The sequence below is a fragment of the Solea solea genome, chromosome 18, assembly GCF_958295425.1.
Source record: "Solea solea chromosome 18, fSolSol10.1, whole genome shotgun sequence".
NCBI lineage: Eukaryota > Metazoa > Chordata > Actinopteri > Pleuronectiformes > Soleidae > Solea > Solea solea.
In genome coordinates, this window is record NC_081151.1 from 23,242,805 (window position 1) to 23,386,983 (window position 144,179).

Below are 144,179 nucleotides of genomic sequence, written 5' to 3' on the forward strand. Positions count from 1 at the left end.
AGTTTTATAAATTTATGACCTCTTTAAGAGCTCTAAAAATACTAAATAATACCATTAATGCAGTGGAACTACAATGGTATGCACTATTGAAGCTGGTATGAAGCTGACAGACAGGTGTCAGTGTAAATCTTTGTTTTCCACTCACCTCTGCGAGTCTCGACTGCTTGTGGCTGACTTCGTGTTTGCCGATGGGCGCCAGCTGCTGCAGCGTGTTGCGGTTGTTGGTGAGCGCTCGCGTCAGACGGGCAAACTTGGTCCATCCTGCAAAAGAAAAAAAAAAGGAGGAGACATCGGTGAGCCATCGAGTCACAAACATCAACAACAATGGGACAAGGCTTTGAGAACATACAGCAGGTCTGATCTGATGAAGGATGACCCGGGCAGGTCCATGACTCCAGCAGAGAGATGGTGGAGTGACAAAATACTCACACAGCTGCCATTCAACATTTGCCACTAGTGTCACCACCAGCTGGAGTGTCCTCCAGCTGGTGGTTTGCATTTAACGTCCTTTAACCTAATCGAGTCTCCAGCAGCTGCAAGGGTTTGACCTCAAACCTCAAAGACAACGTCTCCTTTGGGGGGAATCGATGCCACAAAAGCCCCTGAAATCTGAGCACATGGTTTCTAATAAACATTGGTGAGGAAAGCTGCTGTCCATGTCTCTGTGTGGTCACTGCTTTCACCGCTGCTAGATTTATAACAACTCCATTTAAAGCCGATAAAATTCAGTGTTTGGTCGACAGATTCAGAAGGTGAAGCCCATGTGGAAGAGTCTGAAAACTGTATTCCCTTCAAAGGCCACCAGGCCCGAATCCACTGCTATTTGTCCCCGCCATGTAAAGTCAAAAGGGGATACTTTAGGTCAGAGGTCAGCACGTAAAATATCACATCTTCATCAAACATCTATTAACCTCTTTTCTTCTAATAAAAAATATTTAATATTGTAGAAAAACCGTGTCACAGGAAGTTACTAGTGTCTTAAAAAGTGTTTTTCAGAATAAAAGACACTGAATTCTGCATGACTTTGTCATTTCTGTGAAGAAAAGCCAAAAATTAAAAGATTTTTAACGCATCTACCTGGTCGGATATTAATGATGGCGGGCCAGTATTGGTCCACAAGCTGCCAGTTGCTGACCACTGCTTTAGGGTGTGGCTATGGTGTGACTGACAGCCAGTATCGTCTGGCTTCCAGGAGAAAACTGAGACTAAACTCAAGGAAGCTTCAGTTTCGGTTTCCTTTTTTGTGATATTGTAAATCCAACAACAATCAGCTTTCTAATAAACAGCCTGATTGAGGCTTTAATCGTAGACCAACAGGCATCTTTAAAATTTGCGTCCTGAAGCGAAAGTGTGTTGTGCATCTTAATCAGTGTTTGTGTACTTCCTCGTTGACCTTTTCCCTCTTCATTGATTAATGTTCCCCAGGTTTGTTGACAGGAACCGTTTTATCATTGTTTGCATTGAAAAGTGCTTTTTTACATACAAGCTCATTAAAAATGCAGGAGGAAAATTCAAAGTGAGCTTCATGAAAAATGGCCACGCTGTTATGCTTCTTCCAGTTCTTTTTGATTTTTATTGAATCATACTTTTCTTTTTGTTATTTAGCAAAAATAAAGAATGAGAAAATAACCTATAGCACAGCCCAGTTAGCCCCGGAGACTCGGTTCTTAGTGAAAAGAACTGAACCTGAGACGGTGCTGCATCAAGAATCACTGAAGGAGAAGATGAGATAAACAATGAACAAGAAAACTGGCTCATCTGTCCTTTTAATGCAGGACAACTTCTGTGTTTACCCACAATGCCCTGTGCTGTAGTCCACTTCCTGTATTTGGTTCACTTGCAGCAAACTGAGACCTACTGTACATTTCAAGGTGGACCAGAGTTCGCTTCTTTGGTTCTGTTGAGCATTCACACCTCCCCAAACCAACTGGAGTCTCAGAGCAAATGAATTAGGGATCTAGGGATGCACCCTTAGAGACGGTTAACATTTAACAAGCTGAAACACACCAAACCTGACTTTCACAGTGTGAATGAAACTTAGGAGAAGTTATCCCGTAGACCTTGCCTGAGTGGGTCAGTGAAGACCAGATCAGCCTTCACCTGCAGAAGAATTCCATCTTTGGTCTCTCGACATGGAGCTGGTCTTTGCTCCACTGGTGGCTTTCTTCAGAAGAACTGATGTTGCAGGGCAACCATGAACAGCGTGAACCATGAAATAAGGCTGCGTGTCATCCGACACCGGTTTTGCGGATGGTTTTTGAGCTCCTGGATGTTGCCACCTTCTCTGAGAAGATGATCTTTTTCAGGTCTACACGCATCTCCCATTCGGCAGGTTCTTGGCAGTTCTACTTGCACTGGGAGACCTGACCCCGCCTCCCTTTGCCTCCTGGTGGTGGCACCTGATGTTTATTGGCTTCGACTCTCTACAACATTTCTTTGTTGACCTGGAAACATGACGTTAATCTCAACTTCTTGCATCGTGAGTGCTGGTCCAGCTTAATTGGTGAGGTCACACCCTGGACAGGTTGCCAGTCCATCGCAGGGCCCCAGCTACATGTCCTGGTTTTTAAAACGTGCCTTAACTGAGGCCTGAATTAGCAGCAATGAAGTTCAAAGTCCGTCCTGTGCTTCAGATGTAGAACCCTGTCTCGTGTCTCTTTCCCGTCACAGCTCTGTCCACATTAGCCTCTAGTTTCAGGGGGGACGGGTTCTCCCGACTCTGCCGCTCTAAATATAAAATCAAATGTCTGAAAGGGCAGAGAGCGGCAGTGCGGCGGCTCAGCGGTCACACGTCGTGAACGACTCGAGCCTTTGAAGAGACCATTATGAATAAAACGTGGACTTTCAAACAGCTCTTAACCCTCAGGCCTCGGGCTGACAGAAACGCCCTCCTCCTCCTCCTCCTCCCCCTCCTCCTTTTGTTCTCCTTTCAAATATAGGGAAAAACTCACTTGTCACTTCTGTGCAGTCGTATGAAAAACAGCCAAACACAACAACACGGTTACATCTCAACAGAACACGCGGCCCCATGCAGCAACAGTGTGTCGCCTTCCCCCGAGGAAACCGCTGTTACGTAACTTAATGCACGTCCTCAGCTTCTTTTATGAGATCTTCTATATGTGCTGATACTGGAAGTTGGCAGCATCACACAGCCATAGATAATAATAAGACGGGCGGCTCTCGGCCAGAGAGCCTGTTTTTTTTGTCCCTGGAGGAAAAGTGCTGCGGCGGAGTTTGTGAATATTGTCGATTGATGGAAAAGCAACACACACGGCCAAAAGTCATCATGATGAGCGTTTACTGGTGAGACGACGCAGACATAAAAACAGCCTCAACCCCACTTTTTTAATCATTTCTGATGCTTTTATTGAGCAGAGATCAGATAATAATAATGTGTAAATCTATAATGTGCTTCATTACCTCCATTAAAAGGTGTACAGTGTATACACAAATGTGTTTTTTTCAATATTTAAAACTCTATTGCAACCTTTTTATATTCTGGTTCTATTTTTTCTATTCTAATGTTTTCTTGCTTTATTCTATTTATTATTATTTTAATCTTGCTGTTGTAACAATGTGAATTTCCACAGTGTAATCTAAATTATAGATATTAACAATCAACTCTTAACTACCAGCTGACGCTCTCTCAGTATGTTTCCATTAAAGGTCAATTAATATGGGTTTTTTGAACGGCTGATGCTGATAATTAGTGATAATTGATTAAATGTTTAACTGTTTAATGATAACGAATAACACAAAAATCTCCAATCTAATTAATATTAACAGGACCAGCAGCGCACAGTAGTCGTCCTCTCCTACATCCTACATCTCCAAATCTATATATACTCTTTATACATATATATATATATATATCTCTATACAGAAAGACAGATAGATAGCTATATATATATAGATTTGGGAATTATTACAGTATGTATCTTATTTTTTAAGAAGCAAATAACATATCGATTTAATCGATCAAAAATATTGTATTTTATTATGTATGTATTATGTATTTTACATGCAGCTCAATGGACAGGAAGTAGTCACGGGCTTGGAATCGTTGTCCGTCTGGAACACGTTCCCCAAGTTTTCTCCGTCGACATGGGAAAAAATAAATGTAAGTATCTAACGTCTGACAAACGTTAAATATCCACAATTATTTTGTTCCAGAGCGGACGTGTGTAAATTGTGCAGCCGTAGGAAATATTCTAATGACTCTTATTTACTCCTCCTGAAGAAGGCGAGTGAGCGCAGGGCTTTCACTTAAAGTGAAAGTGTGTTAAAGGCTCCTTTTACTAAAGCAAACGTCCCGGGTGATTTTCCTACACAGTAACACTGGTGGTTGCGTAATTCAATCTACACATACATGAATTATAGAGCAGTACAACGTCCTAATGTGGTCGAGAACAATATCAAAGCATCACAATGGAAAGTAAGTCAATGTGCTCTTTCCTTTTCTTCTGTTTTCTTTAAGAGCCACGACGACCGCTTTCATCATGAAGCAGAAAACGGAGGAAAAATGGTGAACGAACGCCTCGATGTCACACGTGGGAATTCAAGCCTCCGCCGCTCTTTTACTGACACGTGAGGGGACGAAGAGGACGACGCGGGACAAGTAAATAAGAGGTCTTTTTCACCGGTAATGATAACACTCCAGCAGCACTGTGTGATTTATCAGAGGGGAACACAATAGCAGTAGAAACAAATTATATATATATATATATATATATGTATATATATAAAACACAAAAGACCTGAGCTATAAATAACAGGAGGAGCAGAGCTGGTGAATTCTGGGTTTTTATCTACAACTTTTACGAAAAACCCTCTTCTTCTTCTTCTTCTTCAGTGACCCAGTCACATACAGACAGAGTTAAAGATCCTGTATGTAATTTTTGCTGCGGAACTGTCACACCTGACTGAGGGAGCGTTTGTGTGTATACAGCAGCAGAGCAGGGGCGGGCAGAGAGTTTATCCCATAAAAATCATTATTGTATTTCCAAGGAGGTCCTGGTGGCCAAAATGAGCACATTTTACATAATGTGCTCATTATATTTATATTATTTCTATCTTATTGTAATATATACTGTACATATTACAATAAGATAAAAATATGATAAGATACGATAAGAAGATGCAATAATATACGATAAAATAAGATAATGTACAATAAAACAAGAAAATATATAAGATGCGATAATACATAAGATACGATCCCATAGATGATACTATACATTATGATACATGATGCAATATATGATACCTTAAGATAAGATCAAATACAACAAGACAATGTGCGATACGATAAGACGACATGATAAGCTACCATAAATTAAGCTATAATACGATGTGATAAGACGATATAAGATACAATGTCTTTATTATCGCTGTAGCTCGAATGCCCATCAAGTATTATCTGCTTAATCTTATTCCTGATTTTATTCCCAATTTCTGGAGTTAACAATGTTAACACACCCAAATTGCCCCTGAAGGGATTAGAGAGATTAAAAGAGTAATCTGATTCTGAAGTGAGAAAAGATGAGAAGCACAGAGACTTAATCAGGACTGTGCTGTCACAACTCATCTCGTCACAACTTGTTTTTAAATGTGAACCAAACAGCTGTTTACATTTGAAAAGTTTCACGCTGAACTCTGCAGAACAAAACGACGAGTGAACTAAACAAACTCAAACAATTCAACGCCTGAGGCTCGTGTGTGTGTGTGTGTGTGTGTGTTCTGTCACTCATGCCCATCAGCTGTCTGCCTGAAATCATGTCTCGCCTGAGGCAACAGACGTGTGTGTGTGTGTGTGTGTGTGTGTGTCTTTCACAACTCAGCAACTCGGCAGGAAACAACAACAACAACAACAACAACATGGACGTCCAGTTGACCGGTCTGCCGCGACACCTGTTTTCTCTCTCCCAGATGTTGATCGATGACGCTCTGCTCTCTGCGGTCTCACCGCCGTCGTAAACCACAACCGCTCAATAAAGAGCGACTGACTCGATCTCAATAAACATGCAGGGGAATTCTCTGATCTCCGCTCTGATCGACAGGCTCCAGGAAACACACACACACACACACACACACACACACTCACACAGATTCTTTAGGTCTGAAAATGGCTTCAGAGAAGTTCAACCCTCTCATGAGCAAGATTAAGATACGCTGAGATAAGATATGCCAAGATACGATAAGGTATGATGAGCTACAAATCAACCTATAATGTCTGTAGCTCCAGATTTTGGAGTCATTTCAGAATGAGCGCACACAGTGTGGATTATGATTCATTTAAAATCTGTTTTCTTATTTTCAGATTCTCAGTCTCTCTCTCTCTCTCTCTCCATCTCTGACGCTGATGTGCTGCGGCGTGTCGAGCCACCGGAGCGGCCAGAGTCGGAGCCCAGAGCAGGTTTTGGTCTGCAGCACGAGAGAACTCAGCTGCCTGAGCCTGTGGCAGCCAAATCTCTGCTCCTCTCCCACTCATGTGATCAGCAGTCCACAGTCCACTGCTGTGTGACACAGTAACACTGTATCCTCCTCACTGCAGCCTCAAACCAGCTGTATTTAGGTGAATCTCTGCTGTCTGTCTGTCACTTAAAGCCCACCGCCTCGTTGCCAGGGTGATCCTGCGTTTTACGAGCCTGTCCATTACTGCTTATGTGAATATATCTGTGAATATACTGTCATTACATGAAGAACCATCTGTTTAATCATGCGATTCACGTTTCAAGTCAGAACAAGTGACGGCGAGGCCACACACACGACAACAGACAACAGCTCCTGGAACTTTCCACCATCACAACTTCATCTCTCCACCAAGCGGTTAAAGCACAAACGCTCATATTTGAATAACAATAATTATTCTCCTTTATATTATCACAGAATTGAGTAATAAACACTGTTAATTCTACCCAACCCCCATTGCTCCGGGGCGCTGTTCAGCGACTGCCCGCTGCTCCTAACTCCTAATTCTAGGAGCTAGTAGAGGATGGATTAAATGCCTTAGAGGATGGATTAAATGCAGTAGAGGATGGATTAAGTGCAGTAGAGCATGGATTAAGTGCAGTAGAGGGTGGGTTAAATGCAGTAGAGGGTGGGTTAAATGCAGTAGAGGATGGATTAAATGCAGTAGAGGATGGGTTAAATGCAGTAGAGGATGGATTAAATGCAGTAGAGGGTGGGTTAAATGCAGTAGAGGATGAATTAAATGCAGTAGAGGATGGGTTAAATGCAGTAGAGGGTGGGTTAAATGCAGTAGAGGATGGATTAAATGCAGTAGAGGGTGGGTTAAATGCAGTAGAGGGTGGGTTAAATGCAGTAGAGGATGGATTAAATGCAGTAGAGGATGGATTAAGTGCAGTAGAGGATGGATTAAATGCAGTAGAGGGTGGGTTAAATGCAGTAGAGGGTGGGTTAAATGCAGTAGAGGATGGATTAAATGCAGTAGAGGATGGATTGAATGCGGTAGAGGGTGGGTTAAATGCAGTAGAGAATGGATTAAATGCAGTAGAGGCTGGGTTAAATGCAGTAGAGGATGGATTAAATGCAGTAGAGGATGGATTAAATGCAGTAGAGGATAGATTAAGTGCAGTAGAGGATGGATTACGTGCAGTAGAGGATGGATTGAATGCAGTAGAGGGTGGATTAAATGCAGTAGAGCATGGATTAAATGCAGTAGAGGACAGATTGAATGCAGTAGAGCATGGATTAAAAGCAGTAGAGGATGGATTATTTGGAGTATTTCTTAACTTCCTTGAATGAGAAGCTAGTCCATCAACAAACAGTTAGCCATGTAAACATCTTTATAAAATATCGATGTGTCCAGGGTGTAACCCGTCTGTGACTGCTGTGGCAGATGTTTGCCGTGTCTTCATCAGCAGCAGCAGCAGCAGCAGCATCAGCATCAGCAGCAGCAGCAGCAGCAGCAGCGTTGTCCTCGGCTGACTCAGAGAGACGCCAACGACACGCTGCTGTGACAATATCTGTTCCACTCAAACACTAATTACATGTTCAACCTGTGTTATTCACGTGTCGCCGAGCCCATAATGAACATTACACAACAACTCAGCGGGTCATAGCGGGTTCTGGGGGTCGTGGTGATGGTGGTGAACTCCATCACATGTGTTTACATGTACAAATAAAGGGCAAACACGCCCACTCCGTGGTGCCCACGACGACACCCAGGGCAGGAAGCTGACACTGTGTATCAGTCAGGGGACAAAGGACAACACCAGCCGCAGCAGCACCCACGTCCACATCCAAGTCCACGTCTGTCACGGTTCCTGACAACATCACAACCTCCTCAAACACAAGCTGACAACGACAGACGTCGCCACACACACTGCTCACATCACGCAAAACTGGAGACGACTGGTTTGGACCAAAGAGTTAGAGGAGAAGACACCGAGAAACCTTCTCGCAGGAACAGAGGGGACGGAGGTGGACGAAGAAGACGAGGAGGACAGAGGAACGGAGGGCGGCTATGATGGAAGACACACAAGATGAGGAAGGAGAAAATAAATAGAGGGGACATGAAAGACAGAGAGGGACAACCACGTTCTCCTTCCTGCTCGTATTTAAAAACATCGTTCAATCACGTCCATCTCCAGAAAACGAGCAGAAGAGACGCAGGGACAAGTGTCTCACCTTTGGTCGTCTCGTCTTCAATGGGCTGTTTGAAGAGCGTGATGTCCTTGAACGTGCAGAGGAACAGAACCACCTTGTCGTTCTCGTTCCTGATGGGAGCCACTTGCATGTAGAACCACACTGGACTTCCTGTTAGAAAATGAGAGAGATGATTCAGTTTCAATGATTTCTTTGTTATTTGGAGCAAAGAAACCGGAAAATATTCACATTTAAGAAGCTGAAAAATGACAAAAACCGGAAAATATTCACATTTAAGAAGGTGAAGAATCACAAAAACTAGAAAATATTTACATTTAAGAAGCTGAAGAATCACAAAAACTAGAAAATATTCACATTTAAGAAGGTGAAAAATGACAGAACGTCGCTTTTAAACATAAACTGATGAGTAAATTCATTATCAACCCCGTTGATCATCAGAAAATTTGGAAAAACCTCACAAAACAAACAAACATTATTGACTTTTGTCCAAATCAAATCTTGGTTTTGGCTGAAAATTGCGATTTTTTTTGTTGTTGAAGAAACAAAACGACAGACTGAGATTTAATGTTTTCTAAAAAAAAATCTGGCAAAGAAATCTGATCACGATTCCTTCACTTGTTTAAGAACAATATTAGTATTTAGCAACCGATCATAGAATTGAGTGTCAGCTGCAGATGTACAGAGACAAACGTGACTGTAAATGAGAGCGTGATCAAACAGTGGACTGAAATATACCATTTTTATGCTTAACATTTCAGCAGTTTATGCTAAACTGTAAAGACTTGCACCTGGAGCAACAAATAACTTTATTATTTCATTTTTCCTTTCAAAGAAACAAGACTTCTTTAACCCTTCTTCGACCGTTTGTCACGTGTACGTCTCATTACCGTAACTCCTAGACTATTTGTGATATCGAGAAAATTCAAATACGATGGTCTGGCGATCTGTCCACGGTGTGAGACTCCGCCTACGTCAGCTGACACACGTCAGAGACTCATGTGGAGGATAAAGCAGTAGAACATGGATGGATACAGGAAAGCAGAGAAATGTCATTAAGGTCGAACCTCGGGACTCGTTCATTGAACATTTTTCTGACAGTTCTACAACCATGAAATCTACATAAATCCAGGTGGTCTGATTATCATGATGCACATAAGAGGGTTAAAGATGTACGCGATAAATAAAAGTGTGTTTTTGGCGTTTTCCTTTGTTAACGGGCAAAAAATACTGCAATTAAATGTCAACAATTGTCTTCTTGTAGGTAAGACCACAAAAAGTTGTTTATACGTCGATATATAAAGCTTCCAATGAAGTTTGTTTGAGTGGGCGGGGCCAAAAATGGCTCTTTTATGGTTGAAAAGGTGGTTTGGGCTTTAGTTACTCTTTCATTTCCTTTAAATATGGAAAATGGCAGCGTTTATCTGCTCGGCTGTGTTTCATTCACACACTGATCCTCACAAAGAACAAGTTTAAGTCTTTAAATCGCACAAATTCAAGCTGATCTCTCACGGTCTGACAACTTAATGTGGACGGTCACCACACACACACGCAGTGAGGGAACTCACTGTTCCTCCTGCAAACAGCTGACTTTACACACACAGTCATTTCATCTGTGCTCAGCCTCCATCACGCCTCCACGCTCATGATTTGTCAGCAAATTTCTGCCATTTTCAAATGGACGTGATGGGTTTTTATTGTTTGGTTGTTGTTTTTCTCTCGCTCTCCTGCTGTGGATTTTTTCCATCACTCTCAGGAGACGAGGACATTTAATGGAGGACTATTTCTGTCCATGTGTGTTCTTTTTCTGGCGACTCAGCTGAGCCAGTCGCTCTGTCACTCACACGTGTTTTTATTTATGTTGATTTACACATAAAACATGAATGAAAGTGAAGAAGATAATATAAAACAATGCTTTTAGGAAATGCTGTTTATGCTTATTCTATCATTTCTCTGTTCAGAATGTCCGTCTGTCTGTCTGTGCAGGCATTAAAGTAGGGGTGGGTCATATGGGCAAAAAAGCTGAAAAATGACAGAAACTGGAAAATATTCACATTTAAGAAGCTGAAAAATGACAGAAACTAGAAAATATTCACATTTAAGAAGCTGAAAAATGACAGAAACTAGAAAATATTCACATTTAAGAAGCTGAAAAATGACAGAAACTGGAAAATATTCACATTTAAGAAGCTGAAAAATGACAGAAACTAGAAAATATTTACATTTAAGAAGCTGAAAAATGACAGAAACTGGAAAATATTCACATTTAAGAAGCTGAAAAATGACAGAAACTGGAAAATATTCACATTTAAGAAGCTGAAAAATGACAGAAACTGGAAAATATTTACATTTAAGAAGCTGAAAAATTACAGAAACTGGAAAATATTCACATTTAAGAAGCTGAAAAATGACAGAAACTAGATAATATACACATTTAAGAAGCTGAAAAATGACAGAAACTAGAAAATATTCACATTTAAGAAGCTGAATATGACAGAAACTAGAAAATATTCACATTTAAGAAACTGAAAAATGACAGAAACTGGAAAATATTCACATTTAAGAAGCTGAAAATGACAGAAACTAGAAAATATTCACATTTAAGAAGCTGAAAAATGACAAACTAGAAAATATTCACATTTAAGAAGCTGAAAAATCCCAGAAACTAGAAAATATTCACATTTAAGAAGCTGAAAAATGACAGAAACTAGAAAATATTCACATTTAAGAAGCTGAAAAATGACAGAAACTAGAAAATATTCACATTTAAGAAGCTGAAAAATGACAGAAACTGGAAAATATTCAAATTTAAGAAGCTGAAAAATCCCAGAAACTAGAAAATATTCACATTTAAGAAGCTGAAAAATCCCAGAAACTAGAAAATATTCACATTTAAGAAGCCGAAAAATCCCAGAAACTAGAAAATATTCACATTTAAGAAGCTAAAAAATCCCAGAAACTAGAAAATATTCATATATTTTTTTATATATTATATTTTTATACGTACTTTAGGCTAAAGGGCATTTTCTACGTACAAAGCAGCCACATGACGCATTATTATTTGCAGAAATAATAGAAATCTGTCGTGATGCTGAGTCAGTGTGTGTGTGCTGCACTAGCAGATACTGATTTAAGGCCTTAAGAGCTTTTTTTTAACTGGCACGACAATGAAAACATTAAAAATGAACAAATGAATGATTTAACAAGCTTCGAAGAGGAAGTAAACATACGTCCCATGTTGTGTTGTCTGTACAGTGACGCTGCAGAATGGCTGTGGTTGTTTATCGCCGTGTTTAGTGCGTTAACGGCGCTGCCATAAAACTGTTCCTCCGTCTGTTTGGCAGACGTTTTTCTCCACAGTGAATCACAAAACACTAAAGCCTCAGCTTAGGAAGAGACGTTGATGCAAGTACAAGAGGAAGAAATAAATCCAGACAAAGTGTAGATGGGATTAGGAAGTGCATAGAAAGTAAATTTAATTTAGGGGAAAACTTTCACTTTTAAGAAGCTGAAACAACCCAAACTTGAAGTGAAACTACATTAGATTAACTCCAAAATGGAGTTTCCATCAGCCGGTTTTAAATCAGCACTCACTGTTCTTTGTGTACAGTGGGATTTCAAAGCAGTTTTGATTTACTCACAAAAACCTAAAGAAAAACCAAGAAAAATTGGAGGAAATTAAGTTACATAACTGTTTTAATGCATGAGAAAGATGGAAAAGTTGATGCATTAAAAAAAGGTAAATCTGATTATGTGTCAGGTTGCAACAAAAAATCTATTACTAAATTAATCGCCAGCTATTTTGAGTTTTTTTCCTAATAATTAAAACAAGTTTCTGTGATTGTTCAGCTTCTTAAATGTGAATATTTGTATTATTTTAAGAAAGAAATCATTCTGACACTTACGCACCAAATAATTGACAGATTAATCAATTGATGATGAAGAGAATCGTTTGCTGCAACCATACATAAGTGGAAAAGAAACCGACTGAGTGGAAACAGGATGAGATCCAGCTTCAGTGTTTTCAGTGCACTGGACACTTTCAACAGAAAACCCTCCATGAATCTACAGCAACTGACTTCAGCTCCTTATTTAAGTCATTCTCTGCCCGTTAATAACTTCCTGTGTGGGTCGCAGATCTCTCTCTAAACAAACTCCCAGTGTTCACTGAACAGCCGTGAAACAGCAAAACCAGAGACATTTGCATTTTCTTACACAGAAATCTATAATATCTTCATGGAAAGTAGATTAATGTGGACAGAAAGCAGCCATTTGCAGCCAAAAACTACATCATGACATCTATGATATCTACGTCACATGTTCACGTCTTTAGGTCAGACAGACTTTTATAAACCACTCACTCTCACACACCAAAGCCCATAGAGAAAATCAGTGATTTTAGCTTGTGGGGAAACCGGAGCTACTGGTCTACTGCTGCCTCTTGTGGTCACTTTGTGTCACTGAGGTCAATCAGAATGAAGGATTTTTAAAGCCAAATAATACAAAATAAGACATTTGAATTTAGTGATGGAGGCAGCAGTGAATCAACAACTCCTGTGTGCTGTTATGTAAAATTGCCAATTTTCTCTATGGGGTTTGGTGCAGGGGAGAGTGAGGAATGAACACGGTTCAGTTTCCTGTCTCGTAACAAGATAAAGCCGTGAACGTGTTGAAGACTTGTGACGTGAATGAAATCAGCACTCACGGTTCTTTCTGTACAGCAGGATTTCAAAGCAGTTGGACTCGTAGTTGTCAAACGTCTGCCGGACTTTGTCGATGGTCTTCTTGTCCGTCAGTTCTCCGTACATGAAACTAGAAGAATGACAGAGAAAACACACGAGTGATCAATGCTGACTCAGACGTTTCTTTTACGAGTAAATTGATGCAGCGGTGGCATCAATCTAGCTCTCAGTGAAGGATTGTGGATTGGTGCAGTCTGCATGTAATTATTCCTTTAAAAGGCTCAGAACATCTTAATCTCTGCTAATATCATTCGTCGGAGGGATTTTCAGTGTCTCTCAGAGAAAGAACACAGGACAGATATGGTCCAAATATGCAGGGAAATAACAGCTCAGTCTCTTTGTATTTGTTATTTCGCACTACAGCGCGCACACACACACACACACACACACACACACACACACACACACAGTGTATAACTGTATCACCGTGTTGTCATTATCTGAAATGTCAGACGTGTCCCCCGTGTGGACGAGCAGCAGGAGAGAGGCAGTCAGTGAAAACATGGCTGTCACCAGGGACACCAGGAAAAACAAAAAAAACAAATCTTATCTTATCTAATCAAATATTTGGCAGCTTAAGTCCACAATAATCCAAGAATACTGTATCTCACTGTTACAACAGGGAACTGACGTTTGTAAAACACTCACTCTCCCACACCAAAGCCCATAAAAGAGAAAATCAGTGATTTTAGCTCACAGGGACACAGGAGCTGCTGGTCTACTGCTGCCTCGTGTGGTCACTCTGTGTCACTGAGGTCAATCTGAATTTAGAATTTCAAATGCGGAATAATACAAAATAAGACATTTGAACTTAGTTAAAATCACTGATTTTCTCTGTGGACTTTGGTGTGGGAGAGTGAGTGGTTGAGAATTCTAGAGTCAAGTTTGAATGTATTTTCTAATTCATTATAATATTAGATGTTGCAGATATGACTGTAAATGAGTCCCGACATTATGCCGTCATGATTTATATTGACACACTGATGTAGAGAAAGACGTGTCTCAGTGTCCACCTCAGTCCAGTCTAACAGAGAGTGGACAGAAATGTCTCAGCGTCTCTGTTTGACAGTGTCTCTGCTCAGTGAAGACGTCTTTTCATGTCGTCACCCTCGGTCAGACCTGAGAGAGACTCCTTTCTGTGGAGTCAAGGTCTAAAACGTCTCGTTGAGTGACAGGCGAGGAAGAGAAGACACTGTCCTCCACCTGCAGCTCACTGAGCTGCAGGTGGTCCATCACACTCAACCTTCTACATACACTATACATCTATACTCTCTGCATCTATACACTCTGTATATATATATATATATATATATATATATAAACATTTATTTATCTCTTAAACATCTCCAAGTGATAATCATCACCAAAAACTCAGAAAATAAAGTGAAAACAGAGCTTTTTTCTTCCTCTGTTGTTTAAATTATGTATGAAATTGAAATAAATGGACATTTTTTTAGGATAAAAGCAGCACTTTGAACCGAAATGGTTTTAGTTTTAAAAACTATTATACTCTATATATTTTCCACTGTAACTAAAACATTTAAAGTATCAAAAATGCATAAACAAAGGGCGGCTCAATGAGACATTTAGTCAAGATTAAATTAGAGCAGATGATGTGAACGCAGTTACAATAAAGCAACAAGACTTTTACGTCTCCATTTCCACACAGTAACAAAGTGACGTGACGAGTTTCACCTGCATGTGCTGCTCTTCTGCATGACCTCAGCTCGGTGGAAGCCCGACAGTTTGCAGAATCCGTCATTGCTGTAAACTACAGGCCACTCTACGATCTGGGCGTTTCCCAGGAGGAAGCTGGTCTCTGAGGGAAGATTCAACACACACACACACACACAGAGGTTTCATCAGCACCAGCATCAAAACTAAAGAAGAAGACATTTAAAAACACATTACTGTCATGATCTCCTGGGTTATATTGTGCTGCAACAATTAGTGTTTATTTTTAATCATTAAAACAAGTTTTTTTAGCTTCTTCTTAAATGTTTAAATGCTTACATGTTTTGTTCCATATAACAAAGAATTGATTAAAATGTTTGTGAACAAAACAATATAATATAGTGAAAATAATCACTAGTATCAGGTGGCAGTTTATTAGGTACACCTTGCTAAAACTTTCTCTCATCAAAATAGCATTTTAAGGGCCCGTGTTATTAAAAATACACAAATGTTATTGCTGTTATATCACAATGGAAAATCATGATATCATTTTAAGATAATAGATGAGAGTTGTTTGTCCTCACACAGTCACACACAGCGACTCATGTGTCCCTGCAGGACATTCATTTAGAGACTCCTGGTTTAAAAGACGTAGTGACACGTTTTCATGTTAATTAAAGTGCACATCACAAATAAATAATACAAATCACATCAAACTGTTCAAATGATCTTGAAGTTAATGTTCAAGCGTACCTAATAAACCGACACGACAAAGGAAACCACCGTGTGTACGACAGATATCAAAAATCAATGACATAAATAAAGATATTAAGGCTTTTTAGTGTATTTAAGCTATAACTGAACATATTTAGCATTAAATATCACACAATATAACTTACACGTTGAGTCAAATTTTCCAAGGACAAAATGTTAAAATAATCCACATTAAACCTTAGATTAGTTTGTAGTGCTGAGTGGGAAACTTTCTCTTTTTCCTTGTGTTATTTTTTTACCTCACTCACACACACATTCACCAGCAGAAGTGAAGCTAGCTAGCATCATGAGGCTAAAACAGGCCTCTCATTCAAACAACAACAGTTTTTGAATGAGACAACAATAAATCACAAAAATACAACAACAACAACTGTGTACAAAGCGAACAGGCAGCTGTTAGCTTTGCTCATCAGGCTGCTAAATGTTCATTGTGATGCTAGGCTAAATAAAGCACAGAGGCTAAAGCTAGCTCAAGTTATGCGAGCACAGAAACAAACAAACATGACACAGCAAATTCAAACGTGTTAAAAACAGAATTCAAATGTGTTCATTGAATGAAAACTGTAGCAACCAGCGCTAACAAGCAAACAAACACGAGTTCTGTTCAAACAAACATTTTCAACCTACTTTCTCTGGAACTGCCACGGCAGCCATGTTGCTTACAGATGACATAAAGCCCCGCCTTAATATAGATGAAGCCACACCCCTCTTCTGCCTAGCTTTTGTTTGTTTTCTATGATTTTATCTTTCTAAGGATTTATGATTTACACTGCAAAAATGTTATATAAGCCTCATTTTTTTGGCTAAAACCAAACTTCATGAAGTTCCCATTCACTCTCTATCTATCTATCTATCTATATATATATATATATATATATATATATATGTATATATATACATACATATATACTCTCTGTATCTATACTATGTTAAATTACTCAACAGGTGTTTACTTCATCACGATTATGAGCAATAAAAACATCATATATGGTTAATATTTGTTAGATTACATTTATTAATCAAAATGCTACATGTTTTTTCTTGTTTGTCTTTTAATAAAAATGTCATTTAAACACACACACGTGTGTGTATTATTCACGGCTCGTGAGCACTAAGGGTTTCTGGGGGAGTTTGACACGTGTGTATATAATAAAGTGTGTGTGTGTGTGTGTAAGACACAGGTGTATGCATTAACATGTAGAACAGATGCAGAGTGCGGTGCAGAAAGTGCTCCGTCAGACTCTGTCCCAGTCCAAACTTATGCAGCACAGTGAGAACGAGTCGTCTCACGCCGTCGACCTCATTATTAAAAATGATTCATGCGACGACGACGACGACGAAGACGACGACGCATCAGAAACGGAAACAGTGGGAGAAACAATCCGCTGCTCCATCACTCCCCTCATTAAAGCACTGTGAGTTTACCCAGCAGCTCTGCGGCTGACACACACACACACACACACACACACACACACACACACGCTTACATTATTCATCACATACACTGTGTGTGTCAGTGGGGAGAGATGTGGACGTACAGGTGCTTTAACTTTGAAACAATTAGCTTTAAACCTCACGTAAATCACAGAGCTGTCGACCACACTGTGTCTCTGTGTGTGTGTCTCTGTGTGTGTGTGTGTGTCTCTGTGTGTGTGTGTCTGTGTGTGTGTGTGTCTCTGTGTGTGTGTGTGTCTCTGTGTGAGTGTCAAAAACACACAAAAAGAACAACCTATATCCACAATCAATCAGAAACTACTTTAAAAGCCTCCTGGAGTTGTGAGCACCTGAAAAAACCTCTGTTCAATGTTTAAAATCAAATAAAAACTGAGAAAACTCTGTGTGAACCCTTTAAAACAGGGGAAGTGGATTGTGCTTTAACTCTTTACTGCACAAAGAACTATATTTGGTCAAACTCCGCAGACTTCTGACACCGTGTTACTGTGGAAAAGAGCCACAATTGATTCATTGACAAAAAGATGAAAAATATGACAGTATTTTCTGCTTTGGAAGCTGGAAACAGAATCTGTAATTAATGAGATAAATGGTTGTCCAAACTGCTGATGATCCAGTTCAACGCCTGCCAGAGCTGCTGCTGCTGCTGCTGCTGCTGCTGTGTGTGACTCTGACAGGTAATTATTCATCATTCACACAATCCTCCTGTTTTTCCAAAAATAGTTGGCAGGTAAAGAAAAGAAAAGTGTACTTTTGGAATGAGCAGCTCCAGGAACAGTGTGTGTGTGTGTGTGTGTGTGTGTGTGTGCAGAGGACATGTGCAGTGCATGTGTACAGCAGGAAATAGAGGGGGACAAAAAGTGTGCAAGTGCACTGAAAGTATGATGAAGAAACAGATGCTCAGTCATTTGTGTCTGCAGCTGTGACTGATGAGGAAAACCCTGCTACAGCTCACTCTATTGATTTCACTCAGGTCAGGTATTTAAAAAAAAAAAAAAAAAAAGTGGCGATAATAAAAAATATTCCAGAAAAAAAAAGTTTTATAGTGAGTTTTATAATGTGGCCACATAAAGAAGCAGAAGACACTTTACTGCGTCGTCATTTTCAAACTCACACACACACACACACACACACACACACACACAGCAACAGAGCAGAAGTCTCTTCTATTATTTATTGTTTCTGTTTGAAATGCTGTGCAGAAACAAAAAGGCTAAGTACGATTCAACAAGTATTTAAGTGTAACTAAGTGTCTTTATCGCCCCAAAATATGGCACTTAAAGATGTCAATGTTGTATGGAATGATCTTTAAGAACTTCCTTCATGTTTTCTGTGAGTAACGGCTCCATATTAATCTTTCCTGACGGATCATTTAACACTTTAACTTTAACATGTTTCAGCCATTCACGCTATTATTAAAGACACAGTCCTCAGTTACAGTGTTGCAGATACTCTTGTCACTACAGCGGCTACAGTGTGATTCAACCTCACCTTTAAAAACAACAACAAAAAAGCTGAAGAAACAGAATAAAAATGAATTCCTGTGATTTTTCATCAGGAAACAAAGCTGCAGTGTGTTTGGCCTGAAGTCTATGAAGTCTGTGAAGTCTGTGAAGTCTGTGAAGTCTGTGCTGCTGCTGCTGGACGGAGCCTGTGGTGTGACCTTTACACTAAACAGCTGACTACGACTAAACACAACACAACACAACACAACACACACACACACAGGATCATCCTGACCTTTCCTCCTTCCTCACAATCAATGACTTTGTTCAAACAAACTTTGACGAACACGGCGACCACAAGAGGGCGCACTTCATCACTAGCAACACTGAGCATTCAAATCTGATCAGAGACCATTAAAGGTCTCACAACCTGTGACTTTACTACACAACCTGTGACTTTACTACACAACCTGTTACTTTACTACACAACATGTTACTTTACTGTACAACCTGTTACTTCACTACACAATCTGTTACTTTACTACACAACATGTCATTTTACTGCACAACCTGTTACTTTACTACACAACCTGTTACTTTACCGCACAACCTGTTACTTTACTACACAACCTGTTACTTTACTGCACAACCTGTTACTTTAGTACACAACCTGTTACTTTACCACACAACATGTTACTTTACCACACAACCTCTTACTTTACTACACAACCTGTTACTTTAGTACACAACCTGTCACTTAACTACACAACCTGTTACTTTAACGCACAACCTGTCACTTTACTACACAACCTGTTACTTTAACGCACAACCTGTCACTTTACTACACAACCTGTTACTTTACTACACAGCCTGTCACTTTACTACACAACCTGTCACTTTACTACACAACCTCTTACTTTACCGCACAACCTGTTACTTTACTACACAACCTGTCACTTTACTACACAACCTGTTACTTTACTACACAACCTGTCACTTTACTACACAACCTGTTACTTTACTATACAGCCTGTCTCTTTACTACACAGCCTGTTACTTTACTACACAACCTGTTACTTTACTGCACAACCTGTTACTTTACTACACAACATGTTACTTTACTACACAGCCTGTCTCTTTACTACACAACCTGTTACTTTACTGCACAACCTGTTACTTTACTGCACAACATGTTACTTTAGAGCACAACATGTTACTTTACTACACAACCTGTTACTTTACTACACAACCTGTTACTTTACCACACAACCTGTTACTTTAGCACACAACCTGTTACTTTACCACACAACATGTTACTTTACTACACAACCTGTTACTTTACTGCACAACCTGTTACTTTACCACACAACCTGTTACTTTACTGCACAACCTGTTACTTTACTACACAACCTGTTACTTTACCACACAACCTGTTACTTTACTGCACAACCTGTTACTTTACTACACAACCTGTTACTTTACCACACAACCTGTTACTTTACTGCACAACCTGTTACTTTACCACACAACATGTTACTTTACTACACAACCTGTTACTTTACTACACAACCTGTTACTTTACCACACAACCTGTTACTTTACTGCACAACATGTTACTTTACTACACAACATGTCTCTTTACTACACAACCTGTTACTTTACCGCACAACCTGTTACTTTACTACACAACCTGTTACTTTACTACACAACCTGTTACTTTAGTACACAACCTGTCACTTTACTACACAACCTGTTACTTTAACGCACAACCTGTCACTTTACTACACAACCTGTTACTTTACTACACAGCCTGTCACTTAACTACACAACCTGTCACTTTACTACACAACTTCTTACTTTACCGCACAACCTGTTACTTTACTACACAACCTGTCACTTTACTACACAACCTGTCACTTTACTACACAACCTGTTACTTTACTACACAGCCTGTCTCTTTACTACACAACCTGTTACTTTACTACACAACCTGTTACTTTACTACACAACCTGTTAATTTACTGCACAACCTGTTACTTTACTGCACAACCTGTCACTTTACTGCACAACATGTCACTTTACTACACAACCTGTTACTTTACCACACAACCTGTTACTTTACCACACAACCTGTTACTTTACTACACAACCTGTTACTTTACTACACAGCCTGTCTCTTTACTACACAACCTGTTACTTTACTACACAACCTGTTACTTTACTGCACAACCTGTTACTTTACTACACAACATGTTACTTTACTACACAACATGTTACTTTACTGCACAACATGTTACTTTACTACACAACCTGTTACTTTACTGCACAACCTGTCTCTTTACTACACAACCTGTCACTTTACTACACAACCTGTTACTTTACTGCACAACCTGTCACTTTACTGCACAACCTGTTCATTTACTACACAACCTGTTACTTTACTGCACAACCTGTTAATTTACTACACAACCTGTTACTTTACCACACAACCTGTTACTTTACTACACAACCTGTTACTTTACTGCACAACCTGTTACTTTACTGCACAACCTGTTAATTTACTACACAACCTGTCACTTTACTACACAACCTGTTACTTTACTACACAACCTGTTACTTTACCACACAACCTGTTACTTTACTACACAACCTGTTACTTTACTACACAACCTGTTACTTTACTACACAACATGTTACTTTACTACACAACCTGTTACTTTACTACACAACCAGTTACTTTACTGTACAACCTGTTACTTTACACAACCTGTTACTTTACTACACAACCTGTTACTTTACCGCACAACTTGTTACTTTACTACACAACATGTTACTTTACTGCAAAACATGTTACTTTACTACACACCCTGTTACTTTACTACACAACATGTTACTTTACTACACAACCTGTTACTTTACTACACAACCAGTTACTTTACTGTACAACCTGTTACTTTACACAACCTGTTACTTTACCGCACAACCTGTTACTTTACTACACAACCTGTCACTTTACTACACAACCTGTCACTTTACTGCACAACCTGTTACTTTACTACACAACATGTTACTTTATTACACAACCTGTTACTTTACTACACTACACAACACGTTATTTTACTACACAACCTGTTACTTTATTACACAACCTGTCACTTTACTACACAACCTGTCACTTTACTGCACAACCTGTTACTTTACTGCACAACCTGTTAATTTACTGCACAACCTGTTACTTTACTACACAACCTGTTACTTTACTGCACAACCTGTTACTTTACTACACAGCCTGTCTCTTTACTACACAACCTGTTACTTTACTGCACAACCTGTTAATTTACTGCACAACCTGTTACTTTACTACACAACCTGTTACTTTACTGCACAACCTGTTACTTTACTACACAGCCTGTCTCTTTACTACACAACCTGTTACTTTACCACACAACATGTTACTTTACTACACAACCCGTCACTTTACTACACAACCTGTTACTTTACTACACAACCTGTTACTTTACCACACAGCATGTTACTTTACTACACAACCTGTCACTTTACTACACAACCTGTTACTTTACCACACAACCTGTTACTTTACTGCACAACCTGTTACTTTACTGCACAACCTGTTAATTTACTGCACAACCTGTTACTTTACTGCACAACCTGTTAATTTACTGCACAACCTGTTACTTTACTGCACAACCTGTTACTTTACTACACAACCTGTCACTTTACTACACAACCTGTTACTTTACCACACAACCTGTTACTTTACTGCACAACCTGTTACTTTACTGCACAACCTGTTAATTTACTGCACAACCTGTTACTTTACTGCACAACCTGTTACTTTACTGCACAAGCTGTTACTTTACTGCACAACCTGATACTTTACTGCACAAGCTGCACAACAACATCATCAAAAAACATAAAATAATAATAATGAGGTGAACAAGTTTCATAATAATCCAAAGTGATGTAATTTGACTTCCTGCTTCACCAAAACATTCCTAAAGAAACTGTAGAGTGAGGATTTTAAACCCACTAAATTTCGTCATGATCTGGTCCTACTTTAGGGGGCGCTATAGAGCGCTGTCACGGCGACACACGGGTCTAAACACCATGTCATTTTTGTATTTTTTGGACACCTGACCTCCACGCCAAGTTTCACAAATGTGAGGAACGACGAAGAAGAAGAAGAAGAAGAATATATCCGACCAACATGTCCGACTTCCTGTCAGGTCAAAGAATTCCAAAAATAGTTCCTGACAAAACTGTTGAATGAGGACATTAAACTAAATTTCGTCCCCATCTGATCCTTTGGGGGGCGCTATAGAGCCCCATGGTCGTGCCACTTTAAGCATGTTTATGACACGTGGCCTCCACACCAGTTATCAAGAGTTTTTATGCACATTAACCACCTCAAACAGGGGGCGCTATAGAGGCAACATGCCACGCCCACGATCCAGTGACGTAAAAAAGTTAATATTTAGATTTTTTTCTGCCAAGTTTCATAAGATTGTGGAGTTTCTTAAAGAGCCTCAAACACAAACTCCTAAAATCCAGTATGTCCGACTTCCTGTCAGGTGGAAAATTCCACGAAAAATCCTGATGAATTTTGTCCTAAATCAATCCTGAGTTTGGCCGTCGACAACAAATCTCCAAAAAATCATGAAGAAACTGCAGATCCAGGGACATGTGACGCAACCATGATCCTGCTGTAGGGGGCGCTACAGAGTCCATGGCTGTGCACAGGTGTGAGCGTGATGCTACTTTCTTATTCTTCAACAACAACAACAACAACAACAACAACAACAACAACAAGTGCTGAGTTGGCAGGAAATTGATTGTCAGATTTTATTAATTTAAAACAATTTAATTTAAAGTTAAAGTTTTAATCCTCTGCTAATAACACAGATTAATAATCTCTGTGTCTCTTTAATTCTTCATTAATGTGTGTGCATGTTTTTAACATCATATTTAAAACTAAAGAAAATAAAATGGGATTAAAAAAATCCACACACGATGAAAACATCAGGTGTTGAAATGACAGATTACACTAGTTTAGGATTTTAATCCGCAGAAGAAGAAGAAGAATCTGTGCGTAAACTGTGAGTCCTCGAGCTTTGTTTTGATTTTGTCACAAACTGAATTCCACGTGTGTGTTTTTTCTGTGTCACGCGCCTCGCGTCACTTTAAAGGTGAACGTGGAGACTTGGAGAAGAAGAGGAAAACTCTTCCTCGTCCTCATCCTCACGAACACTCAGTCTGGATCACATCAGAGCCGCGTCTCACTCAACCTGAACCCGAACCCGAACCCGGAGCCGAGCTCGGGACTCACCGCTCGATCTCCGGACGATGTTCTCCAGGAAAGTGTTCTGCGGTGCCACGAGCCCTCTCTTTCCCCCGGGCATCCTGCTGCGGGCGGGCGGGGCTGGTGTCGGTTCGGCTCGGTGCTGGCGCTGCGGGCGTGGACGGTGTCGTGACTGCGGTTCTGGGCTCGGTTCTGTCGCGGGCTCTCAGTCGGAGCGATGGAGAAGATCATTGTAGCCCGCGCGCTCTGCTGTGGCTCCTCTGTGCGCACTGATCACAGCCACAGCTGCGGAGACTCTGACGAAGAGGAGGAGGAGGAGGAGGAAGAGAGGGAGGAGAGGGAGGAGGAGGAGGAGGAGGAGGAGGAGGAGAGGAGGAGGCTCTCAGCGCGCATGAGCGTCTGATACTGCTGATGCTGATGAGTTTACTGTTTGTTATTGACTCATTAACTAACCTATTGATTATTGTTAATATTAACTTACCTGTTAACTTACCTGTTCTCTCGCCTCTTCACTAACTTGTTAACTAACCTGCTCACTAACGTGATCTTCAGATGTTGTCTCTTCAAAATAAATCACTAATTACAGAGAAACTTTTTCTGCTGATTCATCACAACAATAATAATAATAATTATCATTATTTTTATATTTATTAAATTATTATAAGAACATTAAAATAATGAGAATAGAAGGAATATCAGATTATAAAAAATAGAGAAAGATGAATTATGAGAATTGTGAATAAAAATGAGAATGAGAAGAAATTTAAAATGTTCTTATAAGAAAAATGCTTTAAAAAATGACATGAATGAATTATGACTATAATAATAATCATTAAATCATAAAACATCTCATTTATAATGAGATGTTTTTAATAAGAATTATGAGAATAATGAGAACAGGACAGTTTATAAAACAATTAAATATGAGTAATTAATAATATTTATGAGAATTACAATTATAATGAGAATTATTAGAATTGTAAGGAGTCAAATAAATTTGAAAAATATTGATGAGAAAAGTGAGAACTGGAACAATTATGAGAATAACAAGAATTATGAGACTTAGAACAATTAAAAGATAATTTACTGTAAATAAATCATTGACTTGTGTTTAATAAAGTTAATATAATATAATAAATAAACACATTCATACTGTGTGTTGTTACAGATGTTATTGATGTTTCAGTTTTAATGGGATTCTGTTTGTTCATAAAACATCTTTCTTCTTCTTCTTCTTCTTCTTCTTCTTCTTCTTCTTCTTCTTCTTCTTCTTCTGTGTTTGAAACCACGCTGCAGTGACAACAGTGTCACTCAGTCTCTCAGGAACGCTCATTAGACTGAACACAGGATTAATGGGGCCCCTGGGAGCCGAAGGGCCCCTGACACAGAGAGAGAGAGAGAGAAAGACAGTGATCCACGAGGAGCTTCATGTCCACACTGTGACAGAGTGAAAACTGAGCCGATTATGAATTATTAAACAAACACAAGTGAGCAGTTAAATAGTCTTATACATTTAAGTGACCAACATTATATCTTTAAGAACATGATCACGTCTTTATTTCACTGTGACACAGACTTTTGTAAACCACTCACTCTCCCACACCAAAGCCCACAGAGAAAATCAGTGATTTTAGCTCACAGGGACACAGGAGCTGCTGGTCTGCTGCTGCCTCGTGTGGTCACTTTGTGTCACTGAGGTCAATCTGAACGAAGGATTTTAAAAACTGAAATGGTTTTCCATGAACTGAACTCTCTCAGTTTGTGTTCAAGTCTCTGCTCTCATGTCTGCGTCCACTCGTCCAAGTCCATCAGGTTTCCTGTCAAGATCTCTTCAGATACTTCAGCGTGTGTGTGTGCGTGCGTGCGTGTGCGCGTGTGTGTGTGTGTGCGTGTGTATGTGTGCGTGTGTGTCGTCAGTAAATGTGCAAAATGCCGAGTGCTCCTGTGAGACGACTGTAATTGGCCCACTTGCATCATGGGGCGTCAAACTTGGTGACAGCAGGTGGGACAGCTGACATCTGCTGCCACGCTCAAACCCTCCCCGCCTCCCCCCCCTCTCACACACAAATGTATGGAGGTTTACTGAAGGAAAAACTACGGTGGCCCTGATGGCAAACCCTGACAACACTTACCTCTAGTGGTGAGGTATGAAGTGCACTCTCCACCACCACCACCTCTGCTTCCTCACCTTTAAATTACACATGGTACAAATTAATCATCAGTATCAATAAATCCTGATAAATTCACTCCCAGCAGATTTATAATCCTAATCCCACTGATCGGTCAGAGAGTGTCGTCACTGAAGAGTCACGAGCGCGACGTCCGACACAAGAATCAAAGGCAACATCGTCTGTAGACTGTAGATCAAAGAGAAAAAGATTAAAAACTCTCCAAAGCAAATGTCTTAAATGTCTAGTGTGTTGTTTTCTGTCACCAGCAGGGGGAGCCTTTTCAAAATGTAATATTTCCATGTAGACGTCTTTAGGGGCGGAGCTAAAGTCGATCGTAGCCTGTTTGGTTCAGATTGGACTTTGTACAGTTTCCTGTTTCATGGTGAACTTTGGCGCCCCCTAGCATCTACACTGTGTGACATGAGGTGAAGCTTTTTTTCGCAAATAACCGACCCAACGATGGCAGTTTGATCCAAAATGGCCGCCTTCCGCTTCCCTTCTGGACAAACTCATAATAAAAGTGTTTCAATAGAACAAAGTTTCCTGATTCAACTCTGGCTTTTTCTACCTCTCTGCTACTGATGCTGATGCCACTGCTGCTGCTGCTGATGCTACGGCTGTTGCTGCTGCTGTTGCTGCTGTTACTGCTGTTGCTGCTGATGCTGCTGCTGTTGCTGCTGTTACTGCTGCTGTTACTGCTGCTGCTCAGTTTTGGACGACGAGTATATTCTCCGCAGGAACCTAATGACTGTAATCGCTCTAATTTCACCGCATCACTAACCCACAATCACAGCCAATCAGTGCTCAGCAGGCGGGCGCCACTGTTCATGTGGAGCCTCAAAGTCTCAAAGTCTCAAAATCTCAGTCTCAGAGTCTCAGCCTCAGAATCTCAGTCTCAGAGTCTCAGCCTCAGAATCTCAGTCTCAGAGTCTCAGAGTCTGAGTCTCAGAATCTCAGTCTCAGAGTCTCAGAATCTTAGTCTCAGAATCTCAGAGTCTCAGTCTCAGAATCTCAGTCTCAGAATCTCAGTCTCAGAGTCTCAGAATCTCAGTCTGAGAATCTCAGTCTCAGAGTCTCAGTCTCAGGGTCTCAGTCTCAGAATCTCAGTCTGAGAGTCTCAGAATCTCAGAATCTCAGTCTCAGAGTCTCAGTCTCAGAATCTCAGAGTCTCAGAGTCTCAGTCTCAGAATCTCAGAGTCTCAGGGTCTCAGTCTCAGAATCTCAGTCTGAGAGTCTCAGAATCTCAGTCTCAGAGTCTCAGTCTCAGAATCTCAGAGTCTCAGAGTCTCAGTCTCAGAGTCTCAGTCTCAGAATCTCAGAATCTCAGAATCTCAGTCTCAGAGTCTCAGCTTCAGGCCTGAAGCCGACGTCTCGTCAGAAAGAAGAGGAGCATGTTTTATTTCCATCTCCACAGAAACGAGTAAATGTCACTGCATGGAGATGAAAGGCGGCAGTGGGACGAGAAGAGAAGAAGATGAGAAGAAGAAGAGAAGATGACAAGAGAAGAAGATGAGAAGATGAGAAGAAGAGAAGAGAAGATGGATGTGGACAGAATGGCACAGAAAGCTGCTTCACTGCTCATTGATCTCAGAATGAATGAGTCGTGTTGTCGTCCTAAAAAAAGAAGACGTTTGAATATGAAAGCACAGAGGACGCAGACTGGAGCAGAGGTCAAAGGTCAACGTAAACTCATTTTAGCGTTTTCGTCCTCAACCGAAGACGCGGACGTTTCTAAGACACGAAGATTTACCAAAACACTTCTGCCTTCAGGGGGCGCCACAGCTGCTGTGTGTGGATGTCACATGGTCTGACTCTCACCTGGAGACGCCACAGATTTCAATCACATTAAAAGTGATTCATGTTCCTCAGAAGAACAACTGCTGAGTTCTTCTTCACGACGTGTGCAGAACAAACATCACAACAACATCACAATAGGAAGAAAAAACACTTCCTCACAGAAGTTTCTTTGATTTTCCCTCGTCTGTGACATCCATCAAAGTTCTGATCCACACGATTTTATTTATCTGTCGTTTTTCTGTCACATTTACACACACACACACACACGTTGGTCTTCTCTAACTGCAGCTCTCTGCTGACCTCTGGTGGCAGAGTGGAGTTCTGCTCAGATTAAAATAAGAACCTGTTTTTAAAGTGATGACATGAGAAAATGAACATAAACTCGTCATCGTCATCGCTGCAGTGAACACATGAAAATCCTCCGGTGTGACAGCATGAATGTGAAAATGTGAAACAAACACAGGAAACCATCTTTGATGTGGACGGAGGAGTTAAACACGCGGCCTGAGTGATGACGCGCGATTCTGGACCGTGGTTTACGTTAATTAAACGACGTCTGTGTCTTTATTTAAGGTGCACGGTTATTTTTATTTAAAAGTTTAAAACAGATTTAAATTGTTTGTTTTTTTCAGTCTGAACTCATTCAAAGTTTAATTCTTTTAATTAGTTTTGGTTTGTTTCACTGCGCGTCTCCACTGGTCCCACACGTATAGAACGTCGCCTGGGAACATTGTCTTGGCAAAACCTTCCTTTTTTTTTCTCTCAATTGCGCGATCCAGTCCAGGTTTTCCACATGTAGGAAATCAGCTCATCTTTAATTTCTTTTAAAAGAAGCTTCTACGTATAAATATAAAGATTATTGTCAAAGAATGTCGAGGACATTTTCTACACACACACACACACACACACACAGAACCCAGGAAATAAAGCGATTCGTCGTCTGGGCTTTATCACAAAACAGGTTTAATTTAATATCTCTTTATTTTTTAAAATAATTAAACATTTGTATTTCTCCAACCCTTATTTTTTTAAATCTTTTTTTTTTTCTCTTCAGTTTTTAAATCATATTATTTCCGGGGCCGTTCTAAAGCACACATGTAATTCTGCCAGAGAAGAGGAGGAGGAAGAGGAGGAGGTTCCCCGTCAAAACTCCCATCAGGACAAAAATCTTCTGCTCCGGGTCTTCTTTTTTCCTTCCCTCCCTCCATCTGACCTCTGACCCCCTGCCTACTTGCCCTCACCCCTAAGCCCCTCCCCCTCCCTACCCCAACTAAATAAGGAAAAGAAAAAAAATAAATGGATCCAATGGTCAAAAAGAAAAACGTTGAAAATGAGATAAAAACCAAAGAGGGAGGAGTCAGAGACATCAACGGACTAAAAGAGAGGGGGCGCTATCATAAATACCAGGAAGTCTTCTTCCGTAATAATACCTCTTTATATACTGAATACTCCTCTGAAACTTTCCTACGAAAAAACAAACAAAAAGAAAAAAAAAAAAAAAAAGCTAAATTTCTACAAGATACAAGAAAATCAGTGAATAACAATGTACACTCTCTCTCTGTCTCTGTCGTCACGTTAGATGTTAGCACAGCAGTGATGGTGGTGGCAGCAGGGCGCCCCCCGCTGGCGAGGAGGGCTGAGGCGAGAAAGAAGTTGGTTTGTGTTTGGCTCCTCTGAAGATTCAGGATGATCTTCTTTCTTTTTTCAGAACGTCCATAACATGAGGAGGAGGAGCAGGAGGAAGAAGAGGAGATGGACGATGGGGAGGAAGAGGAGGAGGAAAAGGAGATGGAGGAAGAGGAAGAAAAGGAGTAGGGGGAGGAAGAGGAGGTGGTACCAGTACCAGACTGACACCAGGAAACGGTTGTTTGATAAACAAGGAGAGAAAATTGGATGAAGGGCAGGAAAATTAATCACGTGATGAAGATGGAGAGGAAGAGGAAGGAGTGCGTTTACATGTCAACAGTTCACTGCGTTTTTTAGTTGTTTTTATTCCTTTTGTAGTAGTGCGATCAACTCCGACTCGAAACAAAAATGACACAAATTGTAAAAATAAAAAAAAACAGGAAGTGAAGTCGCGCTATTAACGGCAAAACAGGATGTGACGGCGTCAAGTTCCTCCAGTGTTTACCGTGAACATTTATTTTAGCGCGGTGACATCACAGAGATGGGAGTCGACCCGTTCCCCACACTGTTCCCCGCGGAGTTAGCATCGTTAGCATCGCTAGCCTACGACGTTTTGAAAAACGAGACGGACGAACGATCAAAGTCGCAAACAAAGTCCCGGTCACTCAGTAATTGGCAGTTTTCAAACTGATGGTAGCCCTTTTTTTTCTTTTTTCGATGAGTGGAGTTAGCTTAGCGTTAGCCACATGTGAGTTAACACAAAACGTGAAAAATTGCTTTGTTTGTACAAGTGAGAAAACTCCTCTGACGCAGCTGCACGCACCAGGCAGTGGACACGCCCACCAAAACAACGCTAACCAGACTCAAAATAACCAAATAAACTATCTTTAATTCGGGACAATAATGTTCTGTAAAGCTGAACTCCATTTCCCATCATGCTCTGCTGAAGCTGAAGTCTGTAAACATGTTAGCTTATTTCACATCACTTCCTGTTCTCATCACCAACATTAAAATATTTGACAAAACATTTTATTAACGCGGAAATAAACAGAAATAACGACGTTATATTTAACGGGCGATTAAAAACAAAACAAAAAGGTGAAAACGAGTGTGAACTCGCATGTAAACGCACTTTTAAAATGTCCCTGTTTTTACTGCTTTATATGAACCCGTTTGAAACAGGAAGTCGGAGCTGGAGAGGAGGAAGTGGAAGAGGAGGAGGCAGTGGACGAGGAGGAGGGAGTGGATGAGGACGAGGAAGACGAGGAGGAGGAAGTGGACGAGGAGGAGGGAGTGCACGAGAAGGAAGTTGGACCAGGAGGAGGGAGTGCACGAGGAGGAGGAGGAGGCAGATATCGGGCCTGGGAGGAAAAACAAAGAGGAAAACCAGGAAACTCAAAGTCAGGAAGGAGAGACTGTGGTGACGAAGAGGAAGAAGAGGATGAAGGTTTTTAAAAATCATCATCTTTTTTGTCTTTTCTTCTTTTTTGTTTTTGTTTGTTTCCAACAGTTCGTTTCATGTCCAAACGTCGTCTTTCTTTTTTTGTCTTCTTGTCGTTTAAATCCCCCCCTCCCACACAAGTCATTTTCTCATTTTCTATTTTTTTTTCCTCCTTTTTTCTTTTATTATTATTCTTATTATTCTTATTATTATTCTTATGATGACTGTTTTGTTTTTTTCTGTTTGCAATAATATCAGTTTAAGGGAAAAAAGAAAAAAAAGAAAAGAAAAATAATAATTATTTACAGTGCTGTTGAAAGAATGAAAACAGACGGTGATGAATCTACTGTAAAGTAAGTCGCATAAACACAGGAGAGAAAAAAAACAACAACAAACAAACATAAGAAAAAAAAAAACACGTTAAGAAACCAGCGGCCTCCGCGTCCGTCCAGAGACGACCGCCTTTCATCTGGAGTTTTCCGACTCTGGGCAGACATGGCTGATGTGGAGGTGGAGGAGGAGGAGGAGGGGGGAGGTGAAAGTGAGGAGGAGGGGGGAGCGCGGCGCTGTCTTCGTTAAGTCGGGATGATCCCGTCGCTCCTAAGGCCTCGCTTCAGCTCCAAGTCCTCCAGCTTCTTCCACAGCTCCTCGCGCTCCTTCTCCTTCTTCTTCTCACTGAAACACAGAAAAAAGAAAGATTTAAAAAAACACATTCACAAGGAGGAGGACGAGGAGGAAGAAGAGGAGAGATCGGATCGCGTTTTTTGATCAGTTGACGCTGAAAAACTCATCAGTGACAGGAAACATGACATTTCAACCTTTTTTTTTTTTAAAAATGAAGAAATTAAAGTGATGTAGAGTCAAAACTGTGTGAGCGCCCCCTGCTGGTGACACACAAACACTCACTCTCACAAAAGGGAACAATAGTTGTTTTGTTTTTTTAAAGCTGCTGTATAAATAGAGTGAGTGGTTTACACAGTCTCACATTGAGATAAAGACGTGGACAGAACATCAGTGAATGTTTTCTTACCGCTGACGGTCTGACTTGTAAGTGGCCGTGAGCTCGTCAAATAAAGTACTGTTCATCTCCATGAAGGCCTTCAGGACGTTATACACCAGCGCCACGATCGCCCTGACACAGACACACACAGCAAAGAACTCATCAGCTGACGACTCGACCAACCCTCGTCACAGCGTTTAAAGGTGTTTCATTAAACCATTTCAGGGAGGAGATCTCACAGAAACTCACATGATGAGACTGACAAACATATATTATACTCACGGGTTCCAGTGCTCTTTGGAGATCCTGTAGAGGCTGGCAAACATGATGGGCAGGATGACGCTGGAGTTCTCCTCGATCAGACTCATGATGTACTCGTTGTTCCAGTAGTAGAGCGCTCGCTCTGCCACCTGTGACACACACACACACACAGAGAAAAGAAAGAAGCTAAAACACCTGCACTGTTTTCATTTGGTGCTGCAGTACCCATTTTAACCACCAGAGCTCGCCATTGTACATATATTACATATATACAGGGTTCCCACACATTGGTTGAATCAATTTCAAGGTCTTTTCAAGGACTTTCCAGGAACAATTCCCTCAAATTCAAGGACTAGGACTGTGCTGACACAGCTTAAGACAGGAGGACAACTTGAAGGAGCTGGTCTTCGTCCACGCTCTGCATGTGGACAAGTGATTGTCCTTGAGATCTTGGTCAAAGTCAGTTTGTCTTTTGTGAGACAGATGTTAGAATTTTCGTTTCCCAGACATCACGTCGATGTTTTCTCTCTTGTCTTAACGTCACTCGCTCATTGTTGACAGAGACAGTGTCCACAACACGGCGAGTAATCATGTCTGTCCCTGTTTGTCCTGCGTCGGCCTCGTCTACCAGGCAACGCAGGGTCTGAAACAGCAGGTGGCGTCGTAACAAACAAGGGAGACTTTAACCCAAATACCAACTTCACTTCTTTCAAACACTTTCAATGACCCTTATCTATTAAGGGCTATTTTTCAAAAACTTTCTCAAGGTTCTTGAATTTCTTTTCAAATTCACAAACTTTCAAGGACCAGTGGGAACCTTGAGGCACAAAATTCAAGCGCTTCCAATGACCCATGTGTATATAAGAGGATTTTCCAAAAACTCTCAAGAGCCTTAAATTACACTTTTTGTCAAATTCTCAAACTTTCAAGGATTTCAAGGACCTGTGGAAACCTTGAAGTGCACAACAGCAGTGGGAGAAATTTACTTCAACATCATCTTGCACAAAATTCAAGCACTTTCAATGACCCATGTCTATTTTGGGCAATCTTCAAAAACTTCCAACAATCAAATTGGCAAACTTTCAAAGATTTCAAGGACCCTTGAGAAGCATTATATACATATGTAGACTTTAAATGTCACTGGCTGTGTTTCCATGCCTGGGCTGGTTCTTCACTGACCTGGAAATGTGGGCTGGAGACACATCTAGAGATCTGTTTGAAGAGCGGCTCCTGGATCTTGACGAACTGTGTGGGCTCGATGACGTCGAGGATTTCCTCCAGCTCTCCGAGAAACATCACCTGAGACACAGGACAGCGGGGACACACGCGTCAACACACACACACGCAGAGAGACGCGCGTCTCACAGTCGTGCAGATAACGGGCGTCTCACCTCTTTTTGACTGCAGGTTTTTGGCCAGAACTTCAGTAATCCTCTGATGACCTGAGGGAGAAAAACCACATTGTTTTGTTTCCTGTTTTAACTTCATTGACACTTTAACAGCAGTGGTCTGCGTGAATTGTACTTGACGCTCAAAGAAAGTAATATTACGGTAATTCCATCACATTTCTACAGTAATCACCCAGAAACAGCTCAATAATATCAATGGGCAAAGCCTTTGGGACATAAGGGAGGATACATTTCAACTTCAAGTTGCTGTAAAGTGATAAATGTGACACAGGAAACCACTTAGTCACATTTTAATGAAGGGGAAAAAAGCCTTAAAGTGTTTGAAAATCAGGTTTTGAATCATGTAAACGTTGTGCACTGATACTCACTGGTTCTGTTAATGTTGGGTCTTTCTCTAGGAACTGTACAATGCAATACGCCAGCTGCAGAGAGGAGAGGAGACGATTGTGATCAGGTAAACAGACTTTCATTCAGGAGAGTTTATTTTCCACTTAAGACCGATATCGCGATGCATCACTATACGATTTTCTTGCAATATATTGATGATCACAGAATCGTAATATCGCGATATTATTGGCACTAAGTATATATATATCGTGAAGTATACGCATCATGTTCACAGATAGAGTGAAGTGGACTGTCTGACTGTTAGAAAACTAACTATTAATACACTGTGGGAGTTACAGTAGCATACAGTAGTTAGAGTAGTTACCTGTGCGTGGAAGAGGGACAGACTCCTGACAGTGTGGAGCGGGATCAACACTTTGACCAGAAACTGTTTATGCTCTGCTTTCAGTGGCAGAGCGAAACCATTGATTATACTGGGGAGAGAATACAAACAGAAACATTAACACATTAACACATTAAACGACTTCACTGTGACAACACACCTGCACTGAGTTTGTTCACATGAACATTCCAGTCTTTAAAGCAGTGAAAAGACTAAATTAAAAAGGAACCAAACCTTTTGTTTTAGAGATTGTAATTTACAAAGGCAGGGAATGTGAATTATAGTTATTAACCCACATATGTGCAGTTTTATGTGTATTATAATTCACTGTATGTTAAAAAAAAAGTGTTTATATGAATTTGAGTTTGTGGTCTCAGCAGCTGTACAGTCCCACTCTTTATTCCCTTGTCTCCTTGTCGCCTCCTCTCCTGTCTCCTCCTCTTTTGCCTGAGATCAAATTGCAAACACGTGACTCTGAAACAAAGCGATGCTACTGTGAGCCGCTGGCACAGATTGTGCAGTTTTACAAGAGTAAACTGATTCCTCTCTTCTTCCCTTTACAGATTATTTGATCTGGATTACTTTCAAGACACCGGAGAAGTAAAAAAGGAAATATCAAAGTAAATGTCCTCCATCTTCTTTCTTAGGTTTTGTTCTGGTTGACTACTGCTACTACTACTACTACTACTACTACGGTTTGAATAATAAGAGCTTTAAAATAATAAGAAATTATAACTCTCTCACACAAAGATTAGTTCAATCAGGTGTTTAGATTCATATCATATTGAACACTCAGCAGCAACAAAACAGTAGTTTGGTCTTTTCACTTTACGACTTTCTTCATTCCGTCTCTGTTTCTGTGACTGTATACAATGTCATGTTTAATTATTCAAATAAAGCTCTATTTTAATCCATTAAAATAAATAAATTGGACACGCATGATCAAACGCCTTCTTCCACAGTTTTGGTGTATTGATGTAGGAGCGCCACATACAGGCCTGGCATATGAACTACAGGGGGAATCGCCATCAAAAAGACAAAGAAAAAGATAGTTTAGGTTTCCTTAATTTTCCGTGTGGATAGAACCTGAGTCTCTCTTAAACATCAGAGTAAGAGTGTGTGTGTGTGTGTGTGTGTGTGTGTGTGTGTGTGTGTAGGGGGGCCTCCACATACCTCCCCAGGATCTCCAGCAACTCAGCCACCCCATTGAAGTGCTCCGTCTCATAAACAAAACTGCAGCGAGGACAGAGAGGGACCGAAGACAAAAGACAAGAGACGAGATTAAAGGTTAAATCCACTCAAAACCACAGTGTGTGTGTGAGAGAGAGGAAGAGCAGGTTTTTAAAATAGCAATTAGTGATTCATTACAACACCACAAAAACATCACAGTGACCCTCAGTTCATCAGTGAAGTCAAGTGAAGTTTTGCAGAGGAAATGAAAACATGATGCCTCTGGTCATTGGTGGTACGGAGACAAAAACCAACCTCTTCGTTTCACTCACCGTAGAAAAATATTATTGATCTGTTTTCGTATAAAAGCCCTCAGCCCCAGGAATTTTCCATAGATTCTATGCAAGACTGTCTTCAGGTAGTCTCTCTCCCGAGGATCCTCACTGTCGAACAACTCCAAGAGCTGGACAGAGGACGAGAGACGGTCAGAGGTCAGGGAGTGTTTGTGAAGGACAGTGGGAGAAAAGAAAAATGTCTACAGAAAACGTACAGAAAAGCAACTGCAAAAATCCTACGACCACCTGATCATCAGAGGATGAGGAGGAGAGACTTGTGACTCACCTGTAGGACAAACTTCTGGTCTATGTACTTTTTGGCAATGCTGGGCTGGAATTCCTGACTCTCCAAAAACCGGATGAAGAACTCGTATACCAACTGGAGAGAGGAGAGGAGGACAGAGGAAGAGGAGGAGAGGAGAAGAAGACAGAGGAAAATGGAGGTGTTACAAAAAAATCATTTGGTCACCAGCATCACACAGTTGATGAGCGCACCACGAGCCGGTGTCTGAGAGATGTCTGACAGATGCTTGTGTCCTGCCTCAGGGGTCCCACACCTTGTTTAACATCGAATTGAAGGATTTTTCAATGACTTTCCAGGACCAGTTCCCTCAATTTCAAGGACAAAATGTGCTGACACAGCTTAAGATGGGAGGACAACATGTAAGAGTGTCTTCATTCATGGCGTCCAACCTTTTGTTTTATTCTGAAAACCCAGTAGTTTTTAAATAAAATGTCCACAGAGACACAACAGAAGCCTGCGATTATCATAAAGCAAAGACGAGTCAAAATCAAAACTAACATTTTCAAAAGGATACAGCGAGTTTTATCAACCACCAACGTGGAGGAAGACAAAGACAAAAGAAACCACCAACCACAGCTAGCATGGCCGACAGAAGGGCCATCCAACATTGACCACAGCAACAGCAACAGCGTTGAAATTAAAACTATTCAAAATATTCACAACTTAATCTAAAGGCTGGTCCAAAATCAGACGAGCAGAGGAACAGAAGACGCTGCAGAAGTCTGGACATCGATTAATCCTAACCCTGTGCCAGAGAAATCCTTCTATATCTTGGACTATACCAAGTGTAGGCCACACCCACACTTTCTTGCCAACTAGAAAATTAGCATTTCATGCACAAAATGCAATTAGGAATGCTGAGGACCTGCAGAGGACGGCAGGGACGCAACATCCTGGGTGTAAGATGGCCATAGAAAAAGAAGGTGAAGCTCTAATTTAATCTAATCTAACGAGATAGAACATATGACTGAACATGTGCGCAGCATTTACCTGTAAGTGTGGCCAGGAGGCCTCGAGTGTGGGCTCGTCCTCCTCAGGGTCAAACTCGTTACTGTCGCTGGGCGGAAGGGTCCGGAATATGTTGTGAGAAACCTGAAAAAAAAAGAAGAAATAATGTGAGTGTTTTACCATCAACTTGTTCACAGGAAGCTGATCAGTGAAAATGACTATTTGTGATTTTATTTAAAAAGATTAATGATTCCAAAAGGGTGAGTGATTAATGTAACATGAGGTGGCAGCAGCGGTAAGCATGTGATCAGTGGACTGACTGTATGTGTATCTGCAGAAGTAAGGAGAGTTTAGTTCCTTGAATGCATTTTGTAGCTGCTCTTCTAAGCTCAACATACTGTAATTATGACTTTTTTTTATGACACATTTTGCATCAAAAACACATTTATTTATCGGGAACATTTATTGTTCCGTATCAAAAGAGATTCTTTTATTTTGACATTGTATGAAATACTGTAACGAAAACCCTCATTGCGATATAATTACGGAATACCGTGAAATAATTTTAATATTCCGTTTTTTCCACTTCACCCGAGGTCATTTCAGTTTGAGACTCCCGCTTTAGATCCAGCAGAAAAGTCTTTGAATGCATCACCTGAATGCAATCCAATATTCTAACAGTGCTTTTACCTGGAATGCCTACTCTCTCTTTTACTCTTGCTACGCCAACAAGTTTGTCAGGTACTTGTAAATGTTTACGAGAGGTGGTGATAACACCGCAAACAAAAAACATTATGAACTGAGTCAAGCACCTCCAGAAGCATCATGCTAAAGAGCTAAAGGAGACGAGACTGACTTTTGGTGGATGCACTGCAAAGACGGGAAAAACTGGTGTTTCACATATATGTGTGTGTGTTCTTTTGTGACATTTTGTTTTATAAATTTAGGAAAGTAATGTTTAAGTTGAGCCTGATACGGTTTATTAACTAAACAATGGTATCGGATCAGTACCAGGTGTTGGCTGATACACAAAGCCCGAGCATCTCCACTCTTCATGCAATTATGTAGAACAAGTTGTGTCCTCACCATTTTGACGACCTCGGGGTAGGCCTGCTCCGTCAGGTATCCCCGGCTGACGGTCACGTAGTCCACGAGCTCATTGAGCGTGGAGCGCTTGTACTCCTTCATCTTGAGGTCCGACAGCGTGTCCATGAAGTCAAAGACAGTACAGCACTGCTGCAGCTTCTTCAGGAACAGCTCCGGCTGCTCCAGCGCCGGCACGTCTGCAAGAGGAGGAAGATGCACAGGAACGTTTAAACAAAACAAACACTTGTCCAACAAATATCTTTTATGTCTCCACAAAACACAAATACCACCATCTATTTTTCCTATGACATTTTAAAAAAAAAAAAAACGATCCCTAGCATTTCTAATCCAAACAAAGTCAAAGTCAGTACAGCACACACTGGTGAGTCACCTGTCAAGTTTGAAGCCCGTCAACGACCCGTTTTAACAGACAGACAAAGACAAAGTGGACGCTGCACACACTGGTGTGTTCTTTTTTTTTATAAAGAACAATCAAGTGTGTCATTTATTAACATAGTTGCTGTGGTAACCCACACACAGATCAAAGGAAGGTGAGGACAGTGTCCGTCTCCTTTCATTTCTCTATGTGAGACGGGGTTTGACGACATGTCTGTAGCACTTCTCTCCGATAACGCTTGCATTTCGTGCCCCAAGAATCACAACATCTCCAAGTTTGAAGACCAAGCTTTGGTGCCCCAATCAGGTTGGACATTTCCTTGAATTCTGAGAGACAAGCTTGTTTTAATTATGAAAAATAATTACTAACGCCCAAATACTTAATCCTTGTGGCCCCAGTTCATGTCTTTATCTCATTATTTAAGAGACATTTCCGACAGGAAACTGAAGTTTGTAAACCACTCACTCTCCCACACCAAACTCCACAGAGAAAATCAGTGATTTTAACATCACAGCACACAGGAGTTGTTGATCCACTGCTGCCTCCATCAGTAAGATCAAATGTCTTATTTTGTGACTTCGGCTTTTGAAAATCCTCATTCTGATTAAAATCAGTGACACAAAGTGACCACACGAGGCAGCAGTAGACCAGCAGCTCCTGTGTCTACCGCAAGCTAACATCAATGATTTTCTCTATGGAGTTTGGTATGGGAGAAAGATTCATATTACCACACTTCAAATGTGGATTTGAAACCAAACATTTATTCATCCGTCATCAAACATGCCGTAGGTTTTAAACCTTGTTACCGAGCATGTTCGAGGCACGGTCAGCCGAGCCTCGTACAACCACTGTCCCTTTAAAGTCGCGCTTAAAGGCCTGTGTGCAGTAACTACAGCAGCAGTACACAAACATGAACAGAAAGAGAAAGAACAACGCACACACTTAACTGGGTTCTGCTATTTTTCAAAAACTATCCATTCTGCATGCAAAGAATGTAAATGTGCAGGGGAGGTGTGGAGCTTTCACACCATGAGACCATGGGCGAGGATACATATACACACCTATATGTATAGAGAGAGAGATATATATACACACATATACATATACATATATACATACACACACGTGTATGTATATGTATATTTATATGTATGTATATATATATATATATATATAACTGGAATATGTTGTGTGTAGCTCCTTGTTCATGCTCCTCTCAGTACATCAGTGTGAAGTTCTCCGCTGTACTCCATCGCAGTAATTACCGGGGCTGGGCTTGTGTTGAGGGAGCGCTCTGGGGCCTCGGGGACGTTTCAACTCTGCCGCTATCGGAGCATGAGCGCGTGTACGTACGCTTCTTAGAGGAAGAGCTATTAATAGACAGATAATCACACTGGACCCAGTAATCCTCATTCAAAGACAGCGAGAGCACGGCGACCGAGTATGAATGAGACACGAGAGAGAGTGAGAGTGTCACTGTGTGTGTGTGGCCTACAATAACCCAAAATTAACCCTTAACACACATCAACAAGAACCTTGGGGCAAAACTAGCCATAAATCAAAACTCCACAAAAGATATGTAAACATGATAATAAACACAGTCCTGACCCAAGCCTTTGTGGGGCCCTAAACTGAACTAGCTCCACCTCAGAGCAGCCGGTGTTAAAACTACTATTGATGCAAATAGAACTCCGTCTATTGCATGAATTATCGTTGTGTAATTTACTCCAAATCAGCGTCACTGTTGTTTTTTAACTTCACAAAAGTAAAATCACAAACGTGGCCTCATATTCATTTGCACCTTTGTATTCAAGTGTAGTTTGTATAGTGTAAATGTGCACTAAATGGACAAAATAAAAGCAAATCAACAGGAGAGCTGCAACTTAGCATTATTTCTGATTATTCTCTCAATTAATCAAGTAATCGTTTGGTCCATAAAATGTCAGAAACGTTAAAAAATTAGTTTCTGCGATTTTCAGCTTCTTAAATGTTAATATTTTCTAGTTCCTGTCATTTTTCAGCTTCATAAATGTCAATATGTTTGCTCCTTATAACAAAAGTAAAAACTGTAGTTAAAACTGAATCCTTTTGATAAGAAGACATCATCATTTCCATGATACAACATTTTCTGGAACAAATGAGTACTCCATTAATTGAGAAAATAATCAAGAGATTAATTTATTATGAAAAAAACGTTAATTTACATATCAATTTGTGTTTTTTTCCACGTTTCTAGACCTGCACCGTCTCCATTTGCACCGAGTACAACTGCCTTTATTTTTGTTTTTAATTGAAATAACTTAAATTTACAAAAAGGTGTCACATTTATCAAATATCGTCCAACATCTACGACGTATATGATAGTAATCTGGTTTATGTGGCTGAATCTTCCTCATATATGACATGTTTGCAGATTTTACCTCCGTGTGGTGACAGAACTATTCTGAGATAGTTTATGAGTGGAAACACTGATGCTCTGCTCTGGCTACAGCACTTCAGCCTGTTTGGTTTCTCAGCTTAGAGAGAGAGAGACTTTGGCAGAGGAAGAGAGAAGTGGCAGGAGGCGAGCGGCTGTTTAATTAAAGATGGAGAGGAGGCTTCACCACTGGCAGCACGAGCGAGTATGAGCAGTCGCGTGGCTCACCGCGGGAACTCCTTTTAGCTCGACTAATTACATAACAGTAACGAGCACACGTCATTTTTATTGAAGTAGCTGCTCTACTCTCAGTGCTGCTGTGGATGTTTATCACCAGGCGTGGGAATCACGGGGAACCTCACGATAAGACAATCAGATATCTGTCCAACTGTCTCACCATTTATTCACAACATGGAGAACAAGTGCATGATGATGGTTATTCACGCTTTTCCACAACACAGTTCTAGCATGACTCGGCTCGACTCGTAAACATCTGAATGTGATTATTTTGAAAGGTATCTGTGCAAATCTGTGACATCCAGACAAAGATGTCTGTAGAATAGAACGTGTATAGATCAAAACAATAATTCATCTGAACTGATATATTTCCGCACATTTTTGGCTTTAACAAATATTACGCCTCCTGTTATTTGAAAATAGATGGATAGAATTGTGTTATTTGTTCAGCCCTGGTACCAAACAAGCTGAGCCGATACTAAAATGTACAGTTCCAAAATCTACTTATAGTTCCAAATTCTACTTAAATATTTCAAAATCTACTTATAGTTCCAAATTCTACTTATAGTTCCAAATCCCACTGATTGGTCAGAGAGTGTCGTCACTGAAGAGTCATGAGCGCGACGTACGACACAAGAATCAAAGCCAACAATGTCCAACTGTAGATCAAAGTTAAAAAGACTTAAAAATCCTGAAAACGTGCAATAATCTCAGTGACTGTGTCAGACAGATTCTGAAGTACAAATCTATTTAATCCACCGATTCGAATGATTCAGTGAAGATGCAACAGCGATCCTCTTAAATCTGCTCTCTCTGTGGGTAAATTAAGTTAATTGTCAACAGGGGTCAACGAACAAAGGTCACATCCACAGTGGCTTGACCTTCCTCCATCCCTATCCCAGTACGTCTCCGAGACAACAGACCTGCTGCACCTCTTCCGTTTATGCCATTACGGAGTTTGTGTACATACATGCTGACCTTTAGGCAGAGGTCACGCTCCCGCTCTCTCACTCACTCACTCACTGTAACTCAAGCCCGCTCACTCAGTCATACACATCCACTGCTTTTAGAGACAAGGGGCTTTCCCTCCTTACACCCGTGAGTGTGTGTGTGTGTGTGTGGACTGTACTGAAGGAGCGAGCCGCCTGCTCGTCTTACACCTTCACACCAAAGCTCTCGGTGTAACTGTACGACCGAGGACTAACGGAGCACAGTCGTGAAGTATTTTCCATCATAAACAAGTAATAACTTTCTCTTAATATAGTGAAGACGATGGAGGGAAGTTAACCTGTCAATGAAGGAGGTATAGTGACGAGCTCACCTGAAACGCGGGTTAAAAAAAACTGATGTGATCCATAAATGTCACGTAAATGCTTCATGGAGCACGAGCTGCATTCTACTGCTCCAAAAACCATTGATCAGATCAAAACCAGATTAATCGTCAACTATGAGTGTTTGTCAAGAAGTTTCTCTGATGTTTCAACTTCTTAAATGTGAATATTTTCTGGTTTCTTTGCTCCATGAAAGAAACCAGAAATCATGAATCATTTTGACAATTGAGATCATCATCATTCACACGTCTCTCATGTCACCATATCCGTCTCCACCCGCCCCTGCCCTGCTGCTGTATACACACTAATGCTCCCTCAGTCACGTCTGACAGAGGTCGTTTTCTGACGAAGGACGCAGCAAACTAATAAAGTTGCATCGTTTCTGTTCAGGAAGAATTTAACAGCAGCTTTACATTCACTTCAGATTATACATGATTTACATCCCAGCTGAAACAGTGATGTCATGTTTCCTGTGTATGTGTGTGTGTGTGGGGGGGGGAGGGCTCACTGCTGGGTCTATAAACCATGGAGGTTAAACATTACATAAAGGATTAAAGCAACATTGAGATGATAAATGCCGGCGACTGTCACAACATCTGTTGTGTTTGCTTCTCGGAGCTGGAACACAGATGTGACCCCGGCAAAATGGCCGCCGTCAGCTGTGCATGCAGATATCCGCAGCAGGCGAGCGGGCGGGTACACGACCAGCTGCTCAACAATCATGACACTCACGTGTGTGTGTGTGTGTGTGTGTGCAATAAAGCTGCAACTAGCATTTACTTCAAGAATCATTGAATCAATCATTGATATCTGATTGGAGTTTTCTGCACAAAGAGTTAATGCAAAGCATTGCTACACTGACACTGTTCTTTCATCGTACAGTTACATTAGACAAACCTCCAAACACTGGTCCACCATAATCATTTTGTAATTACATAATCATTTCATAATAATAGCAGATTTATGTGGTTTCTGTGGAACAAAAAACATTGCATGGGAAACTATGTGAAACCTATATGGCTGAATCATGCACAGCTTTAATTTGAAAGGGCAGACACAGGAAGTGTGTTCACACTCACTGTGTAATTTGACTAAGGTCACTTCAGTGTGTTACAGAATTAATTAACTGTTAACGTATACATTTATTGTATTGTGGTGTCTCTGCCGATTCTCACTCCTATTTTTTTTTTAGAAAAAAGATAATTTAATAAGATCATAGATGAATGAATGAATGAATGAAGTCATGAGGAAAGACGCAGCTCCAGCACATCAATCGATCACAAGTACTGTACGCTGGTGAGTTAGACAGGAATGCATGAATGAAATATTGATGTTTGATTAACTTGATAGTAGAAATCCAGGCGAGAATATCGCATATCGTCTAATCACGAGTTCTAATGTGTTTAAATTCAACAAAATGTTCAGATCAGTGTTAAAAATGTCACTTGTGACGTCTTTTTACAGACCTGGAAATTCATGTTTACATTAAAACCTTCAGTGTGCAGATGATTACTTACAAACGGCCTTAAATGACGACCGGTGGTCGACCGAGAGGGGGCAGCAGCTGTAGCAAGAACTCTGTAAATATACTGTGTGTGTGTGTGTGTGTGTGTGTGTATGTGTGTATGTATGTATGTATGTATGTATGTATGTATGTATGTATGTATGTATGTATGTATGTATGTATGTATATATATATATATATATATATATATATATATATATATATATATATATATATATATATATATATATACACACACATACATATATATATATACATACATACATATATATATATATATATATATATATATATATATATACACACATACATATAAATATATATATATACATACATACATATATATACACACATACATATACATATATATACATTTATATATATATATATACACACATATATATATACATACATATATATATATATATATACACATACATATATATATATATATATATATATATATATATATATATATATATATATATATATATATATACACATACATACATACATACATACACACACACATACACAGTATACTCATGGCCCAGATACATGTTCCCTCTGCTCCTCTCTCCATGTTCTCAGGTCTCATATAAGCGACTCCTGTAAGGCGCCAGGCTGCCGTCAATCATTAACACGCACACCGTCGCCCGGGGTAAACGTTGCCCGTGCTACTGTAGACGAGAACGCGGCACATGGCACTGCAGGTGTCACAGCGCATCCATAAATCCATAAACAGAGACTCATGTAAGTGGTTATCTAAAGAGTTAAAGCAAGTTCTCAGCTTCTTAAGTGTGAATATATTCTGGGTTTCTTTGCTCCGCATTACAAAGAAATCATTAAAACTGAATCAGTTTGGTTTGAGGACAAAAACGAGATGAAAATGTTGTCCTCATCAGCTTAACTGATGAGGACAATAATCAATAACGTCAGTTGTAGCCTTCAAATCCTGCAAGTTTTTTCTTATTGACGTTGACTTTTGCGGTCAATACAGGACAATGTTTTTGGGCCCTGATTTTCTTTTTTCCCGCCTCCATCCACTACCTACCTTAAAAATCAGCTTTATAATAACAAATGCTACAAAAAACCTTAAACAAATACGTATTAAACAACACTGTGTGCCTCTCAAAAATCTGCATGTTGCGTCTGCAATGAAGGGCATTTATAAGTTAGTAAAATAATGAATGGGAAAATATGAATATGCAACTGATTGCACAAGCAAAACTACAAAATAACTCAAAAATAATAACAAAAAATACAATATTCAGCTTCTTAAAAGCTGACCTGTTCTGTTTTATCCATCGTCCTTTCAAGGAAACTCTGGGTGTTGGTCAGAGACCACATTTTCACCACATCACCACGGGCTCCCTCTCTAGTTAATTACCAGATAAGTAACTTATTCATGGAGGAAATTAAAAAAAAAAAAGATTCAAAAGGAGGTGCAGTTCAAACACAATTTTTGTCGGGTTTGGGTTGGTTTTCAAAGTAACATTTGACAGAGACGTTCTTGGTCTCTAAATAAGAGGCGTTCACTTTTATTTAAAATGCCTTCATATCCTCAACTGTTCTAACTCACAGGCCTCACAGCTGATGCTCCGTGTCAAACTTTCCTTACTCGTTGCATTGGCACAGACACAAAGACAAAGACGGCCTTCAGCGGCGCAGGTGAGTCGCTGTACGCACACCAGAGTCACCGAGGACGAGGAATTCCTCCAGCTGTGAGCGCTGAGCGACGCACCGTCAAACACAAACTCACCACAAACTCACTGCCGGGCTCAGCAGCAACTGTGTGAGTCTGTATGTCCGTCAGCATGTGCTAATCTACACCACCATGAGCTGGATTACACCTGGTTTCTCTTAAATTGTTATCGTTTAAGGGGCCGGGCATTCACGTCTTTAAGAAGACTCAAGTACGGCGATAATTTTAGCCCTGGAAATTTAAAAATGGATCGTAAAGATATAAAAGATCCATATTCAGCTTCGTAAATGTGAATATTTTCTGGTTTCTTTGCTCCATAAATCATTGAAGCGGAATCATTTTGGTTTGTGGACAAAAACATTTCCAAACGAGTACTAAATTAATTGCAAAGATAATCGACAGATTAATCAATGACAAAAATAATCTTGTCGTCCAAATAAACAAGAGAAAAAAAGAATTAAAGGGTGTGCCGTTATTTTTTATTGTACCAGTCATTGCAGGATAGTTTACACATCATTTTATTTATGCATTTAAAAGTTTTGGTTTTGATCAATTTTTACCTAAAGTTTGTAAAATTCAAAATTTAGGAAAAAATTAAAAACAATTGTTGTGCATGTGTTCTACATATTGGTTATTAATTATCTTCATGAACTAATTTATAAGAGTAAATATCTCTTCAAAGTGCCAAGCGGATTAGTGTATTCATTCATTTAAGTTCATTATCATGCGTGATAACAACACATGCTTGAATTTAGAGCTGCATCTCATGCTTATTTTCATAATCATAATAATGAATAATTAATAAATAATTCAGTTTGAATGATTTCTTTGTTTTAAGGAGCAAAGACACCAGGAAATATTCACATTTAAGGAGCGGAAAAATCACAGAAACTTGTTTTAATTGTTAATCGATTGTCAAAAGAAAAGTCATCGTTACAGCTCTAGTTGAATTAATCAACTTGGAAGCTTGTGGCAGGGATTTGAAAGATTTTGTAACATTGCTATGATTTAAAAATCAGGGCCCAGACTTCACTTCAGGGATTTTAAAAGTGAATTTCTTTGCGAATCCTGATTCAGTTTCTTGACAAAGAACAGGTTTGACTTGCAGCCAGACGCCGAGCTCGTGTTCCCAAACGCTAATATTTGCTCTACTACGACACTTTCACCCACGAGGAGCTGCAAGAGGAATCGTAAAGGATAAAATGTCCCGGTTCTGCCAGTGAACTTTCCGTTCTCCTCTCGGTCATTGAAAACACTCATCTTCTGTTACAGTCCATTTTAAGTCTACCTTCACACACACACACACACACGGCTGCTAGCAGCGACAGCCTTTGACAGCAGAGACTAACTTTAACACTCCACGCTCCTGTGCTAGCAGCTATGTGCTCCCCCCCCCCCCACCACCCACCCACACAGACATGGCCGTCACTCACTCAATGGTGTTTCCGCTCCCTGTCAGACTCCAGCAGTCGCAGGCGACGGTCGTGAACGTCGCTGATTTGAGACAAACATGTGGACGAGGGTAAAGTTTAGCAGGGCCACGCTCGTTTGTGTGGCTTGTTTTGTAACGAGTGGGGCTGGAAAAATGTAAAGAGACACCTCCTGTATCGGGTTCCTCCTGAGGGGCGGGGGACGGGGGACGGGGGGGTGTTGCGGGTTGGTGGGCTTCATTGGTCAAACAGCCACAGAGAGGGAGAGCGAGGACAGAGGCGGGAGGTGCAGCATTGTCCACCTCTCTCTCTCCTTTTTCCTTCTATTTTTGGTCCCTCACTCCTCTTTTTTTAAACCCACCAATCAGACACAGAGTCACAGGCAGAGCGAGGCCGTCGTCACCAGGTGAACACGAGTCCGACGCGTTAACTCAAACTCATTCAGGAGGAAAACCTCTGCATCGTCCAGCACGTCAAGATTTTGTCCATTTTTTTTCTGTCGTTAATGGTTTGTTCTGGTTCTGCTCGTGCTGTTCTTTTGTTATCGTGTCCATTCAGTTGTGAAGCATGCATGCAAAGCATGCAAAGGACAATATTTTCTCCTCTACAAACAGATGTTGGGGAACTAAAAACAACTGCTTTAGAAAACCACGACATCACGGCACTTACACGCACAAACCTTCAGCAAAGAAACCAAAAAACACTCAAACTTCTTATGTACCTTTGTGACTTGTTTTTAACTAAAACTACTTACTGACTTAAATCATCTCTTGGGATCTGAAGTTGTAAGTGAGCGTGTTATTAAGGGTGAATAAAAACGGCAGGCTGGTTCAATGACTGAACACAATCAGCAGAGAATAAGAAAGGGAATAAATGAGGGACGGGATGAAGGAGAGTTTATGTTCAGCTGTCATGAACTATCTCCTCTGTTTCCTTCCTCTGTTCCAGAACATGAAAGTGGCTGCTAATCCCTTCCTCCAGGTTTCCCTCCAGCGTCTTTTCTTCTCTTCACCTCCCTCTGTCCCTCCCTCCCTCCCTCATCAAACATCTCTGAATGAAACCAACTGCAGCAGGTCTGTAAATCAGAGGATGTTAATTCCTACCGTGTGCTCACAATATCGCCGCAGTATCTATTCACACTGTGTTACATGAGGGTGAACTCGTACAGAAACACTGTGATGTTTCTGTTGCTATGCCAACTCTGGTGGTAACCAGGGAGCTCGCTGGCAAACGTCCCGGTCTCCCGCTTATGAAGGTTTTTTCCAAAACTTGTCTCTAAACACGTCAATTACAAATTCCGTGTCAGTTTTGGGTTTGTTTTTTTCACCGTTATTTAACCTTTATTGATTCAGGCAGATCAAGCTCTCGTGGTTGTTTGCTTATTTGTTTTTCGTTTCACACGGTTGTACGCACTCCCACCTGGGAGTTGTGTGTTACAATCTCAGCCCAGTTCTGGATGATTGAGGGTGTTGCTCATGGGCAGTCTGCCAGCCGTCGCTGTAGGAGGCGAGAGCAGCCTCGATTTCTGTCTGTCTTGACTTTTCATCGCATAACTGTCCAAAGGTTTGCTCGACAGACTTCAAACTTGGCAGGCGACTCACTAAGAGTGCAGGTGTGTTTGGATGAGAAATGCAAGAGATATCGGAAGAAATGCGACAGATATGTCACTCAATGAGCCAGAGAGAAACACACACAAGCTCAAGAAAGATGTGCAGCTATTAGCACTTTCACACTCTACAATCGTAGCACGACTTAGCCTGGCTTGTTTTTTTTTGTGGATTTTCCATCAGTGATCGCACCTCTGACGAGGTTAGAGCGAGCTGAGCCGATACTAAAATAAAATGTGACGTCAACAGACTGCCACTGATCGGTCAGAGAGTGTCGTCACTGAAGAGTCATGAGCACGACGTCCGACACAAGAATCAAAGCCAACAATGTCCAACTGTAGATCAGTTAAAAAGACTTAAAAACTTACTTAGAATTCATAAATCTACTTGTAGTTCCAAAATCTATTTAGAATTCCAGAATCTACTTAAACTTCCAAAAATCTACTTAGAATCCCACAATCTACTTAAAGTTCCAAAATCTACTTAAAGTTCTTAAATCCCACTGATTGGTCAGAGTGTCGTCATGAGTCCGACGAAGAATCAAAGCCAACAATGTCCAACTGCATATCAGTTAAAGAGACTTAAACATGCTGAAAACACATTCAATCACTACCACGTTCAGTGGTATTTCAGTTCAGTGACTGTGTCAGACGGAACTGCAGGAAGCACTGAACCATTCTGTGAACAAATCTTTTTAAATCGACTGATTATGAGAAGCGTCATATGACATCAATGTTTTCCGACAGTCGTAGTTATTACTTGTAAAAAAAGTCACCGCAGAGGGTAGTGTTTTGAGATTTTACCAGTCTGGAAACTGTTTTCATAAAAATCACATTTCATTCGCTCCGTTTTGCTCGTGGATAAAAAGCCGATTGTTTTCACGTGTACGGTGTCTGAGATACAGACTCATGATGAAGCAGATTTAAAAAAACACAACACAAAGGTGTGACACCACCCTCGACTCCATGACTTAACAAAGACACCATCAGCTCCATGTTTGGTTTCATATGTTCAGTACGTCTCAGCGGGAGCAGCAGACAGAGACCAACACCTGACGGTCAAGTGTGTGATCCAATGGGCTTCTAAATCGGGACGGTCCTGAGACTGTTCTGCTGCTGCTGCTGCTGCTGCTGCTGCTGCTGCTGCTGCTGCTGCTGCTTGCTTAGACACTGCACACAGTCCTCGGAGAGGGGAGGTGAGAAATGTGTGGAGCCGTGTGAATGTTAAGCTCATGTGTGAAAGAGAAGCAGGGAGGTGTTAAAAAAAATGTAAAAAAAATAATAATAGTAATAATAATAAAGACAGAACGTGTGCCGCTGCCGCCGAGTCCGCAGATAAATGCAGCACGACTATAAAAGTGAGAGAACAGCTTGTCTGTCTGCTCCCACACATAAGTACACTGTACAATTATACGACTTAACCTACATTTGACATCACAATTAATTCATATCTCTGAGGGACAGCCCAGTCACAGACTGTAATTACATTACACTGCAAAATCACCCTGCTGCTAACAGTGCTGTAACATGTATTTAATGTGTACATAAGGTTTGTATAGATACATTTACTGCAAGTGTTTGTTTTGGAAAACTGTGTATGATTTGTTCTGTGATTTACCAGGACCAAAAAAGGCAATTCAGTCGGATTATTTGGTGGAATTTTACCCACTAAAGACAGTTGATTAGGAATTGACCTAATCAATATTGCAATTCTGCTTTATAATTTAAGCCAATGTCATAGATTTTAAAAGTTACCAAGCATTACAACATAAGACATGTGTTACTTCCTTTTGTTATTGTGCAGTCCCAGAGCTGAACATTTAAAACATTTTTAAATATTATATTAAATAAATCTCCCCAAAGAGACATTACAATCAATGTCAATGTGTTGTACAGCTGAAAAAAAAAAAAAAATCAAATCATCACATTTGAGAAGACGGAATCCAAGTTTCCGAGTTGGAAATCCGAGTTAAACTACAAATCGAACGCACCATAATAAGTCAAACAGAAAATGCCTCATAATAACAAGCCTTAAGGAGGCATATCGCCACCTAGTGTGAAGGAGGACCTGCCTAATTAGGGGTGAGAATCACCTCACGTTACACGATCCCAAAACTATCACAACACAATTATTGTTTTTCTTCCGGTCAGGTCGCTTCCACACAAGTTTCCCATCGTTTATTTGAGCAGCGCCCCCGTGAGGGGACATGAAGTAGTAACGCCCGGCAAGTGAAACTGACAGGGACCATTTATGTCAGAGCGCTAGTTCTGAAACAATTGCTCTATTATTAAACGATCACTAAACTAATCGCCAACTATTTTGATGATGGATTTATCGGTTTGAAGCTTTTTTCATCATTAAAACAAGATTTCTGATTATTTCAGCTTCTTAAATGTGAACAATTTCTTTGTTTCTTTGCGCCGGACAACAAAAAATAAATAATAAAAATAAAACATAAATGAGGCTGCAGAGAGTGAACCCTCCCTCCACCTGAGCAGGAACCAGACTGTGGACCAGACCAGTTTCTGTCTGACAACATTCCTGCCGTCACCACTTTATTAACAACAACAACAACAACAACACACCAACTATCAATGATATCAAAGTGTGACGTGTAAACACGCTCCGCTGCTCTGATACTCACTGAAGTGGCATGGCATGGAATGAACAACGCATGTTCCTGGTTTTTTAGTTTTACTGCGTAATTATGCGTCAACACAACGTGGTTCAGTGTAACTCAGCTCACCACGACACGGTCGACCGCCATTAAATTCAACACAGACGAAATAAAAAAGAGAAATATATATATTATGTATAATTTGAGTCTATATCCTGATTTATGTGGATATAAAGCTGCACGCAGGTCGTTTCTCTGGACTCTGAAGTTTTCTTTTGAGATGTTTGTGCTTCTCAAAGAGTGACTGTGACAATACACTGTAAAATGACATATCTACTGTTTATGATCTTTATGACATGATCTTAAAATACACATGTTTATTATTACCTTTCATTTCAGATAATACCTGCTTTATGTCTTTGGCCTTTTAATGTCAAATAAAGGATATTTACGTGCGTTAGCAACAATGAAATTGACTAAATATGGTCAAATTCTGCTGTAACACAGAAAATGAGCTGACTTTAAATATAATACTGTCCATTACATGCATTTTGAAAACCAGGAAAGGTCATCACAGATACTTTATAATATGCCTTGCCACAATATTGATTTAATATCCATATATCGCCCTATGTTAAGAGTTACATTATGTCATTCTTTAGCTTCTTACATGTGAACATTTGCTGGTTTGGATTGAGAACATCATCATTTTGAGGTTTGGGAAACGCCGATCAACATTTAGTTTAAAACATTCTGACATTTTATGGACCAACAACTAACCGATGAATCTACAGAGTGACAAACTCCCTTTAACTGTCAGGAAAGGACAGGATTCATCCTGCACTCACTTTTGTTGAGTAACTACTTTAAAACGTCGCTGTCTGATTAATCCGCTTTAGGTAGTTGTTCTCTTTCCATGTTGAGTTAGTGTACACCGGCACGCCCGTCCACTTTTAATAAACGCCAACAAAAACAACAATTAAATTGATTTAAACAAATCACGGGTTGTTATTAATTCATTCAAACATGATTTGAGGGGAAAAAGGACCAAATATCGTCTTCCTCCGCTCTATATTACACTGTATAAACAGTAAATGTTGTGGGTTGTAAACAGTATATGATATGCATCACATCTGTAGATTAGAGGTTTAGATGCAGTGACACGCTGTGTTGATCTGCCTGTCTAGACACACACGCACACACACACACACACAGTGCACATAAACAGCACACTGACAGAACAAGTTGAACCAGACTCTGGACTGGGCAGAGCAGGAAAATAATCACTGACTCAGCTCCAACACTTCATGATGGCACCTCCATCTCATTATAGGCAGAAAAGGCCTCGGGGCAAAATCTCCCATGTCTGCTTTTAGCCGATACACAGAAGACGAAGAAGAAGAAGAAGAAGAAGACGGCGACAACAGTAAGAAAACCAAGCCGAAATCCAGACTGGTGCATTTCTGGGACTGTCGAGGAGAATTTATGCTCCCTCAGCTTTTAGGGATGGAATATTTTGAAGTTTAAAGCGACAGGATGTAGGATTTCAACTTTGAAATAATGTCTCCAAGATTATTTCAGAGTGTGACCTCTTGTCAAAGCCGTCCCCAACCAACGACGTTCAACAAAACTTGGGAAATGTTAATTTTTTTGGTTAATTTCTGCAAATGTGCCGATAATTAGAGACAGAAAGTCAAGAGCTTTAGCGGCAGATCTTACTCGGTGTGTCACGATCTCGAGTGTAAGTCGAATATCGCCCCGAAACATCATCACGATCTTGACCATCGGAAACAGAGGTGGAATCGAGAATTTAACCACGCCCCCCAGTGTGACGTCCTGCAGACATGCGTACACGTTAACTCCTCCCTCTAACCTGAAGCTGAGCTACGTCCTCATCATGAGGACGTAGACGTAACCACGACAACCGTTAACACAGACAATTCTTCTGTCCTCGTTTGGAGCAAATACTCCCTCAAAATTCACCTGGCGCTAAAGCGCTTACTGCCAATATAGAAGGGTTTGTAGCATCAGTTATGTGACTTATTCATCAGTCATGTGACATTATTCATCAGTCATGTGACCTTATTCATCAGTCATGTGACCTTATTCAGTGGTGGAAAAAACGCTGTATTTAAACATTTCATTAACGTAGTGTGGTTCCAGTCACACTACGGAACGCCAAGCAGGTCACAACAAAAGCGGTTTCCTTCCATGTGTGATCGTGTTATTGGAGGTCAGAGGTCAGATTTAGTGACCTTTTAACACATAGTTTACAGTTGGCTATTGTTTCGTTATTGTTACATTCATGTTGTTAATAAATGATCTAAGTTTGATAATAACGCCTTTTATCAGTCATAACATCATGTAGACGAAATAGGAATTAAAAGAGGTATCGCAAAAATAAAATAAAAGTATATGGGATCTAATCCCAATGAACTGGATAAATAAAGGTGGATTTCACACCTTCAGCCTCCCACATGATCCACACACACAGGCATCCTTCTTACCCTTGAGCAGTGGCAAGGGCGTGAGCTCTATAGGTTTGCCCTGAGAGCGGAACTGGGACGAGCTCTGCGACCGCTTGGGCTTGACCTTCCTGACAGACTTCCGTGAAAATCCGTCCACTTTGTCCACAGATGGAGATGTGGTGGCTGCCGAGGACATAGCCCTGCTGGGGGGAGAGAGGGAGAGATAGGTGAATACACACATTTATAGACGTGTTAGGGCTGAACGACATGGGAGAAAATCTCATAATGATATACTTTTTTGTATATATAAATGAAATCAAGATTTCTGTGAGGCTGGGCAATATGGCTTATAAATAAAGTCTGGATTATATTTTGAGACTATATCCTGATATAGGAGATTAATGTGGATATCAAGCTGCACACAGGTTTGTTTCTCTGGACTCATGAAAAGTTTTCTTTTGAGATGTTTTTGCTGCTCAAAGAGTGACCGTGACAGTACACTGTAAATATCTCGATTACATGATCTTAAAATACACTTATTATTATTATTATTATTACCTTACATTTCAGATAATACCAGCTTCGTTTATTTGGCTTCTAGATGAAGTTGTATTTATGTGTTAGAAACAATGAAATTGACTATAAATATGTTCAAATTCTGCTGTAACACAAATAATTTTAGGCTAAATTAAATGTTTGTTTTTTTTAATATAATATTGTCAATTCCATGCATTTTTTTACTGTGTTTTTCACAAATTCAATGTAATAAATAGGATTTGCAACAGCCTTGGAAAAAGTCATCTTTGTCGTGACCATATTTTGTCACAAGTCACCATATACGGACATAACATCCATATATGACCCAGATCAAGTATTTGCACAGCTGTCTGTTTAAACAGTCATGTTTTATCAGAGGAAAACAAAAGTGGTTCAAAATAATGTATCTAACCCAGAGATTTGACTTTGGAAGCCACACAGAATGAACTGAATCTTAAACACAGCGAGGGAAACATGTCACGCATCAGCACAGACACATTCTTCAGCCATGATTATGAGGCTCAAAGTTTAGCTCATGAAATAAAAAGACGGAAAAAGCAAACGACGACAAAAAACCCACAGGTTGTTTTTTTTCACTCCACCTTCCTGCAGCCTTATATTCGTCTCACAGATAAACCTGAGCAGCCAAAGCAGAGTGTTTAGACCTCGGATGAAAGCCAAACACACCGGCCACATTTACATGGACACACACATACGGACAATGACACACGCATATCAACACAACAATGGAGCCAACTGTGTGGCTGCGAGCCACAGCCGCCGCCACATTGGGAGGAAGTGGAGGAAACGTTTCACTGCTGTGTGTTCGCTGCAGATTAGGACCAAAAAAACCAGTCGCTGTCACACTTTACACTGATCAACGTTCACCACACCCATGAGGAAATGTCAAACCTAATTACAGAGAAGACTTTTCTATGCAGCCATGCTATCAGAAAGCATGAAGAAACATCGGATCATAATAAATACCACAGCTGAACAACCAATCAGGGACGAGACTTTTTATTCACAATCTGATATTAGTTTGAACGTGGAGTGTAACGTTCATGTTCAAGCTGGAATGAGCTGCTGCAGCCTCATAGACCTTATGTAGTAGTACCTCTTAGCATCCAGCAGAGGGCTTGGTAAGTTTGTCCTACTAGATTCTACAACAGTGAGTACGTTTACATGCACAGTTTAATTGAGCTAAGCTAAACGTGCGGAGGACAAAATGGATTGATCGGACCGTGTAAGTCTGACTATGCCTCCGTAGGTGGTGCTGTATTTCTCTCCGTCACAGAACTAGAACAGTGAGATGGATCGTGCTTTGGTTCTGTATGTTCCATACCTGCAAAAGCCTGTACAACTCACTAACATACAGTCTTTTACAGATTTATGTTTTAATGAGCCACAAGGGGAGCTGCATCCCAATATGGCTTAGAGGTACAATATTTATCCAACCTAAAATGATTTTAGAGACGGTAGAAAAACATCTTTGTTTCGTGCAGATTTGCACACACAAGTCATTTTAAATGATATTAATCATTCCCTCTAGTAGCGCTCATCATACAGCAATAGCAATTTCAGTCAAAATATTCACAAATCAGAGGTTCATTCAAAATTGTTCAGCCCTATTTTGGTCAGGATGCTTAGCTACTGCGTTTAAACATGTCTCAACACACACGGGACAAACGGAGACAGAGATGACGAGTCCAGTGAGTCCACTCAAGAAAGAAAGGAACCGTTACATAATAAAAAATGTGAGTGTGACGCTGCAGGCTGTTTCTCTAATGCGCTGTCAAAGTCACACAGGGAGTCATACTGTGTGTCCAGCAGGACAAAGAGGACAGACAATAAGAGGGGACACCCCAAGGACACTCACACACTGCTGCGGCCTGAGGACACGGGCAGTTGTCAGTGAGAGACATTTACAAGTGAGCGTATGAGAGGCTGCACAGCTGAGCCGACGTGTCCAATCATCACATCCACACTCGCACAACAAAGTGCACTGACGCTCCAGGTCCATGTGTGGACAGAGTAAGACTCGACGATAATAATCAACGACTGACAAATGTGACAATTAAAAAAAAACAATTTCCTTGTTTTTAAAAAGCAGAAAATAATAACCACCTAATGTGGTTTGAACACATCAATTTCCCAGGTAATTTGTACTGATCATTATTTAAGAGCACGAGCGACAGTTACTTTTCATCATCGGACTACGCTGTTAGACGTTTGGTCCATAAAATGTCAGAAAGTGTCGAAAATGTCGCATCATTAGTGCTTCTCAAAATGACTTGTTTTGTCCAAAAATAATGAAGTTTTAATGATGTGTTTATGTGGACCAAAGAAAGCAGAAATTCACAATTTAAAACAACTAGCAGATTGCACAGGCTGCAATTTCCTGGTCCATTTTTGACCGTTCTATGGCTTTTTAAAATGGCATAATATATGCAAGTGTTTCCATAGGTTTTTACAAAGGTTTTCATAAAACAGAATTATATGTAAAAAAAAAAAAAACATATTAGTTTATTCATAATTTGACTGCTGAACAGAGACAATAAAGGAACTCAATAAATTTCCAATTTAAAAATACTAACATGAAATGGATTCACCATTAAGTGTTGCAACAATTAATCGAACCATAATTTTAATCAGTTAATCTTCTTAACAGTTGAACAAAACCAGCAACAACACAAAAATAGTCAGCTTGTACTGTTTGGGATATTTGGCATTTCTGTTTTTAAAAAACAGATTATTTGAGTGTTAGTCGACAGCCAGCCATCGCGTTCCCTTCAGTAATAAGACAGCTGTTAATCATCCATCAGTGTGAAAACACCTTCTGTTTGCCGTCAGCATCAGCAGCAGCTGAGCAGTGATCTGTCTCATCTCAGGCCACAAACTTTAAATACTCCACTCTGACGGGGAACGTCGTCATTAATCTGGAGGTCCTGCTGTGAACGGCACAGACACTGAGCAGAACCAAGTAAAGACTGACATTTCCTGTCCTTGTTTTTGACTCTTCTCCTTATCCTCACGAAAAACTGGACACAGTGGACACATTTTAGCCACTTGGTGAAAAGGTTGGTTGAAAAAGACTTGCTAAGAACACGTTCACCTCTTAATCTCTTGATTGATTCAACAATTCACTCTACCACACCAAAGTCCATAAAGAAAATCACTCTGAGTGTCACTGAGGTAAATCTGAACAGTTTGTCCAATGCCAAAGTGGCAAAATAAGACATGTGAACAGATGGAGGCAGCAGTGATGGAGGCAGCAGTGGATCAACAACTCCTGTGTGCTGTGATGTAAAAATCACTGATTTTCTCAATGGGGTTTGGTGTGGGAGAGTGAGTGGTTTACAAACTTCAGTTTCCTGTTGGAAAAGTCTGTCTAACGGTGAGATAAAGCAGTGAACATGTTCTTAAAACCGTGTAGACTTAAACTGACGTAGGTTTTTACGAGGCAAGTCTTTTGTTAAGTGGCTAAAATCTGTTTTTCCTCGAGTTCCTGCTGTGGGCGCGCCGCCAAAAAAGACCTGAACTGCTGCTCATACAAAGTCACACAGAGTGGGTCTCCACACATCACATGACCTTATCATAGAGATCTCAGAGCACAACCACGACAAAGACGTGCAAACGGATACCTCATCACCTGTTCTGAGTGCAGTTACCGTTACTGCTCTCACTGCTGTTACTATTAGAGTGACTGAGCTTCACAGACAAACAGGAAGCAGGCTCTCCACGGCCTCTGAAAATTACCGTCTCTGAGATTAACAGCGGTTAATGCTTAAAGCAGAGCAGCTCTGACGTACACACACACTTTAACGATGAGGTTTTATTCCCGTGAATTACACAGTTACAGAAGAGGCGAAGCAGGTCCTCATCCACACTCACACATCCAAGACAAATGGTTTGGTTTTAGCCATGGGTGTGTTTCAGAATAAAGAGCTAGATACTGTGAATATTTTTTACCAGATTATTTCATAATAAGATTATTTGGAGGCACACAGAAATACCTTGATTAATCAATCAGCCAATTTAAGTGACAAAAATCAACAAAACTAATTTAAAGTTGAGCAGTTGAGTGGGTAAAACAATAATTAGCAGAAAAATGATGAATATTTCTGTATCTGTATTCTTACAGACAAAGCTATATAAAATAAAGGCAGGATGATTATCAGGTTAATAATATAATAATTGTTAGTCTCAGTCCTGGTGTAAAAACCCTTACAATTTGTGTTTTGGCTTACAAAGATCATTTTCTTAATTGTCCATTTTTTTCCTAAATAATCAATTCATCTGCCTGAAAAGTCATTTGACCCCAAAATATGTCAGAAAACATTGATAAAAAAATGTTGATCAAACTTGGAAGTGATGTTCTCAAATGTGGTTTTACCACAAACCAAAAAACATTTTAATGATTTCTTTGTTATATACAGGCAATTAGTTTAGTAACTGATTAATTATCGATTGATGATTTATTGTAGCAGCCAGAAAACCAACAGTGCTCTATTTAAATACACATGTGTGACTCATGTACACCAAGTAAACAGAGCTTCCACTGATTTTATTCTCTCGCTTCCAGAAAAAGACAGAAAAACTACGACCGTTTCCTTAAAAAAAAACACAAATCAGACTTACCCCTGCGAGGGGGCACTGGAATCCCCATGAACAACCATCAGTCCCTCACTTTCTATCTCTCTCTCCCTCTCTCTGTATCTGATAATCCAACTAATGACAAAAACACTCCAGAGCGACGACAAAGCATGAGGGGCAGAGTGAGAGACTACGGCAGCTGGTCAGGTGTGTGGGCACCCGGGCACCCAGGCACCAGAGCACCGGTCCCCGCCCTTTTCCCTCTTCTCTTACATAAGGCACCAGATGACATCCACACTGGCTGAGGGAGGGTGGGGTTAGAGAACAAGGAGGAAGGAGCGAGGGAGAGGAAGAGGAGGCACAGCCAGCAACAGAAAGGGAGGAAGAGGAGGGAGGGAGCTGCCGTTCAACAGGAAGTCAACACAGGGACATCGACACAGAAGAGTGAGAGGAGCTGGAGAAAGGGAACACAACACACACACACACACACACAAACAAACAAACTTAACTCACATTGAACTCGTCATATTTACGACAGCACACACTCAGGTACGAGTCCTGCATTAAAATCTAAAAGGATGACACTCTCTGTGTGTCCCCTCTTCATTTGTCTTTAACAATACAGTGTGAAAGTTTCCAAAACACCAAAGCGCTCCGCTGAACACGACACAAGGTGGACTAACTGCTGAGGAGTCACAGACGACCTCATGTGGAACGGTGCAGCACAGTGCAGCTCGGTGACCGCAACCGTTCCATTCTTTGATGCCCTTCCCAAGATGTACCAGAGTAAAATGTTAGGGTACAGTCAGGGTGGAGCTAGACCGGCCCCACAAGACACAGGTTAGGCGCCTCATGGCTACGAGGCCCTCGGCACAGCACACACACCCCACCTACGAAGTAAAAGGCTGACCCAGGACTTTGCCGTTCCAAACTGAACTAACAAACAAAATACACACCGACTCGCCTTTACAACAACTTTCTGGGCCTTTATGGTCTTTAAATTCTTGTTTGTTCCATCGCTGAGGCAGAACACTGACAACAGAAGACTTCACTACATGATGTATAACTAAGACAGATGCAGAAACATGTTATTTGTATGTTCTGAACAGCGTGACCTGGGTGTGACCCTGTGACCCTCATGTGAAGGAGAAAGCGGTAGATAATGAATGAATGAATGAATGAATGAACACTGCTCATCACAACACAGTGTGATGAACAGAACTCACAATCATTTTCATCATCGATTAATCTGTTCATCATTTTCTTTGTAAAATGGAGCAAAAAAAATACAAATATTCACCATTTAAGTAGCTGAAAAATCAGGTTTTATTTATTACTTTACTAACTGATTCAAAATCGATTAATCGCAGCAGACCTGGACCAATTTATTACATATATTAATAAATCATTGCACCAAACGGAATGATTTAAGTGCAGACTCTGCAATGTTTATACAATGGCTTTGTTTCAAAAACTTGATTTTAATTTTGAAAATCATTGCTTACTCAGCCTTCAACTGGTGTGATGATTCATTCGTTCATTCATTCATTCATTCATGGCCTGATTGCATTGAGATCAACAAATCTTGGCAAATTTCAAACACACAGGTTCACACACGGGTATTCTTTTAAGGACTCCTAACAACGTCCTCACCAAACCACAACCAGTTCATTCCTAACCTGAGCGGAGCCTGAGCTCAACCTGCCATGACATTCACACTCACACAACCAGCATGACACCAAACAAGTACAACTACACCTACACAAATACCATCACATGTAATACACGCACAGCCACACCTGGCCTCTGGCATCCAACACGCACTCACAGAGTCCTAAGGTTCTACCATAATGACAAGTATATGGGTGCAAAATTAATCTCCATTTCTCTGCTTTCCAGCCATCCGTCCATCTTCTACCGCTTTATCCTCCACATGAGGGTCATGTGTGGGAGGTGCTGTGCCAATCTCTGCTAACATAGGGCGAAAGGCGGGGTCACACGCTGGACAGACCATCATTTTTGAATTTTCTAGATATCACAAACGGTCTAGGAGTTACGGTAATGAGGCATACAAATGAAAATCCTGTAGATGGCGAATTATGGTTAACCTACCAAACTTTTCCTGGAAATGATTTGTTTACCAAGTGAGTGGCTACACTACGCACAGATTTGGTTCACAATAGTTTGCATCTTTAAAAAAGTGGGTCCAACTCCTCATATAGAAAGAAGCGCTGCACTAATGTTGTCATAATTAGAGACGAAGCACGAGTACAAACAAAGATAATGACCGTCCTGTGGCATGTTCAGAAAAAAAAACAAGTGACACAGCTCGAGCTATAGCCAGATTCACTGTGGGGACTCAAAATCAAGTAAATGTGTCCATGACAACACAGACAGCAAATTCACCACTCCACCACATTAGGCATGGAACAACATGAACATTTCCTCTCACATCCATGATACTATTGCCATAAATTGTAAAAAAACAACAACAACATGCTTTAACATTACTGACAACTTCTTTTAAATATATCATTAATCGTCACAGCGAACATCCAAAACTAATTTAATTCAATTATGTCTCAATAACAGAGTAAAAAAAGCTCAAAATATAAAAAGCCTCCCTAGGCACATGATAGTTTTCAAAAATGTACAAACTTCTAGGGCTGCAACGATTTTTCCATTCATCAAATACATAATTAATCGTCAAGAGTAAAAAAAGGTTTTCTGATTTTTGCAGCTTCTTAAATGTGAATATTTTCTGGTTCCTTTGCTCCAAATAAAGAAATAATTAAAACGGAATCATTTTGAAAAACCTCCAGATTTGGTAAACACAGATCAACATTTTCTGACATTAAAGGACCAAACACATACTCCATTAATCAAGTAAATAATCCACAGATTACTAACTTATGAAAATAATTGTTAGTTGCTGCCCTACAAACATCAATTCTGATTTGTTCCTCAAAATTTTAACACGAGATCCCTAATTATCGTGATGTAACCTTTCGTCGATACAAAAACAAGAGACTAATTTCATCCACAGGCAACAATGAGAGAATACAATCATTTAAAAGCAGTCATGTGACTGGAAAAGATTACTTTACAGCATGAACGAAGGTCGGAGTCTCAATAAATTTAACCGATTCTGATATTTTATCTTTGTATAAATACCTACTTTTTTTTTAGCAGACCAAAACATGTATTTTGTTGTCTTGTAAAAGTTGACGCTTTGAACTAAATTGAACACTTTAGTTCATATATACCCGTTTCATTTGCAGAATGAGCTCCAGTTATCATTTCACTTTAGAGTTAAAAAGAAACTTTATTTATACTGGGATATCAGTAGTGAATAAAATAAGTATATCATGATAAGATTTATTTCCATATTGCCATTATTTCACACAGCCACTGCAGTCTCTGCATGCAGGTTTTTGTTGTTTTAAAGCAAGCGAGTACCTACATGCAAAGATGTTTGTTTGCATACAATTTGCAGCCCTAAATGCACACATAGTATAAAAATTAAATCTATTCCAGTACAAATTAATGGTGCAGATACATTTAAAACACACATGGTTAAAAAAAAATAAATAGCAGCTTTGTGCACATGAAGACATAGACTGGAAATGTGCAGCCTGAAGCTCAAGCTTATTTTGCCGAACCGGAGTACACTTGTTACCCGTCAGCACGTGATTTATAAAACAAACCCTGAGATTCAAAAACAAGAAAAATACATGTATATACAGACAAAGTATCATTCCGCCTACGTACGTCTTTAAATGTGTTTTTAAGTTTGTAAAAAAAAGTGGTTTGTTTTAGAACAACACCCTCAACTGATGCACAGCCTTTCTTTATATTTGTTCTAAATGCTGCTTCTTTTAAAGAGTTGATATTGAGGTCTCTCTGGTTATGAACAAATTCTGTATTCTTTTTGGCAGAAGATAATTTCTTTTTTTCTAACTTAATTTTCCAAGTGCAGAAGTCATACAATCTTAACGTCTGTAGGTTTAGGAATAATAAGTATAGCATAGTATGTAAACGAATGAATTGTGCCAGTTTCATAGGTGTTACCACAAACTTCAATACAACTTTTGAATCTAAGGCATTAAGAAAGAACAATATACAATAAATAAATAAATAAATAAATAAATAAATAAATAAATAAATAAATAAATAGACTAGAGGTCTCAAACCTGTGACCCATGTGTGTTATTGTTTTAGTTAACAGCTAAAGCAGCAAGGTAGCCCAGTAAAAGCAACAACAATATGGGTGTGTAAGTTAGAGCTGCAACTAACGATTATTTTCATCATCGATTGATCTGTCGATTATTACCTCAATGTAAAATGTCAGAAAATGTTGGGACATGATGTCCTGAAATGTCTTGTTTTGTCCACAAACCAAAAAATGATTCAGTTCTAAGTGATTTCTTTGTTATGAGGAGCAAAAGAAACCAAACAATATTCACATTTACGACGCTGAAAAAAAATATCAGAGAGTTTGTTTTGATTACTGAAAAAACACTCAACCCGACCAATCGAGTAACAAAAAATAGTTGACGATTAATTTAGTAAAGATTAATATTGGAATAAGTGTTGCAGCCCTAGTATAAAGCAGTAATGGAGCTGGTGTAAGCTTGGCCATGTTGGGCCTGGCAGCAGCACAATATTCAAAACTTGACAGCGCGATAATAAGCCCTCACTTACGTTAGCTAGCTAGCAACGTTAGCTCCACGACCGGCCGCTACAAAGGCGTCTGAATTAGACATATATTGTGGCAATTAGGTGTCTCTACGGAGACAAGAAAACACTTAAATGTAGTTAACATGAAAATAACGGAGGCGCTCGTCAATGCCGTCACTTTTAATTTCACAAAACACCTTCTTTCCTTTTTCTTCTTCTTCGCTTGCTAGCTAGCGAGCTACCGCGGGGTTAGCTCAAGTTTTAGCCTGCTAGCCGCCACCAGCTCGCATTCTTTGCAATGGGGAAAAACACACAATTAAAGCGGATGCAGACACAATCAAATCTGAATTATGAACATATGTGCTCATGAAATAACGTTACCTGGGCGGGTTTGGGCGATCACCCATCATCCCAGATGTAAATAACAGAGAGGGGGGCAGTGCTAATGCTGCTAACCGTTTAGCTGAGTGACTGACTGACTGACAGAGCGACTGGGGCTGGGAAACACACACCGACTCCCGAGTCCCGAGTCCGGGGCCCCGACCAGCTGCAGCCGCCCGTGTGTCTGTTAGCTCTCGGTACTTTACCTTGATCCTCTGCGGTTCGCGACGGAGACGAAGAAGGCGAGGACTTTAATCCTATGTTTGGATACAAAAACTGGGGGGGAATCTAGCGGCGGCGGCTAAAAGTGTGAGGCTAACACCTCCAGCTCGGTGCGAACAGCGTTTCCCAGCAGGAAAATCTTTGGCCTGAAAACAGCCAAAAAAACCACGAGTCGCCTTTTTCCCCCCCAACAATCCTCAAACTTCCATCAATAACAAAACACGGCTTTATAAAACGACTCGGCTGACGCGTTTACATTCCCGTGAGAGGTTGCTGTGGCGGCTGGCCTTCCCCCGAACCCCTGGATTTTGGCTGTTTTTCCTCGGCTCGTTTATGATCCGGGGCCGCTGCTGCTTCTATTGTCAACACGGCTCGGCTCAGACCATGGCACACATAACACACAACGCAGCGCAGCGTGCTGGGCGCGGGGCGACGCGGCCAAGCGCGACGCTGATTGGCCGCCGCCGCCGAGGCCCGGCGCGGGGATTGGAAGGCGGCGGGTGTCAATCACGCGTCCGCGCGGGTTAGGTGGACGGGAAGGGACGAGGAAAGAAGAGATCGCGGGGCAGGAAAGTGTGTGTGCGCGCGTGTGTGCGTCCTTGCATGGGTATCTTTGTGAGGACCAAAAAACTTGTATACCTCAGGAAGTGAGGACATTTTGGTGGTCCTGGTCCTCAAATTCTGACACCCCAGGTTAAGACCTGGTTTTAGGGTTAGGGTTAATATTAGGTTTACGTTAGGGACTTAGTTGTGATGGTTAAGGTTAGCGTAAGTGGCTATAATTGTCACTGAGTGTCCGCACTACGAATGCTATGCAAACGTGTCTTTAGGACTTTTTTCTGTCATAAACACTGACCTTGTCAGGACTAGTAGTCCTCATGGAGACCAAAATCTGGTCCTAATGAGGCAGAACCTGATTCTCAGAGACTATAGAAACCTTTTTGTTTCTCTAGTTTGATTTATTCAAAGTGACAGTTTACAATTAAAGCATGTTTTATAGCTGTGTGCGTGTGTGTACTTGACCTCATTTCTTAAAAAGTTTTAGTAAAGTATTGTTTGCATTTCTGTTTGTAAACCTCTGTGTGTGTGTGTGTGTGTGTGTGTGTGTGTGTGTGTGTGTGTGTGTGTGTGTGTGTGTGTGTTGGAATGAGGTTAAACCTGTCCTGGGCCTGGCCTCACTCCTCAACTCACACACACACACTAATAAAAATAATGTAGCAAACATTGGTAAAACACTGTTTGACTCACACAGAATAAAATGAAAGCATTTATTTAAAACACAGATGAAAATGCTGTGAATTTTGACTTTTCATCAATAAATTAGAATTAAAAAGTGGAAAACAATCAAGCTTTACGGCAGTGTGTAAACCATTCTTTGTATTTTTGTTTGTACTAACTTTACAAACATACATCCATGCACATTTGGCAACATTTTCAATAAAGTCCAATTTTTTTTCACCCTAAATCATCATTTAAAACAATCTTTTGTTGTTTTCTAGCTGTTAGTAGAGTTCATGAGACAGTTCATGATTTTTGAAATGTGGCGATATGAGGTACTGACAAAAGACTCACCTGATAAAATCTATATTGGTCTTCAGAACCTGTTCACGTCTTTATCTCACTATGAGACAGACTTTTCCAACAGGAAATTGAAGTTTGTAAACCACTCACTCTCCCACACCAAAGCCCATAGAGACAATCAGTGATTTTAGCTCGAGGAGCTACTGGTCGAATTGACAAAATAAGACATTTCTATTATACAGCTCTACTCGACTCGACTCGAGTTTAGTATCAGTCACGTTGTGTTCCATGATTTCGTATCAGTCTGTTTAAAAAGACTTGTTCACAGAATGGTTCAGTACTTCCTGTTTGACTCCGGAGAGACACTGGATAAAACTCACTCCAAAACTACACTAGATTCTTGTTATAAGTCCACGTTAGTTGTCCAGTGACAGTCATTTCTCTTCTGAAAGCTGCCGTCAGGTCTTTGCCTACTTCTTCTTCTGGAAGCCATGTTTTTTATGCGGCCTGGTTTGGAATCTCAAAGCCGATTGGCTCTTCATGGACTCCCGTTTTCCCGCCGTCAGCTCCGCCCCTCCTGGTTTCCACAGCAACAGCTGTGCGTCCTCACCCCCCGTCACCAGCGCCTCCCCCGCCGCGTCCCACAGGAAGCAGCGCACCGTGGAGGCGTGGCCGCCCTTCAGGCTTGTGAGCAGCCGCAGCCCCTTGTCGTCACACTCCATCAGGTGCAGATCGCCGCTGTTCATCCCCGCCACCACCAGCAGCTTCTGCGCCTCCTCCAGCCACGTCCCTCCGACCACGTAATCCACGCCCACTCCGCCGGGCAGCGGCGTCAGGCCGCGAGCGTCCTCGGTGCTGAAGACGGTGAGCGGCTCGTCCGTGTCCAGCTGGCTCAGGTCCCACAGGTGCAGCCCCTCGTCGTGGCTGAGGCACAGCAGCTGAGTGTAATCCTGTCCGGACCAGCAGACGGAGCCGGCCGACGAGTCGCTGTTACAGGTGGCGAGCAGCGACTCCTCCTCCGCTCCCCGGCTCAGGTCGAAAACATTAACAAGGCCGTCTGTGGAGCCCGACGCCAGGCGGTCTTTGTCACGAGGGTGGAAGCACACCTGTGTGATGTCATCGCTGTGCGACTCGGAGTACACGCCCAGCAGCCCGCCCCTATCTGGCTTCCTGGTGTCCCAGAAAACCAGGAAGCTGTCCTCGCCGTTCACCTGCTCCGTGCCGGCACACAGGAGCGTGTCGCTGCAGCTCAGGTCGAAGCTGCAGTAGCTGTGCGCCGGGTCGCTCTTAAACATCTGGACCGCCTGTGACCCGGGGCGGCGGACGTCCCAGCCCCGCACTGTGCCGTCAGCAGAGGCGGAGTAGAGCAGGTCGGGAGAGCTGCGGGGAAAAGTGACCCCACACAGCGGCTTGGTGTGACCGCGATACTCCGCCACCAGCTTCAGAGTGTCCTTGTTGTGCAGGTGGAGCGTGAAGTTGGAGCAGGTCACTGCCAGCAGACCGGGCGGCTGCAGGGCCACGTGCAGCAGGTAGGTGGCCTCTTCTGGACGACAGCGCCGAGCGATGGACAGACCTTTGAGCTTCTCCTCCAAACTCTCCATTGCTGGGGAGAAATATACAAACACCAACATTTAATCCCAATTAAAACTCCATGAGCAACAAACAAGCCACAACAATTCTCCAATCTCAATTAAAAAATTTGGAAATGTAATTCTATCCATACTTACAATCAATATTCAATACATATTAGTAAACCTTTTTTTTTTTTTACATTTAAAAATCTCTAGAAAGAACTTGACAGTTCGGCACACACGCAGTCAGTGCTAAACAATTTAAACCCACGCGTCACTTAATGCCGAATTAGACATGACGTTTTATTAATTTGTCAAATGTGGAAAAAGTCGTATTTAATGTGACGCTTGTGTTTGTCATGAAACGCAGACGGTAAAAATCTTCACATTTTTCAACGCAGTTTGGTGCCAACTTCGTTTCCTTGGAAACACAGGCGCATAAATCAGGGTTTAGCTTCATCTTCACTTTACAGCGTTTGTGTAAATAATGTTGTTACTGATGTTTGTTTGTTGTTTACTTTTAACTCACCTTTTTTCTGCAGTAATGTCCGCTGGTCAAGAGAAAACACTTCCGTCTCCACGTGAAACAAAACTCTATGACATGTTTATTCGTGATATTAAGTCCATTAGCATTAGTGCTAAATCAAAGACTCACGGTAAACATCGGCAATAACTACTTATAAGTCAAACACGCGTGGAGGATGTGCTCCGTGTAACATTTATGCCCGACTGGGAACTCGATCATCAACAAGTAGTTCCGCCGCTGAAGGAACGTTTCCGTTTAGTCGTTTTTGCAACTTTAATCATTTTTTAACACATTTTCCCACAATCTAAAATGTTTTTGTTGTTGATATAAATGTTTATTAAATAATTCAATCGGTTTAAGTTTTTAAATGAACTCTGAAGTCTGAGTGTGTTAGAAATGTCTCCCAAACGGACGTACTTGCCTGAATGTTAAATGTTGAAGTGCCACCTTGTGGTTTAGTAGCGCAACTACACCCTCATGCACTGCACTGTAGAGTTGTGGGCTCGTGGTGGTCTACGGTCTACTGCTGCCTCGTGTGGTCACTTTGTGTCACTGAGGTAAATCTGAATGAAGTTTTTCAAGACATTTGAACTTAGTGAAGGAGGCAGCGGCGGATCAACAACTCCTGTGTGCTGTGATGTTAAAATCACTGATTTTCTCTATGGGCTTTGGTGCAGTGAGCCGAACATCAAATGACCTTTACTCTACTCAAACAAATGATCATATCACCATTAGTATTACATAGATTTATTCTACTTTTCATTGTTATATTATATTTTAAGTGAATTTATCTCTGATCCAACAAATTGTGATGGATTGTTATTTTGCTTTTTTGAATTTGTATTTGTTTCTTTAAATTCTGCTTCATCCAGACTTTATCCAGACTTTATCCAGACATTATTCAGACTTCACCCAGACCTAATCCTAATCTAGATCAAATTTGAAGATTTGTTTGTAAAAATCACGGTAAAATTACAGAAAAATGTTTGTTTTTTCATCAAAAAGTTTATTTGGTTTCAAACAAAAACACAAAAAACTAATTTACATTTTTTTTTTTTTTTAAATCAAAGTCAGTGAACAACTATGAACGTATGAAGATTAAAATCCAACACTTTGACTTCATTCGACACAAACAAAGACTCAAGTCTTTAGCTACAGTGACTCAGTTATAAACCAGGGAAAAAACTTTATTAAAAACTTTATCTACAAGTTCCCTCGACGCAGGGAAAATGATTTATTTATGTCGCAGCTGCAGAGTGCAAAAGGCAACGCGACAAATGAGAGAGAGAGAAACAACAACAACATCGAGATTTAAAATATTCATGTTCCTGAACAACGATGAAGGCACTGAAGAGTCAGGCTAACGGCTACGTCGCTAACACACGCAATATTTGGTCAAAGTCAGAAAAACAAAAAAATGTTTTCTCTGAGATTTAATTAAAAAATAACAATAGTAATTAAAAGAAAAAAACGTTGAGCAGAAATACCACCACGGCCACCGGGGGTAGCACATGAGCTGAAAATCTCAACTACTTTATCATAAAGAATTTAAGAATTTACAAAGAACCTCCCTGATTGTGGTTATATATGAAATATTTATATATAATTATGAGAATTTATGAGAACATTTTTTTTTCTGGAGAACGATCACGACAGAAGCTTCAGTTAACGTTGAAGAAAACTGTGATTTTAAATTTATAAAATTGGAACATTTCTCAAAATTTTCACCAAACGCACGTTTTGAGATTATGACAGTATAAACATACGTTTTTGATAAATACAGTTTATGATTTCAGGATTTGATGAAGGGATTAGAGGATAAAAATGTGAGATTATGACCGAGTTTTGAATTAAATGAAAAACAAAAAACAAAAAAATGAAACAACAAAAAAATGAAAAATATCCAGGAATATTTTTCACAAATTTTGGAATTTATTAAATGTGACAATGTAAAAAAAAATTGGTATCTTGACAAATAAAACTTTGGAATTTAAAATAGAATTCTGGATTATAATACCAGATTATTTCAAAATATGGGATTGTAAAATTTCAGGAATGCTTTTCAGAAAATTTGGAATGAATCAAATAACAATTGGGAAAATTGGGATTTAGAATTTAAAGAATACAATTCTGAGATATAATTCCAGATTATGATAGATTTAAATCAAATAAAAAAATATAAATAAAAATGTAAAATCTTAGGAATGTTAAACACATTTCAGAACTGATCGAATAACGACAGAGACAAAATTGAGGTTTTGATTTAAAAATAGGGGAATATAATTACAGATTATGAATCTAACAAAATAAATGTTTCTAAAAATTGTAAAAAAAATTAAAAAAAATAAAAATGTATAATTTAAGGATACGCTTCAACACATTTTGTGATTTAGGCTAAATTATGATGGAGTGAAATTTTTAAAGTGTTTAAAAAGTGTATTTCTGCATCAGATTACAAACATCCTGCTTTAAATTAAATAAACTAACCAGATTAATTCAATGACCACAGAAGAACACATAAACAATTCACCTCATCATCACAGACGTTTGGTCTAATCTCATCTGTTAATCTCATTTAATTCAACTCATTTCCACAACTCTGCGTCCGTCTGCAGGAAAACGAAACTTTTCCTGATAAATTCCTATCATTTTTACAAAAGTTGAACTTTTCATTGTGGAAATAAACAAACGAACAGAAACACAGTGATTTCAAAACAAAAATAATAACGCAACAAAAACACGGGACAATGCGCGAGGCCACAGGAAGTGAAAGTGACAAAAGAAGAAGAAGTGACATGTGACGCCGCTGTGTCCGAGTTTCATTTCAAATTCAGAGAATTTATTAAAAGAGGTTGAGTCGTGCGACTTTTCCCAATTTTCCATTTTTCCACAATTTAAGACAAGGAAAAATAAATATGAGCCTTTTTGGCGTCAGGAGCTCAAAAAACCTCAAATTCCTGATCAATTTTAACCACAAATGTCAGTAAAATTAAACTTTAACTGCTACAAAAAAAAAAAAATTTAAACACAAAACAAATCTGTCTGTTAAAATATGAACATCTTCTGCTTCAGTTTCCTTTAATCCTTTTTTTTATACTTATGTTTTTTAAATAAACTTTCAGGACGTGGTTCAGCTCATGACACTGAGTGGGGAAGCAGTGCATTCTGGGAACAGTATACACACACATCTATACATATATGTATATATACACACACACACACTCAGACAGTACCAAACATCAAACTTCCTGATGCTGATGCTCAAACAGGCAAAATCATCTTCACCAGCAGGGGGCGACAGCAGCAAATCAACGCATCATTAAAAACTGACGTCCACGTGCCCTGGAGCAAGGCACTGCAAACCACTCTGAGAAACACGTGACGAGAAGGAAATGAAAAGAAAAGAAAACAAAAAAACCAAAATCCCGCTCAAGAGTGAAAGTCGTAAAAATATTTTCTTTCTTTCTTATATAAAAATTTGCTCTAAAAAATGTTTACTGAGATCCACTTCCTGTTGCAAACATGACCACATGTGTTACTGGAGTATTCCACTTGGGGGCAGCACCGCAGAACGGAATTCACATTTTGTAAAAAATACGTTAGATCGCGACGTTAAAAATAAAATCAAACTGTGATCTCAGTTCCACCGTCGACAGTGCTGTGTGTGAGGCTACTGCCCCCTACTGTTCATGTTAGTGTAACAGGAAGTTAATCTAAAGGAAAATTCTATTTTTGTTTGTTTGTCTTTTTATACGGAGTTCATCAGTGTTTTTTCATATAGTCTCAGGCACAAGGTGTGTACATATCTATATGTACAGTACATATATATGTATATGTATATATACATATATAAAAATATGTATATATACATACATATTTATATATATGTATACATATACATACATTGTATGTTTTGTTGAAAGTCTGTGTGTGACAGTGTGTCTGAACGATCAGACATGGAAAACATTTGTTTGTGTGGTTCATTCAGTCATTTCAGCTTTAACGTGACGTCACGGTCAAACACGAGTCGTTTAAAACAAACCCATGTTTTGAATTCTCCAGGTTACCGTTTGAAAACAAAGAGAGAAAAAACAAAAGAAAGAAAGAAAAAGTCTTCAAAAGTAAAAGTCGCTTTTGGTTTGAACTCACAGACGACGACAGTGACTCAGCTGCAGCATGGAGGACGAGGACAGGAGGAAACTGAGGACGAGAGGAGGAGACCAAAGGCATGACAAGGAGACCAAGGAACGAGAGATAGAAACAGAGGATGAGAGGAAAAGAAGACAAACAAGGGGAGACCGATAGCGACATGAGGAGACAGAGGATGACGGGAGGAGACGTAGAATGAGAGGAGGACACAGAGGATGAAAGCAGGAGACCACAGACGTGATGAGGAGACCAGGAATGGCAGGAGGAGACAGAGGACGAGAGGAAGAGACTGTCCTTCTTCCGTCGTGAGACAAAGTTCTGGAGGAAAATAAAACGAAAAAACTGAATTCACTCGTCCATTTAACAACAAAAATCATCCTTTTTTGAAATGAAATGATAATCTTCACCTCAAACACCAACTATTTCAATCACAACCTGAGCTGCGTCGTCTTCATCCTGTCATCGTCCCCACACATGAACACATGAACACTCATCGTCATCAAACAGGAAGTACAATTCTTCTTCAGTGTCATCAGATTCATAACAACAAACAAACAGAGGAAAAGTGCGGCGTCCTGGTCGTGGAGCTCGTATGTGCCTCGTCATCGCTTCAGGAAAAGCAATCCATCTCAGAGAGTGGGAGGAGCCCTTTAAGAACACAACAACAACACAACACTGTACACGTGCGATCAAAGAAGAAGAAGAAACAGGAAGTCTGATAAAACCACAGGAATCTTATTGCTGTGAGAAGTGAAACAAAGACAAAGAAGCACAAAGTTTTCTCTCGCTGCAAAAACACAAAGACGAGGATTTAAAAATCACCAGATTAATCACTGACGTCGAGCACATTCACAACAAGTTACGACTGAGTCGCATTTTACATTCACGCTATGTTCACGTTACGTACTTCACGTCGCATTCACATCGCGTTGACTTTGCGTTTACATTGTACTTCACGATATATTCTTCAGGTGTTGCGTACTTCACGTTACATTACGCTATGTTCACGTTACGTACTTCACGTCGCATTCACATCGCGTTGACGTTATGTTTACGTTGTACTTTACGATATATTCTTCAGGTGTTGCGTACTTCACGTTACATTACGTTACGTTCGCGCTACGTTGCGTTCACGTGTCTACGAAGAGTAGCTTCGCATTTCCGTATCCGTTTTTTTCTGGTTTCTTTGCTCCAAAAAACATTTTTAGTTTGTGGATAAAAACAAGACATTTTGAAAGATCATTTCAAAACAAGATCGCGATTAATGGAGAAAATACTCGGCGATGAAAAGCTCTGCAGACACGTCCGGCCCAACTTCAGAATCCAAAAAATAAAAGACAACTAATCAGAAACCCCTGGCATGCTAGAGGCGGGGCTTAAAACAAAAACGCCTTCAGTGAAGCGACATCTGCTAACACCAGTGATTCTTTTTCTTTCAAAATTTAAATCCATTTCAAGAAGACGAGAGCTGTTTCTGCAGCGTGGATCTGTGATGATCAGACACGGAAAGTACAATCGTGATCTCTGTGGTTCTTTGTCTTTGCTCTTAACAACAATAACAACAACAACAACAACAACACAAATAAAAACAAACAACAGAAACTCAGACACAGGTCGTCGATCAGTAGCAAAGCTGTGGCGTTTTCTCTTTTAGTTTTTCCCCGAGGCCACAAATGAAGAAGTTTGTTTGCTTTTGAGAATAATTTGTGCTGCTGGTGGAGGAGGAGGAGGAGGAGGAGGAGGAGGAGATCAGGTATAAGAGAAGAGAACAGAGCGATAGCTCCGTCACAGGCACAAACAGTCAAAGCTACATTTGAAAAGACTTCCTCTTCAACAGGAAGTGACTGACGGAAGCTGCTCCCATTTTATCTGCTCACGTCGCTAATGTTTTTCTTTTTTGAACTGAACGAACAAAGAGGATCCAGATTCTGTGGCGTCAGACCGACTGAAACTGGCGTCGGGAAGTGGTTTTGGATGAAACTCTGCAGCAGCAGGTGAACGGACTCACTTCAGCGTCCTCCGGTCAGGACAGCTGCAGGTAGCTGAAGATCAGCGGGACCAGGAAGAGCACGTTGAAGCCCACGGTGCCGTAGACGATGTATCGGTACGGCAGCTCCACCTCCATGTGCTGCCTCGCCTTCCTCACGTCGTCGCTGGGAACGCCGCACACGCGGCACACCAGCGGGATGGTCACGGCTTTCATCAGCGCCCGTGTGGCCACCAGCACGGGGACGCCCACGGCGATACGCAGCGCGGCCGCCGCTACCAGACCCACGCCGAGGGCGGGGAAGGTGAGCGGCAGCTGCTCGGGCGCGGGGTCGGGCAGCAGGTCCAGGTAGTGGTTGATGTGCGAGGCCAGCGCCACGCCGGCGCCCGTGCCCAGGATCTGAGCGGTGTCGCCTCGCGACGTGCTCCAGGTGTCCAGCGTGAAGGAGAAGAGGCCGAGGCCCAGGTGCAGCGAGATGATGATGAGCGGCGCGAAGCGGCACGTCAGGTTAAAGTCGTCGATCGGGGCCAAGGCCGGCAGGAAGAAGAGCAGGATGAGGACGCTGTACAGGAAACCGGCAATGACGTCCTGAGAGACACGGAAACATTATTATTTCACTATTTATTTCACTACGTCGTCAAATATTCAACCAACACAACAGAGAAAGTCTGAATAGTTTTAACATGAAAACTGAGTCAAGTTCAAATAGAGTTGAACACAAACAGCACGAGAAGATAAATGTTTGTCAACGCGTTTCCTTCACACGCTCGAGGGAAGTGCAACGACTGTTGACAGGAAACAGGAAGTCAGCGAGTCGAGCGCGGCCGTGAAAGTCGGGACACAAACACACAAAGGTCGTCGGCCGTCAAGCAGAAAAGCTGACACTTCCTGCTCCGATGACTGACGAACGTATAGATTATATACGTCTGGTCGTCATAACAACACTGAGAAAAACAGCACAATCATCATATTTAATGGCTGCACTTTAATAAAAAATAATGTATAAACCAAATATTAAATACGTGAAACAGGTCATAAAAAACTGAAGATAAAGGTTTTAGACATTTGTCAACAAAAATCTGTAATTTAAGAAATTAAATCATTCATAAAGATAGCAAATATTGGTAGTCCCAATAATTGGTTGGGCTGAATTCCCATAATTCCCATGGAAAATGTCCAAATTGGAATGATTCAACAATTCCCAAACTAAAGTTCCCATGGAAGGTTTTTTAGAAATTTACCATAAATGTATTTAAGAGACAGTTTTTTTAATCGTTTAAAATTTCCAGAAAATTTTCATTAATTCCCATGGAAAGTTTCTTATTTGGAATATTTCCAAAATTCCCAAACTAAAGTTCCCAATCCCATAGAAAAGTTGCAACACTGTTTGTATGGGACACATTTTCTTTAATTTATCCTAAATATGCAGTAAATTCTCATTGATTCCCATGGCACGTTTCCAATATGGAATATTTATAAAATTCCAAACTTTACCATGGAAAGTTTCTGGAAGTTGACCCTGTATTTGACACAGCTTCTTTAAAGTGTCTAAAATTTCCAGTACATTTACACTGATTCATACTCGCTGACTGAAGTTCCCATGGAAAGTTTCTGGAAATTTACCGTTCATTTTCCATCCCTTTGCAAACCGATTTCTATTAAATATGACAGAGTTTCTTTCAATGATCTAAACATTCTAGTAAATTCTGATTAATAATTCACATGGAGAGTTTCTAATCCGGAATATTTCAAAACATTCCCAAACTAAAGTTCCCATAGAAAGTTTCTGGAAATTACCATAAATTGACTTATTTGTTTCAGAGACAGTCTTTAAATTTCCAGTAAATTATCATTAATTCCCATGGAGAGTTTCTTATTTGGATTTTTTCCAGTTCCCATAGGAAGTTTTAAAAGAAATTTACCAGAAATTAGTTTCTTGAAATTATCCCAGATTTTCAGTAAATTCTCATTCATTCCCAAAGCAAGTTTCCAATCTGAAATATTTCCAAAATCCCCAAAGTTAAGTTCCCATGGAAAGTTTCTGGAAATGTACCAGTAACATTCTGCCTCTTTGTAACTGTTAAAAAAGCTGCTGCTGACGTTGTCATCATCAGACGTGAATGACATGTAGTTGTCAGTGATTTAACTCTGCAGCAGCAGCAGCAGCACAAACAGCAGCAGCAGCAGCAGCACAAACAGCAGCAGCAGCAGCGTCGTGGTCAGCGCGTGCGTGTGTTATAAAAGTGAAATTGCTGCTGATAGAAAAGCGCTCCCCGCCCTGATAGAAGCCCTGACCTCATGTCAGTCATTAACGTTTGCAGAACTGTGACGGTCGGCGCTGCAGAGACGACATCACACGCCGCTCAACAGGAACTCGTGTCCCACAAGAAGAAGAGGAGGAAGAAGAAGAAGAAGAAGAAGAAGAAGAAGAAGAAGAAGAAGAAGAAGAAGAAGAAGAAGAAGAAGAAGAAGAAGAAGAAGACGAAGAAGAAGAAGAAGAAGAAGAAGAAGAAGAAGAAGAAGAAGAAGAAGAAGAAGAAGAAGAAGAAGACTTTTTTGACTTTTCAGAAAACTTTAATTACGAACCCTTTTTTTTTTTTTTTTTTTTTTTTTTTTTTTTTTTTTTTTTTTTTTTTTTACAATTAGTCAACATTAATCAACTCATTCACTCACTCACACAAAACTAAAATTTGACCTGTAGTGCGCCGTCCTCACTCACTGAGCACAGGACCTGTTCGATGCCCCACACAGCCTTAAAAAACCCCAGGTTAGATGTAAGTTTGTAGAATGCGTGCTCTATCCTGAGCCTGGCAGAGACCAGTGCCTTCAGATAGAGCACCGGCTCAGTCCAGCCCACACCGGACACCTGGCTTTTACGGCTTTTCCAGATTGCTAGTTTAGCAGTGGCCAGCAAAAAATTGATGAGCACCATTGTTTGTCTTTTTTTCACAGTGTACTTTAGTCCAAACACAAAGAGTGAGGCAGAAAAAACCTCCCCCAGAGCCTCTACCCACCCGTGTAGCAACTTAAATAGGTCTGTGAGACGAGGACATGAAATCACCAAGTGCTCTACTGTTTCCGTCCTCCCACAAGAAGGACACCCCTCCCCGGTGCTGGGATCCAGGCGAGCTCTGTATCTGTTTGTAGCTATAATTCCATGTATAATTCTCCACTGGAGGTCAGCCATCCGTTTTTCAACAGGAGGCTTATACAGGAGCCGCCAACAACCTCTAGGGGAAGCGTCCTTGCCAAATACCTCAGTCCATTTTGTTTCTTTGAGGTCCGACAGCGAGCCAAAGTTCAGCACCTTTACACAGCTTAGGTGGAGTTGTTTTTTTCCACAGGTGTGGAAAGCTCCCATGACCGGTGTCCTCATGGAAAGAAGGAGACCACTTTTTTCTCTCCAATCTCCAACAGTGGGTGTGACCATGATGGGTGGGAACACGTACTCTACACCCTTACTCCACTGGTCAACGTGGGCTCCATCTTGGACAAACGCCCGTTGTGGAACCGACAGGGATAGCAGCACCTCCTCAATGGCCTTCCCTACCAGTCTAAAGGACCTTATGTTGACCTTCTCAGTGAGTGTCGTGGGTGGTATCTCCAAGAGGTGTCCCAATTTGATTATGCCAGCCTTGATGAAACGGTCTCTCACACTGGCAGAAGCAAGCACCACACTGAAGAGGAAAGTGTTATTAAACAGTGGCTCCTCAAATAACCACAGTCCAGGCTTAGTGGTGGGAGGGCGGCTGATGCCCAGAGTCCTCCAGGCTTCTAGCACTGACCAATAAAACGTAGTGACGTCAGCGAGACCACGATGAGAGTCCAGCAGGAACAACTGTTTGTCTAGGCCAAGATGTCCGGCCTCCTGGAGAATGAGTCGGGCAGGTTCTCTCCAACAGATGGAGCAGTTGTACAGCAGCTTCTGAGCAGTTTGTAGTCTGAAGGCAGCTATCCTGGCCTTGATGTCAGTAAGGCCCTGCCCTCCCTCTGCCACAGGGAGGTACAGGACAGCAGCCCGCAGCCAGTGACGACCCGACCAAAAGAAGTCCAACAGCAGTCTTTGCAAGTCTTCTATCAGACCTGATGGTGGGACTAGGACTTGCAACCTGTGCCACAATACAGAGGCAACCAGGTTGTTGACAATGAGGACTCTTCCCCTGTAGGACAGCTGGGGGAGCAGCCATTTCCACTTAGACAACTTGGCTTCAACCTTTACCAGCACTCCCTCCCAGTTCTTTTTTTCTGTGTCCTTGTTGCCTAGAAACACCCCCAGTGTCTTGAGCCCTTGAGTTCCCCAAATCAGGTTCCCTGGAAGAACAGGGGGGAGTTCTGAACTCCACCGCCCCACCAGACATGCTCCACTTTTCCCCCAGTTTACCCTAGCAGAGGAGGCTCTCCCATACAGAGCCAGGGCCGCTTCTAGTTCTCTCACATCGGCTTGGTCCCTCACAAAGACATTGAGGTCGTCTGCATATGCTGATATCACCACCGAGGAGCGGTCAGTCAGCCCTGGTAGAGAGAGCCCCCTCAACCGGGACCTCAGTCTATGTAAGAGAGGCTCAATGGCCATACTATAGAGCTGGCCTGAAATGGGGCAGCCCTGCCTGATCCCCCTCTTTACTGGGATTGGGCTACTAAGACCCCCGCCCACCTTTATCACACAACACGCCCCGCTGTACAACAATTTCACCCATGAGAGAAAGTGCTCCCCAACACCAAAGGCTCTTAGTGTGTCAAATAAAAAAGAGTGGTCAACACGATCAAATGCTTTCTCCTGGTCTATGGAGATGACACCAACATTCATTCCATACATGTTGCATACATCCATACAGTCTCTCATTAAAAACAAGTTGTCTACCATGGACCTTTCAGGGACACAGTAGGACTGATCCGCCTGAATTAACAGATTGATAAATACTTTCAGTCTGTTTGATAAAAACTTGGATAAAATTTTGTAGTCCGTGCACAGTAGAGCGACTGGTCTCCAGTTTTTCAGTGATGTCAGATCACCCTTCTTAGGTAGAAGGGCAATCACTGCACGCCTGCAGGAAGCTGGCAGAGTGCCTTTGCTAAAAGATTCTTTAAAAACGTCCAGCAGGTCCGGCCCAAGCTCAGTCCAGAAGTTTTTAAAAAAGTCTACAGGTAATCCATCGATACCCGGGGTTTTTCCCGTAGCCATTTGAGACATAGCTGTAGTTAGTTCCTCTATGGTGATGTCTGAGCCCAGGGTACAGCGCTCCTCTGGACTCAGCTGTGGAAGGTTCAGAGTTAAAGCTGCGCTCGCGTCCCCATCACAGCCTTCGTCCCCAAACAGTTCAGTATAGAAGTTCACCACTTGTCTCTTTATCTCAGCCTGATCAGATGTTATTTTCCCACCAGGTAGTTGGATACACACAATCTGCTTCCTCTGTGCCACTGTTTTCTCCAGGCTGAAGAAGAACTTTGATGGTGCGTCCATGTTGTTCAAATGCATGAACCGAGCTCGAACCAGTGCCCCTTTGGCTTTTTCCTGCAGGAAAGCATTTAACTGCTGTGTCTTAGCTTGTATCAGGTTGGTCTGCTGTCCAGAGGCTCCCCCCAGGTTCAGAATCTCTGCTTCTAGCTGCTGTACAGTCTGCTTAATTCTAGTAGTAGAGTAGGCTGTATACTGCTGGCAGAACACTCTGATATGGCTTTTCCCAACCTCCCACCACTGACTCAGAGAGGGGAAACACCCCTTTCTTGTCCTCCAGTGTTCCCAGAACAATTTAAAATTCTGATTAAAAACACAGTCGAGTAAAAGTTTAACATTAAAATGCCAAAATGATTTTGTGCTGCAGTTTGAGGATAAAACAAACTCCATGCAGATCGCATGATGGTCAGTAAACCCTACTGGGATGGTGTAGCAAGTGGCAGCCCGATTAGTGCAACCAGCTGACAGGTAAATCCTGTCTAGTCTGGCTGCACTAACCACTCCCCCCATCACTCGTATCCAGGTGTACTGCCTGACTGAAGGATGTTTCATCCTCCACACATCGACGAGGTTGGCTTCTGCTGCTAACTGGACTAAAGCTGTAGCTGACTGAGGGTGCAGCTCCTGACCAGTCCTGTCTGCAGGATCTGTACAGCAGTTCCAGTCACCCCCCATAACCACACATTGCCCCTGACCACACAGCCTTAAATGATCTTTTAGAATGTTAAAAACAACTGAGCGCTCTGGGCCTTTGTTTGGAGCATAAACATTTATAAAAGTAAAACAGAAACCATAAATTTCTGCCTTTACTGAGAGGATCCTCCCCTTTAAAACCTCTGTGCTATTTAAACCATTTACATTTACTGATGGAGAGAATAGAACAGCGACACCTGCGCTGATGTTAGAGCCGTGACTTAGCACGATCTGTCCCCCCCACCATAAGTTCCAGTCTGTCTCATTCACACTATCACTGTGTGTTTCTTGAAGGAAAATTACATCTAGTTTTTTCTGTCTCGCTACCTCAGCAATCAAAGCTCTCTTCTGTACATTTCTACCCCCATTTATGTTTAAAGAGGCCACCTTTAAAACGTGCATAGAGGAGAGTGATTGTGTGGACACCAAGAGGACACAAGAAAAAACCAGACAAAGATAAAACACCCAGTGTTGTATGGTCATTGCTCTATTTCTTCAGACTTTCATTTTTTTCGCTCTTTTCCGTACAGTTATGCCTAATTCCTTTCTAACTGTAGTGATGTATCTCTTTAAACGGAAGCGTTTTCGTTCATCAAGGAGGTCAGGACCAACGACCCTCTGTAGAGTGTTTACCGTTTCTATGAATTTTTTTCCATCAGGAAAATATTCAAATACACTAGCTGCTTTGCCGAAAGTATCATCTAGAAAAAGATTAATCTCATTTAGTGAGTATAATTCAGCACCATCAGTTATACTATCAGTCACAGAAGCACCATCCGAGTCGCCGTCCATATCCACACTGTTAATGCTTGAGTCCTCTTTGGCCAGTTCTGTTACTTTATGACTCTCAGCAGCCAACGCCACCTCCTGTCCTGCTCTCACACAGTCCAGAACAGAACCAGCGGACTCGTCATGCGCGACGCGCAGCGCAGCCGCGGAGCCGGCGGAGACCGCGGGAGCGGCGGAGACCGCATGCGCGGCAGGCGCCTCCTCCGCGGAGCCGGCGGAGACCGCGGGCGCGGCGGAGACCGCATGCGCGGCAGGCACCGCCTCCGCGGAGCCGGCGGAGACCGCAGGCGCGGAGCCAACAGGGTCTTCAGGTGCGACCTGCACGGCATCCGCGGAATCAGCAGGCCCCTCAGGCGCGACCGACACCGCGGACGCGGAACCAACAGGCTCCTCAGGCGAGACACGCGACGCGGCCACCGCAGGCGGAGCAGCTTCCGCTACGTGCCGCCTGTGCGGGCAGGCGATCCGCTTGTGTCCAACGTCTCCACACTCAAAGCACTTCATGTTTCCAGAGCTGGCGAACACCATATAATAACCATTCTCATGTTTTACACGGAACGAGACATCAAGTGTTTGAGTGGGTGAGTCTAAGTACATCAGTACTTGTCTTCTAAAAGACTGAACATGTCTCAGCTTAAGGTCCTTACAACCCAAACCCACCGATCGGAACCCACTGGCAAACTTACCGAACCGCCGTAGCTCTTTCTCCAGCGCTTCGTTAGTTACGAACGGAGGAACTCCGGACACCGTGATCCTTGTAGAAGGTACAGCCAACGGTGACACCTGTATATACTCCCCGCTGAGCACGAGGCCGCTCTCCACGAGCTTCGCTACATCGCTTTCTTGTTTTAGGAACACGACCACCGCTTTGTTCATGCGGGAAGCGTAGCTGATGTTCCCGTGTCCCACTTCATCTCCCACCGCCAACAACACCTGTTCCACCGTCACAGTGGACGGAGGAACGATGCGCACTCCGTGCTTCGGTGACAGGGACAGCGTCTCAGCAGACGCCATCCCTGCCGTGAAAACACGGAAAACACACTAAACACTAAACTACAAAACAACTAACACACAATACTAACAATGACCAAACAATACACAAACAATTAGAAATAAGAAAAAATATATATATGTTTGTATATATAGATATATATGAGTTTATAGCTCTCCTTGCTGCTCTCTTCTCACAACCACACACCACGTGAAGAAGAAGAAGAAGAAGAAGAAGCACGAGCGGGCAAAGACACATTTTTACTGTGCGAGATAACAAGACAGGAAAAAGGTCTCCCGAAGGTCAGGGCGGTTTATCTCTACTGCCAGGGCAAACTTTTATCAGTGTCCTCTCTCTCTCTCTCTCTCTCTGATGACAAGCACATGGTGAATGAAAGCGTTTCTGCTGCTGCTGCTGCTGCTGCTGCTCTGTAATTTTCTCCTCCACTGACACGAGTCAAAGTGAGTGGTCTCAGAAGCAGCTGCTCGTGCACGTGCACGTGCTCGTGCACTTGCGTCCTGAGGCAGAAGCTTTTACCTAAAGTGGCCGGGACAATGAGAGCTCAGTGGTGAATAAAGGCCGATCTCGTGTGACTCGGGCCTGTTGTTCACGTGAAGAATGTAATGACTTAATGGATCCTGCTATCAGCGGCCATTACACCATTGCACAAGTTCAACACACACACACACACACACACACACACACACAGAATTACTCATAATTACTTAATTACAGAACTTTAATTCAAAAAGAAAAAAAATCCATCACAAAATCCCTTTGTGTATGACACTGTTTCTTTAAATTATCCAGAATTTCCAGTAAATTCACAATAATTTTCTTGGAAAATTGGAATGTTTTAACAATTCATAAAATAAAGTTCCCAAGGAAAGTTTTTTGGAAATTAACCAATAATGTACTTATTTGTTTAAGAGAGTCTTTAAATTTCCAGTAAATTATCATCAATTCCTATGGAACGTATGGAACTATAGCAAGTTTCCAATTTGGAATACTTTGATATTCCAAACTTTCCCATTAAAGGTTTCTCGAAATTTACCCAGAACTTTCTGCCCCTTTACAACTCTGTTTACATCTGACACAGTTCCTCAAATATCTCAAATTTCCAGTACATTCTCATTAATTCTCATTGTATTGCACATATTCTCACAAGATTTCATATCCTTAAATCCAGGATCATGTGACTCAGAACGAGAATCCCGCAGCCTGAGTTTCTGCTGCTTATTTAGAGAATTGTAATAATTATTATACTTAATAATAATTTCCGTTCTTTTTCACCTCAAAATTTTCATTTTGGTGTATTTTTTTCCGTGAAAGTTATTAAAGTGATCAAAATAGTTGCCAATTCATTTTCAGTTTGAATACTGCACTTGGTCACTTTGTGATTTCAATGATTTTTGCAAACCTAAATACGTTAAAATACATAAAATTTGTCTTCAGTCCAAAATATTAAATATTTGACAGTTATAAAATCTTTGTAAATCCTCTTAATTAGGTCAGTAGTTTGAACTTTATAACCTCCATGAAAGGATTTTTTTTAATTTTTTTTGTTTTAACTTGTTTTTACAAAATGACGACTTCTCATTGAATTAATGTAATAAACAACAGACTATTGCAGTGAAAGTTAGTGGCTCGGCAGTCCGTCAGACTCTGTGCACATGTCAACAACTGTGTCAGTAACAGTAGCAGCTCTTTGTCTGCGAGCTCTTCCTGCAGAACAAAGGAGAAGGAAGTCGTTTGATTGGGCGTGATGATTTCCACAACACATTAAGTCCTCGACAGGACCTGGACCAGGACCAGGGCCTGGCAGAGACGGAGCTAATGTGTTCATGTTCTCCCCTCCCTGAAACACAACAGTCCGCGTATGACGACTGCACTATGACTCCCGCCTTCAGCCCTCAACACAAACACCAGGCTGTTGTTATCAGATGGAAAAACGGGGTGGAGTGGCTCAGTGGTTAAGACCCTACCCTGTGTGCTAAAGACATCATGGTCGCAAGTTCGATTCCACCCCTGGCTGATTGTACTCAATTCCATTGTAAGTCACTTTGGATAAAAGCGTCTGCTAAATGACATGTAATGTAATGTAAAAAACACGGAGTTCACTGTCTCATGTTTCTGCAGCTCTGAATGTTGTGTTACTGCAGCTCTGAATGTTGTGTCTCTGCAGCTCTGAATGTTGTGTTTCTGCAGCTCTGAATGTTGTGTCACTGCAGCTCTCAATGTTGGGTCTCTGCAGCTCTGAATGTTGTGTCTCTGCAGCTCTGAATGTTGTTACTACAGCTCTGAATGTTGTGTCTCTGCAGCTCTGAATGTTGTGTTTCTGCAGCTCTGAATGTTGTGTCTCTGAATGTTGTGTCTCTGCAGCTCTGAATGTTGTGTTTCTGCAGCTCTGAATGTTGTGTCTCTGCAGCTCTGAATGTTGTGTCACTGCAGCTCTGAATGTTGTGTCGCTGCAGCTCTGAATGTTGTGTCTCTGCAGCTCTAAATGTTGTTACTGCAGCTCTGAATGTTGTTTCTGCAGCTCTGAATGTTGTGTCTCTGCAGCTCCCAATGTTGTGTCTCTGCAGCTCCGAATGATGTGTTACTGCAGCTCTGAATGTTGTGTTTCTGCAGCTCTGAATGTTGTGTCTCTGCAGCTCTGTTGTGGGTTCAATTCCTGGCTCTACTCCTCTGTGTGTCCTTGAGCAAAGACATGAGTGAAAGATGTGTGAATGGGTAAAAACTGCAGTGTAAAGCGGCACGATATAAACACAGACCATAATACCAACTCTTCTTCTTCTTCTTCTTCTTCCAATTTTATTTGGTAGCAACAAGTAACTAAGAGAGTTAGAGGAAATATAGCGGAGTAAAAGTACAAGCTGCTGGAAATATAAAGTACAAAAAGATATGTGATTCTCAAACACGCCTGACTAACACAGAACAAGCTTTATAAAGATTTCTCCTCAGTGAATTCTTCACCCACTAAATAAAGTCAAGTATGACGTTGTTACAGTGAAGCTCATTTAGATCATATCTCTGCTGTGCGGCACCATGTGGAAACATGTGGTTTCTTCTCCAAAGGAAAGGGGGGAATAAAATGAAAGATAAACTGACCTCACTGGATTCTAGTGGAAAGTCAACTGGTCGCTAAGGTTACAGACATTTATTTAAGCCCAGGCCTTGCTGTCGGGTGAGGAAAGAAAACGTGTCCGAGGAGGAGGAGGAGGAGGAGGAGGAGCAGCAGGAGACAGGAGATCATTTTTATGTGCAGGACGTAGAGGACGAGAGGAGACAGGAAGAATCAGGACAAGTACTTTAGGAAGTAAACTATAAAAAGAAAGAATCACTTTGTGGGAAAAGACAGAACCTTTAAACACAAATGTTTCCTCTGGAATTCTCTCACCTTCACAAAAACTCCTGAAAACTTCCTTGTCCTGTTTTCCACTTGATTTACTTTCACTACTTTCTAATTCTTTGAGGAATTCAGCTTTACTTTTCTATGATTTTTACTTGTTAATTTTTTTCTATATTGTATTTCGTCAATGTTCTGTTGAGTTTTAGCGAAGCAGCTACGAGATGCATTCAATGAAACGTGTACATTTTAAATCATTTTTACAACCACAAATGCAGTCCACTACACAAACACTCGCTGCTGCTGCTGCCACCTTGTGGTAATCAATGCACACATTTAGGTAGTCATCACGTCATTGAAGAAATTGATTAATGAATTATTAATTGATAAGTAAATAAAAAATGTGAATATTTTTCTGGTTTTCTTGTTCCATTTAACAAAATAAAACATTCATTTTAGCATTTTGTATGTTTTGGAAAACATTTTCATTTTCTGATAATTTATGGAACAAACAACTAATCAATTATTCAAAACAATTATTGACAGATTAATAAATTATGTTAAATAATTGGTGGTTGCACCTCCAAGACACACTGTACAGTTTTTGGACGGGCAAAATTCTATTGAACAGCTAGTAAATGTCAACCTGTTCAGACATAATCTATAGTCAAAGGGAAACAAACACAATATGTGCGGAATCACCCCCAAAATGGCTGTTTCTGTTTCAAAATGGCCGCCTTCTTGTTGGGTTTCGCTGACAGATGCTGGATCTTAGTTTTCATGTGTGTCAGGTGAAACCTGCGTCTTGCACTGAAGCCTCTTAAAAACGGATGCAGTATTACAGTCGGGGAAATGTTATTTATCGTGTTTATGAAGCTCATCGTGAAGACTATAATCACAGCAGTGAACGTCTTCTGAGGAAACGCAGACGCTCATTAAAAGAGATTTGTAGCGTCTGCTTCTGTCACAGCCTCCTCTGAAGCCAAGTCCAGACATTTACTCACAGCGAGTTATAAATTATTGAGATGCTTCCCTCTCTCTCTCTCTCTCTCTCTCTCCTTCTCTAGCTCTAGTTAATATGAGGAGGAAGATGAATATTAAACGTGCTGTGGTGGTCACACATGTGGCTGTGGTTCCGTCTCTGCCGCAGAAAGTCCTTAAAGAAGACGTGTCCGTCTGATGTGGAAGCACCGTGTGACGTTGACCTCCCACACCTCCATCCATCACTCAGACACAGCTGTGACCACGGAGACCGTTGTCCCGACGACAGACGGCCTGAACCCCAACACGGCAACGAAGACTGACATCATTTACCAACAAGAGACTTTAGCCCCATACAAGGTTAAAGTGACTGAAGCGTGGATGGAAGAAACCACCGAAATGTTTCTGGAGGGCACGTTTTTATGAGGAGTTCTAAGATTATTTTTGATTTAAATAAAGGCTGAAATCTGTCAGTCGACTGTTGGGTGGGATTTCCAGAAAAGGTAAATTATTTTGCTGGTTTTATTTGATTTTTCTCTCCACTATAGCCCAGTGTTTGCTCGTGGTTGCGGCGCCTTCACTGGTACTGAGTGAGGCATGATGGCATTGTGTGCCAAACCTTGGTACCTGAATAGTATGGCACCCAAACCTGGTACCAAATTGAGTGCTGGTCCAGCACAAAACCTTTGCCAAATCAAATATGCTGATCACTGAAATTAGCCACCATCTATTAGGCTGTTTTTGCTTTTCTTTCAGGTTTCTTTGCAGTGTAGACCCTTATTACTAATGCTGGAACATAGAGTACGAGAGAATATTGACCAAATCCAGTAATTATCACTTATTTTTACATGCCATACCATATCAGTTCATTAAATGTATACGTCATTTTCTCAATAAAGCAAGTAAAGAAAACGTAATTTAAATTAGGGATGGGACGATACCAGTTTTTATCTACCGATATCAGTCCGATATTAGACCATGAATGTATGAAGCTGTTAACAACACATTTGTGCCGAGTCATTTCAAAGACCTAATACTCCAGCAGTGTCACAAATATTGCTGTAATAAACAGCACAAACATGACTCAGCTAAAATTCAGATTTTACATTTTAGCGGACCAATACCCATCCTTTTTTTACTCTATGTTTCTCTTAAAGAACTTGAATTATGTCTAACCCCAGCCCGACCCGTCGAGACCCGACAGTACCCGCTCAGGTGGAGTATCCATGCTCTACTGGAGTAACAATATTTCTACTGAAGATCATTTCCATTCTACTACAAGGTTATTATTATTATTATTATTATTATTATTATTATTATTATTATTATTATTAATATCATCATTCTAGATGAATAAACATGTTGCCTACCCTGGCTTTAATAATGTGTGCTGTGTCTAACAGAAGATCCTGGATTTTTAGCACAAAGGCTTTTAAACACTCACTTCTTTCCTCAGGTAAACTAAAACCACTCACTATTCCACCGACTGTGTCGTCACCGTCACTCTTTCAGAACGAAGAGAAATGAAGTGAGAACCCGAGGTGAACACACCCACACAGCGGTGTTAGATTCAGCCGTTCGTGACAGCACCTGCATTATTTGTAAGCGCAGTGACCTCAACTCGTCATCTCGTCCACAGTCCTGCTGTCGGCAAACAGCAGGAGGAGGAGGAGGAGGAGGAGGAGGAACAGAGAACTGTCTTACACATGAGAAACACACACAGGCATAAGCATGACGTCTTCAAAAATAAGAGACAGAGAAGAGTACAGTCACGCACGCTGAGTAAGAGAAAGTAGTTCCTTCTGTTCATTTTATCTTAAGTAGAAGATGAAAATGATTGTTAGTTGCCACCCTGTTTTAAATGAATCCATTCATGGATCAGTTTTACAGACACACAGGTGTCGTGTTCTGGAGACAAAGATACTGTTTCCTGCAGGTCAGGTATCGTGTGTTCAAACAAAGACACTGGCACCGCAGGTGGCGACGCTGGCACTGTCAGTGTCGCTGTGTGTCTGTGTGTTCCGCTCACGCGAGAGGTCAGACTCACCAGGACCGAGTGCATTCCCAGGTAGATTCGACTGACGCAGACCAGCAGACACCAGCAGAGAGCCACTATGAAGCCCAGCGCGAACGGATACTGTGGAGGTGAAAGGTCACACGGTTAGCAACAGGTTTATAATTAGCAGCATTAGCACAAAGCAAAAACAACAGGAATTCAACATTCACTGATGATATCTTATAATTTAAAGTAGTGGACTGTGGTGAAAACACATTTAAAGTCATGCAGGCCGATAACAGGACCCCTCCTTGTATTTGAAAATAGAAGGGACCCCAGTACAGAACCTTGGGGCACTCCTTAGTCATGCAGTTATAGGTCTAGATTTCTGGGGGAACTCCTCCCTCAGTTTAAGCTTTTCCTCTCTGTCCTCACTCTGCAGGTACCCGTGATCCAGATCCAGACCTGGCGCTATAATTATCATTTAGATTCGATTCAATAGAAACTTTATCATCAGTAAACATATACATCACACACTTGGAAAATAATAAACTTATTATTTTCAAATGTATTATTTTTACTTTCCATGTCCTTACTCTGCAGGTACCTGTGACTCCTAGACTGCAGGATACAGCTCAATTTACAAAGTTATTATTATTATTATTTGACTCAATCAATGTATTATTTATATAGCACTTTACAATACCTGCAAGGTACAAAAAGTCCTTCACATAAAAAGAAAGAATAAATAACACCCAATAAGTTAGCAGGAGTGAAATACACAAAAACATTATGCCATACTATGTAAAGTCTCCTGAAATAATGTATGTTGTGACTTCTGCTGCGACTTAAACCATATTATATAGCTCTTTCTAGGAAAATTGTTTGTGGATGCTTCTGCTTCTTAAATGTGAATATTTTCTGGTTTCTTTGCTCCATATAATAAATTATAAACCATAATAAAACAACAGCGAGGTTCAGCTACATGTTGTTCTGAGTGCAGTTTGTATCAGGCCTTGTTAAAAATGTTGACGTGGGTATGATTTTGTGCTCGTGTGCACCCGGACATGTGACCTCATGAATGTTTCAGCCATTCTGCCGTTTCCTTATCAGATGTACTTGGACTCTAACAGAGAGACACACAAGTCTGGTGTCACACAGCAGCCAAACGTCAGACCCTGTTCCTCTCATCATGTGAGTCTGATGATCTGAATCTTCACTTTTCATCCAAGTCACATGAGACTGTGAGACATGAGACGCCGACTTGACACGGGACATGTTTGATCGTCAACACAGAGAGAAACTGAAAAACTGCTAAAGAAAAAGACAGCCAGGTTTGGGGAAAAACTGAAGTAAATATTAACAGAACGAGGACGTGTCTCACACACATTTGTCTTCGTAAAAACAAGCTGCTAATGAAAGACAACGTCCACATTATTGTTAGTTTAAGGCAGCAAACGTGGGTTTTTGTTTAAAAAGCATTTAGTTCAGTGTTGAAATTTAAACGTTAGTCATGAGCAACAGCATTAAAGAGGAGACAGAAGATGAGTGACAGCTCTGCTGAAAGAGATCAAGTGAAAGCTGCTGAAGTTTGCACTTTTACTGAAAGCCTTTTGTTTACGCACACACACACACACACGCACACGCGCGCACACACACGCTGTCGTGTTTGTACAGCTAGTCTTGTTTATTCAGTTTATGTCAAAGCCTAACTTTAACTAGATCCTCAGAAATTAGGTTCTGCCTCATTAGGACCAGGTTTTGGTGTTTATGACATAAAGAGGCGACAAACAGATGAACACACACACACATTCGAATGACATCACAGGGACTCCCAGACTTTGACTCCTGTCACTATCTCATATCTTACACACACACACACACACACATAATATATATATAGTGTTGAAACATTATCTCAGATCCACAGTGGAAGTGGTTCCCATGTTAACCCATGACACACTACGTGACACATGTCCCATCATGAATTGACACATCACTTCTTCTTCTTTCAGCTTCTCTAGATTAGCTCATTATTTGGTCAGTCTTTTGGTGAATAAATAAAATAGTTCATTATTTGGCAGTCAGTCCATTGGTAGATATAGAAATAGCCCATTATTTGGCCGTCAGTCTTTGTGGATGTATAGAACAGATAATTATTTGGCAGTCTGATGGTGGATGTAAAAAGTAGCTCAAAGTAGTCAGTCCATTGGTAGCTATCGAATAGCTCATTATTTGTCAGTTGGTAGATATATAAATGGGTCATTATTTAGCAGCCAGGCTGGTGGTGGATGTATAGAAAAGCTCATTATTTGGCAGACAGTTTATTGGTGGATATAGAAATGTTCATTATTTGGCAGCCCATTCATTTGTGGATATATAATAGCTGATTATTTGGCAGTCAGTTCTTTCATGGATGTACACTGTAGAATAGCTCATTATTTGGCAATCTCTGTGGATATTGTGAAACACCTTAGAAATAATTATACTTTGTGGTTCTATAACAACAAATCTAAAACTTTTACACGGGACATGAAAGTGTGTGAGGAAGAGAATCTGTGCGTTTGCTTTCGCGGGACTTTAAAAACGAGGTCAGTGCAGACGCAGACTGTGGTTGTGAAACAGGCGCCTGTTTCTGTGAGTGGATTAGCCGTGAAGTCAGGTCACACACAGCTGCACAAAAAAAACAACACTCTGATCAAACTCACTGATGTCAGAGAGGAGGAGGAGGAGGAGGAAACAGTGTGTGGACATGTCCTCTGCTGCATGTGCTAACACAGCAGCGTGGATCTGTGGCAGGTCCCACGGTCGTGTTCACATGCTCGCTGTGGCCTCAGGCCTGTGACCGCGGTGGTGCAGCGGTGGTCGCCTGGCACACACTTTTATGGACTTGCTGTGTTTTTGTGTGTGGCTTGTGGTTCTACACACACTCTGCTGTTAGCCTCAGAGCAGGGTTTGCTCTCTGCTCCCTAACATGACGTGTACTGCACACACACACACACACACACACACACACACACACACAGGGTGTGCTGCCTTTGACTTTGAACACTGTAACCCTGTGGAGTAAATGTGTTTCATTAAAGTTATTTCATTCATTCATTCTGTCCCACTTTGAGTATTAGAGGTGGAAGCAAGCCTGTAAAATCGTGAGGTACCGAAAGATTTTCTCATCTCGTCTAATCTCCTGTCCTGTCCTGTCTCCTCCTCTCCTCTCCTCTCCTGACTCAGTTCTGTGGATTCTTTTCCGTTGAGACATCTGTCTCCAGTTACTGTCTGAGCCGAGCGAGGGAGCGGTGGGACGGGAGGAGGGACCGTCTCCGACTCACTGCTCATCCAAATCCAAACATTCCAGCTTTGCTCGGGCAAGTCGCGAAGAATCGGCAGGAAAAGTTGAGGAGAGCGTTGGGAAGAACACAGAGAACAAACACTGTCTTCTCCTCTCTGAAGCTCTCCCACCCTCCTCTGATGGAGGAGGAATAACAGTCTTATTGGCGCGGTTTTTCTATCTCTATTTTATTTCAAATAAGGTGTTTATTCGTTCACTTATCTCTTACACCTTTATCTTTTAACATTCACACTCTGCCGGCACAGCCTTCAAGGTCAGGAGCAAGGTGGGGTTAACGGTCTTGCCCAAGGACACATCGCACACTAGGGGAGCCGGGAATCGAACCCAGAACCCTCAAGTTGAAAGACAACTCGCTCTACCACTGAGCTCACTGACTGAGTGGCTACAGGACAATAATACAGGAAAATCCCCCACATTGTGATGTGTGAGTGTGTTCTATTTAGGCCGGAGCAGAGGTGGGATTGATTTATTACACTCTCCCTCTTTCTCGTCTGTCAGCCCCGGGAGGAGATAAGCGCGTCGAACCCTGACCATCTAGTGTGCGACTCAGCGATAAGACAGATTTAGAGTCTGCATTTCTGTCCTTTCTCCTTCGACGCATCAACACACACATTCTGACGTTTCCTGCGTGTGTGGCTTTGAATGTAAAGGTTAGAAATACAAACAGCTGCTTGTGTGGCACAAACAGATAAGACGATAACATCTCTGTCACCTTTTTTTGAATCTGATGATCTCACTTTTATTTTGGTCTCAATGTTGCATGAGTGAATGACAATAAACTATTCTACTCTATGAAGTGGATTTGTAAAAGAATGCAATATAAAGTAAATATGTGTGATGACCCGTCCTGGTTTTAAAGGCTGTTGCATTGATAATTGCATTGAATACTCAGAATAAATATCTCATTGCAATTATCAAAGGGAAAGGTAATTTTAACATCATTATTCTCATTTTCATCCGAATAACATATTTAAAATGACTACTGTGTGATATTTGTGCAGATCTGTGACAGACAACGATGTTTTTACTTCAGTCTGTAGAATAAGATGTCTATAGTTTCAGATAATTCATCTAAAAATCATATTTTGACACACATTACTGCGTTTAAAAGAATTGTTCGGCCCTATTGAATTCATTTGTGAAATACAAGAAATACTTTATATTTAGTTAATTGTGTTAAAGCTGAATATCACCTTATTTATAGTCATTGTTTCTAAAGCACGTAAATATTCACAGCTTCATTTCACATTAAAAAGCCAGAGAAATAAACTATCTGTAAATCTGTAAACTAGGTACTATCTGTAATGAGAGGTAATAATAAGTGTATTTTAAGACCATGTAATACTGATCATAAACAGTAGATTATAATTTATTTTAGAGTGTATTTATAGTGTATTGTCGGGATATAGACTAAAAAATATCCACATATTACTTATGAGACAAATCGCCCAGCCTTCCAGAAATACTGATTTGATTTATAATTTTATATATTGAATTGAATTGAATGACTTTATTCCTCCCCCAGGGGGGAAACACACATTCACAACAGCTCAGTTAAGAAAGGTAATATAATATATATATTATATATAATATATATCATATAATGATAATATATGATATAAAATATGATATAAATATTTTTTATATGATATAAAAAAGGTACATTGGGATAAGATGACCTAAGATATCATTACTGGTATCGCTTATCAGCTCAAGCACTTCCCGATACATCGGCAAAAAGTACAATATCCTGCATTCCTAATTTAAAATCTTTCTTTATTTTATTTAACCTACAAATGCAGACAAGAGAGGTGAAGAAAAGTACCAGTGCAATAACGTTTGGTTAACTATGACCTGAGCGATGAAGAATCTGCACAGACACGTTCAATAAATATTTATGCAAGTGCAGCAGTTTTGTGTATCACTATTAACAACAGTAAGTGTTTCATAAGCATCTGCTGCCCTGATTTCCAAAGATGGGCATGAGCCATAAAAACCCCATATAGGTCTTGAAAGGAGGTAAAAGGTCAGTCGTCAGCAGACGCGGCGCTCCGTGTGTTTCTGAGGAGGCTGGAGAGTCTCACCGACGGTTAACTGTGTTCTCGTGTGAACCTCAAAGAAACTTTCTTACTTTCTTTCCTTCAGTTGAAATCAAGAGGAAGTGGTTCCTCACAACTTCTCCTTCCTCAAACCTACGGGACAGCTGAACGGTGTGTCAAAATGATCCACTGAGATTCATTTTGAAACTTTAATGCCTTATAAAAAATAATGAAGCTGTGTTTTTGTTTCACCATCTCAAGCAGAAGAAACAGCCTCCACACCGACGCTGACTAAGCATCAGTACCAAAGATGATTTCTCAACGGAATCCCAGAGAAAATCTCACTTTTGTTAATTGTTTGTTAGTCATGGGTGACTAAGAAAACATGTAAGCGAGAGGCTAACATGAGGAAGCTGAGGTTCAGCGGCAGAGCGGGTCATCTTTCAGAGAAGCACAACAGAGAACAACAAAATCTATGCAAAATTAACGATGCCGCGTGAACGGCAGCAGCTAAAAAAAGAAATATTAAGTAGAATTAAGAGAAGCTGGGCAGCTATACACAGTTGCCAAATTAGCATTATAGAGGAATACAGATATGAGAAATTATTCAATGAGACCGTGTTTGTTGCAATCTGCCTTCTCACCTATAGATGTCACTTATTCTAAATCAATAGATTTAAAAGGTATTACTTCAAACTTGCATCAGAATTTAAATAAGCTTCCTTTGTGTTCACTCCCTTTTAATTGCTTGTTTTTACATGCTTCATGCGATTATCGTGATTAATCACAGCAAAAAATGCAACAATATTATCGCGATATTTAAGTCAGGGTACGATATTATCACGATAATGCAAAATATCGAGCATTTGCGATATGATATAAATTGCGATATACTCATACAACAGCTCTAGTATGAGTGAGCAAACATCAGATTTGTTATGCTAATTCACAAGAGGTAACTCGGACTTCTGACAGCTACTGGAACAAGTGCAGCTCGATTTTTGTGGGATTGCAGTAACCGTCCTAAACGATAAGGGTCGCTGTTGTTTGTATTTGACATATTTCCATTTTTAATATTTCAAAAGCGTGTTTTTTGTTTGTTTTTTACTTTACCTCCCATCGTCCATAGGTGATGAGGAACAGGGAGAAGGGGATGGCCGTGCCGGACATGGCGTGTGTGGACGGCATGCTGTACTCCGAGTTGTAGAACATCTCAACTTTGACCACCGGCGGTGAAGCGGGCCGCGGCCAGCCGATCACGTCCTTGGTGCACTGTCCCAGATACATGACCCACACCCACACGATGATCAGCCTCCGGCCCACGAGGGCGTCCAGGTTCCACATGACGAAGGGGAAGAAGATGATGTAGAAGAGCTCGTTGCCCAGCTCGGTTCCGAAGGTGAACAGGTAGTAAAGGAACCGGTTCTCGATCAGGAACTCCATCCCGGCGTCGCCTGTAAGAGAGTTTCTACGGAGCGGCTTCACCGCGCTGCTCTGTGAGGAAGCCGGGAAGTCTTCCCCGCCGTTCCCCGTCTCCTCTGCCTTTGTTTCCCCCGTGAGAAGCGGCCCGGCTGCACGACTGCTGCTGCTGACGACGCCGGCACCCGCGGCAGGAGCCCCAGAGAGGGTGCGACTGTTGCTGGCCACACCAGCCGCGTCTCTCCCGGCGGACGCTCCGGACAGCACTGACCCGTTCTGGGGAGCATTTTCACAATCGCCCGCGCGGTTTTCCAGGTCTATCCTCTTCCGAACCCCGTCTGCTCTCATTTTCACCACCCCGCCGTCACCAGCTCCGAAATCCGCCAACTTTTCACTCCCATCTCCCCCGTTGACGCGATGCTGACATGCCCCGTTGTTGTGCGAGCGAGCCCGCTCCTCTCGCTTGCTGATGCCGCTACTGTTGGCGGCAGAGGCGCTTCTAGAAAAGGTCCCACGTACTCCACACATGTGCTGGAAGCGGGCGACAAGGTGCGGGTCCTGGAGATATCGAAAGTGCCTCATGAGGCCACTGTTTTCCTCCATGTTTAATTCAAAGTTTATGAGCCAAACACAGCTGATAAAGTGAGCTGGAAGTCCGCTTCTTTCCACACGGACCGTAGATGCTAGTTTAGCGGCTAACGGTAGCTTGCTAACCCATACATCACGACAGTCTTCTCACAAGTGAAACACGAACCGTTTTAACAACGACAACTTATTTAAACGACGAGTAACTTCTTTAAAAACAGAGAGGGAGTTTTCAACTGGGAAACTCCTTACACCCGGTACAGACGCGTTCAGTATACCGTTGTGTGAGAGCTCTCCCCCGCTACAGCTGAATGACAGACCCGAGAGCCCGCCCACTGCTTTGTTGCGTTCAAGGTCTGTCGGAAAGTTTGGTTTTCATCGTTCAAACTTCGGGCTGGTTCTTATCTCATTCGTACCACTAAGCACAAAAATGTGCTTTTTACATCTGACCTAATTATATCAAATACAAATTCATTTTTAAATGTCAGGTTTTTGGCAGGATGTCAAAATGTTTTAGATGAAAAAAAAACAGAAAATAAAATATATATATATAAACAAATGTGTTAAATTATTATAGCCTGGGATATGGAGAGGGAGGGGTCGATTGTGACAGCACTATCTAGTGGAAATAGCATGTTTTTTCTCCATATGCTGAATACAGCCAAAAACAACACCATCTGGTGGCGAGTAGTAATAAATATTCGATTACAAGGCAAAAGCCCAGATTGACACCCATGTATAATAATATGCTTGTATTATGCTTTAATGGAAGTGATGGAAGTGAGAAAATTGCAGTTTTTCAATAGGACATTTTTTGCGCTTAATGGTATGAGTGTAACACTTGTTTATACACAGTGTATTTTAGCCTTACTGTAGGAGCTGAGCTGGAAGTAACAAGATCAAATAAAAATGCATTTTGTCACTGATTTCTTCACCCCACGGAGCTGGAGTTAAGTATTGTTTTTGGTGGCTCTGTGTGTCTGTCTGTCTGTCTGTTCTTCCGCACTTGCTAACATGACCAACAGAGGCCGCCAGAGGCTTGTTGTATGAATGGGGTGAAGTCTGCTATCTCCGATTGCCTTGTTTCAATATTTAAATCCTGAGAAAGCACAGACTACCAGACCAGGACCACACACTTGGCATTTAATAAAACGATTGCAGGGATTTGGGATCTCACAGAAAGTTGCGTGATTTAACGTGACTTCAGAATATAAACAGACATGGAGGTGGACCGTCGTCATTGTCAGTTAATAGCTGTGTGTGTGCACGATGTTTTGTGCTGAGATATATACTTCTGATTTGAAATCGGGAAGACTCTGATGCGTCTGATGGCATTAACAATCACGCCTGTTAATCCCTCACACTACAGGATTATTTGGCTAAATAATCTGTTCAAGTCAGCCTAAAATTGGATTGTCGGAAGGACCAGATCGGGACTGAAATCTGGCCAATTATCCTTTTTCGTGGGGTGGGGCTTTATGTTCCATTTTCATCGTAACTTGGAGGTCAGAACTGAGACCGTGACCATATTCCATTGTTAGCAATAGCAGTTGATAACAATGTAAAGAAACGCAACACAGATACAAATCTAACAGTATATGTACAACTGATTTACAATACAATACAAATTTTCAAGAGTTTAAAATTTGGTAACAAAAAACAGACACACCTCATGTAATTTATCTACTATTTATTCCAATTTTATTCTACCTATATCATTTCACTTAATGTTAGTCCCTTCAAATCAAAATATATCAACATTGTTTACATCTAAATTATGCTTTTTAGACCACCAGGGGGGAGTTTACTCATATTTACTACTTATTTTCTTGATTTAAATAAAAATATAAATAATGAAAAATGTTCATTCCGTGTGGCACAGACACTTGGACTTATGGATTTTGGTGGTCAAAGTTTAAAGGTCACTGTGAACTCACAAAAAAATAATTGTGTTCCTTCTAAGTTAACATAAATCCTGTAGACTAAAAGTCTTTTACTGTATTTTTCCTATAAACAGCTATTTGATGATTATAGTTTACTCCATGAAAGTGGACAGCTGGCTCCACGAGCTGTCCATGTGGCCCAGTTGAAGCCGGTGATTAGCATGTGGCCCATTCTACGTCACAACCAGCATGTTATAATACGTAGAACAAAACTGCATCATCTTCTTCTAATAATTTCCGGAAGGCTGTCAACGGAGGTTGTAGAATGGTATTCCTGGTTATTCCTGCTAGGAAGTCTTCTCCTGTCTGTGGTTGGTTGGTGGTGGTTTTTCCCGTCATCTGGCATCAATTATGTTGTTTCCTCTTCTTTCTCGTCTCAGTACTTATGTGTTGTCCTCTTGTCGGATCCGTGCATTTACCTGCAGAATTTCCAATTCATTCTAGTTTTGTTTCCGTTGTCCTGGGTTCTCTTGTAACAGCCTGATGACGGTTTTACAGGGCACATCCACGGCTTCGTCGCCTGGCAGGACGAGCGGCGGGAGGGGTGCTTCGTGGACTGGTGGTCTGTGTGGCTACGGACGAATGGGACGCTTGTCTGCTGGTACTTCGGCTGCGTCGAGAAGCAGTACGTTTGGCAGGACGCCTGGCTCGACTGGCCCTCTTTGTAGTCCGTCGCTTGGCGGGACGGGTGGCCTTTCGCTTTGTGCGACGCTTGGCGGGGCGAGAAGCTCTTGGTCTGGTTTTCCTTGATTTTGCCATTTTTCTGCCGGTTTATAGGATGTTGGAGAAGCAAGGAGGGATTAGTGGAAATGTTGTAAGTCGTTGCAGAAGATAATCGAGATAAGATACAGTTAGCAGCCGTGTTTTGTGTCACCTCGTAAGTTCTGAAATACAACATTAAAGTATATATTTTTTTAATTCCTTCCATGTGAAATATGACATCATAGATGATGTAAGAAGCTGGATGTCACTCCCAGACCAGTAGGTGACATCACACTCCTTACATCTTTTTTGTTGATTAAAAAAAAGCTTTATTCAACTACCTGATTTTCAAGAAAATAGAAAATGTTAAGTATAAGTAAGTATAACACACAATGTTGTGCATAATGTTTTCTACATGAGAAGCAGGTTGTAAATAAATTATAAAGCATGTGAATCATGTTAACAGGATGTTCTCCAGTGTTTACTTTTAACGTTACACATTGGAAAGAATTTCATGTTTTATGTCAGAGAGGCCAGAATGAGATGGTTTGGTCATGTACAGAGGAGGGATAGTGCGTATATTGGTAGAAGGATGCTGGGGTTGGAACTGCCAGGCAGGAGGTATAGAGGAAGACCAAAGAGAAGGTTTATGGATGTAGTGAAAGAGGACATGAAGTTAGTTGGTGTGAGAGAGGGGATAGAGAACAGGGTGAGATGGAGGAGGTTGATTCGCTGTGGCGACCCCTGAAGGGAGCAGCCGAAAGGAAAAGAAGAAGATGTTTCTACAAATTAGCCTGATGTCATCCGACAAAATAAATTTGCACTTACACTGACTTTACTTAAACTGAAACATATTATGTGAAAAAAACACACAAAACAATGAGTTTTTTATCAAAGCTATAATCAGGTGTTTAGCAGCAGTTAGCATCACTAGCTAGGTTACTGTACAAATCCTGTATTTAATCTGGCACTAGCATTGATGAGGCATTCTGCTTTAGCACTGTTAAAAGCTAGCTACTGGCTTGTTAGGGTTCGAGCAACAAGGTTGCAAGAACCCTACTGAAACTGGTTGTTATTGGGATGCTAATTGAGTAAGCAAAATAGGGCTAAAAACAAAAAGTACTTACTGCTCCAATAAATAATTGACTCCTTAAAAAGTTAGCTAACTTGTTGAAATAAGTGTCAATAATCAGGATGTTAATTTAGTTTAGGCCTAAAACTGCTAGTTGCTTCTTAAAAGGTTAGAAAGCTGGTTGTTATAAGTGTTTATATTAAAGATGCTAATTTAGTTAGCAAAATAGGTCTGAAAACAAAACCTACTTACTGCTTCAATAGCTGACTTCTTAAAAAGTTAGCCAACTAATTGATATAAGTGTCAATAATCAGGATGCTACTTTAGTTAGCAAAATAGGCCTTAAAAACTGCTACAATAAATAACTTGATCCTGCAAAAGTTAGCTAGCGAGTTGTCGTTTCAATAATCAGGAGGCTAATTTAGTTAGCAAAAAAATAGGCCTAAAACCAAAAAGTACTTCCTGTGAAAATAAGCAGTTGACTTCTTAGAATGCTTTTAGGTACAAGTGAGTTTTGGACATTACTTGTGGTTGTAAACGGACCGTTAAATGAACGTAATGATGTGACATTTACACGTTTACATAAATACGAAGTCCATCGTGGTTGTGTCAAACATAAACAGTGAACATGCTCCAGATGTTTGAACTGTGCCAGTACGTATCATTGTTTAAAGAAAACAGAATCACTTGTTATAATTTATATGCTATTTATTATGAATTTATTTTCTAATTATAATTACAGACAGTTTTTATAATGAATCTTCTATCACTTCAAATTATATCAACTTTGTTTAAATCCAAACTTCAAACATTCTCTATCTAGACCACCTTGAGGAAATTTCTGCACATTTGGTAAAAAAAAAATAATCTTGTCCTATGTTTTAAAAACATTATTTGAATAGATGTTGTTGGTCCAAGGTCAAACGTCAAAGTTACAGTGCAGCCATGTTTCTAGTGAATGTGAGGAAGTTTCTTTACATGAGGATGAGGTGATTGGATGTTGGTGGTCAGTGTGAACTCACAAAACACATTGAAATTCCCCTTAAAATCAACATGAGTAGGTTACATTCTATATGTGGACATTTCTCAAGATTCAAACTGCTGGTCTTGTCTTTTCCTATAAAAAGTTCTTGATTTGTTCTTCTTAACAGTGATTAACCATTAACTGCTTCTTTCGGCTTCTCCCATTAGGGGTCGCCACAACAAAATTAGCTTGAGATCACACCTTAGATTTGTTGTTTTTGGCCTATTCGACATTACATTCTAGAAAAATGCTAAGACTGACAATCCTTGTTTTTCCCGCTACTTTGTCTTCTCTTGTCCCTGGGTTGGATTATTGGTTGTAGGCATCTACGATCTTTTCCGTCCTTCTCAGTACTTGTAGGATCTGCATATCTATCTGCAGAATTTCAATTTGTTCTAGTCTTGTTGTCATGTCTAAGTGTCTGCCTCTTTGGGCTAACTCTCCATTCTCCAGCCCGATGGCCGCTTTAAACGGCACGTGAAGCTGATGTATTTCTACGGCTTTGGCGACGTTTAGGAGAAGCACTGGCAGAGCGGACTCTTCGTCTCCTGGAGGTCTGAGCAGTGGAGGGCGACTGAGCCGCTCGTCTGCTAGCGGCCGTACGAGAAGTTCTTTTCCGACTTCGCCGCTTGGCAGGACGAGTGGCCTTTCGCGTAGTTCGTCGCTTGGCGGGACGCGCGGCTCTTGATCTGGTCTTTCTTGATTTTACCATTTTTCTGCAGTGATTGGGTTTTAGGTTTTTAGAAGGTTAGCGAAGCGAGGGAGTTTTCAATCGTGGTAGAGAGGAGATGGTGTGTTACTGTCAACTCATAAGTTCTCAAATACAAACACATGAAAGTAACTTTTAAAATTCCTTGGATGTAAAATATGACATCTTAGATGATGTCATTAGGTGATGTCACCTACTGGTTTTGAAGTGACATCACGCTCCATCATCTTTCTTTTTTTTTACTGAAATTAAGTTTAAGCAACTTGGTTCTTAGGAAAACGTTTGTAAGATCTTGCTGTGATTAAACTTGTAACAACAGAAATGAAATCAAATAAGAGAAATTAAATCTCAGAATACTTAAGACAGAAATGAATAAACCTGTAAAAAAAAGATGGAGTATGAGGTGGAGGAAGATCATCCTCATCATAACCAGATAACCAGATGAATGGCTCCAAAAAAACACAAGTATACAAGTAAACAAACAAGTATTTTAAACAGTGGATCACAAGTCAACACTGACAGGAGAGCTGCAGGAATATATCTGCTTTAGCTGAGTACTGTTGAGTAGAAACCTTCGGTAAACGATAAATTGATCTACATCATATTTTGTGCATTAGAGGAAGATGTCATTTCTGAATAAAAAAAACAAGTTACACGTTCCAGAAACATACACAAAGGCAAAACTATGAGGTGTTTAGCAGCAGTTAGCATCCATAACATTGTGGTACTGCCTTCAGGTTGCTAGCTAGATTACTCTTGAAATCCTGTCTCTAATCTGGCACCAGTGTTATTCTTCTTTTGTCTTCTCCCTTTAGGGGTCACCACATATTGTAATCACTGCTAAAATAAATGGCTGATTCAGTTAGAATGCATACATTGTCCAGAAGTACAAGTGCTCCTTAACCCTTCCCTGGAAAACCAATGATTTCTAGGAAAGCGTGGATGGCCGCTGTTGTTAACCGTTTTGGGGATAAGGGACTCACCAGACTTACAAAATGGTAAAAGCCAGGACAGAGAGAAGGCTCAAACAGACAACTTTAACCAGGAAGGAAGTCACATGTCATTATGGCAAAATTTGTAAAAATGCAAAATACATCAGAGCATATGTGGGTAGGGAATGATTCAAGTGCAGGACCAACACTTGATCCGCTCCTTTACTGGATTGGGTAGGTTATCTGGGGTGGTGATCTTAGGGAGGTACAGGTACTGAGAGATCTCTGGCACTGTGGTGTGCCTCCTGGGTCTCACCAGACCTCAAGTCTTCCTGTACACACTAAACACATAATTCACCTCATGGACGTTCAGATCTGGACCTATCCCGGACGAGCCCCAAATTGTTATGACCAGGTCTAGGGTAAAACCTGATTGCAACACATGAATAATGAGACTCCCTCTTCCCAACTCCCAAGAAACCACCAGCAACAAGTAAAACAAGCCACTTTAAAGGTTTATTAAAACCAAGCGCTGCAGCTGGGATGATCAGGTTTTCCCTTAGGCCTGGTCGTAACAATTGGGGGCTCCTCTGGGATAGGTCCAGATCTGAACGTCCACAAGGTGAATTAAGTGTGTACAGAAAGACTCCGCAGTCCTAGAGATCTCTCAGTACCTGTACCTCCCTAGGTAGGATCACCACCCCCATGCCACCCCAGATAGTCTACCCAATCCAGTAGAGAATCAAGTGTTCCAAGATGAGCAAAGTCAAGGAATGGTCAAGGTGTGATAAAATGATTGAGGCCACTCAAGTAGGAAAATCCATTCACAGCCATCACCTACAACGTGGCAAAATAACAATTTAGGACCATGCCAAAGAAAGATCACATGACCCATCACATCACGTCAGTGTGGACAAGCAGCCAAAGAAAGGCAGGTAATCAAAACCCTGAACATGTGATTCAGAAAGGTCACCCTGGCTGAAAGAGAAGGAATCAAAAAACTGACAGTGTGTTTGCTATTTGTTATAATTTTATTTCTAAATATAATTGTATAAAAACTTTATAATGATTTTCTAAATATAGTGATTTTGTCACAATCTACACTTCTAACATTCTTTTGACCACCTCAGGGAATTAACTGCACATTTGGTAAACATTACTCAGATAGCTTGACCTATTTCTTAAACATTGTTTCAAACAATTCAAATTGAGTCACAGTGAAACAGTGAAACCATATTTCTAATTGATGTGATATATATTAAAACTACACCCTGAGGAATTTTTATGACATCTGGAACAGACTTGAGGGTTCTTTGGTGGTCAAAAGTCACTGTGAACTTGACTAAAACTGTTGTCTTTCACTATATAAAAACGCTATAAATAACCATTTGATGAGTCGTCCTCACATCTGATCTATGATTTTACAGTTTGGTTCCCCTATGAAAATGGACAACTGGCTCTAGTAGCTGGTGTTTCGCATCTGGCCTGTGAAGAGACTGATCAACGGCCGTTGCTGGGATTGTGTTCCTGCTTTTTTCAGCTGGGAAGTCTTCTCTTGTCTCTGGTTGGTTGGTTGGTTGATTGGTTGGAAGACGTCTCCTCTTGTCCTGTTGTGTCAACTTATCGGAGTGTCGGCCTCTTTGAGCTAACTCTCCTTCCTGCAGCCCGATGAGCATTTTAAGCGGCGCGTCGTGAGGCGGCTTTTCTTGTCCCTCGACGGCCTTTAGGGGAAGCACTGACAGAGCGGACCCTTCGCCGACTGGCAGGACGAGCGGCGCGACTGGCTCTTGGCGTACCTCGGCGTTTGGCAGGACGCTTGGTCTTACGTGCTCTTCGTCTTTTGGCAGGACGAGCGACTCTTGATCTGGTGGCTCTTGCTTTTGCCATTTTTCAACAGGAATGTGCTTTGATTGGAGTTTTTGAGGAGGACTTTGTAAGGATGTAGCCGTGGAATTGTTGTCTTACAAGATTCCGAGGTTGGTTGGTTGGTTGGTTGTTAGTTGGTTAGTTGGTTAGTTAGTTGGTTTGAGGTGCACTGTACGTTTTTAAGGTTAAATCATTACAAAACCAAGTTTTTTTTAAAAGGATGCCTTTGATGTAATATATTACATCATAGATGATGTAAGGAACATGATGTCATCTACTGGTGTCGCAGGTTTTTTAGGCAACGGCGACCATATTTTGGAAGAGAGGGTGGATCTGAGGAAGTGAGAGGGATAGAGTCGACCAATGAGTAATGGCAAGACGAAGATTCATGAAGCCTTGAAGCTTTGAAGCTTTCCATCCAGTTGGTTCACTCATGGGCCAAAGCTTCATGGTGCGTCACTTGCTCTACTGTGCCATCAAGTGGACAATAAATGTAAAACAGGCAGAGTGATTGTAATGACACCTGACCTCATGGCTTTGGTGTGTGAAGCTTTGAATTAAATAAATGATGTTTGCAATGCCAAGACATTAAGAATTTATAATGTGGTGTCTATGTTATCAAAAGCTAAAGTGGAAACAATTTGGGGAGAGGGTTGTGATGTGACTGCTTTATTTATTTTTACTCAAAAATAACAACTTTTCCACAGTGCTGGGCTTCAGGCAAAACATTTTTTTGAGATGATTTCGTCTCCTTCCCGATACTCTCGGGGCTTCTCCAGTCTTCCAGTGTTTGGTTCACCCAGGTACTTTTGGACCTCCACTATTGTGTCCGCAGGGACATTTTGGAGGCGATCCATTTGGTTTCCCTGTCCCTTATATTTTGAATCATATGTTTGTCGGTACCCAGTTCAACATGTGCCTGTGTTTGGTGGACGTGGACGTTCTGTTATTCTGAATTAATGAGATACCTGAAAGGCTTCCATTTCTTTCTTGAGCACTTGATTTGAGGGAAACATCCCAGTTGTTCAGTTTAATTGTCATCAGTCTTTTATCCATGAAGCATTCCAGATTTATCCAACAGATCTAGGAGAAATGCTAAGTCCTGAGGTACCCGTGCAAAGCTGACAAACCAATAACAAGAATGGCAAAAATCGCTCTAGGTCTCAAACTCAAAGTAAAGCTGGATTCAACAGGGACATATTTGCTTCCATTCAAGAATGATCTCTTCAATTTCTACCAATATCCGTTGCATTATCTATCCAGACAGTTGGCACTGCACACACTGGTGCCCTTAGTACGTCACCTGCCAAGTTTGAAGCCTGTCAAGGAAAAACCATTCAACAGTTGTGCAATTTGCAAAATACATTTAGGTTTGTCAGTGAAAACACAAACACTTAAATAAAGGTTCACATTTCATCAAATTACAGATGTTAGAAAACATGCTCCCAAAGTCACAGGCATGTTTAGTCTGTAGCTTATTATTCTGAAAACAGGAAACTCAGTTAGTAACGTTTTCTTTCTCTTTATTATGCAATTCCATCAAAATATATTATTAATATTGTTTGTGTCCAAACTTAAAAAACATTCTTTAGAGTTTCTTCACATTTTGGTAAAATTGTTCTCTCAGATTTAGCGTTGATATCTTGTCCTATGTTGTAATGAAGATAAACTGAACAGATTTGGTCGGTCCAAGGTCAAATAGTTAAAATATCAAGAAAACACAAGAAATTGCATTACATCTGGTACAAGACACTTGGACTAAATGAGATACCTTGATTTCTATAGTCGAGGTTAACGGTTATTTTAAAAAGGTGAGACGAAAACTGTAAACAAATTAATTCATTTGATGACTCATCCTATAACTGATGTCACGAGTCAAATTGTGTATGCTGTCAATTGCTGAATGCCCGCTAGGATGCTAATCTTAGTTTTCCTGCTACTGTCTGCTCTTGTCCTAGTTGGCCGTGGTATGTATACGAACACGTGGTATGTGTTTGAAGGCTCACATGGACATGCTGGCTGCGGTTGGCAGTGGAAAATGTACTGTTCTGAATTCTGGGTTCTTTTAAAGGACCAGCATGTTCCTCTGCAGGATTTACATTTATTCTACTTTTTCCTGCTACTGTCTTCTCGTGTTTGTGGTTGGTTGGTTGGTTGGAAGAGGTTTAAATATCATCTGGCATCAATAGTTTCCTTTCCTTTTCTTCTCTCTCTTCCCTGTACTTATGCGTTATCCTCTAGTAGGAATTCTATGTTTCGCCGCAGGGTTTCAAGTGATTCTAGAAATTCTGGCTGTCCTGTTCTGTGTCCTCTTGTCGGAGTGTCCGCCTCTTTGAGCTAACTCTCCTTCCTGCAGCCCAGTGAGCATTTTAAGCGGCGCGGCGTGAGGTCGGCTTTTCTTGTCCCTCGACGGCCTTTAGGGGAAGCACTGACAGAGCGGACCCTTCGTCGACTGGCAGGACGAGCGGCGCGACTGGCTCTTGGCGTACTTCGGCGTTTGGCAGGACGCTTGGTCTTACGTGCTCTTCGTCTTTTGGCAGGACGAGCGGCTCTTGATCTGGTGGCCTTTGCTTTTGCCATTTTTCGTCAGGAATTTGGTTTGATTGGAGTTTTGAAAAGCAGTGATGTAGCCGTGGAATTGTTGTCGTACAAGATTCCCAGGTTGGTTGGTTGGTTAGTTGGTTAGTTAGTTAGTTAGAGGTGCACTGTACGTTTTTAAGGTTAAATCATTACAAAACCAAGTTTTTTTAAAAGCATGCCTTAGATGTAATATGTTACATCATAGATGATGTAAGGAACATGATATCATCCACCGGTGTCGCAGGTTTTTTAGGCAACGGCGACCATATTTTGGACGAGAGGGTGGATCTGAGGAAGTGAGAGGGATAGAGTCGACCAATGAGTGATGGCGAGACGAAGATTCATGAAGCTTTGAAGCTTTCCATCCAGTTGGTTCACACATGGGCCAAAGCTTCATGGTGCGTCACTTGCTCTACTGTGCCATCAAGTGGACAATGAATGTAAAACAGGCAGAGTCATTGTTAATGACACAGTTGGTAGTGGTATTTATTGAAAGTTGGCATTGAAATCTGTACTCTTCTGGATTCTGGGTTCTCTCAAAGGGTGTGTTTCAATTTAGTCTAGTTTTTCCTGTCACTGCCTTCTCGTGTCTGTGGTTAGTTGGTTGGTGGTGGCATTTACTGAAAGTAGTTGAAGTCTGTACTATGGAGGACCGACGCATCTGCCTCTGAAGGCAAATAGAAACTTGGACATTGTGATGACTTTAACTTTGGCGTTTAGGGGACGCACTGATCCTGCGTCGTTTGGCAGGGAGAGGGCCAGGAGTGAGGCTTCGCTGTCTGATGGCAGCACCCGATCTTCTCGGACTTCGACCGCGTTGAGGAGAAGAACTGACGGGACTCCCCTGTTGTCGTTTGATATTGCGGTGACTTTGACTTGGGCTTTGAGGCGAAGCACTGAGCCTGGATCTTTGACCACTTCGAGGAGAACCACTGTAGGGGCTTCCCCGTCGACCTTTGACAGAACGAGCGGCAGGAGGGTCGCTCTGCAGACGGGAGCTCTGTCGAGTCGAGTACGAATGAGACGCCACCTCTGTGGTGCTACTCTGTCGGCCTGGAAGAGCAGGATCGACAAAGCGTAACTTTCGCCGTTTGGCAGAGCGAGAAGCTCGAGAGACACTCCGCAGGCTGGAGGGCTTCTTCAATCGGGCGTTTCTTGATCGGCTCGTTTTTCTGCTTTGATTTGGATTTGCCATGATACCGCGACGTTAGATTCTGTCGTTTACGATGCTCAAGATGAGTTTTGAGGCTTCACAAAGAACATCAAAGAACTTTTAAAGATACATTTGCAGTAAAATGTGACATCACTGATTACATCACAACTGTTTGTGATGTTAGCAGTGATGTCACTGTGTGACGCTGCTCCTCACAGTTTGAACATCTTCAACACATTCCTTGAAGATGGAGAATTTTGAAATTCCGAGCTGACTGTCCTTCAACGCCGTCCCAAGACCTGCCCACATGTGTTACGTCATTTTAAGTGTCATGTTTTGGACGAGACCATATTAGGTGGAGATTACTGAGAACACAAGGACCTTAACCACACATAAACTCTTCAAGACAATTGTTGATGAAACGTAGCTGTCAGTAAAGAAAGCCAAGCTCAGAGTTTGTTTGGATTCAAAAGCTTCTTAGAGACATTTGCAGTGTTCACCTGTGAGTCAGGTTCTTACCTCCAGAAGCACATGTCATCAACGAGGTTCGGCTCATTCACCACGACACTACACACCAAGGGGGTGTGTTCAAAGCAGGAGGAAGTTGCAGCTGATTGGATCCTGGTAAGGAACAGGTAAAGCGACTGATTTCATTGGCTGTAAAGCTTAACAGCTGGAGGAGAAAATACCCAATGGTGGGCCAACCAAAACCTATACCAGAGCTGTCCAAGTCCACACTGCACACACTGGTGCCCTTAGGAGGCCACCTTCCAAGTTTGAAGCAAACTCTCACTCTCCCACACCAAAGCCCATAGAGAAAATCAGTGATTTTAACATCACAGCACACAGGAGTTTTTGATCCACTGCTGCCTCTATCACTAACTTCAAATGTCTTATTTTGTTTTATTAATTCGGCATTTGAAAATCTTCGTTCAGATTTACCTCAGTGACACAAAGTGACCACATGAGGCAGCAGTACACCAGCAGCTCCTGTGTCCCTGTGAGCTTAAATCGATGATTTTCTCTATGGACTTTGGTGTGGGAGAGTGAACTGTTAAAAACTTCACTAACCTCTTGGAAAAACGCTATTAAAAGTCAGGTCATATAATAATACATTAAACATTGTAATTTTGCATACTTTATTTGATAATCAATCACCTGGAAAAAAAGTGTAATTGCCTTTTTTTCTGTTCCCAAAATAGATATTTTAAATATGGAATATGCAACTTCATCAAAATATAAATTCTTAATTTAAAATAACAAGAATCTTTTGAATAATTTCCTTCATATTATCGATGAGTTGTTGTTTTTTTTACATTTGTAACTGTGATTGTTATCAGGATGCACATTTTCCAAAATACAATTCAAGTCAAACTCTGAGACAAACACTGGAGAGAAACACTGACAAGAGCTGAATCATGAATCATCCTCACCACACTCACGTTGTACCACGCACATTTACTAAAGAATCTTCTGACAATTTAGCAAAAACTCAGCCACCACCCGTTATTTTAACATAGGAAAATCTGAAATATTAACTTTTCAAGAACAAATTCTTCACAAAACAATATTTGGTAGCAGAGAAATACCTGAAAATGAGACAAGGTGCCATTTTCTTTTTTTTATATAGACAAAAACCATAATATTAAGCATTTTATCCCAGGAAAATATAATTTTCAACAACTCTTTACTTTAACCTGCGCTATCAAGCACTGATAGATTTAACTTTAATTCATTTTAATGTAATTTCTTGTTGGGAAATTTATTTTCACACCTGTATTTGAGAACTTATATCAATAAATACCCTTAATATGTGCTTAAAACCACATGATGTGAAGTTTCCACCAGCAGAGGGCAGCAAAGTGTTGCAGAAATCAAAATAACTCTGGACATTAAAACACAAGAGCACACGGAAAACAGTCATCGCACGGGCGGTCAAAGCACGTGGGGGGGGGGGGTCCACAGAGTCCAGTGAATGTTACATAAAAGAAAGTTTTTCCGTAAAGCACACGACGTAAAGTCACTTTTTCAAAGGTGACACAAAGCATTTCAGCACATATTCTCCACGCAGAGGCTCATGTGTCACTGAGAAATCCCTGAATATGCTCACCGCTCACATGAGCAACACGTACAATAAAAGCACGACAGCAACAGCAAAAAAATAGAAAATAGACATTTCTGCTCCGAGTCTCTCACATGAGGGAACGTTAAAGGGACAGTTCTGGGTTTTTGAAGTGTGGTTAGATGAGGTTTTAGACCATGGTCGACATGGCTGCTGCTGTCAGGCACAATTGGGGGAGAAAAAAAAGGTAAGCCTTGAGTGAAGTGACAAAAATCAGCCATGTTTAAATACTTCATGCAAACACTTCAAAAATCCAAGACGATCCCTTTAGAATGGCAGTGAAGCTGCTGCGGCAGAGTTTGACATCAGCATCAGACGCCCTGTCCATCCTGACGCACAACAACAATCAGGGGTTCCTCTTTTTTTTTTTTTTCCTTTTTTTTCTCGGCCTCTCACATTCGCTGCTGCGTTTCAGTCGGTCGACCAGAGGGGGGCGACGTCGTCCCGCTGACGCGTGAACAAACGCGAGCTCCACAGGTCTGTGGTGGTAACTGAGGAGAGATGATGCCTCTCTCCCAGCTCTGAGAACACAGGCGGGGCAGGCGGGAGTCAGCCGTGGTCGTCCAGGTCGTAGAGAAGGACCTGGTGGTTCCTCGGGCAGGAGCTCAGGCTGTACAGACATCCAGCAGCAGCAGCAGGGTAGCACGGCAGCAGCCGGTAACGCTGCAGCTCCTCCAGACCAAACGCAGGAGAGCAGCAGTCCGTCACCAGCACCTTCACTCTCTTCCTGTCCGGGTACATCAGCCTCCATTGCCCGCTCTCTCCTTCCTCCCCCACTTCTTCTTCTTCTACCTCCTCCTCATCCTCTTCTTCCTCCTCCTCCTCCTCAGCCCCAATCTCTTCCTCCTCATGGTGGATCTTCCTCAGCAGGTTGTTGATGAGGACGGAGCGTCGCAGGTAGGCCTCGGGGTCGTCCAGGAACCTCAGCTTCTCCAGGGACAGCTTCAGGATGCAGCTGCGCTCCTCCTGCAGGATCAGGTGCTGCAGCAGAAAAACACATTTGAACCTGAGGTCATGTGATGGTCATGTGATGGTCATGTGATGGTCATGTGATGGTCATGTGATGGTCATGACTCACTCTTCAGAGACTCATACATCAATTGATTAAAGTAATCTGGGGAAACAAGCAGTGGATTATTCCATAATGAAATTAAACACTGACTGCAGTCAAATAAAAATGGAGTTTCATTTGCAGAAAATGAGGCAGATGAGGACAAAAGAGTTGGATATTTCAAAAACTGCAACAAAGCTGTGTATGAACATCGATCATCGACATGTGTGAGCTAAAGTCACTGATTTTCTCTATGGACTTTGGTGTGGGAGAGTGAGTGGTTCACAAACTTCAGTGTCTGTCTCACAGTGAGATAAAGACGTGATCGTGTTCTTAAGATATCGTATCATGTCCATTATTCTCAACAACAAATCATGTGAATGACTTTGACACTTCAGGTCTAAAGAAAGATGTCATGAGAAGAAGAGCACAGGCTTCATACTCTTTGAAAATATCCACGTAGGCCTCCGTGTAAATCCTCCTCCTCCGCATATTTCCTCTTGAAGTAGGCAACTTTCGACGTTGTTGAATGGTTTGTTCTCTCTCTGCCAGGGAAGCGGCTGCTGGAGGCGGGAAAACAGAGGTGAGACATGAGAAGAACAGCTGCCACAGCCTCAGCGTGGGATTTAAAGACATTAAAAAGGATTGTGCAGTCTTTATTTTCTTCAGTAAATGTGTTTATATGAGGTTTTGACACATATTCAGCTCCCTGACATGGCTGCCAACACGGACACAAGGGAAAAGGTTGGATTTTTAGCCACTGAACAAAAGACTCACCTCATAAAATCTACGTCAGTTTACGTCTACGACATCTTAAGAACATGATCACGTCCTTATCTCACTGTCAGACAGACTTTTCCAACAGGAAACTGAAGTTTGTAAAACACTCACTCTCCCACACCAAACCTCATAGAGAAAACCAGCGATTTTAGCTCACGGGGATACAGTAGCTGCTGGTCTACTGCTGCCTCGTGTGGTCACTTTGTGTCACTGAGGTCAATCTGAACGAAGATTTTCAAACACAGAATTGACAAAATAAAACATTTGAACTAAGTGATGGAGGCAGTAGTGGATCAACTCCTGTGGATCAGCCCCTGTGTCCCTGTGAGCGAAAATCACTGATTTTCTCTATGAGGTTTGGTGTGGGAGGTGAGGCAGCACTGAATAAAAGTCTGTCATAAAAAAGACTCAACCATCCTTTTAAAGACACTCCAAATTCTCTTATTTGCTTTACATTATTTGCAAATGATATAAAAAAAAATTAAAGTCACTTTCCACTCCATGCAAATAAAACAACTCATTCGGGCCACTAGAGGTCACCAGTGGGCGAATGTAAACATTAAATAATGATTTTTAAAAATGTCTGCTCACCTGCGGCTGCTGCTCCTCTTCCGACACTCGGCTCTCGAGACTGGAGTTTGAATCAGTGAGTGTGAGTCAACCTGTGGCTCCACATCGCCCTCTGGCTCCTGCAGGGAGAAGACAGGTCCACTGAGACACGAGGAGGAAGACATCCACATTTTAAACTGGTTTAAAACCATTTAAACTGCCTGTTTCTTTTATTTCCTGTGTTTTATTTAACTCTTCCGTCATATTTCTCGCGTTTCATATCCAAACATCGTTGGAAGCGGTCGCTGCTCACGCCTGTCCACGTCTGTCCATGCCTGGCCACTCTGAAGTCTGTCAACATTGATTATACCATAAAAAAACACGTTAATCTGGCTGAATCTGGCTTTGCCAAAGGGCGGCACAAAATGGCCGCCCTCGTAAAGCAAGGCCCTCTCCTAAAGTTGGTATAAAAAGGTGATTTTAGGTTTTAACGTGAAAAGTTTCCATGTTAAAACTCTTGTCTGTCTATAGAAAATGGCGGCCGTCATCAAGCGACTGTCTTTGCTTGAAGTCAACACTTGTTCTTTTTTAGGAGTGTCATTCATTTACCGCCACGGTTGCCATGGTAACCTGTATTCTGTTTCCACTCATTTCTCCACGGGAGACAAAAGGACACGTCACGTTTGTAACGCTGGGGACTTTAATGTTTGACGGACACATGATCCTTTTATTCCTTTATTCTTAATCCTTTAATTACAAAAGTTACACATTCATTAATAATGTCAATAAAATAAATAAAGTAATGTTTTTACCTCAGATCATTTAAACTAACTTTACACAAAACCTCAATGTTTTTAACAGACTGGAGCAAAAGAGTGTGGACAGCATTTGATCCTCTAAATAAAACAAAGAATCATTTTATGTTCAATATGTCACGTAACACGTGTTAGTTAGTGTTAGTTGTTGTTAGTGTGAGTAGTTGTTAGTGTTAATTAGTTAGTTGGTTAAATAGTGTGACTAGTTGTTAGTGTTAGTTAGTGTTGGTTAGTTAGTGTGAGTAGTTGTTAGTGTTAGTTAGTTAGTGTAGTTAGTTAGTGAGTGTTAGTGATGGTTAGTTAGTGTGAGTAGTTGTTAGTGTTAGTGTTAGTTGTTAGTTAGTTAGTGTTGGTTAGTTAATGTTGGTTGTTGTAAGAGTAAGTAAGTAAGTAAGTAAGTAAGTGAGTTAGTTACTTAGTTAGTGTTGTTAGTTACTGTGGGAAGTTGTTAGTGTTAGCTAGTTAGTGTTGGTAAGGGTTAGTTAGTGTTAGTTGTTAGTGTTAGTTAGTTAGTGTTAGTTGTTGTTAGTGTTAGTTGTTGTTAGTGTTTGTTAGTTAGTTAGTTAGTGTTAGTTGTTGTTAGTGTTAGTTGTTGTTAGTGTTAGTGTTGGTTAGTTAGTGTGAGTAGTTGTTACTGTTGGTTATTTAGTGTGAGTAGTTGTTAGTGTTAGTTAGTGTTGGTTAGTGTGAGTAGTTGTTAGTGTTAGTTAGTGTTGTTAGTTAGTGTAGTTAGTTAGTGAGTGTTAGTGTTGGTTAGTTAGTGTGAGTAGTTGTTAGTGTTGGTTGTTAGTTAGTTAGTGTTGGTTAGTTAATGTTGGCTGTTGTTAGTGTAAGTGAGTTAGTTATTTAGTTAGTGTTGGTTAGTTGTTGGTAAGGGTTAGTTAGTGTTTGTTGTTGTTAGTGTTAGTGTTGGTTAGTTACTGTGGGAAGTTGTTAGTGTTAGCTAGTTAGTGTTGTAAGGGTTAGTTAGGGTTGGTTAGTTAGTGTTGGTTGTTGTTAGTGTAGGTTAGTTAGTTAGTGTTGGTTAGTTAGTGTTACCGCAGATTGTTTTATCCCTGGGTTGATAAATAAAATCCTTGAATGGTCGAGTCTTTCTCTCAAAGGCTCAGAGATCAAATCTGCTGTAGCTCAGGTTCATTCATCGTCTAAGAGTTTGTGTGACATGAGAACACAACGACTTATCTTTAGTTATTATTAACCCTTAATTTATCCATTAAGTCCCAAAGAGATTGAGAGGAATATCTTTGATTTAAATTTAAAAATAATGACACATTTCACAGTTTGACATGATTTTTCTAAACTGTTTAGTTTATAATCTGCACTTTGTTCTGTATATTTACACAAAAGGAGAAATAAAACAAATCTGTACAACATGTGTGACGTCCTGGTGACAGAGATAACAGACACACACACACACACACACACACAGCTTTATCACAGTGAAACACTCTGAAGCTGCTGCAGTGACACACACACACACACACACACTCCATGCGTGGGAAGTGTGTGTGTGTGTGTGTGTGTGTGTGTGTCCTGTTGCAGCAAATCCTTTCACTAAAACCATTAACAGCCTTAAATCTTTACATTCACACTCACTAATGTAAAGTTTCTTTTCATACAAACATCTTTAGTGTCAGGATTTGCAGCTTTTTGCTTTACACAGTTTAACATCAGAGGAAGTGATTTCATAATTCACTTTAAAAATGGGAATAATCTCATTCATAATCTTTGTGATAAACACGTGTTTATGTAAAGTTAGTTTGAATATTTGACTATAACTTTGTACGTTACTTTCTATTTGAGCACATTTTCTTCACCTCATGTAAAAAATAAACATCATTACATTTCTGCATTTACAGTTTAAAGTGTCACTTACCTGAGAATAATCCTGTCCCACAGCAGCTCAGTAATCCACGCTCTGTCTCTCTGTGTCTGTGCGTCCTCATGAACACGTCCTCTGTGGACACACGGACACACGGACTGTGGACGACGACTGCGGCTCCTCCTCAAATATCTCGTTCACAGCAACAGAGAAAACAAGAGTCACGCTCTTATTGGCTGTGGAGGAGGCAGATGTTTCCTGTTGCTAGGAAACAGAGTCAGCGTGGTGATGATGACGAAGCTCCGCCCCCATTTACCATTTCACTGACCAACACTGTGTGTGTGTGTGTGTGTTTTATCTTTGTAATTTATTTCAAATTTATTTATAATCTGTTTTTTCTCTTTGCAGTTTTGAATCTTTGTGATTTCTATCTTTGTAGTTTTTGCATCTCTGTGATTTTTATCTTTGTAGTTTTTGCATCTTTGTGTTTTTATCTTTGTAGTTTTTGCATCTTTGTCTCTGTCGATCCATTGTACATGTGTAGTTTCACATGTCTGCAGTAGTTTTGAATCTTTGACTTTGTATCTTTGTCATACTTTCACATATCTGTGTTTTTCTTGAACTTCCAGTTGGGTTTTTTGCATCTTTGTGTCTGTGTTAATGCTTGCTGTTTTTACATGTCTGCTGCTTTGCATCTTTGTAGCTACTGTGTATCTTTGGAATATGTTTAGTTTTGTTGTGATTTTTGTATCTTTTGCATCTCTGTGGTTTTTATCTCTGTAGTTTTTGCATCTTTGTGTGTGTGTAGTTGCTTCACATTTCTGTAGTCTTGTATCTTTGATTACTTTGCATCTTTGAGTCTTTTTTGATACTTAATATCTTTGTGACAAATCCCTGCTGCTGTTGATTTGCATCATAATGATTTTGCATCTGTTTTCTTTTCATCTTTGAAGTTACTTTGCATGGCCGTACTTTTTAATCTCAGTTTTGCATCTTTGTAGTTACGGTGTATCTTTGTGCATCACTGTGATGTTTGTATCTTGCAGGTGTTTTGATACGTTGTCTTTGTTTGTATCTCTGTAGCTGTTTCACCTCTCTCTCAGAATGAAGACGTCTGAATGTGAGCAGAGAGTAGGGACGGACAGAAAGACACGAGGAGGACAGAAGGACACGAGGAGGACAGATGGACGACAGAGCGACGCTCCGCAGGAATCCTCCGCCTCTTTATTGGCAACGACAAAATCTGGTACAAAAAAGTGCTTCAGTGGATTCAGTTTGAGGGGAAATTCAGCACATGCACGACCACGGCTCTGTGTGTGTGTGTGTGTGTGTGTGCGTGCGTGCGTGCGTGCATGCGTGCGTGTGCGTGTGCGTGTGAGACATCACAGGAGGATTATACTGTATGTCAACAAAGACCAAATATATAAACATGTGCATATTTACACTGTTCTGGTTTCAAATTTCTCACAAAAGCTGAAAAATTAATTAATTAAATAAATAAAACACAAAATTGTCACGTGAGAAAACTTTTGTTACAAAATAAACATTCACATTTCAGTGTTTGACGTCTCGACTGCGTTTCATTTTCTAGTCAGAACTGGGAATTTCCCAGGTCGCAGGTCATTCCTGTAAAATCCTCGAACTCTGGAAACTTGGAGGAAACATCGCGTTAGTGTTCCAAGATGGCCGCCACGCGTACAAACGCTGCTATTTTTACCGTTAATTTCCATTTGTCATTTTTCACACAATATTGTTTCAGTTTAAACCGTAAACGTCGAGCGCTGCTGTTGCTAGCAGCGGCTCACCAGAGATACGTTAGCATTCCGGAACTTCTCAACCGGAACACGACTGGAACTCCCGGCTCCTGAGTTTCAATGGAAAATGGAAACGCAGCTTTCAGTACAGAACCTTGGTCAGGAGGTGATTAGCTTAGCTTATCTTAGCATAAGACAGGGAGCACAGGCTCAACAATGAACACAAGTTACATTTTTGCTGATTTAACTAAAAACGTAACTGTGTTAATGTAAACGAGACAAAACTCGCTGTTACAAGTTTTAACTAGCTAAACTAAGCTAAGCTAAGCTAATTGCCTCAAGACTCCACTTCACGACACAGGAAGACGAGGTTCATGGCTGACCAATTAACACGCGTTCAACTATTAATCACAATTTGAAACAACGCAATTAACAAATCACAAAGAATTTAAATAATTTGTGGGATTACAGCGGATTTTTCAGCTAATTTTCTGAAACTGTTCCTTTAAAATTTCTCCACTGCTTCAACTGTCACATATTTAACATCAGCATCAGGGTTAGGGTTAAAAAAGAAATGAATGAATGAATGAATACATAAAACTCAGAGACATGCAGTTCCCACGGCGACCACAACGACGAGGCTTCATGCAAACTGCGATCCTTCCTTGGTCTCTGTCGGATAATCTGTAAATGTAACAGGCACTTCATCAGAGGAGCAAACATCGCAAAAAACGTCACAACAAACGTCGCAACAAACGTCGCAACAAACGTTGCAACAATAAACAATAAGACTTCTGTACAACGAGGCCTCGTGCATGACATATGGAAATATATGGAACAGGAAACAGGATCCACTGATCGACGTGTGAATTATGACAAAGTTTCACTGTAAAAACATCCCTGATAAAAAAAATGTCCTTGTTTTAACAAAACAATCATATTTTAAAATTAAACATGGATTAAAAGTTTGAATTTAAATCCTCAAAACTCACCGTTTCTAAATGTTTAATGATTTTAACGTCTTATTCTTTCTTGTGCTTTTTGATATAAAGTGACTTTTTAAGTGCTTTTTAAATCAAATGTATTTTATTTTTATTATTATTATTATTATTATTATTATTATTATTATTATTATTATTATCAACAACAACAACAACAACAACAACAATAACAATAATAATAATAATAATAAAATGGTGAGTTTAGGTGACCAACTAATTAAATCACAAATGATTTGAACTTAAACTTAAAGCTCACCTCCCTTAAACTGGACTTAAGTAATTATTAAGCTGAAACTAAAGAAATTAAAGGAACATTTGGTTGATTCTTCTCTTGTGATTAGATCAATATTTGCTTCACCTTCTTTCACGTTCTTTTGTCGCCTGACGCTTAAATCAACACAGCCCTGCTGCTGTGTGTGTGTGTGTGTGTTCTGTCATAAACACTGACCTTGTCAGGACCGGTAGTCCTCATGGAGACCAAAACCTGGTCCTAATGAGGCAGAATCTCCTTCCTTTCTGTGTGTGTGTGTTTGTGTGTGTGTGTGTGTAAAGTTGGTAAACAGATAGTCCCACTGCTACGAGGATGAGCTACACACACACACACACACTTAAAGATATTTTTAAACATATTTAAGGGTGTTTAAAGATATTTTTAAGGATGTTTAAAGATATTTTTAAGGATATTTAAAGATATTTTTAAGGATGTTTAAAGATAATTTTAAGGATATTTAAAGATATTTTTAAGGACATTTAAAGATATTTTTAAGGATGCCTTGTGAAGGAAAACATGTGTGTGAGTGAATATGAATATGAATGAGTGACTTCCTCCTCCTCCTCCTCCTCCTCATCCTCACTTCACCTCCTGTGTTCTCCTTTTCCTGAACACCAACACCGACACTGAAGTGTTTTCATGAGATCAGGATCAGGTGTGAGATCAGGATCAGGTGCGAGACCGGGGGGGTGGAGTGGCTCAGTGGTTAAGACCGGTACCCTGTGTGCATAAGACATCATGGTCGCAATGGTCGCAAGTTCGACTCCACCCCTGGCTGATTGTGCTCAATTCCATTGTAAGTTGCTTTGGATAAAAGCGTCTGCTAAATGACATGTAATGTAAAGATCAGGATCAGGTGTGAGATCAGGATCAGGTGTGCAGTAAAAACAGATTTTAAACACCATGGAAGACTCGATGTCTTCGATCCTTAATGGTCTTTACACACAGAGAAAAGAAATAATAAACAGTGGGTTTGGGTTGATCTTGTGGTGATAGATAAACAGTGTTGTCTTGTTACTGGTTGAAGTTTGGCACAAAATGGTGCTCGTCAAGACCAAGCCTGAAGTGGATCCTGCTTTTGTTTTTAAATTCAAGGAAAAACTAAAGTCTGCTGCTGAACAAAAGACTCACGTCATTTTAATCTATGTGAGATTAAGTCTATGACAGCTTAAGAACGTGTTCACGTCTTTATCTCACAGTCACACAGACTTTTATAAACCACTCACTCTCCCACACCAAAGCCCATAGAGAACACCAGTGATTTTAGCTGGCGGGGACACTGGAGCTGCTGGTCCTCTGCTGCCTCGTGTGGTCACTAAAATCAGACATTTGAACTTAGTGATGGAGGCAGCAGTGGATCAACAACTGGAGTGAGTGGTTTAAAAAACCCAACAAAAACGTCTTTAACTTTTGGAAAAAACATAAGGCAACATCAGATATTGACAATTATATATGTACATATATATATACACACATATATGTATGCAAAATAAAAAGAAGTTTGTAGTTGAAAGCATTTACTTACTTTTGTCTCTTAAATTGCAGATTTTTGATTTTATTGCCTGTGTTTGTACAAATGTTTGTGAAGGCAGGACTGCACAGCCTGGTGTGTCACGTGACCTGAAAACACCTGAGTCACTGATTAAGAGGTGTGGCCTGATGATTGGCTTCTGACAGGGAGGGGGCGGGGCATGTGCCATCTTTGTCTTCAGGGCCTTGGCCCTGTAATGTCTGAGGACACCTGTGAAACGCTGTGTTTTATTCAGCACGAGTGGGTCTCAGTGGATCAGTGAGTGACTGTCACTGCCACTGTGTCACCGTTAACGTCTGAATGTTTCGCATGCTGCTCATTTCATGTCATTTCCCCAAGTTTGTGTATGATTAATAAACTGCGTCTATTATTTGTTTTGAGCAAATGCAGAACGACGCGAGGCAGCCGCCATGCACATGCACACAGGCAGTTTAAAGCACGTCGCTCTGTGAAAAGCTGTGATTATTGTGATTATTCAGCCGCTCAACAACATTTTAAATATGTTTGGAATCTCCTGAACTTCCCGTTTCCTGTCTGCGTCGGTTCGATGCAACCGAGTGGAGTTTGATTGAACAGCCAGCGAAAGCACAGCGAGATTTAAAAACATCACACGTAACTTAGCACGACTTCTTTTTACCCAGTCCTCACCTTTGCCCTTTAAGTGAACCACAGCTTTGGTCCCACGGGACAAAGTCTCAGACCGTGTTTGAGGCTGATGGACGTCCTGAGTGATCATTTTACTGTAAAAGGGAGTATTTACTGACATGTTCACGTCTTTATCTCACTGTGAGACAGACTTTTGTAAACCACTCACTCTCCCACACCAAAGCCCATAGAGAACATCAATGATTTTAGTGGTTTGGTGTGTGAGAGCGAGCTTTGTTTTTCAGTCAGAAAGATAAAGCCGACAAATGACTGTTCAACAACAGATGTGAACGTCCATCAGCCTCCAGGAGCAGGTGAGTTTGTCCTCCGCGTCTCCAGGTTTGGACAGACGTGAGGTCAAGGCAGTCGTTTTCTGTCCTCAGTCCGTTTCCTTCAGAAGTTCAGAACAGAAGAACATAAAAAACAATGAACCCTGAGGGTGAGGCAGCGTCAGGCCTCCAGCAGGACGTGCCAGCGGCAGACCTGCTGCCCTCCCGCCTCCTTCATGTCCTGCCAGTGGAGCTGCTCCTCCTCGCCGCTGCTGTTCTGACCCAGAGCGATCCAGCCCACCATCTCTTTGCGCTTCATGCTGCGCCGCGTGTAGATGGAGACCAGCAGCGTGACGTCCGACAGCTGGAACAGCGCCACCTGGAAGACGAAGGTCTCTTTGTAGATGGGGTTGGGTTGTCCGCGTCGCACCGACGTCTTGCACCGGGAGATCTCCTGCCCGACCGAGTTCAGCAGAGTCAGGCGGCCGTAGGTGTCTGGACCAGAGGAGAGGAGGTCATTGTGTGTAGAACATGTTTTGTGTTTGCTGAGTGGGAGTGAGGTGTGAGTGTCTGCAGACCTGGTGGTCTGTTGATGGCCAGGTTCCTGAAGTGACTCCCCTTGACCAGCTCCACAGACATGCGTCCCGTGGTGGCGTTGTAGGAGAGACCCATCAGCAGCTCGGGGACGCCGCCGTGGGTCAGAGACTGAGTGGACGAGACGCTGTCGCTCTGAGACACGGGGGACACGCTCAGCCCGGACTCCACGCACTGAGGAAACACAGGGAGCGACATTTAAGACCTGTTCAGACACTTGTTTTATGTGATTTAATGCTAACTGTAATTCATTTGGGAGCCACTGGACGTGTTATCCATTAAATATGAACAGAAAAGGTTTAAAGCAGCAGCAGAATAACAAATAACTCAGAGAAAATCAGGAGCTGCTGGTCTACTGCTGCCTCGTGTGGTCACTTTGTGTCACTGACGTGAATCTGAATAAATCATTTCAAAGCCAAATTTTACAAAATAAGACGTTTGAACTTAGTGATGGAGGCAGCAGTGTGTGTGTGTGTGATGTTAAAATCACTGATTTCCTCTATGGGCTTTGGTGTGGGAGAGTGAGTGGTTTAAAGAACCATAAACAGCTTTTGGCAAACTCAGATATTTATGATCAGAACACTGTTATGTTGTGATCACCTTCAGGTTACTGCGAGGCTCCAGGATCAGCGTGGTTTCCGTCGTCCCGCCCTCCGGGTCGACTACCTCTAACCGCAGCATCTTCTCCCCCATCATCCTCTCGCGGGACATTCTGCCTCCGATGGCGTACAGCCTGAACCTGATGGCCGACGCGGCCAGGTCCGGCGGCTCCAGGCGCGTGAAGCGGAAGGTCTCGTTGAAGAGCGGCTGCGAGCCTCTCTGCACCGACGTCTTGTGCCGCTGCTTCTTGGAGGGAAGCAGGACCATGTGGATCTGCCAGCAGTCCATGCCGCTGCGGGCCTTGTCGGGGATGTCCCGCGCCGTCACCACGGTCACCAGCAGCTTCTCCGTGTTGGGACGGTAATCCAGAGAGAGCACCAGGTGTCCGCACGTGGAGATGGGCGGTCCCAAGGCGGAGGGGGGCGGCTGAGACGAGACCTCACCCTGGGGAGGCTGCTCCTGCTGAGGAGGAGGACGGAGGAAAACACACGTGGATTCAATTAAAGCTACAATATGTAACGTTTGGAATTATAAGTCGATTTTGGAATATTTAAGTCGATTTTGGAATATTTAAGTCGATTTTGGAATATTTAAGTAGAATTTGGAATTATAAGTATTATAAAAAAAAAGCGAGAATGGGATGGAGAGATGCATACGTTTAAATTCTACCCACGTCTTTTGTCTTATTCAATGTTTGAAAAAAATTCCAAACCAAAGGTATTAAAATATTGATAAGTATAAATTATATAAATGATATTTGTTCAGATTTTGTTTTAGCTCACTGGAGTATTATTAGCAGCAGCTTTAGCATTAGCGTTGTTATATAAGTGTATAAATAAACCTCTGCAACATGGAGCTTGTGATGTAACCTCATTGTGTGTGTGTGTGTGTGTGTGTGGGAGGTGTTCACTGCACAGATTGCTCTCTATTCCAAACTGTGGTTTGGTGAGTAAAACAGTCTATATTCCTGCTCACCCACCCACACACACACACACACACACACACACAGACAGTTTAAAGTCGTGCTGCAGTACCTCGGGGCTCCAGGTGGAGGAGCTGTCTGTGGGGTTGTTCTGGTTGTGATCCTGGGCAGCCTGCTCCGTGTCCTCGCTGCCGTCGGCGGCCTGGCGCCGCATGCTCGGTGTGGGACTGTCCCTGACGTCCAGTGAGAACTTGGGCACAGCGGGTTGGACCTGCGAGGCGACAGACTCCGCCCTGATAGACTCCGCCCTGATAGACTCCGCCCTGACAGACTCAGCCCTGACAGACTCCGCCCTCTCGCTTTCCACCATCGTCGCTGCGGACAGCGGGTCCTGGAAAGCCTGCTGGGTCTGAGCCTCCATCTCTGCAGAGGGAAGGAAAGTGAGCATGAGCGACCTCTGCTGGTGGATGCAGCAGGACAGAGGACTGAGTGAGGACAAGACTCACGTACGTCAGTCTATGATATCTTTAAGAACACGTTCACGTCTTTATCGCACTGTGAGACAGACTTTTCCAACAGGAAACTGAAGTTTGTAAACCACTCACTCTCCCACACCAAAGCCCACAGAGAAAATCAGTGATTTTAACATCACACACACAGGAGTTTTTGATCCACTGCTGCCTCCATCACTAAGTTCAAATGTCTTATTTTGTCAATTTGGCATTTGAAAATCTTGGTTCAGATTGACCTCAGTGACACAAAGTGACCACACGAGGCAGCAGTAGACCAGCAGCTCCTGTGTCCCCGCCAGCTAAAATCACTGGTTTTCTCTATGGGCTTTGGTGTTGGAGAGTGAGTGGTTTACAAATTGATGAACAATTTATCTATCTTTATCCTTATTTATTTATCTATTTATTTATTTACTTATTTATTCATTTGTTTATTTATTTATTTATGTGAATAAAATTGTTGACTGAAATGCATTCAGTCAAACAAGTGAGTGAGTGAGTGAATGAGTGAGTGAGTATGTGTTTAAGCGTGTGTCTATGTGTGTGGCCTCTCCCTGTGACACAGCAGCAGCATCAGCAGCAGCAGCATCATCATCAGCAGCATCAGCAGCAGCAGCAGCAGCAGCATCAGCAGCAGCAGCAGCAGCATCAGCAGCAGCAGCAGTAAGAACAGGTCGTACCTAACTCGTGCCTAAATTATCTCCAATTCATCGTCATTAAGCTGCTTCTGACTGTTACATTGAAGGCTGCTGCACAGAGCGTTCGTTGCCATGGCAACAAGCTGAGATGACTCACCAGTCGCTACGTGTGTGTGTGTGTTGTGCCGTGTACATTTGTATTCATAGATAATACTGTATATATAAATACTTTCCTTCAGAGACTCAGTGACCTGGACCAAAAAAAATTATGTCAACAACTCATTTTAAATGAAGTAACCACTTCACCATTGTATCCTCCCACCGTGCAATCAGAGCGCAGGTTACATCCACATCTGTTCAAACTCATACAATATGTTTTCAAGTAAATACAAGCAATAATATCAGACAGACGGACAGACAGATTTGCATGTATTCATGCTGCACCGATTTTTCAGCTTCTTCAATGTGGTCTTAAAGGGTTTCTACCTCACCTGTTATGTGTTCTATTTAATTTATATTATTATTTTTTGTAAAACAATAAAATCATTGAGGTGTGGTTGTAAGTTAGTAAAATGCTCCACCTTCACAGTCCGACGGCTCCGTGCTTCCCTCCTCCTGGTCCGACAGTCGGGTGAATTTGTGCCGTTGACCCAGCGACAGCTGAGCCGTCTGGACCTTCTTTTCCCCGCCGCTCTTGGCCGCGCCGCCGCGGAAACTCTGCGAGCGCGACACTGATATCTCAAACTGCTTCAGGACCTCGTCCTCGCTCTCCCACGAGCTGACGTCTTCGTCCTCGTCCTTGGCGCCGTAACTGTTCACTGCAGCGAGACACGATAAAACACAGGGAAACACGAGGGTGAGCCGGACGGTGGGAGACGAAGAACTTGCTCCTCACTTTAGTACTTTTTTTTTTGTCTTAATTAAATTTAAGAAACATTTGTTCAATACATGATCTTTGACCTTGTGTTGAATATTGGACAAATTAAAGAAAACTGAAGGGAAAAATTTGACGAATCAAAGACAAAAACAGAGAAACGTTGTGTATATGCAGATGACACACAACTGTTTATTACTCTATTCCAAATTCCCTGTAAGTACATTAACCTAACAATAAATAACTATTCTAACTGTGATAAACACAAATTATAGATTATAGTGACAAATGGAATTGGAAGTGTCATTTAAATTAAATTAAATTAATTAAATTAATTAACATCCAGGACAAAGAAACTGATTCATTCTTTGATTTAAACGTCTTTAAAGATGATAAAACAGTTATTTTGGTATCTTGTTCTTATTTTATCATGTTTTTTATTTCTCTAAAAATAACTTGTTTACTGCAACTCTCCAATAAATAATTATATATAAAAGCCTTTTTTGCCTGCCTGCCTGCTTTTATTGTTTTTAAACATTTTTTTTACTTTCTATTCTATTTGAATTTCAATGTTTTTTAAAAGGTGTTTAAATATGCCACTGATGGATGTTGACATCATGTTACAGCGAATGATTTCTTCCGGGAACCACGCTACAATTTTTATAGAATTTTTATTCATATAATCTGGTGAATGAACTCATTGTGAATTTAATGACACGGTCATTAGAGCTTCTGAAGCCTTTATTTATGTTCTATAAAGAGTTTAACAGCTGATGGCAGGTACGTTAAAGTCGCTTCACACTGCACAGGCGGGAGAAACACTGCTACCATACTTGTGTGTGTGTGTGGGCGCGAGGGTCACTTCACTCACAGAGTAATTTCACCATAATTGGATAGAAACAGCTGAATAAATGACGCGGCGGTGGCGGTGAAGGGGGTTGGATGTTGCTGATGGGTGGGTGGGGGTGGGCGGGCGGGGGTGCAGACGAGGGGGGGTGGGGGCTGTGGACTCAGTTCTGTACCTGAGCGATCGCCATGGTAACCTACAGAACAGGAAGCCGCTCTTTTGTGTGGGTGAGTGACGGCTGATTTGGTCTGTTAACTTCAATATTCCGATGCAATTCATACACGATGTTTCTCTCTCTTTCTCTGAGTCTACAATACACACTGTATTTTATGAGTGCATTTTGTACATCAAATATAAATAATATATATAATCCCATTCTGAATTTAGCTTCTTTTTTTGACTGTCATTTTTTATTCCATATCTTCACATCTCGATTGTCAAGTTTGTACATAGTCTGTTTACTTGTGTGTAAAACAACAGCCGTGCTTTTAAATAAAAATGTGTTTTAGATGCTAAAATATCTGAAATAACAACTGTTGTTGTTTTATGTAAGTTTAAATGATGTGAGACAAGTTTCTGACAATAAAGTCTCATCTTATTTCATCATACCTTTGATTATTCTTGTACTTTCTAACGCTCCTTTTTAATATCTGAATAAAATGACATCATTAAATGATGTATTGTTGGTCAAATATGCACATAAACTGTTTACTCGTGTCTAAATATATATATATATAAATATGTACTTTACATATTGTTTTTGCACGAAACACCTTTTATTTATCTTTCTCTAACCCGAGTTCATGACCTCACTTAAATGGGTTCACACTTTCTGAGCACTTTAAAGTTCTACAGAATAAACCTTCAAATTATTTGAATTAATATAAAACGTGACACAATAACATTTCCAGCACCATAGTGTACGTGAAGAACCAGTCCTGAGGTGTCAAAGGTATATTTTACCAGATAAAGTTTTAAAAATCTGCTTTTTCCTGAAACATAAAGATGAATTAAAGAAGTGTAACAGACAGTTTTCGAGTTTGAATCCCTACCTTTGTCCCGTGAAGCTTCGGCAGCTTTTTGAGCAGCGAGTTTTATCATTTTATGGAGCGACTTCAAACAGGACGTGATGTTTGTTCAGGGAAGTGACTGGAAATACCAGAGACTCCACCTGCTGCAGGTGAGGAAACCGGCTCAGTGTTTGCTCAGCGCCGCCTGACTCACAGTCGCCCCCTGGATTTAGAACCTCCTCCTCCTCCTTCTGCTGCACATTCTTTTATTTATTTCTTTTTAAGTTTTCTCTTTCACTCTGCTGACAAAAGCAGAATTTGATGATGTACAAAAATAAACTTATGCTTACTGACTTTAGTGAGTCCATGTGAGCTGAAGAGGAAAAATGTTTCTTTTTTGATATTTTGGGGACAATGTTGCTGTAAATCAAACGAACGAGTTCATAAAACAGTTTTACAGATTTAGAGAGGAACTGATTCAATAATGGGTTTTTTTGTGTCCTGGATGATTAGATAATGTTACATATACATACACAGAGAGTTTACTTGACTCTGGTTTCCCTCGACATGTCGCTCACTCACCGAGCCCCTGGCGAACTCCCTGCTTCCCTCTCTTCCGGCGGTTGTATTGCTCCAGACAGGGAAGCCCGCCCACACGAGAGAAACACAGCTTCTTGTTGATGAAGAGGAAGAGGACGGCCAACGCCACGATGAAGACGCCCACCGCCGACAGGAAGCCGATGGCCTCTGGAGTGACTGGTGGGAGAAGGGAGAGGGAGAGAGGACACACAATGACACAGTGATCAGACCACACAAACAGGCAGCCTGGATACACACACACACACACACACACAGTACGTATGGTTTATGTGATACACACACAGAACGACACAACGAGTGACACTTTAGTAAAGTTTCTGTCAGCGATCACAGAGTTTCAAAGATACACCGTCAGTTTTCTGCAGCTCACTTTCTTTCATAAAAATGTCATAAATAATAAAAACACAACTATTTTAGAGTTTAGACAAAGAAGAAGAAGGATTTTCATCACAGAATAAATCAAAGTCGAGGAAATGAATTGGTTTTGACGATTGATGAAGAAGAAGTCGTCCATTTCAAATATTTGTTAGCAAACAATGAGCAGTTTAAAGGTCCAGCGTTTGAGAATTAGTGACATCTAATGGTGAGACTGCAGTTTGCAACAAACACAGCTGCTCTGCTCACCTCTCTCTCACGCTCTGTATTTACTAGCATCGATACATCGAAGCTATCTATCTTAGCTGGCCAGTTAAGTTGCACCTATCTGAGCTAGCTAGTTAACTAGCATTATCTATCTAAACTAGCTAGCTAGTTAACATCCATCGATGCATTGTTCTATATCTTAGCTAGCTATGTTTTATGGCATCTATCTAAGTTAGCTAGTTAACTAACATCCATCTATCTAAGTTAGCTAGTTAACTAGCATCATCCATCTAAACTAGCTAATATCTATCTATCTATCTATCTATGCTAGTAGCTAAAGCTACAGCTAGAACAGGGCCTGAAGTAAAAATAAAAACACACTTAAGTTTAGCACAATAAAACCTCCTACATGTTACACACTGGATGTTTTTTAAAGAAAGGAAAAGAAAAGAAAAGAAAGAAGAGAGGAAACAGAAGAGTTAAAAAAAACAAAACCAAACACAATCAGAGACGGAGAAGAAACAAATGTTGAGAATATACGACGTCTGTTTCTCTGAGGGTCCTTCAGTGCAGAGGAATAGAAGTGTGTGTGTGTGTGTGTGTGTGTCCTGTTTCCACGGTAACATGACACAAAGCTCAGACCTGAATCAATGGGTGCAAATAGAAACGAGTGCACGACCCACAGAGAAGAACTCCACAGTGAGTTTAGAGTCAAGCATTTTAAAGGTGCAAACATATGTTCATTCATTCATTCATTCATTCATTCTCTACCGCTTTATCTTCCACATGAAGGTCGTGGCACAGGGTGAAAGGTCACACAAATATTATCTACTGTCTTTCATTGTTTTCCAGTATATGAACATATTTTACGTGTTTTTTCAGTATATGAACACATTTTAAGTGTTTTTTCAGTGTATGAACATATTTTACGGGTTTTTTCAGTATATGGACACATTTTAAGTGTTTTTTCAGTGTATGGACACATTTTAAGTGTTTTTGTTCCAGTATATGAACATATTTTAAGTGTTTTTTCAGTATATGAACACATTTTGAGTATAACTTGAAAAACACTTAAATGGTGGGTGTTTTAAACGATGCGTTCGGGTGCAGTGGTAATTTAGAGTTTCCTCCCCTCAGCTGCTGTGATGCTCAGACACTGAGCTCAGTGTTGGACACTCAGAACCTCCTACTGTCTGCATGCAGATGGACAGGAAGACACCCGGGGTCAAAGTCTGGACTCACACCTGCTGCACACACACACACACACACACACACACACATACACACACACACACACACACACACAGAGAGAGGCACACAGACATCCAAATGTCGTGTTCTAAAATTTCTATTCAAAATGACTGATCACTTAAAGCTGCAGTATGTAACTTTTTAAACATGAAACAAATGTCTGTTACATTCAAATCATGGTCACATGACTTCACACAGTGTTTACATGTGTCGCTCTCGTGTCTCGTTTCACTGCAAATGACCATTTATGACTAAAATAACAGTTCTCATTTCATTAACTAAATATAATCAGACTCAAATGTACATGTAGGAACAATGAATACGAGGTGTGTGTGTGTGCGTGTGTGTGTGTGTGTGTGTGTGTGCGTGTGTAACAGGACAAAGACGCTGCACATGAACTGAATGTAAAACATCATGAATGAATTGAGGAGGCGAGTGACCCAGAACTCAGTGAGAGGCTTCACATCAAACTAATGAGGACGAGATAAAAGACTCACAATATCTAATCTGTTACAAGCACTGTGCTCTCTGTGTGTGTGTGTGTGTGTCTGCGTGTGTGTGTGTGTGTGTGTGTGTGTGTGTCTGCGTGTGTGATCCCCTGATTACGATGCAGCTTTGAAGTGACGAGCTGCAGAGGAAGAACAAGAATGTCTTTGATGTGAGCGTCAGATTAAGGTTTGTTAAAGAACACACCCGCTGTGTTACGGTGTTACGTTGATCGTGTGTCAGCACCCCCTTGTGGCGGTGGCTGAAATGAACAGAGATAAAGAGTTATGGTCTGTCGTCGTCTGACGAAGACTTTACATGTGGATTTATTGGTTGGATGGATGAATGGTTGGATGGATGGAGGATGGAGGATGGATTGATGAATGGGTGATGGATGATATTGGATGGATGGTTAGATGAATGGAGGATGAATTGATGAATGGGTGATGGATGGTTGGATGAATGGATGGCTGAACGGGTGGATGATGAACTGATGAATGGATGGATGGATGAATTAATTGATGAATGGATGATGGATGGGTGGATGATGGATGAATGGATGGATAATGGATGGATGATTAATGGATGGGTGGATGGATGATTAATGGATGGATGGATAGATGAATGAATGAATGAATGTGCTCTGAAACCCACAAACAAGTTGAGCTGTTGTTGAACAGAAGGTCAAATCAACCCAGAGAAACATCAGCACATCATGTTTCAGATTGATTCAAACCCAGTGACCGTGACACACACACACACACGCACACGCACGCACACGCACACACACACACACACACACACACACATACGTACACACACATACCTGAAAACCATAGTTTCCCTGGAAACAGCCCAGAGGCTCTGTTAAGGTATAATGAGTAAGAAGCTCTCATGTTACCATGGCGCCGCCTCTTTGTTTGTCCTGATTGGACGAGAGGACGGGAGACGTCTCAGGGTCGAGAGGAAGACACAGGATGAAAAGAGACGCACACACACGCACACACATACACACGCATGCAAGTACTCAGTAACGTAGTAGTAAAAGTACTCAGTGACAGTAGTAAAAGTGCTCAGTAACGTAGTAGTAAAAGTACTCAGTGACATAGAAGTAAAAGTGCTCAGTGACATAGTAGTAAAAGTACTCAGTGACAGTAGTAAAAGTACTCAGTGACATAGTAGTAAAAGTACTCAGTGACAGTAGTAAAAGTACTCAGTGACATAGAAGTAAAAGTGCTCAGTGACATAGAAGTAAAAGTACTCAGTGACATAGAAGTAAAAGTACTCAGTGACATAGTAGTAAAAGTACTCAGTGACATAGTAGTAAAAGTGCTCAGTGACATAGTAGTAAAAGTACTCAGTGACAGTAGTAAAAGTACTCAGTGATATAGTAGTAAAAGCACTGAGTGACATAGTAGTAAAAGCACTGAGTGACATAGTAGTAAAAGTACTCAGTGACATAGTAGTAAAAGTACTCAGTGACGTAGTAGTAAAAGTACTCAGTGACGTAGTAGTAAAAGTACTCAGTAACGTAGTAGTAAAAGTACTCAGTGACATAGTAGTAAAAGTACTCAGTGACATAGTAGTAAAAGCACTGAGTGACATAGTAGTAAAAGTACTCAGTGACATAGTAGTAAAAGTACTCAGTGACATAGTAGTAAAAGTACTCAGTGACGTAGTAGTAAAAGTACTCAGTGATATAGTAGTAAAAGTGCTCAGTGACATAGTAGTAAAAGCACTGAGTGACATAGTAGAAAAAGTACTCAGTGACATAGTAGTAAAAGTACTCAGTGACATAGTAGTAAAAGTACTCAGTGACGTAGTAGTAAAAGTACTCAGTAACGTAGTAGTAAAAGTACTCAGTGATATAGTAGTAAAAGTGCTCAGTGACATAATAGTAAAAGCACTCAGTGACATAGTAGTAAAAGTACTCAGTGACATAGAAGTAAAAGTGCTCAGTGACATAGTAGTAAAAGCACTGAGTGACATAGTAGTAAAAGTACTCAGTGACATAGTAGTAAAAGCACTGAGTGACATAGTAGTAAAAGTACTCAGTGACATAGTAGTAAAAGTGCTCAGTGACATAATAGTAAAAGCACTCAGTGACATAGTAGTAAAAGTGCTCAGTGACATAGTAGTAAAAGTACTCAGTGACAGTAGTAAAAGTACTCAGTGACATAGTAGTAAAAGTACTCAGTGACAGTAGTAAAAGTACTCAGTGACATAGAAGTAAAAGTGCTCAGTGACATAGAAGTAAAAGTACTCAGTGACATAGTAGTAAAAGTACTCAGTGACATAGTAGTAAAAGTGCTCAGTGACATAGTAGTAAAAGTACTCAGTGACAGTAGTAAAAGTACTCAGTGATATAGTAGTAAAAGCACTGAGTGACATAGTAGTAAAAGCACTGAGTGACATAGTAGTAAAAGTACTCAGTGACATAGTAGTAAAAGTACTCAGTGACGTAGTAGTAAAAGTACTCAGTGACGTAGTAGTAAAAGTACTCAGTAACGTAGTAGTAAAAGTACTCAGTGACATAGTAGTAAAAGTACTCAGTGACATAGTAGTAAAAGCACTGAGTGACATAGTAGTAAAAGTACTCAGTGACATAGTAGTAAAAGTACTCAGTGACATAGTAGTAAAAGTACTCAGTGACGTAGTAGTAAAAGTACTCAGTGATATAGTAGTAAAAGTGCTCAGTGACATAGTAGTAAAAGCACTGAGTGACATAGTAGAAAAAGTACTCAGTGACATAGTAGTAAAAGTACTCAGTGACATAGTAGTAAAAGTACTCAGTGACGTAGTAGTAAAAGTACTCAGTAACGTAGTAGTAAAAGTACTCAGTGATATAGTAGTAAAAGTGCTCAGTGACATAATAGTAAAAGCACTCAGTGACATAGTAGTAAAAGTACTCAGTGACATAGTAGTAAAAGTACTCAGTAACGTAGTAGTAAAAGTACTCAGTGACATAGTAGTAAAAGTACTCAGTGACATAGTAGTAAAAGCACTGAGTGACATAGTAGTAAAAGTACTCAGTGACATAGTAGTAAAAGTGCTCAGTGACATAATAGTAAAAGCACTCAGTGACATAGTAGTAAAAGTACTCAGTGACATAGTAGTAAAAGTACTCAGTGACATAGTAGTAAAAGCACTGAGTGACATAGTAGTAAAAGTACTCAGTGATATAGTAGTAAAAGTGCTCAGTGACATAGTAGTAAAAGTGCTCAGTGACATAGTAATATAAGTACTCAGTGACATAGTAGTAAAAGTACTCAGTGACATAGTAGTAAAAGTACTCAGTGACATAGTAGTAAGAGTGCTCAGTGACATAGTAGTAAAAGTGCTCAGTGACATAGTAGTAAAAGTACTCAGTGACATAGTAGTAAAAGTACTGAGTGAAAAAGGCATCAGTGTGTTTCTCCTGCTGATGTTCAGGCGCCACCTGCTGGTAAAAGACTGCATTACAACTCTAAAAATTCAAATTCACAGTAAAGGAAAGAACTGCAGTAAAATATTGTAACATTTTCAAATGTATTCTAACATTTATTTTAAAAGTTATGAAAAGAGCCTGAAACTGTGGAGGATTAGAAAATCTGATCTTTTTTTAAATCCATGAAATTAAAGTCAGAATTTTAACTTTTTTCACAAAACTCAGACTTTTAATCTCAGAATTCTGAGAATCAAAAATGGAGATAAATACAAAACTATGACGATAAACACGTGAGTTTTTCCTCTCTTCTAATGAAAGACTTTTTGATTTCCTGACACTATTTGACGACTCAGACTTTAAAAGATACATATTTGTTTTAAACAACATCACACACTCAAAGAAAAGCTTGAAATAAATAACTAAAAACAAAAGGAGAAGCTCACTGTCTGCAGTGTTGGGCTCACTGAGTGTCTCTGCTGGCTGAGTGCTGGACATGATGTCTTCACCTCGTCCTCCAGACTTCACTGCTGTCCTTAACTCTCACTTTGCTTCCTCGGAATTTATCCTGAGGATATTATGGTTATTAATCCCTGAGGAGTTTTCCTCCTCCTCCTCCTCCTCCTCCTCCGCCTCCTCCTCCTCCGCCTCCTCCTCCTCCCCCCCCCCTGTGAGAACCTGTCACTCAGCTCTGGTTTCCTGCTTCCAGTCGGGGAGAGGCCGACACAGTTTCCTGAAAAGCAAACTACGGAGACACAACAACTGTGTGTGTCTGTGACTCATGAAGACCAAACCAAAGAGTCTTGGTTTCTCGCTACAAATCAATACAGTCCATAGGCAACAGAAAATGTATTCTATACAACCCCAAAAAACTGAAAACAAATACAAAACAACACATTTTCCACAAAAAAAACAAACGAAACTGAGACGTTAATGAATCAAAACGACCAAAAAATGACACTTGAGTCTCAAAACAATCACAAAGTGACACTAAAGAGTCTTAACAAATGCACTGCCCCCTAGTGGTGGACGTATGTGTGTTCATCTCCAGTGAGTCACACTTCCTGTCAGGGTTCCATTAACACACACACACACACACACACACACACACACAGAGTAAATGTTCTCCTGATTGAATTCAAACTGGTTTGTAACTGAGCCACAAAAACCTGCTGTCGTGGTCAACACTAGTGTGTGTTTGTTTGGCACAAAGCCTCAAAACAAACACAACAAACAACTACAAACAAACAACTCTAACTACCACACACAACCTACCTACAACTGTAACTACACAACTACCACAAAACTACGACACAAGAAACCAAAAACTCAAGACCTGAAAATGATCATAAAAGGATCAACAACCATGAAAAGGTGACAACAAAGACACAAAATACTACACAACTACAACCAAAACCAAGCTACAGTAAAGTCACATGAAGACAGAATCTGAATAATCATGTAAATGATTTTTAGAATCATAATCATTTTGTCTCCAGGTCTGTTTTTTTATCACAAGACATAAAATTCTAATTAAAAATGCAAAACTTTTCTGCTCCACTTTGTTTGAAGAGGAACTAGTTAATCCACTCATAATCCACTCAATCCTAACTCAGTCTACAGCTGCTTTTATTCCAGAACGATCAGCGTTCGCTCACATTTCTTATTCAATCAACGACAAAGTTTCATATATACCAGCACATTACATTACATGTCATTACATTACATGTCATTTAGCAGACGCCTTTATCCAAAGCGACTTACAATGGAATTGAGTACAATCAGTCAGGGGTGGAATCGAACTTGCGACCATGATGTCTTTCGCACACAGGGTACCGGTCTTAACCACTGAGCCACTCCACCTGTCGGCACAAGATGGCCGCCCTCCTGTCGCAAGGCCCTTAGCTAAAGTACGTTTAAAAGGCTTTTTTAAGGCTAGGAAAAGTAAAAAAATGTTGTCTTACAAACATATTTCTTATTCTAATAATCATTTCTGACAGGCTGTAGGGGGCGCTGTGCAAGAGACGGAGCAGTTTAGATATAATAGGATAAGTTAAATTCAGTTTAGATAAGATTGGATAAGTTAAGGTCAGTTTAGATAAGATTGGATAAGTTAAGGTCAGTTTAGATAAGATTGGATAAGTTAAGGTCAGTTAAGATAAGATAGAATAAAATAAGGTCAGTTTAGATAAGATAGAATAAAATAAGGTCAGTTTAGATAAGATAGAATAAAATAAGGTCAGTTTAGATAAGATAGAATAAAATAAGGTCAGTTTAGATAAGATAGGATAAAATAAGGTAAATTTAGATATAATAGGATAAGTTAAGATCAATTTAGATAAGATTGGATAAGTTAAGGTCAGTTTAGATAAGATTGGATAAGTTAAGGTCAATTTAGATAAGATTGGGTGAGTTAAGTTTAAATATAATAAGATAAGTTAAGGTAAGTATAGATAAGATTGGGTGAGTTAAGTTTAAATATAATAAGATAAGTTAAGGTAAGTATAGATAAAATTACAAGTTAAGGTCAATTAAGATATACTAGGATAAATTGAGGTAAGTTTAGATAAGATTGGATAAATTAAGGTAAATTAAGATAAGATTGGATCCAAAGTTAAGACAAGAATATGGTAAAGTAAGATAGAATAGGTTAAGATAAGTTAAGTTTAAATAAGCTAGGATACGATATTAAGATAAGGTATTATAGGTTAAGTAAAGGTTTGTTTACACCAAACAGAACAGACTGATTCTCCCTGAGTCCTCAGATTACACAGATTACACAGATTACACAGGTGTGAACACAATCAGGACTGATCACTAACACCTGCACACAGGAAGCAGGAAGCAGGGAAGTCTCAGGTCACATGGTCACAGAAAAGTGGAGGTAAATGTTTGAAAGAATCCATGAACTCTGTGTGTGTGTGTGTGTGTGTCCATCACTCTGAGCTCAAATACAACAACAACAACAACAATAATAATAAATAAATAAATAAATCAATAAATCCATTGTTGATAGTTGACGTATGGAAACACCTGTGGTTACAAACACAGTCAATATAATCAATCATTCTGTTATAAATTACAGTATCTAATCTTTATCATTATTGTTATCATTATTGTTCATGTTGCTGAGAATGACAGGGTGAGATGATGCGGCCACAGACAGTGGAGGTAAATGATTGAATGAATCCACAGATGAATCCATGAACGTCCATGTTTGTTGTCTTTTTGGTGCAGGAGACGTAAAAATAGACTGTCTCACTCTGTGTCTCACTCTGTGTCTCACTCTGCAGATTCACTGCAGTTCTTTATCACCACCACCATCATCATCATCATCTTCACCATCACCATTATCATCGTCAGCGTTAATAAAAGACCTTAAAATCCACACACCAGTGTTTGTGTGAGATCAGGATAAAGTGGCCTCCTCATCCTACAGCAGGAGAAAACAAGAGGAGGCTGAACACCTCCTTCTTCTCCTCCTCCTCCTTCTTCTACTCTCTCTGACTGAGGAGGAGGAGGAGGAGGAGGAGACAGGGTTGTTTTGTACTTACTGTCCGTGGCCATGGCGGCGGCTCTGTCTCTTCACTCTGACCGGAGGCAGCGCGTCTGTGACGGCGGAGCAGAGGCAGCAGCGTCCGCCGCTTCTCCTCCTCTTCTTCTTCCTCCTCTGCAGCCACTAAGCGCAGCACAGCCGTGATGCCTTCGCGTACCGTCGGAAATATCCACGCTCTCATATTTTTATATTTAAACTAAATAAATAGATACAAATAAATGATATTAGTCAGTGACGCTGTAGCAGATAATGACCGTAATAACTGTCAATCACAATAATGTTTGTTTTGTGTGTTACTTTGTTTTTTACCGTCTTTACGGCTGCGACACATTCAACGTCCACCTGTTATAGGAGCAATAAAAAGTACCTTACCTTACCTTATCTTAACTCATTTTAACTTATCTAACGTTTTCTTGTATAAACTTATCTGAACTTATTCAATCTTAGTCTTAACTTTGAAAATATTAATAATAAATAAATCCTACCTTAACTAAACATATCCTATTTGACCTAAATCTACCGTTATCTACACTTACCTTTACGTATCCTATAATACCTCGTCTTAATGACATATCCTAGCTTATCGAAACTTAACTTATCCTATCTTATCTAAATGTGTTTTGTCTAAACTTCCTAATCTATCTTAATCTAAACTTACCTTATTTTAACATCTTATCTACTTTATTTTCTCTTTAAGTGATCTCATCTTCCTTTATCTTAACTTAATGTACCTCATCTCATAATAAATTAACTCATTATTTGATCTGAACTTAATTTATCTTGTTTTTTTTATCATATCTTAAATTGAATCTCATCTTATCTGAATTGAACTCGACTGAACTTAAAAACACTTTGAGAACTTTGGTCTCTACGTTGTTGTTGTTGTTGTTGTTTCCATCTTTTCTTCCATTGATGAAAATCCATTTAAACAGCTGATTTAAATCATTGTCTGACCTCAGAGACAGAATATCATGACTTTCACCTCAATATTCTCACACATGATCTTTTTTTTCATATAAAACAGTGAAATCTTTTATAAAATATCTGAACAGATGACGACGATGGCGTTACACAGCGTTGACTTTACACAAACTGTCATAAATTAAAACATTTTTACAGGTAAAAACTTTCTTTTTTTCTTTAGTTTGTTGCTCACACAAAGAATAAAATAATAGAAATAGAATAAAACATGTGAGTGTTTTCTCTGATCAGCAGCTCCGGTCCAGATTCAAGGTTTTCTGCGTCGTCGTCAATTCTACTTGGAATTTTCCGGCAATCTTTTTATTTCTGAACAAAAGAAAGGGAAAAAAAGAAAAGATAAGTAAACGAGTGAGCAGTCGGCGTGTTTTTAAGCTTCAAACTGAGCTGCAAACTAACAAAGATGAAGCGTTCACCTGCACGATCCAACTCCAGACTCGTGAGCCGACTGACATTTGTGGTCCCTGTCGCATCTTTCCACACTTTACCTGACAGGAGGAGAGACAGAGACACAGAGAGAGAGAGAGACAGACAGAGACACAGAGAGAGAGACAGTTACGGACAGTGAACGCAACATTCAATATCTTAACAACATGTCCATGTCTTTATGGCTTTTGAAAATCTTGGTTCAGATTGACCTCAGTGACACGAAGTGACCACACGAGGCAGCAGCAGACCAGCAGCTCGTGTGTCCCCCTGAGCTAAAATCACTGATTTTCTGTGTGGGCTTTGGTGTGGGAGAGTGAGTGTTTTACAAAAGTCTGTCTCACTTTTATTATGGGAGTCTTTTGTGACACGGCTCAAGCTAAGTTTTGTTCCTCCTGTGTGAGCGACAGTGTGAAGAGCTTCTCACTTATTATGTGGATGTTGTCTTTGGTTCTGGCTTTGAGCGACGGTCTGTTAATCCTGGTATAGACCGGTTTAAAGGATGGTCCGGCCTCGCTGCTGCCGAAATTCACCTCCACCTGCCGATGGCGACGCGACTTGGACGCCTGAGAACACAACAAAAAACATTTACTCTTAATATTTAGCATAAAACATTTTTTTTTTTTTTAATTGTTTTAAAAACTTAAAAATCTCACAAAAGAAGAGATAATAACACAAACCTCTGCTGCCTGTCCATAAGCCTTTGATTTGATGGTAGCGATGAGCCGGGCTCTTTTGGAGCTCTGTGGACACAAACCAGACGGTCGTCAGCAAACAGCGCCACCCGCTGGACATCATCGGCGGTACCAGTGGATAAAAAGCAGCTGATCTCATCATTTTTGAATATTCATGATGAAAAGTGAGCGTGTGATCTGACAGAATAACCAAACGATTTCAGTTCGTGAGTGCAAACAGAAATTGAAATTTGTTCTCAGACCTTGTTTGAACAGTTAAACGCTGAAACTCCAGCCCTCGGGGGTTTCATTCACCAGTTTGTGAGACATTACTCTTTTACATGGTTTATTTCTATTCATGTTCAATATGAGATGACAGAGGTGATTTCTCTGTGTTGACATCATCCCAGTGTCAAAAAGCCAACTTTCTGAAAAAATTATAGGGTATTTATTCATTTTATTTCATCTTGCAGGTTTTTTCTCTCTCAACTTCAAATACCGTGGAATGCAGATTCTGATCCTGAATGTTAACTGGAAACACGGCACAGAGAGAAGAGTATAGAATTATCCTTCCAAAGCAAACACCGTGTGTTTATTAAAACAGAGCCTTTTTACTGTTGTGTAGATGAAATATTTACCTCCTGTCCAGACGACGTTTCCTCGCCACTGTCTTTGACCTCAGTTGTCCTCGTGTCCTGACGACACAAAAACATCACAAAAGGAAACAATTATCACAAAAGTAGAAACATTTAAGAAGAAAAATGACATCTTTTTGAGTCGACGATATCTACGTCACATGTTCACGACTTCACATCTTTATCTCACTGTTAGACGGATAGAAAACTGAAGTTCATAAACCACTCACTCTCCCACACCAAAGCCCATAGAGAAAATCAGTGATTTTGGCATACGGGGACACAGGAGCTGCTGGTCTGCTGCTGCCTCGTGTGGTCACTTTGTGTCACTGACGTAAATCTGAACAAAGGATTTTAAATGCCGAATTGACAAAATAAGACATTTGAGGTTAGTGATGGAGGCAGCAGTGGATCAACCACTCCTGTGTGTGTGTGTGTGATGTTAAAATCACTGATTTTCTCTATGGGCTTTGGTGTGGGAGAGTGAGTGGTTTACAAACTTCAGTTGATTGATTCCAGCCTGATTTATACTCACAAAAATAAACTTCAGTCTTTTTGATTAGTGCAACATAAACCCAACAATAATCTACTCTGGTTGTAACCAAGAGTCAAACTCCAGATTTAAATGTAAAATGTTATATTATTTATGATTTTTGATTTACTTGAAGTTTGGTGTCATTTTTTAGCTTTGGGAAACACTGACAGACATTTAAAGTCCAAACAAGGAATTAATTTAACGACAGATGAATCCATGATGAAAACAGAGCCACAGAAGATGTCTCACCTTCCTCTGCCGCCACTTGTAGAAATCCTTCACGGTGCTGAGCAGCTGAGGGACCATGTCTCTGTGGATCAGGTCCACGGAAGAATCCGTCTGTTGTGGCGGCGGAAACACCGACGACTTCAGCTCCGTGTACATGGTGTGAACGTTGGACAGTTCCTGCAGAAGAAGTGAAGAGGTCAAAATATCTGATATGAGTCACTATGCCAAAGTTTTCTGATTTTTCAGCTTCTTAAATGTGAATATTTTCTAGTTTCTGCCATTTTTCAGCTTCTTAAATGTGATAAATGTGAATAACACTTATGTGTAGAAGTGGTAAAACTGTTGATTTATATTGTTACAGTGGTGAAACACTTTTCACTCTTTGCTCCATAATCCTTTAACTTTTCACATGTTTTCAGTCACTATTTTCCAACATATATAGAAAGTGTCAACAGGAGAAACTCCAACTGTATTTGCTTTACAGGGACGTTCATGCTCTTCTTCTTTTCTCTCTCTCTCTCTCACCTCCAGCAGCTCGGTGTTGATAATTTCCGGCAGATGCGACGATCGATCCATGAAATTCTCACAAAAGGTCGACTTCACCACATTCCTGCGCTTCTGGTAGTCAAGCTGTGAGGAGAGAAGAAGGAGGAGACAGGGAGAAAAGACACGTCACAGCGTGTGAAGAGGAGGATGTACATGTTTCCATCGCCGCTTTTTCATTACGCGGTCACATCCGGCACGGCTCGTATCCTGCTCTGACGAGGTTATAGCGAGCTGAGCCGATACTAAAACAGTCATGAGCACGACGTCCAACACAAGAATCAAAGCCAACGATGTCCAACTGTAGATCAGTTAAAACGACTTAAAGATCCTAATTGTAGTTCCAAAATCTGCTTGGTCATGCAGGAAGTACTGAACGATTCTGTGAACAAATCTTTTTAATAAACTGATTCTAATGATTCAGTTACACCCAAACAACTGCTTTACAATCACTAGGAGGAGCTATAGTAATGGAAAGTAAAGTGTGTCAGCTCACCAGCGTGGGCATGGCAGTGAAGTGGAACGCCTTCAGGAACATCAGCCGCCGCAGGATGTAGACGGCGTCCACGTGCTGAGCGTCCACGGCGTCTTTCTCAAACTTCTTCACTACGTCCCAGTCCTTCAGCGCGACACGGATCTGTAGCCGTGGAGATAAAGGTTACTTCACTCCACAAACGATGGACAAACCAAACAGTGTGCAGGGGATTTCTGCTGCGACCTGCTGACCTGCTTGCGGCGTGCGTTGGTCTGACACTGGTACAGACTGTACAGCAGGTAAAGACCTCCCACTCTGATCTGGAAGCTGAACGGCGGCAGGAAGTAGCCGTAGGCCGTGTCCAGAATCAAACGAACGAACGCTCGGCCCTCGCGCTTCACTGCGCCGCTGAAACATGAGAGAAACAAAACGTGTTATTCACACACATACTCTTACAGTTTAATGAGCAAAAACAAAAAATTATGTTAAACTGATTAAAAATTCAGCTCAATAGGAACTATATTTATAATTCAGTATCTCAACGTGTATGTAGCTTTATTAGAAATATATTATTTATTTATAACTATGAAAGACATTCAAGCCAATATACTGGAATTACTGAATAATAATAAAGCACAAATGCAATTTTCATTAAATGTATTTTATTATTAATGTTTCTTAAAGTTAAACAGTTTCAACGGCACCGCGGCAATGTAGAGTTAAATGCAAAAAACACATAAATAACGGTGTTTTTATATCTTATATAATGTGTAATTTTTATAAATTGCACTGGATTTTTGACCGTACCTTTCAAACGCTCCATTACAGATACATTTATTTATTGTATTATTTAACCAGACTGTATGTGTACATATGACTATGACACGTCTGGTTCTCCATACATGTGGATTCACAATGAAAACAAGTGAGATTCTTTGTGAGAAACACAAAGTTCCAGCTCAGGTTTTTCCATTATTGTAAACCACAAGTGTCAAACTGGTGGCCCGGGGGCCACATGTGGCCCTCCAATCAATTGCATGCGGCCCGCCAACCACTGTGTGAGGTGATGGAATAGAGACAGAATATAAGACTTAATGTATTTGCCGGCAATATTTTTATTTATTATTATTAATAATAATAACAATAATAATAATAATAATAATAAGACATTCGGTTGTAATCATTGCTTTATTAAATATATTCTACTCAACATGGAATAACATATATTTAAGCTGTTTTAATCACAATTATCCTCGCCATTATTTGCTAAATGTTCTCTATTTTTGTGCATCATGTCTAATATCATAATGAATATCTTATATTGACCACCGGCTACTAAATAGTTGTTTTTTCCACTTTTGTTCCTGTAGCGACAGTTTTCCTATAAAAGGTCGCTAAGAGGCTTAGGTGGGCTCCAGGCAGTTACGCGTCATTCAAATGAATCCAAGTCCAGTGATGTTTATTGTTTGACGATTTATTCTTGGTTGTATGATGATTTATTCTTGGTTATTTGACGATTTGACGGTAAACAGAAAATATAAATCAGGAACGCCACTAACCCCCTTTCTCTCTTACCCCCCGCCGATCCGAGTGCCCAGGTGTATAGATTAAACCACACCCATGTGTCAATCAAAAACGGAAGTGACATGACCAAAAAACAGTATGAGTGACCTTTCAAAATAAACAATAAACAAACAGACCAAATATGCATTTTGGCCCCTACAGTTCCTCTATGTCGGCCCCAGCTTGACCAGACTAGATGCTCATTGGCCCCCAGGTCATTTGAGTTTGACACCCCTGTTGTAAACTCTTTGTTGTGTTTTTGTCCGCGCTGCAAATCATCAAATGTACCTTTATTTTACTGGGGAATGTTACTTTTAACATTCCAGTATTCCGGGGTCGACAGAATAAACAAACACAACATGGAGGAAAACGACAGAGAGAAAAGAACTTACTAGAAAATGTGTGAGAAGTTCATTTCCCTCCAAATTGTGGCAAAAACCTGGAAACGAACAGAATCTTTTTCTTGGAAGCGGCTGAGAATCTGCTCACAGTCCGCCTTCACCTGTTCCCTGTAATTCTCCATGTTTTTAAAATGTTTTTTTACACAAATACACGATAAAAACTAAAACTAAGACACTTAAAATCCACCAGCGTCGTCTTCACTGTTTCCATAGTTTCGACGAGAAAACGCTGCTCAACAACAACTACTACTACTTCCGGCGAGGAATTAGTGCGTCACAGCTTTTCATGATACCTTCACGGCCCGTCGATGTTTTTTAAATCCCTTCGAATACCGCCTACTAAATGTTTATGAACATTAAAACTCAAAAGAAGTCAAGAAAACAGATTTAGATGATGTGTTCTAAGATTTTTAATCGATGCACAAGAAAGAGACTCATAGATTTAAGCTCCAGATTCAGAATTATATTCGTCTTTTGGCTGTGCATGTTTTACCACTGAAACGCTGATAAATGTACGGAAGAGGATTAGGGCCATATTTGATATTTAAAATTTTAAAAGATCCAGAAATATGAAGTAAATACAATATTTATTTATTTTTTAATTAAAAAAATTCAGATATGATTCAGGATACGATTTAAAACGTAGTACATTACAAGTACAAGTACACAGCATTTATGATATTATTGTTTTGTTAGCTGATTGAATTTCACCTATACTACATATTTCTGAGTCCAGAGAGCGTACGTGAACGTACCACCCGGATGTGCGTAACCACGTCCTGCGGAAGTAAACAATCCTGAGCTGACGTGGAGCAGGAGAACTAGACCAACCTGATCCAGATCCACGGGTCTGGAGAAACGTCCGTGGTCTGTGTGTCTGTGTGACTTCATCTAAAGTGAATCTGAGTCTCTGTCGGTGTCGTGTTTGATTCCGCAGTGACCGACGCTCCGGTACGAGAAGCTTCCCCTGCGCTCTAAGATGGCGGAGGAGGCCAGCAGGCCGTTCGCCGGACTCTCCGACGTCTCCATCCCGGAGGACATCCCGGTGGAGGGAGACATCTCCGTGCCCGTCGGCCCCTCCAGGCGGGACGACGAGTACTCGACGCTGGACGAGCCGGTGAAGGAGACCATCCTGCGGGACCTGCGGGCGGTGGGGAAGAAGTTCATCCACGTCCTGTACCCGAAGCGGAGCTCGGCTCTGCTGCGGGACTGGGACCTGTGGGGCCCGCTGCTGCTCTGCGTCACCCTGGCTCTGCTGCTGCAGGGCGGCGCGGCCGACAGCGACGACCAGGGAGGACCGCAGTTCGCAGAGGTACTCAAACTCATCAATATAATCATAAATAATTTGAGTTTCAATGAACGCGGGTTACATTTG

At 40.9% G+C, this 144,179-nt stretch overlaps 8 protein-coding genes across 16 annotated transcripts in view; 1 reads left to right on the forward strand and 7 right to left on the reverse strand.

Annotated features, from left to right (window-relative positions):
• The window catches only part of kcnh5b (potassium voltage-gated channel, subfamily H (eag-related), member 5b), an 88,949-nt gene extending 64,630 nt beyond the window's left edge, over nt 1-24,319 (reverse strand). Inside the window, exons 1-5 of the mRNA XM_058616180.1 lie at nt 24,063-24,319; nt 15,066-15,189; nt 13,334-13,440; nt 8,653-8,781; nt 146-261 (exon numbers count right to left, since the gene is read on the reverse strand). Of these exons, the coding sequence (XP_058472163.1) occupies nt 146-261; nt 8,653-8,781; nt 13,334-13,440; nt 15,066-15,189; nt 24,063-24,135 (549 nt within the window). The 5' untranslated portion in view covers nt 24,136-24,319. The remainder of the gene's footprint in view (nt 1-145; nt 262-8,652; nt 8,782-13,333; nt 13,441-15,065; nt 15,190-24,062) is intronic.
• A 4,623-nt stretch (nt 24,320-28,942) lies between these two features.
• ppp2r5eb (protein phosphatase 2, regulatory subunit B', epsilon isoform b) lies at nt 28,943-64,864 on the reverse strand. Of its 5 annotated transcripts, none has more exons than XM_058614841.1 (14): nt 64,447-64,864; nt 54,086-54,246; nt 38,314-38,510; nt 37,270-37,371; nt 36,262-36,354; nt 35,973-36,103; nt 35,644-35,703; nt 34,453-34,561; nt 34,109-34,162; nt 33,723-33,773; nt 33,511-33,630; nt 32,353-32,480; nt 32,101-32,202; nt 28,943-31,745 (listed from the first exon to the last, which is right to left on the reverse strand). In XM_058614841.1, the coding sequence occupies exons 2-14, from the start codon at nt 54,240-54,242 to the stop codon at nt 31,646-31,648; spliced, it is 1,404 nt and encodes a 467-aa protein (XP_058470824.1). In that variant the 5' UTR covers nt 54,243-54,246; nt 64,447-64,864; the 3' UTR covers nt 28,943-31,645. The 5 variants fall into 5 exon arrangements, with proteins under 5 accessions (XP_058470824.1, XP_058470823.1, XP_058470822.1 ...); XM_058614840.1 differs by having other exon boundaries at nt 54,086-54,249; XM_058614839.1 differs by lacking the exon at nt 64,447-64,864 and adding an exon at nt 64,241-64,432.
• An 852-nt stretch (nt 64,865-65,716) lies between these two features.
• wdr89 (WD repeat domain 89) lies at nt 65,717-68,285 on the reverse strand. The gene is made up of 2 exons (XM_058614843.1): nt 68,084-68,285; nt 65,717-67,586 (listed from the first exon to the last, which is right to left on the reverse strand). The coding sequence occupies exon 2, from the start codon at nt 67,582-67,584 to the stop codon at nt 66,454-66,456; it is 1,131 nt and encodes a 376-aa protein (XP_058470826.1). The 5' UTR covers nt 67,585-67,586; nt 68,084-68,285; the 3' UTR covers nt 65,717-66,453.
• Nucleotides 68,286-69,133: 848 nt separating this feature from the next.
• Nucleotides 69,134-96,202, reverse strand: sgpp1b (sphingosine-1-phosphate phosphatase 1b). The gene is made up of 3 exons (XM_058615517.1): nt 94,972-96,202; nt 88,522-88,611; nt 69,134-74,804 (listed from the first exon to the last, which is right to left on the reverse strand). The coding sequence occupies exons 1-3, from the start codon at nt 95,878-95,880 to the stop codon at nt 74,253-74,255; spliced, it is 1,551 nt and encodes a 516-aa protein (XP_058471500.1). The 5' UTR covers nt 95,881-96,202; the 3' UTR covers nt 69,134-74,252.
• A 13,593-nt stretch (nt 96,203-109,795) lies between these two features.
• Nucleotides 109,796-113,385, reverse strand: LOC131444371 (uncharacterized). 3 transcript variants are annotated; one of them, XM_058614612.1, is made up of 4 exons: nt 112,955-113,385; nt 112,388-112,485; nt 111,459-111,576; nt 109,796-110,946 (listed from the first exon to the last, which is right to left on the reverse strand). In XM_058614612.1, the coding sequence occupies exons 1-4, from the start codon at nt 113,063-113,065 to the stop codon at nt 110,515-110,517; spliced, it is 759 nt and encodes a 252-aa protein (XP_058470595.1). In that variant the 5' UTR covers nt 113,066-113,385; the 3' UTR covers nt 109,796-110,514. The 3 variants fall into 3 exon arrangements, with proteins under 3 accessions (XP_058470595.1, XP_058470594.1, XP_058470597.1); XM_058614611.1 differs by having other exon boundaries at nt 111,459-111,579; nt 112,955-113,383; XM_058614614.1 differs by lacking the exon at nt 112,955-113,385 and having other exon boundaries at nt 112,388-112,946.
• Nucleotides 113,386-119,396: 6,011 nt separating this feature from the next.
• Nucleotides 119,397-137,164, reverse strand: syt16 (synaptotagmin XVI). Of its 2 annotated transcripts, none has more exons than XM_058616033.1 (7): nt 136,345-137,164; nt 127,030-127,272; nt 124,298-124,534; nt 122,682-122,992; nt 121,648-122,109; nt 121,032-121,221; nt 119,397-120,948 (listed from the first exon to the last, which is right to left on the reverse strand). In XM_058616033.1, exons 1-7 carry the CDS (start codon nt 136,355-136,357, stop codon nt 120,635-120,637), a joined length of 1,770 nt encoding a protein of 589 aa, XP_058472016.1. In that variant the 5' UTR covers nt 136,358-137,164; the 3' UTR covers nt 119,397-120,634. The 2 variants fall into 2 exon arrangements, with proteins under 2 accessions (XP_058472016.1, XP_058472018.1); XM_058616035.1 differs by having other exon boundaries at nt 127,030-127,203; nt 136,345-137,162.
• A 169-nt stretch (nt 137,165-137,333) lies between these two features.
• Nucleotides 137,334-143,046, reverse strand: snapc1b (small nuclear RNA activating complex, polypeptide 1b). Of its 2 annotated transcripts, none has more exons than XM_058616036.1 (10): nt 142,796-143,046; nt 141,092-141,248; nt 140,862-141,002; nt 140,348-140,452; nt 139,844-139,999; nt 139,063-139,119; nt 138,431-138,493; nt 138,178-138,316; nt 137,741-137,812; nt 137,334-137,633 (listed from the first exon to the last, which is right to left on the reverse strand). In XM_058616036.1, exons 1-10 carry the CDS (start codon nt 142,924-142,926, stop codon nt 137,602-137,604), a joined length of 1,053 nt encoding a protein of 350 aa, XP_058472019.1. In that variant the 5' UTR covers nt 142,927-143,046; the 3' UTR covers nt 137,334-137,601. The 2 variants fall into 2 exon arrangements, with proteins under 2 accessions (XP_058472019.1, XP_058472020.1); XM_058616037.1 differs by having other exon boundaries at nt 137,724-137,812.
• A 519-nt stretch (nt 143,047-143,565) lies between these two features.
• yipf6 (Yip1 domain family, member 6) overlaps nt 143,566-144,179 on the forward strand; it is a 3,139-nt gene continuing 2,525 nt past the window's right edge. The window contains exon 1 of the mRNA XM_058616316.1: nt 143,566-144,116. Coding sequence (XP_058472299.1) covers nt 143,784-144,116 — 333 coding nt within the window. The 5' untranslated portion in view covers nt 143,566-143,783. The remainder of the gene's footprint in view (nt 144,117-144,179) is intronic.

Excerpts from the sequence above, each read along its gene's own strand:
- syt16 (XM_058616033.1), bottom strand. Across the intron at positions 122,993-124,297 it reads GGAGCCGTCGGACTGTGAAG|AGATGGAGGCTCAGACCCAG; the intron begins GTGGAGCATTTT and ends TTCCCTCTGCAG. Across the intron at positions 121,222-121,647 it reads AGCCTCGCAGTAACCTGAAG|TGCGTGGAGTCCGGGCTGAG; the intron begins GTGATCACAACA and ends GTGTTTCCTCAG.
- ppp2r5eb (XM_058614838.1), bottom strand. The coding sequence starts at position 64,269 with ATGATGGGTGATCGCCCAAACCCGCCCAG. Across the intron at positions 38,511-54,085 it reads GCCCTTGCCACTGCTCAAGG|ACGTGCCGGCGCTGGAGCAG; the intron begins GTAAGAAGGATG and ends CTCCTCTTGCAG. Across the intron at positions 35,704-35,972 it reads ATCAATAATATTTTTCTACG|TTTTGTTTATGAGACGGAGC; the intron begins GTGAGTGAAACG and ends TCCTCGCTGCAG.
- sgpp1b (XM_058615517.1), bottom strand. The coding sequence starts at position 95,880 with ATGGAGGAAAACAGTGGCCTCATGAGGCACTTTCGATATCTCCAGGAC. Across the intron at positions 88,612-94,971 it reads TCACCTATGGACGATGGGAG|TATCCGTTCGCGCTGGGCTT; the intron begins GTAAAGTAAAAA and ends TCACCTCCACAG. Across the intron at positions 74,805-88,521 it reads TGGGAATGCACTCGGTCCTG|GACGTCATTGCCGGTTTCCT; the intron begins GTGAGTCTGACC and ends CGTGTCTCTCAG.
- wdr89 (XM_058614843.1), bottom strand. The coding sequence starts at position 67,584 with ATGGAGAGTTTGGAGGAGAAGCTCAAAGGTCTGTCCATCGCTCGGCGC.
- LOC131444371 (XM_058614611.1), bottom strand. The coding sequence starts at position 113,065 with ATGTGTCCGTCAAACATTAAAGTCCCCAGCGTTACAAACGTGACGTGT. Across the intron at positions 112,486-112,954 it reads TTACCATGGCAACCGTGGCG|GAGCCAGAGGGCGATGTGGA; the intron begins GTAAATGAATGA and ends TTCTCCCTGCAG. Across the intron at positions 111,580-112,387 it reads AAGAGGAGCAGCAGCCGCAG|CAGCCGCTTCCCTGGCAGAG; the intron begins GTGAGCAGACAT and ends TCCCGCCTCCAG.
- snapc1b (XM_058616036.1), bottom strand. The coding sequence starts at position 142,926 with ATGGAGAATTACAGGGAACAGGTGAAGGCGGACTGTGAGCAGATTCTC. Across the intron at positions 140,453-140,861 it reads TCACTGCCATGCCCACGCTG|CTTGACTACCAGAAGCGCAG; the intron begins GTGAGCTGACAC and ends CTCTCCTCACAG. Across the intron at positions 138,317-138,430 it reads CTTATGGACAGGCAGCAGAG|GCGTCCAAGTCGCGTCGCCA; the intron begins GTTTGTGTTATT and ends TTGTGTTCTCAG.